The sequence below is a fragment of the Poecile atricapillus genome, chromosome 1 (assembly GCF_030490865.1).
Source record: "Poecile atricapillus isolate bPoeAtr1 chromosome 1, bPoeAtr1.hap1, whole genome shotgun sequence".
NCBI classification, from domain to species: Eukaryota; Metazoa; Chordata; class Aves; order Passeriformes; family Paridae; genus Poecile; species Poecile atricapillus.
In genome coordinates, this window is record NC_081249.1 from 138067972 (window position 1) to 138212150 (window position 144179).

At 39.4% G+C, this 144179-nt stretch overlaps 4 protein-coding genes across 8 annotated transcripts; 2 read left to right on the plus strand and 2 right to left on the minus strand.

Annotated features, from left to right (window-relative positions):
* Positions 1-8624: 8624 nt before the first annotated feature.
* Positions 8625-30366, minus strand: TRAF6 (TNF receptor associated factor 6). 2 transcript variants are annotated; one of them, XM_058847481.1, is made up of 8 exons: positions 30279-30308; positions 24976-25024; positions 22086-22400; positions 17699-17849; positions 16929-17087; positions 15943-16014; positions 14525-14602; positions 8625-13021 (listed from the first exon to the last, which is right to left on the minus strand). In XM_058847481.1, the coding sequence occupies exons 3-8, from the start codon at positions 22367-22369 to the stop codon at positions 12140-12142; spliced, it is 1626 nt and encodes a 541-aa protein (XP_058703464.1). In that variant the 5' UTR covers positions 22370-22400; positions 24976-25024; positions 30279-30308; the 3' UTR covers positions 8625-12139. The 2 variants fall into 2 exon arrangements, with proteins under 2 accessions (XP_058703464.1, XP_058703455.1); XM_058847472.1 differs by lacking the exon at positions 24976-25024 and having other exon boundaries at positions 30279-30366.
* A 7072-nt stretch (positions 30367-37438) lies between these two features.
* On the plus strand, positions 37439-40549 carry RAG1 (recombination activating 1). The gene has a single exon (XM_058829421.1). The coding sequence runs from the start codon at positions 37439-37441 to the stop codon at positions 40547-40549; it is 3111 nt and encodes a 1036-aa protein (XP_058685404.1).
* An 8084-nt stretch (positions 40550-48633) lies between these two features.
* Positions 48634-50439, minus strand: RAG2 (recombination activating 2). Its single transcript, XM_058848407.1, has 2 exons — positions 50372-50439; positions 48634-50248 (listed from the first exon to the last, which is right to left on the minus strand). Exon 2 carries the CDS (start codon positions 50239-50241, stop codon positions 48634-48636), a length of 1608 nt encoding a protein of 535 aa, XP_058704390.1. The 5' UTR covers positions 50242-50248; positions 50372-50439.
* Positions 50440-50505: 66 nt separating this feature from the next.
* Positions 50506-90356, plus strand: IFTAP (intraflagellar transport associated protein). Of its 4 annotated transcripts, XM_058848442.1 has the most exons (8): positions 50529-50656; positions 54784-54866; positions 61762-61916; positions 73618-73775; positions 75311-75382; positions 76333-76387; positions 82627-82757; positions 89291-90356. In XM_058848442.1, the coding sequence occupies exons 3-8, from the start codon at positions 61808-61810 to the stop codon at positions 89438-89440; spliced, it is 675 nt and encodes a 224-aa protein (XP_058704425.1). In that variant the 5' UTR covers positions 50529-50656; positions 54784-54866; positions 61762-61807; the 3' UTR covers positions 89441-90356. The 4 variants fall into 4 exon arrangements, with proteins under 4 accessions (XP_058704415.1, XP_058704405.1, XP_058704425.1 ...); XM_058848432.1 differs by lacking the exon at positions 54784-54866 and having other exon boundaries at positions 50506-50656; positions 82630-82757; XM_058848422.1 differs by lacking the exon at positions 54784-54866 and having other exon boundaries at positions 50509-50656.
* The last annotated feature ends 53823 nt before the right edge of the window (positions 90357-144179 follow it).

Below are 144179 nucleotides of genomic sequence, written 5' to 3' on the forward strand. Positions count from 1 at the left end.
AAGCCACTTGCATTTTGGATACAGGGTTCTGGTTTGGGGCTGCACTATGTTGCTGACCCGTCACACAGCTGTGACAGGGCCACAGGCCAGTCTTTTCTACCCTTGCCGTCACCAACTTGAGAAAACCTCCTGGGGGAGCTGTCAGAATGGGAAGAAGGAGTTTCTCTCACCACCTTGGAAGTCTCTTACCTTCTGCTTTGATAATGACCTAGACTCAGTCACTTTTCACCACACTGAATCTATCTTCCCTTTTTACTCTGTCTCCTTCTTGAGGTAAGTGATTTATTCTGTATCCATGCATCTCTGTCATAAACTTATTGATGGGGCTATTCTTAGTACCACTGGCCTTTTTCCTGATATTCCCCATAGCCAAGCACAATTTGTATTGCCAGAAAGCAGAGCTGTTTCTGGCCCTAGCCACGTGAACAGCAACTTGGTTTATTTTTTTTTTTTTCAGTCATCAAGACTTGCAGTGTATCTTGTTGCTGGCACTGATGGCAGCTGGGTGAACACTGCAGGGTTTGGATTGCCTATTCTTTTTAGGTCCAAATGCAGTGGGTTCATCTGAAAGGCCTTTTGGCACTTGCTACTGAGTCAGCATATGGAAAATATTTGGCTCTTAGAGGCAGCCTGCGTCTCCCAGAGAGGAGAAGCTGCAGGTCTAGTGAGAGACAAATTGTGGTATTTATGGTGTGCTTAGTTATGTGAACTTCTTAATTTTGCTGTAGTCTCAGAGTAGCAGACTTTCCTCTCTGGATTCCCTGTTCCTTCCCCTCCTTCCCCATGGCAGCAGCAGGACTCCTGGGCCTGGCAGAGTGCACCTTTCTCACCCTGAAGGAAAGCTGTGCCTTGGACAAAGCCACCAGATGAGTGTCTGAGCTCCCGAAAGGGGCCAGGCTGGCTGTGTTCCCTGGCTGCCCCTTCCCCACTCGGGACAGGTCTGCACAGAGCCAGCCCCGCTTGCCACTCAGGAAAGCAGGCGAGAAAGGAAGACCCACCCTGACACGGATTCCCCACAGTGCCCAGGAAGTTTCCCAGGCCTACCTGAGCTGGAAATTCAGTCCACAATCAACATTCTCTGTAGGAAAGTCATTGCAAATTTTCCAGTTAATTAAAAATGTGAAGAGCAGGGTATTTGGTATTCTTCTGAGCAAAGAGGAGGTAATTAGTCATCCTGTTCATATTTCAGGATCTGGCAGGACAACAGTAGATTAAATGGGATATTCCTGCTTGCCCACACATATAGAGAGTGCTTTCTCTTCCCCCTGCTATCCCAACAGCTCCAGGTAAGGGCACCAAGCATTCAGCTACATAAACAAAAGCTTTAAAACAGAGGTAGCAGCTTTTAAAGCAACTTTGCAGCAAAGGTGCAGCTCACTCTCATCATTGTGGTGCTCAAAATTGCATGCTGTAAATTAGCTGCCACTTGCCACCTGAGAGTTGGCTGCCTTTTATTCATTACTGGCATCTGAAGATACTCGGAGTACCCTTGTTATTTCCCCCTGTGAGAGCAAGTGCTGTATAATTTTGACAGTTTACATCTCCCCTATGTGTGAGTTCATCCCTTCCAGGGGGCTAATCCTGCCACAAGCACTTCTTCAGGTCTTGTGAAAGCTGTCCTAAATCCACAAGGAGTGGCATCTCAGATGTTTGAGTAGTTTGGGAGCATTTCTCCAAGTGATGAAAAGAACTGACAACTCCAGTGCTTAAGTAAGTGAACTAAAAATTGTCCTTACTTATCAACAGTTGCTTGCTGTGTGTGGCCAACACAGTGGGGCCACAAATATGGGCTTGTGTGTAGGAGACTCACTTGTATGGGACAGAGCAGTAAAGAAGAGGGATATGCAGGTAAAGGAAATAGCTGACTAGATTGATCTTCACCTGAATAATTGGTATGACAGAAGATAGAAGTCCTGATCACCAGGCTTTGCAATGAGCAAAAGGAAAGCAAACTCCTTAAACAAAAGGACAATGGCTTGAAGGGTCCTACCTACCCTGAACTCCTACCATAGCACAGAGCAGGTTTCCAGTAACTGTGACTTGCAAGAGTACTCAGAGAATTGCTATTTGAAGTGTCTCTCATTTGGCTTCACAGTTAATTCCCACTTAAGCCAAGAGCTAGTTGATAGTTCTTGTGGTATAATTATTATAGACTGTGCAGTAACAACCTCTGTTACATTGGCAAATAGACTGGAGAATCATTATTTCTGACTTGGAAACTTATGAAGACAGCTGGATTGGCTCACACACAGGAGTTTTCTGTGGTTGTTGAGTTATTTAGTTATTTTTCTTTTATTTTTACTTTTTTTTAACTTTTTTAAAACTTTTTTTCTTCCTTTATTTTTATTTTTAAACCTGAAAGAGTGAGTTTTGTTAGAATTCCTTGGGCTTCTCAAAGACAGACCAGTTGCAAGACACTTAGTCTTCAACTCAGTGCTGCAACAGGACTACCTAGAAAGTGACAGAATTTATTTATATTAAATATAAGTAAGAAACCACAGACTCTGTGCCATAAATCACCTGCCCTGCAGGCCTCTGAAACTGATTTACACGGGTCACTGGTAAGCCAGCCCTCTTTTTCACTGGAGGTTTTTAATCCTCATCACACTAAAGGCTTATTGACTAATGTATCAATGGTTCTTGGGGCATAAACTTGTTTACCCTTGTCCCCTATATATCTGTCTCATGGCTTCACTGTGACAAGTGCTAAACCTTTCTTCAGGCACCCCTCAGGCTAATGGATTGTGTATTTGCTGTGTGGTTGGATATAAGAGGTGAGAGGGTGGGAGAGGCTGTTCTGCAGGAGGGAACTGACAGGATGTGTGAAAAGTGCCTCTTAAGTGGTATATGCACTACTTCTACAAAAACCACTCTCTTCTAGTAGGTTTTTTTTTTTTTTTTTTTGTGGGAATGGGAGAGGAGTTCTGTTGTGCATTTGTAACTTAGAATCTCAGAGATTGGATGACTCTCCATTATAAGTTTGAGTGAATGCAGAGGATTTCTTGTGATTTTTCCCCATCCTGTTGCTTTTTCAGAAGGCAGTGGTGGATGGTTATTGCATGCTGAGCATTGCTGTGTTTGGTAGTGCAGATGGAGCTCCTCTGTTCAGCCTGTCACTGAATGTCATCATTCTCTCTTCTGGCTCTTAAATGTTCACCATCTCTCTTCCCTGAAAGCCCTGCAGCAGACTGAAGAGATGCTGCCCACTGGACCCATGGTCCTGGTTAAATTCAGTGGCTCATCCTCAACAGCACTGTGTTAAGGAACCTTTCCTGTCCCATCATCCAGGAGCTGCTCTGGCAGTCACACTCCCACCCCCTGGGCTGTGGGAAACCCAGAACTGAGCTGGTGAGGAAACCTTTTCTCTGACTGTGAGTGTGGGTGGGTGTGCAGGGAGCCAAGAGGGGAACCCATGGGGTCACTGGAGCCACCCACTGTGAAGAGGCTTTGTTCCCAGCAGTGACAGTCTGGAGTGGTGGCAGTGTGGCAGCCAGAGTGACTCCTGAATGGTCAGACAGGAAAGTTTCCTTAACAACTTCAGGGAAAAGGAGCTGCCACCTTCTAGCCATCCCCGTGTCAAAGAGGGTCCTGTAGTCTTTAAAAAGTCCTGTTCTTTGAAATCAAAGTAAATGCTGCAGTAAATGAGACCTGAGGGCATTTGCCGTGAGCCTCCTCCTAGTTTATGGAAATGTATGAGTTGGTGTGAACAAGACACCCACGATTTTCAGGCAAACAAACAAAAAAGCCCATTTTCAAAAGCTTATTTCTTTGGCTTTACCCAGTGCTTAATCTAATTCACTGTTTGTCTGCATAGCTGTCCTGCTTTGTCTGGGATTTACAGTGTGGAGAGAAAATTGTTCAAGATCTGGACCTCTGTCATATTTTTTCTTTTTTTTCCTGATGAATTGTTGTGGTTAGCTGATTGACTCAGGAGCTGGTGATGCCTTCAGAGGGCAGCAGCAGCCTCTCTCCTCTCCTCTGGCTCGACAGTGCTTACAAAGACTCGGCTCTATATGAAATAGGGAGTGAGGGTCTGTTCAGCAGCAGACACCGCTGTTTGTAGGGGCTGTGGAGAGACCAGCGGAGCAGAACCAGGCCTCTGAGGGTGCTTTGCAGATGTGTTCTTCCTACATTGCTTGTTTGGGATTGCTCTTATTGGGGGAGCCTCCGAGGGGCTTTTGAGAGCCTTAGAGGCAAGTAACTCTATCTGTGTGTCTTACCCTCGGAGCCTGCCCTCCATTCGGCGGGCTGTGCCTGGGACAGCTGCTGGCACCCGCTGTGTCTGCTGTGTGCTGTGCGGCCTCTGGCCTGGCTTCTACCGAGAAACCACTCTACCACTGCAGAAAATGTGTGGGACGGTGAGGAGAGCAGAAACCAGGGGCCAGGCCCTGAAAGTCTTGCAGTGAGGGGTCCAAAAGTGAACACGGGATTAGAGATGTGGCTCAAAGGAACTATGAGTAAGTACAATTCCATGGGAGAAAGGCTTAGCCATGCTTTTACCCTTTCTCATTTTGGTAAGGACGTGTGGTGGTGTTGGATGCACAGTTCTGGCTCAAAAATCTGGGGACAGTTGGACAGGACTGGGGCAATTTTTGTTAGAATTTATTTTTCTTATCTTTATAGAAATACATTATTATGTATTATACATGATCTATTTATAGTATACATTTGTATATTTTTAACATAGTACATCAATACAGTACTACATTTAATAATTTAAAACATGTCTTTTTATGTATTTGCTTTTTTGTTTTTGTATCGAATTTGTTATCTTTATAATTACTTTATTTGTCTGCGACTATTACAACTGGACTGAGACTGTACAGGAAGCAGAAACAGGCAGAGGTTAAAATACGTGTCCTTTGCATTCATTCCTTGGTTTCCACTGCTGTTCAAAAGCAGCCAAGGAACCAAGAAATCCACTGTGGCCTTTCATCACTGTCTTGGATGTTTGGTGGTCCTGACCTCCCTTTTCCCAACAATACTGACTTGCCTTTCAGGATAATTATATTTTTACCCATATAAAGTCCAAATCCCTTCCATTCCCAGATGACCCGAATGCACACTCTGTACAGATCATCAAGATGAATTTAAAATAGTCGCTGCATTTTATCTAGAAGGATGAGTACAGGCACATGCCTATCTAAAGGACTTTTGCATGAAGAAACTCAGGTTCAGGGAGTTGTTTCTAGAAGGTGAATCACACTGGAGGCACTTGCTTAGGCAAGTCTAAACTCCACACTGTGAAGTTTATCACAGCTGGGTGTGAGACTGAAACTAGGAACACTTGTATGTGTCACTTTTCCCTGGCAGTACCTTCGCTCCTTAGCACTCTGTTTCTGTTGCTGGCTTTAATAAAGCAATCGTTTTGGCCGGATATGACCTTGGCCTTTGCTAACGAAGTTAAATCGTGGAGGGAAACAAGTCCATGCAGGCAGGAATACCAGAATGAAAATACTAATGCTAACCCAAGCATACTGTTGTAGGATTTAACAGGCCAAACTCCTGGACTTTACCTGCTTTACCTGATACCTGCTGTGCAAGCACAAAGGGAGAGGAGCAGCTGCTGCTGAAGACAGAAGGGAAAACCAGCAAGTTGTTAATACAGGTCTGTAGCAGGGTCAGGGCTCTGCACATCAGGTGAGACAAGGAAAAGTTTGTGTCATTGCCTTTTCCTTTTTTTCTTTTTCCCCCCAGTGTGTTAATTATCAGCTGAGTTTCATGGAAATCAGGTTCTGTCTAAGAGGGCTAAGAAACTGAAACCTCACATTTCTGGACAGTTTATCACAGGGCATTTAGGAAGCTATCTCTCCTGCTTCTAATCAGCTGAGAGAATGGAGGAGTTTTTTTAAAAAATTGTCAGTACCCAACTGCTAAAACACTGCTCTGTTTATACCTTGTTCCCTTTCCTGTTGAGCGAGATAAGTCTCTGGACAAAAGCCACCAGAAAACACGGCCTATGAATCCATTCTGCCCCAGAGTGTCAAGTCTGGCCAAGTCAAGTCAAACCTGCTGGTACCTCAATGAGAAACTCTCAGCTGGAATCTTCAGGGCTGTGGGCAGACCAGGGCTTTTCCTGCTTCCTCAGCGGGTGCCTGGCTGCAATAACCATCCCCCCTGGCATGGCAGAGCAGCCAGCTCCTGGAGGCAACAGAGAGCAGACTATAACAAAGGAGCAGCATGAAATCGCTGAACTCAGGAACACTCGGGCTCCATGGCCGCAGAGATCAGCCAGAGCACAAACCAAAAGGAAAAGAAGGGTCATTGGTTGAGGCTGGGACTGCAGCTAATAAAGGAATTATTTTTCCTGTTGTGCAATCTCCTCACAGCAATTTCATGAAGTTTACTCTTCCATCACAGAGGAAAACCCCCAGCCAAAATGCAACTTTCAGAGCTGGGAAATGCAAGTGGTTGTTTCAGTGGAGCAAACACATGTTCAAAGAATGTGACCACCAGAGAACCAGACAGTGAAGCAGAGGCCCCAGCATTTCAGCAGAAAAATTATCTTCGTGATGCTGTAGCTCAGTCTTTATTTGCTCTGCATCCAGCATGCACTAGCAAGATAAATGATTTTTTACAGGTTTTTTGTTTGTTTTTTATTTATTTTTATTTTTTGAAATGGTAGGAATTGCAATTTTTTAGAAGAATTGAGAAGTGGTGGCAAAAGGTCCACTTGGGATTAAAACATGAGTGAGGAGGGACTCAAGATATGACCACTACTTCAGAATCTTTCTGCTTCCGTGCAGACAAGAGGAAATGAAAAAAAGAGGACAGGAGAAGCAAGGATGGCTCTGGCTGGGGGTTGGCTTTTTTTAGTGCTGTTGTGAACTGGAAAGGATTGCAGAACTAGCATGAACTCTTCACTCATTCTGAGCCCTGACAAGCTTAAAATGACTTAAGCATGTATCTGCCTGTGTGCTCAGAGACATATTTATCAAGGTGGTTAGGTTTAATTGTAAAAATTTAAAACTAGTAAAGGAAAAAGACCTGAAGGCCAGAGCTCCTGACATTGAGTACTTCAAGGTCACTAAGACTGTCAGGTCCTTTGAGGGTGGTGATGGCATAAAGGTTGAAGCAGTCCAGGGTGGTCAAGCTCTCCCTTCCAGATGGAGTGGACAAAGGCTCAGTGATGAGGGTGAGACCAGTGCCAGAGAAGTGTTTCCTTTGGTAAGTTTTTGTGCTAACATAAAAATTTCCTATTTGAGTGGTATGAGATTTTTGGTTTTAGTTTGTTTTTTTTTTTTTTTTTAAGCCAAGATGAGTAACAGGCAGAATTCATAATTCATCATCCCTCTTACTCATTTCATCCAGACAGGTCTGGCATTCCCTCCTCACCATATCTGGTCCATTAACTTCCCCTTGTGTTCCCTTGTATTTGCTGCATATGCCAATACCACACTCAACCCTTTTCAGGGCTAATTCAGGAAGCTTTGTTGACTTCAGTAAATGCTGTCTTGGAACAGGCTAAATAGTCACAGCTCCTAAATGAGAGACAGCACAGAAGAGCTGAAGTTTAGCAGTGTAGTAAGGAATGGCACAGGGAGTTTCTCTTTCCAGCCAGAACAGCTGGAGTGTTGGGCTCTTGCTTTTTGGGGATGAGGAAGGTAGCAAAGCAACTGGTTTGGCACTAGTTAAGGATTTTAGCTAAAACAAATGCGTTCTGCTTGTGAAGTCTCTGCAATGAACTGGTATTTGTTCAGGAAAATATCCAGTCAGAGTATCCTGGTCCATATCTAGTTCAGCCACCTTTTTTCAGAAATGTACAGGTACATGGATGGATGTATGTATGTACATTTGTATTTACACAGGTGTGAACATGCTCCTGCATTGCTGTTCTTCTGCTTCTGCATGTGGATTTTCCATTCTTGGGACAGCTGCAAATACTAGCTTTTCCTGCTTAAAAAAAGTTCATTATTAATCCATCTTATCAAAAGAAGATTTTAGTGCACTTAAATTATGGAACACTAAAAATGGATTAACACAACAGATAACCAATGTCTGAGCAGGCCTTCCTATCCATTACTCATGGAAGTTATTAGGGCCAACCTAATGGATGAAAGACTAAGTCATAATTAACTTGACATTAACAGCACATTATTGCAATACCACTAACTTTACTCAGAAGAATCTTAAGGTTTGGAATATCCCTTCCTGCGGATGCTATTAAAAACAGATCCAGAGAGGTAAACAAGAGATTGCAGTAAAGTCCATACTTCTTTCACTGCCAGAGGAACACCATCTGGTTTCTGATCTCAGTCTCCTGCAACACAGTTTCAGCCCATAGTTGTTTTTATGACAAATAAAATGAGCAAGCAGATATGTGGCCAGTGAGGTGATAGTGTGCAGCTTTTTTGAGAGTTACATCTTCAATTACAGTATGATTATGAGAACACTTAGTTTATTATCTATTACATGAGCTCTATCTTCTAGTAATGAATAAAACTACCACTACCCTTTATAAATTCTGGAAGCTTTTTATCTTGAAATACATTCTTTGCCTTCTTGGCATTATATGATACCAGCCACTTCTGAAACCCACAAGACAGAGAAACTACCCCAGCAGTCCTGTATCAGTTAATATTTTTGAATAGCCCTCCATACGAATAAAGATGCAACAGGCAGTGCACAGTTTATTTACTTTATTTCTTAAAGTTCTGTCAGAAACATAGCTGTGCATTAATTACAAAATATATTAAACTATCAATCAATTATTCCAAGAGAACAGGAGTACTTTCATTTTGTTCAAAGGCAAACCAATACAAACCTTTAACATTGACACAGAACAGTCTTTTGCATCCATCATCAATGTATTTGGTCTGCTGCCATCTCTAAATAAGAACAGAAAGCTCACCCTGATTCCATTTAATTGGCAAGTTTTATCCCTTGATAGCAAACATGACCAGACATGTCATGAGACCACTTAAAAAACAACTCTATACATCTCACATTATCTGAGCTCCACATATACATTACATACTAACATTTTTAGCAAAATAATTTTCCCTGCCCTGCAGGGGAAGACATTCAGAGGCAAACATGTTCATAATATATTATAATTGGGACTTTGTGCCATAGCAGCTTTGCAAATACACATACTAAGAGTCAATGACTTAAAACACGTTAAAGACAACAGAAATTTGGAAGATAAAAGAAGCTAAGTCACTTTTTAAACCACCTTGAGTTCTAGTAATGCTGCAAAGCATTGAGTTACAGAACGAAACCCCATTGATGAACAAGTTACACAGGAGACAGGTTAATTAAATTATTTCTTTGATTTAGAGACAACTCAATGCTGCAGACGTTTCTTCCATTTAAATAGTTCTAGCAATTATACCTCAATCCACCATGGTAAAAAAAGTTCTCAAAAGAAGAGATTTGAAGAAAGGGGAAAGAGGAAAATGGAACAAGTACATGAATAAGTATTTCGTTAACATTTATAATCTTTTTATGGATTTAACTGATACTTAGCATATTAGCTCTGACAGTCTCTCATGGAATACTCTGACATTACAGTAATTTGACATCACTCAGAGTTCTAGTTGGTAATATAAAAATACAAAACCAATAGAATAGCAGCAGTGAATAAAGCATCCATATTACTGTGGCCAATACAGAATTATACATGCAGTAGCCTTCTATTCCCTATTGGCTTGTGCTATTGTACAATTTTAACCTGAATCATTTAAACCCTGCCACCACAGGGAGTTTCCTCCTCAGAGGCAAAAGTACATCAGATCTAGCAGATAAGGCTCAAAGCAAAAATTTCATTCAGAATGCAAATCTTCAAAAGCAAAAAAAAGTGTTAATGCATTTATTGGGTCTTGGGTATAAATTATTTGAGCAGAGAATAAGGACATTTTTCTTATTGCTAGGGTTGAGGAAGGACCTGGAGCAGGAAGAAGCTCTCATATGACAAGTGTTTTTTGGGACTGCCTCCTCCTCCTGCCCCCCAAAACAAAGAAGGGGAACAAAAGAGAATGGCAGTTTTTGAGTATCTTGAAAATACATGGATAGGTAACACAGCCTAAAAATGGAGAACTCGTGTACAGTGCCTTCTGTGCAGAGTGGCTTTGTGCACTGTCATGAGCATCAACAGCTCTTGAGTAAGAATGGCTTTACTGGAAATACTCCAGCTGAAGACACTCCAGAACAATTCAATTGATAGGATGAGGCTATTCATTATAAAATCTACTTTGGTTTTAAAGTTGAGATCTTTCCCTATTTTGAGTAACATATGCTCACCTGTCCCCTAGTGACAGAGAATACAGTGAAGTCATCAACAACTAACTGCATTTACCATTAGCCAGGAAGTTCATGTTTCAGTAGTGACAATACTCCACTGAGCACAATCCCTCTTCCGTCTAATAGATTCTACTGGCAGAAGAAATTCTACTCATCTGGATACGATGAACAAAGTGGTAAGTTGGGTCCTGGAACTTTTACCTCTCATGCAGGCAGGCAGAGTATCTTCCCAAACCACTAAAATACAGTAGACTTTCTTTAGTCTTGTTTATATTAAGCAACGTGCCCTTTCCCCACTGGTATTGCTTTGATGAGGCCAAATAGTTGGAACACTCTTCAGTATCTCTTAAGCTGCAGTGTCTCCAGTCTTCAGGTTGTTTCACAAGCTTGGATAAAGAAGACACAGAAGCTCATGCATTGTTTAGTTCTTTCTTCAGTATCTGAACGTGTACTTAGGTTATGGGGTGAACAAAACTTTTTTCTTCCCTCCTTTTAAAGATGAGATTCAGATTTTTATCAGCACCATGAAAGTTAAAATTTTTAGCACCAGTGAACTTGAACCATTCAGCTTTGACTGGTCAAAACTAACATTAACATGGCATACAATCAGTCAGTACAGAAAACAATACACACAGCATTAAGAACCTCATGAATCTTCGACACAGTGAATCTAGTGTTTGATAAATGAGTAATTATGGAAGCCAGATTTTCTTCCTAAATGCAAACAGGATTACAATTTTTCCTCACGCTGCTGAATTAATAGGCTTTCCTTGCCATCCAAACTGCTGAGCTGGCCCATCTCCTATTGTCTAAAGGGACAGGAAGATGGATGCTGATATGGCCAGCTGCCCACAGAGAATTCACAGGGGATGACTTGGGTACATCACCCACAAGACCAAGAGATCACCTGAACAGATGCAGGTCACAAGTTCAGATTTGGTACAAATTCGGGTTTCAACAGCAGTAAAACAAATTCTGTATCACCCTCTCTGTTTAGTATATCCTTTTGCTCATGTGTGCACTCTTAACCTGAAACATGTCCAGCACTAGGAGATCCCACCAGCACAAAGGGATTTCATTCAAATGCTAAACTTCTATATCTCTTGCTGATTGTGGCTGACATTCTGGGCCTAGACCACACTCTTAGAGAAAGATTTAATAAAGAGAATTAGGGAGGCACCTTCAGACCACATTTCAAATATTTCTTCAGTGAACTCAGCTCAGAGTCATTTAGCCTTCTCCACAACACTATCTCATATCTTTTGAAAATACCAACATCAACTCTGCATCAACTCTACATCAACATGCAACTTCCTGAAGGAGGAAAGGGTCAAAGCATACCTGAACCCTTGGTGACATGAACAAAGTCTTAACCCTAACTTCAAACTTCAAGAGACACATAGCCAATGCAAAATTCTAGATAAGTCAATATAGAAACTCTTTCAGCTTTCCCAAGCTCTTTGAAAAAACTAATGAAAAAAATCCCTAATTTTTATTAATTTTGCTCCTTCCTTGCAACAGCATCTATTCCAAGGCACTGAGGTGAAAAGACTTACAGATCTATTCGATACAACGGAAGTTTTAGCGATCTGAGATGCACAGGTTCTGCAATAGGATTTTCCTGTAGGCAGTGAAGTTTTGATTAACACTTCTTTTAGTTAGCTTGCTACAGAAGTAGCTTATTATTTTAAGAGAGAACCTTACCAAATATTTAAACATATGACCTCATATAGAAAAAAAATACGCCAGCAACAACCAAGTCCCACTCACATGAAGATCAACTATGTTGGCAACTATGATCTTTTACAAATGCAGCCTTTGTGGACAATGAAGCACTTGTGTGATCTGTGTGGAAGAACATGAGTAAGGCTCCATTGCCCTGGTTAAGACTTGCAGGCTACATAGCTCCATCAGTACTGCGGGCCTGGAACCCTTCTCTGCGGACACTGTTCAAGTCCAGGCGCGTTAGAACCTCGCAGCGCACCAGGAGTGTGTCATCCTTGATGAAGGTTCTCTGTTTCAAGTTCTGCAGGTGCATGAAAGTCACATAACCAAAACCTTTAGGATTGCGGTGAATTGTCGGTCTCTGGAAGGCCAATAGCTCTGGCTTGGCTTCCATCACCTCTTCATGGTTCTGCCTTTCTGGGCCTTCTGATTGATCCAAAATAGAAAGTCGTATGGTGCCTTGGAACGGCCAGGGCAGGTGGCTGTCATATTCCCCTTGCATAGTGTGGACAAACAGAGAGATAAAATTAGCGCAGCGCTGAGCATTTGGTAACTGGATATGCAGGCGCAAGCACAGCTTGTAGCCAGGCTTCCCTGTATAGAATCCAGGACTGTGCATCACTACAGGTCTCTCTTCTTCCTGGGCTTTCTGCAGTCCACTGAAGTTCTCAATCTTCCAGATATAAATACCATTACATTGCTGTGCCTCCATTTCAGTAATCTTTCCCTCCAAATTTCGGATAGTACGTTTGAGTTCTGCCACATGAGTGTTCTGAGTCTCCATTTTAGCAATGAGTTCCCTGATTTGGTGATCTTGTCTTACCAGACGACCTTCCAACTGCTGAATAGTTTCTTTGAAGTTTTCAACTTCTGGATTGCAGTCATATGCAGCATGTGACACGTGTGAGAAGAGGGCAGGCTCAAAGGGTAGGCCATTGATGAAGGGTACAGGATTTGCAGCAGTAACACTGATATTCTGAAAACTCTGAGCCATCATCCTCATGTGAACCTGAGTGAACTCCTGCATATGTCGTGCCAGTTCATTCCTTTGCATCTAGGATTTAAGAGATATGGCATTAGGAACACATCAAACATCTGCAATCACATTTTAAATGTGCCTCTGAAGAAAATCAAACAAGCAGTTGCTTTTGTCATGTCAGAAAAACTGCAGTGTGAATCAAAGACAAAGGTATGACAAAATAGCACTTTACCAATGGAGAGCTCCAAATTTAAGATCACTGTTAGGAAAAATGAAAAAAGAAGTTCAAATACCAGTGGGCAAATTGCAGAATCATTTAGGTTGGAAAAGATCTTTATTCTTTGCCCTGATGTTGATACAGCCAGGGTTCAACAAAAGCGTAGATATGAGGTGATTTCAGCAGAGAGTTGTTAACCTGGGAACTTAAGATAGAACTGACATACATGACGGCAATATTAATCAGATATGTGCATTATTGTTTTTGTTGGCTTGGGACTTTGGGATTTCACATATTCTTGTTAGAATATTTATCATAAGCAATAGCATATGGTATAGTTGCATTAATTCTATGTAATGTTTAATAAGGGAACCTTTGATACATTTTTACAGAAGCTGCAGCATCTCCAGGAAAACAACAAAATTTAAATTCTCCAGAAAAGACTGAGAACAACTTCTTATTAAAGGCTAAAACTCACACTTCAAATGGAGGCAATTTTAAGTAAAAACATGAAGTATTTCAGTAGTACATACATTGAGAAATAGGAACAGTATATTTCAAACTGTGCACCTGAAAGTAAAAGCAAGATATGAAGAAAAATGGAGTATTTTACACTGAAAGCATTCTTGTCAAATATTCCAAAGGCAAGCACTGTGTATTCACCTTCTTGTTAATGAGCATTCATGATAAAAAATTTCAGGTTTTGTAGGAGTGATAATTTTCCTATTAAACCATCATTAATTATGGTGTACAATTTCAGTAAGGCTCTTCAACTCAAAACAAAGAGATGGTGAAAGACTGTTAGTGATAAATATATTTAGAATTTTTCTGTGTTCTAAATCAGCACTGTACTCCTTTCATTGATTTGCTAAAATGCTCCATAGTACCAAATGGTGTATGAAAACTGATGTGGAAATGAAAGGGAAAGACACATTTTAACCAAGACGTATTAAAAAACTAGAAATAAGAGTATCTAGATTAATAATTTTACAATTTAATAGAATTTATTTTCTTCATGGAACTCTAGGAGTCATAAGCATATTTGGCCCCAACTCTGGAAGAAATGCTAGAAGCTATTTTATTGACATGAAAGCTGAGAAAACACGAAATAATAAAAGCAAGGTCATCAAACAAATTGTTCACAGCAGTTTTTAAATTTTTGAAAAAGCAGTTTTGAAATGCAGTGTATCAACATGCACTGTTCCAGAATTAAGATACCTCAAAATAAAAAAATCCACAACCACAAATCACTGAGGATTTTGGGCTGGTGAATGAGACAAGAGTAGGAAAACACATTACAAAAGCAACAGACAAATCATGCAGAAGGTCTGCAATTCAGAAGGTACTGATAAAAGGCCTACCTTTTCAGGACACCCAAAGGCACTGTAAAAACATGGCACTGGGGCAGTAGGACAATCATTGTCATAATGATTAGGCATCTAAAACAAATCAGATTTAATATTACTTCTCCATCAAGAGTATTTATTCTCTTATCCAAAAAGAATACAGCTGGACGGATTTTGAACAGGTACCTGAAGTCAGATCAGTTTATGCCTATGTAATTTTTTAAGAGAATACACAGGTTTTGAACAAAAACATCAGCTGATGATAAAAATTACATTTCTCACTTGTGTGTACAGTAACAATTCATTGACTTTGTTTTTACATTAGGCCTCAGAAAGCATTCAGGTTTCCTTGTAGACCAAATACCTTTTGCTTCTAGCTTATCCCCCAGCCAGATCATGTTCAATTCCTTCCCTTCTGAAGGACTACTTGCACATACTTATTGTGTCTCTCTTTATTATCATCTTCCTCAAAAAGTTCAAGTTACTCCAATTTTTTTGTGGTCCATGTTTTCCAGATCAGTCATCTTACTGCTCTGGATCTTCCCTATCCACTCTCCCTCAAAAGCACAACAACTTGAGCTGATGCCTTATGAGCACTAAACAGAGCAAAGGATAATTCAGTGTTTCACAGGCAGAATCCCTGTTTGTATAACCCCAGGTGTTTGCCTTGTTTAAATATCACAACAAAGCACAAGACTAATAAAGATCAGCTATTATTATCAATGTTTAGCATTCTCTGTTCCTCACTTCTGTAGTTCATCATTCTACCTAACAACAGACTTTTTCCTTTGTCATTATTAAGCTCAATCCTGTTTTTCAGAGTATTTGTGCAATTTTACAAGATAATTTTTTATTTTAACCCAGGCCATCAACACACTTGCTATCTCAAATTAAACAAGTCAATATTTATCATTTTCCTGCCAATGACTGCACATGTTATTATTGAACAGAAGACATAATAATGGCTATTACAACAGTAATGGACAAGCAGAATTCCAGCCAGTATCCCAGTTTGATAGTGGATTTACTTATAGCTACTTTCTACAGTGGCTTTCCAAGTACAAAAACTCTCCCTCTCTGCCCAAATCAAAGCCTCCTCTTGAAATGTCAGCCATAACCACTGACAGTTGTTGGTATTTTTTCAACTCCATTCAAGATTAAATTTGCAGCATGGCCTCTGTCAAGAAGCAGTACAGCTGAACAATGTGATGAGCAGCCAAAATCCTACAGAGGTTTGCCAGATTGCAACTGCAAGTTGGAGCAGCATTTATGGGAGTATCATATCTGCACTGGACATTTTCAGAGAGAGGCAGGTAGTGATTTAGCAGCTAGTAGACAAACTGTATTTCCAAGCTTAATTTCAGATTAAAGAAGTGATGTAAATACAAAACATCTGACTTGGAATAAGCAGAGAAAAAGGGAGTCTCTCTTACCTGCTCTCTGATGAGCACTGTGTTGCAATATTCGCAATATACATTGGCAAGTGGGCATGTTTGGTCATGAAGCTGATCAAACAAAAGAGAAAGGGGAGAAAGCATCAGTAAAGTTACCCAATTTAGGAGAGGGCTAATCACCCTTGATTAGACATTAGATTTTTATTGATATTTCTCATTTTGCATTTAACTGTATGCAACTGTGAAACAAAGACAATCTCTTTACCCTGAACGGTATGTTTTCTATTTTTTTCCTGGACTTATACAGGAGATTCATAAAGTTATAGATATTTTATGCTAAAAAAAGCTCTTATGCTCCAAAGAAATCTAATTTTAACCATAAGTTTCTAAAATTCACGTTCAATTGCACTTGAACTATATGAAAGTGGTTTTTAAAATATTTGTATTGTTGGACTCTGAAATACCTTTGACTGACTATTCACAATATTAATATCCAAGGACATTTCACAGGCCTTGAGATAAAACACATCCATATAGAGATAGAGAAATGGTAACAGCAAAAGCAAAGTATTTTCCTCACTATCACCCAAGTGAAAAATGCAAAAACAGGAAAAGAATTCAGAAATTATCTTGGTCTTGTGTGGTAGCAGATATCCGCAAAAGATTTATCTCCTGATACATCCTCTCTGCCAGGCATAAAACCTGCAAATGTAAATACTGTTTTTTGTATTCAATGGGCAGTAGATACTGGCCTGTCTGATAGTAAGATCAGAAATCATTGGTTCTTGAAGTCCACAAGTCTCCTCACACCGCATGGTTCTCAGTAAGTTTGTATTTAAGGACAATCTCTCCCCACCTTTTGTCAGTTCCAAGCTCATGTCCTGAGTTTGTAGCTTCTCAGCTGCAAAGCAGCACCAAGAGCTCTTCTAGACCAAAACCTTTCAGTTGTATCTTTTTTTTAACTGCTGTTCCCTTCACAAGCACACCCATGTGAATGCAGGTTGACAAACTGAGACTCCTGCTACCTCTTTATCTTCGTAGGCCATAGATGTGGCACAGTTTGGGCAACACACTTGACGCCTCGGACACTCTTGGGTCATGTGCTCCTTCAGATGGTTTTTGGGGAAGGTTCCTTGGCACTGTGGGCATTCCACAGTGGAAAAGTCACACTGGAGCTGGTGGTCCTGCAGAAGGGCAGAAGAGGGATTTGATACTTCAAACAAGAACTATCATCTCACCCATTTTCAAGAGAAAGCACAGTGCAAGACAAACGAATCACAACCTTTCCTTCATGCAAGGAAATCCTTATACACTTATGCTGACTCTACCAACAGCCTGTTACTGTCCCATTACTAAGGTCATGGTTTCATGTATTCAGAGATTTAAGAAAGCTCTCAGTAAAAAATTTGTTTTATATTTATCCTTTTAACCGCATATATTATTTTCCAAAACAATTATTTCAACTAATACATGTAGCTGCTTTGAGACTCTTAAACTGACTTTAAGAAATTCGTGTGAAGCACCGACACAGCTGATCAAAAGACAAACATGAATGACGCTCAGCAGAAAGCTGCATCAGTACAATTGTCATGCACTGTGATGTTCACTTGAGAATCACCTAACTACAATTAAATACTCATTAAAAAACTATGTGTAGCTATAGTCTTGAAAGAAAAATGCACTGAGTCAGCATAAATGAGTACCAGGTGTGTCACCAGGAGTGACCATCTAAGTTATTTCAAATTTTTACTCATCCATGAAAATAAGGTTCTGTGTTTTCAAAACTGCTTCTCACCTCTAAGTGCCTGAGCTCCATCTTCATACTGCAGCCCTTGTTGGGACACTTGACCATTAATGAAAGGATTTCTCGTTTAGCAAAGTTGTCAGGAAAAAGTTGGTTTTCAAGCAGAATTTCATTGTCTACAGGACATTTGTGACCTGCATCTCTACAATGTAGAAAATCAAAGAAAGATATTCCAATATTACCAACAGATTTCCAAGAATTAATTTAAAATATTTTTACACCAGCAAGACATTAGTGGCCAAATAATAACACAGTAAGATGATCGTTGAAAACAATGGTATTTATGTGACAATGCCCAGAAAATATGAATTGCATTTCAGAAAAATTGAAACCACACAGTTTCACTGGAGGTAGCATGACTGAGGTTGCAGCACTTTTCAAACTTGAACACATTTTATTTGTACAAATGCCATGTTAAGTACTCTGGGAACAAACTTGAGGAATATGTAAAGATACTAAGAAGTAACAGTCCTCTTTCTGTAAGTACTTCACATAGCTCAAACATCAAAGAATATTTCAAATACTACTTAAAAACAATTAGTTAAACTTTCTTAGACTTCCTCTCATTTCTTTCTCATTTCATAAACAGCCAAGGTGATCACTGTTAAGAAAAAAAGTCAAATTGTCTTTTTTTTCCAGATTGACTTCATCTGTTTGGCATTACACACACTGCTCAGTTTGCTGGCTTTGCTATACAAAATTTGATCAGTTGGTCATCCTTCAATTTCATTATACAGCAAACAGTGAAAACCACCTGGCACAAAAATTATTAGTAAGTATGAAAATTACACTGGATTTGGAACTGGGTGTTGCATGTGAAGCCATTTTAACAGCAGACTGGAAGTCAATGCTAACTGATGAAGGTTTGGAATCTGATGGAACATTGATGCATGCAACCTGAACAAGGTAACTAACAGCGTGTTCCAGTTCATCAGTTCTGTCCACCTGCACATATATACAAAAATCTTTGGAAATGGAGTAATAAAGGGGATCACCTCCATCAAATTTTCCAGTATCAGATCATTCTGAAAGCAGTAGGCCAACATATCAATTCACAATTAAAGAACGCAGTTAAAGAGGCATGAGGGATCAAAGCTCTTGAGTGCTAATGGAAACAGCAATAAAATGGAAAAATACATGGGGTGGAAAAATGTCAGAGAGCACTTGTGGTGCAAGGATCAAAGGCCAGATCATTGTCACTGCCTACAAGCACGAGGGGAAGTAGAACCTAGTGGGCTGTGGAGACCAGGAAGGAATTTATGTTCTTTGTTGGAAAAGGAAATAATTGCTCAGCAACTCCATGAGCAAAGCTGCTAGAGGAAGTGGAGGTAAAGCTGCCACTTCAAAAAGAGTCAATGAACTTCCTTTCATAAGTTTTGCTTGCAGAGCAAGCTCGCCACATGCCTGAGAATCATACTCCTAAACAAATGGAAGAAAGAAAACACCTAGCTTGCCTTGTTTCAGAGCTCCCTGAGCTATGACCAGTGTGATCTTTGTCACAAGCCAGAAATGTTCCCTCACTTCACAACCTACAGGAAATCAGATTTCACAGGTATAACTTGGTTACAAACACCCTGTTTAGTGGAGTATAAAGACAGCTCAACAGGCCTGCTGATAAGACAGCGGCTTTATTTCTACAAAGAAAAGGTAATCATGAATATGAGCAGCCAACAACAGATCAATTTGAAATAATGATTACCAAATCCCCAGTTGAAATAACTAACAGATAAAGGGCAAAATAAGAATGAAATGCAATTTTCCAAAGTAGGAAAGTGTAGTAAGGAAAAAGCAATAACTTGTTGTAGGACATTAAACAGGCTTCAAATAGTATTTACAGGGATCAAGATTGTGTTTAAAACACTTCTAAAATTTATCTAGAAACAAATATGTTGGTATACATTTCCTGTGACAGAACTGAGTCATGCACCTTCTAACTCACATTAAAATGAACACTTTCCTATCTTGGAATTATTTACCACATTGCACTCTGCCACTCATAACAGTACCTGTGAAACAGTGGCCATCTGCTACAAAGTACAATGAATATTTTTGTAATTTCCCTTGAGATTAAAATACAGGTATCAGGGGTAGAGCCAGAATAACTTTGAAAGAAAAGCCCTGCTCTGTGATTTTGACAAGTGAGCGGTTTAGCCGAGAAGATGAGACAGTTGGCAGAGAGACTTTAACTGCAGCCATGCCAGCTGCTGGATGAACTGCCAGCACCCAAAGATTTCCCTGCTGTCCCTTGTTACCTCACAACTCTGTTTTTCCAATAAACAGAGGTTCTAATATTTGGCAAGCTCTACTGCAAACCCTAAGTTAGCTTTGCCCTAAGATACAGAAGAAGACTGGAGTGAAATTGAATTAGCTACTGCACCCAAAATTAGTTCTTCTAAAATTTCCAGTAATGTATTTTGTTGACAAGTAACATTCATAAACTCATTTGTAGTTACTTAGGTAGGTAAGCATCTCCTGTTCCATGATTTATAGCACTTCAAAGCACTTCAGACAGCTTTATTTAAAAAGCTGCCAAGACTTTCTGGGAGGCAAATATTTACTGTGATCAAATCTCATCTAATCATGTCCTTCACACTGCAAGATCGAAGAGTCCAGTTTTTAAAAGGTTTTAAAATTTTTTTTCCTAGTTGCAGCCACAACTTCTTCAACACAAACAACTACAATTTTTGTGTAAGCCACAAGAAGCAAAAAATCCTTGTCCATCCTTCATCATTTAAAATTCTCAATTTCTGTATTCATTTGAGTTAAGACAAAGAAGAAATGAAGAATAAAGAGAAGCAATTTTTCCTGATCAAATGAAGGTTGTGACATCAGTGAAAAAGAATAGTACTTAGTAAAATATCACTTTCCATTTTCATTTTAGTTCTGTAGAAGCTTCTCAGTCAATCTGGTACTGTAGACAGTACATACTGCAGATTGATACCATACTGTAGGCACTACATAATCCAAATCAATAACTTGATCTATGGAAACCAATCAAGCGTGCAGTTCAGCCCTCCAGGGATTCAGAGAGGTCTGGCACTTCACAAGCATTCCCACAAACTGTCCTCCAAAGATAGAGTTCAGTGGGGAATGAGGGAAAACTCTCACTAGCAGTGAAACATCTGAAATATTACACTGATGAGCTACAGTCTCAAGAGAAAAAAATGCATTCTACCTTGTTTAGTATTCACTGAAACAGTCATCACTATTCACAGAAATAAAGTAAAATACAGGAAGCTTCTGGTCATGGTCCTTTCCATGGAGAAATTCTTTCTGAGAATTTATTTAGCAGAAACTACAGAGATGCCCACAAAAACGCTGTATTCAGAGAACATAATTGCTGGCATACTATTCATTTAGTGAACGACAAATGATGGAGAGGGAAGAAAAAGAAATGGAATACAACTATGGACAAGTGGTATGAAAAACCAATCAAGCAAGCACTGTCCATACTGCATGCTATAAAATAAATGCCAGGGAAAAATACAGTAACAATGAAGACAGTTTAACGATCTTTACATAAAAGTGTGCGAAGTGAGGTTGAAAATGAGCTAATTCTACATACATTCACACAGAACTGAATATATAAATTCCTACCGAAGTGACATTTGAGCTAAGTGAGCAATTGCTAAGAAAAAAATTTGGCTTATGCTGAAAAGGAAAAATCTTACAGCATAATATCTATCAGTATAATCCAGTACTCACTCACATGTGTAGGACACTGGTGACTTCATTCCAGGTTTAAGGCAAGTGCTCTCTACAAGGTACTCTCTGCCCTTTCTTGCTCTTTCAATCATCCATTTTTATAAACCCAGTCTGCTCCTGCCTTTGTATCTTATTCCCAGTCCCTCATATGCCACCTGGTTTCCTCTTTCAATGCTTTGTTCAAAACTATTCCCTCATCACATTCTCTCTTTCAGCTCAGAAGGAAGCAGCTAATTTCAAGTGAAGAACTGAAAGCACGAATTGCCTTATCTGCACCAAGAAATCAGGTTGTCTGTAGTTTCCTGTAGTTATCAAGAGAAACAATCATAGGCAAAAGACAGGAAATTTTATCATCCTGAACTGAAAACAGAATTTATTTGGGGGAATTGTCTACCTTTCTTTTTTAATTATTATTTGAAGTGTAATAAATTTTTTAGATTCATAACCCGGATAAGTTTGTAAAAATGGCAAACTATCTAAAGCTCATTAAACTTCTAAACTTGTGACATTCTGGCCATATATAGCACATTTAATGAATAATACATTTCCAGAATTCTATTAGCACTCAGTGGTAATGCACCTTGGACAGCTCTGTTCAGTTTAGATTGACCTTAAACTGTTCTAGTACACGAATTTCTTCTTAAAAGCCGCTTCCACGAGTTCTCCTTTTTACCTTATTGATTTGACAATGCAGCCTTTGCAGAAACGGTGGCCGCACGGTGTCTGCACTGCCTCCCGGAGAGCCATCAAACAGATGGGGCACTCATATTTACTTTCCAGGGGCGGATCGAACTCCACGTCGTATCCCTGCGTTTCCTCCGTGAACGAGCCGGGCTGGTTGCCGCTGCCGACGCTGGAGCTCTCCTCCTTGGCCGCGGCGCTGCAGGCGCTGGCCATGGCTGCGCAGCAGCCGCTGTCCCCAGCTCCACAGCTGCTGTCACTGTGCAGCAAGCTCATGGCTGCTCAGCAAGGGCTACACGGCAGTGCGCTGCAACAGGGAAAAAACATGGATTAGTTTTAAGTGTTTCGAGACCCTCCCTTCCTCCCAGGCAAGCAGAAAATTTATTTCCGACCAGAAATAGTGGTTAGAGATTTGGGTCTAATCAAAATCACTGGTTTTGTTTTGTCCCCATTATCTTTTTTTGCTTATCTTGCAATATGTAGAAAAGGACACTGCATCTGGTCAGCATAGTTCAAACACTCCCCCCACTTTCTGTAATCTCTTTCATATGCCTGATTTCTGTAAAAAGAGGAATCCTCTTTGTCCTTGCTATGTCTACTGAAGATGCTTCTCTACTCCTTCCATATTATTTACTTCTAAGACATTCAAATAGATTTTGTGTGGAATAAATGCTGTACAAAATCAAGGTTTCTTGGAGGACAACAGCTCAATTCCATTATTTTCCTTGCAGTGTATATATGTTATTTAGCATTTTCTGTATCGAGCAATTCACAATATAGATTTAAATCGACTTAGCTGCAGGACCACAAATAAAATATAAGTCTAAATACTTATACCAAGCAGCTGATGTGCTGTAAATGAAATTCAAATATACAACACTGCTGGTAACATTTTAGAACTGCCAATAGGACTTTAAATTGAGTAAGAAGCTACACATGAGATAAGGATAATAATTCCACAGCTCAAAAGCTATCTACAAATTACTAGTACTCAAACAGAGCTCTTGCTCTCCTTTCCCTCTTCCAAGCTAGCTGGCAGGGACGACAAGGGACATGATTGTAGGAACAGAAGATAAAAGTCACCTTCCCCCGAAGAGTGGTGGATGGCATACTAAAGCCTGCTTTTACAACACTCATCCAAAGCAGGGTGAACTCACAGGTATGAAATGAAGAAAAGCTGGTACCCCCAAACAGATTGCTAGTGTTTCTACACAGAATGAGAGAGCCTCAAAAAAAGGTCTTAACAACAAACAGAAATTCTTAAGACTAAGAAACCTTTGTCTCCCCTGATTTTTTTAATGGATACAATAATTTTTCTTAGAATCCTCCTGTGGTTAGTTTTCTATTAATGACATTTCTTTGACAAACAGAGATTATCACCAGGTGCAAGGCAGTATTTGTAGTCTGAGGGTTATGGAGCCAGGCATGCAAAACAAGCCAAATAAGCCCAGATTTGATAATCTTTTATACAGCAGTATAGGCAGAAGTCTCTTGCAGTGTTTACCTAATGAATTCACTGTAATACCATTATGTCATTTAAAATGTATTAGGGATGGAAATCCAGTCAAGAGACAAATTCTAAGAACTGAGAACTGTTTATCTGAATCACTACTGCAGATGTTGGAGGCATCAGAATGAATAGGATTACCTTGACCGTGAACTCAGAAAAATGAAAATTTTCTTGCCTTTATCAGAATTTTAATACCACAACTAATTTTTACAAAATGTACATGGATAGGAGGAGGACATGCAAGTGGTTTTATTTCATATTTATTTTATGACACCTTTAGATTACGTCAACAGAAATACTGATCACACAAGGCCTCAACTATCATTTATGGGAAATATATTTTGAATACATGCAAAATCACAGAAATGTGCTTTAGGCCATCTATGTGATAAACTACTAGCAATACTGCCCATGATAACACACTAGGAGCTATTTTTTCTAACTATCCAGACCAAAAATAGAGGAGGATCTATCTAAAGAAAAACAAAGTTAGTATATTTTGGTTAGATATAGTTAGAATAATCAAAGCAGAACTTTCATTCTGTTGTATAAATATATGACTTTCTATCTTATTTGGATATGCAGGGGTATGAGAAGTATCTGAAGAACATTTCCAAAACACCATTAAGGTACAGAGCCCCAAAGCACAGGCTGACAGTTCTGAGTTGTACTGAACCAGCCAGCAGTGCTCATCTTCCACAGAAATAACTCTAGAGCAAAGCTGTCTGGAACTGCACCCAGAGAGTGCTGCTCACTTCCACTCCTGTTTTCCACCCCAGTGTATTGTCCCTATACATTATCTACCACAATACATAACACATAACAAGCTTTATAACTGAGGCTCCTAAACACAACAGCAATACAAGCTAAACAACAAGCATGCTCTCAGCAGCTGCTCCAGCCATTCTCCAGACATGACCAGTTGAATCCCACAAAGGCACCAGCTCCCTCAGTGACTGAGAATGGATGCAGAGGAATCAATGCTTAGAAAGATGCTCTGTGTGACAGATTTTTATTGTTTTTTTAGCCTGCCATCAGTAGAACTATTCTCTCTGGAGAAGAAACCCAGCTTGTTTCCAATGTTAAACTAACATAACTCATTTAACAACTGCTGCAGAGGATGATCAGTCCATGGGCCACATTTCTTGAAAAATCACAGGAACTAAATTGGGTCAATGGAGTGGGAATGTTGGTATGCAGGATATTAGAATCTACAGGCCAGCCTAGGACTGAAAAATACATTACTCAAAGCCACCGGGGTATATTTAGTGAGATTAAGGAAAGGAAGAGAAACATACATCCCTTTAGCAATGTCACACAGGAATTCAGGAAGTTGCAAGAAGAAAAATGTAACAGCTTTGCTCAAATTCACCTGTCACATTAATTGCAAAGAAGTGCGTGACTCTTCTCTTGGGCTGTTCCTAGGAAAAAAAAAAATCCCATACTATTTACAATTCTGTTCTTAAAAAGAAGGCAGGATCTGACTATGTATAATCTCACTAGTTGAACACTTTGTAGATTTAAGTGCTATGCAAGCAGTGTCTCTTTGGCCATTTGAATTCCTTCTACAGACATAGCAGGTATGTATATTCAGTTTACAGAAACAAAACTTCTGTACCAGAGTCAGTTTAACGAATGAGCCACTGCAATCAGTCAACCTAGTCTGACACAAAAACCCCCTTATTCAGTGATACACTGCAGTCCTACGTGGAGCTTTTTATCTGCATATGATCAAGTGGTTCACAAAATAAAGAAGTGCAACTATCTTTTTAAATTGGGAAATTCAGGCATAAAGAGCCAACTTAAGGTGATTAAGAGCCAGATTTTAAACTTTGTTCATATTTTATCTGAGATAAGATTTCTACTACTCTTATCCATTTCATCTTATCTGTAAGCAAAGTTCTCCTTTCTCCACACATATTTTAGGTGTGGGGCAAGGCAGTTTTCCAAATCAAAATCTACACTCCTGTTACTCAGATAATTAACCAAGGCCTTATTACTCCACCATAGTTTAAACTAATTTCTCTGTGCACTGTAACTCCTGTACTAGAAATTAGACCTGTTTCTTGTGGAAGTTACTTTATCCTCCAAGAGCAGAGCATAGATTTAATTTTTTTGGACAGCACAGTGCTAGGACAAAATCAGCTACAGAAAGGTATACTTTGGATGGCAATGACAGGTCTTTTCCCCTGTGAAGGTAGAGCAGACAATCTGTGAGCTTACTGTAGCAGTTTTCCACCTTCCTCTCCTGGGGAATTTAAAAAATCCTTAGGCTGGAAAAGGATGGATTTCAAACTCCAAACTATATTTTATATTATTTCCCCAAACTATAGGATATATCCTATATTTTAGGATATATCCCAAAATTTAAATCAAGCTGCTGGCCTTTCTTTTTGGTTATGAAACAGATTTCCAGTGAAATAAAACCTAATATCTCCTAAAAACCACATCAGTTTTTCTTATTGATAATAGTTACCATTCTTCCTCTGTGCTGAACAAAACTGAGTCAAATGCAAGCACAACAATATCAAAATATTAACTTATAATACCTTGTGTACACTATAGCCTTGAGAATTTATCCTTTTTAAAAAATGTTAGTCATTTAATTCATTAAACACTTTTCTAGACTGCTCTCTGTACCTTGTTTCCACAACATCCAGCTTTCAGATCCAGGAACAACAGCAATTAAACTGGATCATTATGTGGTAATTCTTAGTTTTGCTAGCGTGAAGTTTCTAAGGCAGAGAAACTCTTAAACTACATTTGGTAATGTACCTGAAATGCTCTTTTCTAGAGCTAGGAAGTGCTGCCAGACCTGCTGACTCTGGAGATAATGAGCTTTAGCCTGGGCACAGAGGTATCCAGGCCTTGGGCTGGCAAAGGTTGATTTTGCTCTCCAAGGCAACAGCTGTGTTGTTTGCCGACAGAAAGGAAGGTGCTTTCCATGCCAAATGTAATGGACAGAACTTGTTCATTACCTGTGCTGCAGAAGTCTGGGAATGCCCTAAGGATGAAACTTTCACTCCCCAGAAGAGACAGTTAAAGGACAGTTAAAAGAAAAGGAGTCCCCATCCCACTCTTCCAACTTTGAACCATAAAGACTCCTTTCTTCACTAAGTAACCTGTGCTCTGTTGCTATTTACACTGCTACATTACAAAGTGATTAGGCTGATGTGAGAGAGCACAGTCAAACCAGAAGAGTAAACTCCTGAAACAATACTATACCTTATGATTGACAGAAAGTACTTCAAAACATAATTTAAACTGCCCCTGCTTTAAATTAATGCATGCAACAAAGCAGTACTCTGATTTTTCAACTCCCATAGTATAAGGAAGTTTAGGTAGGACTTCTACAGATTTTCAAACACTGAACTCCTATAAATAAAAAAAAAATCACTGGTATCAGAAAGTATCTTCAGATTGCCTGTAAAATCCCACTATCATTAAGAGTATTAGGGAGGAAGTAAAAGTAGACATTGTATACTATTTACACTGAAATATGAAATTGCATTTTCAAGCATTTGACAAACTTAAGGAATACTGTGCAGGGAAGGATCAGCTGCTATAAGAGAAGATTTTTTATTATAAATGAGGAAGTGCTTAATACAATTAATTTCCACATGACCTTTCCTGGAAAAATTGACACTGACTACCCATATAAATAAGGTATCAATACAGAAGACTATTCCAAATCCCTTTTCTTACTGAAAGTTCACAAATATAATTAATTTCCTTCCAGCCTGGCCAGCACACACCCAGCAGGTGAAATGCCTTTAGCACTGCATCGACAGGAAAAACTGGCCAACTTTTCTCTTTTCTTCACCTGCCTTGTATATGTACGTATAGATTTCTGGGTCATGAGACTGACAGACCAGTGGAGTGACTTTGGATCATTTGTTTATGGAGTAATACTTGCAACACTTATTCCCAGGAACATTAATCAATGGTCTACTGATAACTGATAAGCACCATGTGTTTCCACTATGAGGTTTGCAGCTATCATTACTATGGTCTCATCCAGGCAGAACACCTGAAATTATGCTAATGCTTTTTAATTAATACCTATAAAACACTTTCATTTCAAAGCTACCAAATGGCTAGACAAGCTGAAGCAATAGGAGATTCAGGCAGAACTTGTAATTGAAAAACCTGAATTCTGATTTCTTGCAAAAGTCTGCAAGCATGTTGCTTATTTTGTTGAGAAACAAACTTTCATTTTTTCTAATAGCAGTAACATTTAAGACCTCCAAGTCTTTTAGACAACCACCATACTCACACCATTTTAACACAGGAACTTAAAGACTTGAAAGAAGTTTCATTTGAGGCAAACAGAAACAACATTCAGAGCTCATTAGACTATCTCTTTAGACTGCTCCTGACTAGGGCAGAGCAGCCGTTGGGGGCTTTCTGAAGCTTTCCAGGTGATTTCTCTTTATTTGTAAAGAATGCTGTCAGGCTTTAATCATGTAAGCATTTTCATGCTTGAATGTTACTTAGGAGACTAGATGGTGGCACACTCACAGTTACATTCATATTTTACCTTATTTAAGTATGTCAAAACAAATTTAATTTTAGTGAGCAGTGGAAGCATACTTTACTATATTTAAGACCAAGATATTCTATGGGTATTTCCATAACCAAAAAACAAACCCAAGCCAAAATTCCCTGAAACTTTCTTCAGTTTATTAACTTTTGGACAGAATTTACTGGGAACTGTTCAGAATAACAGATACAAGGAAAACACTGTTAGTGAGTAGAACAGTACTATTTAAGTCTGTACTTTGGCAGTGACTCTGGCTTCTGTTCTTCCTTTGCACACTGAGAACACATGGAGATATGCACTATATCTTTCTATATGTCTTTCTATACCCCTCAATAAATCTACAGAGAATGTAAGATGCTGCCCTAGTGGGACAAAGTAAACACCCATAAAGCTCTTCAAATACACGCAGGGAGAGGTATGGCTGTGAACAAATGTGATTTCTGCAAAGCACAGTCTCGAGGCTACATTTAATTACCATCCACCTCTACAGGCACAAGCCTTGTATGTGGCATTAACAAAATGATCTGAGATCCTGGGAAAGCAGATGATGAATTAAACACACATTCTGAAACAACTGAAACATTTCTCATTTTCACTCCATATTACACATACTTTTGTTTTCTTTTTGACATGCTTTATACCCAGAATATTTTATGGCCAGTTTTCACAGTCTGGATCTAAAACTTTTTTTTTTAAACATGTGCTTAGCTAGTATCTGTGCTGATACAAGTTACTCTTCTTGACACAGTAAATTCATGGAAGTTCAATGGGTGAAAAGAAGAATGTATGTTCACCTCAGATATTTTTTCATGCTGAAGTTCTATCAGCATGGGTACCTACTGTGTGTTTTGTCCTTCTAAATACAGTAGCAGTTTTCTAAGCTAGAAAGCAGTAATGCAGTGTTGCAATACTACAAAACTTAAAAAGCCATTTATTTCTTGACAAGTTCTCATTCAACAGTCTGACTAAGCTCCATGAATCTTCACTCACTGGGCAAAACTGAAGGTAATGTGGAATATGCAGAAGAATTATGCCCAGAATATCATGAAGATAATCCAAGTGCTTTTATCAGCATATTTCTGTGACATTTTTTCCCCTTCTTCTACTAAAAGGACAAGTTTTATGGCCTTTACATTCTACAGGAGACAAAGCAGTTTGCTCGCAAATCTTTTAACAGTTGGTGAACACAGCGCAAAAATTCACCCAAAGCTTCAAATCAATACTTTATTAATCACTCACAGTGGCATGTAAGACACCACAAAATGCAGAGCTGAGGGGTAGCGCTGCAGAACGTGTCAGAGGCAAACATGGGGGAATACTTGTGGCAAGCTTTAACGACTAGGTCTAAGGGATATAATTAGAACATTTTCCTCCCACCTACAGCGGGACATTTCCGTTTAGGTACGAAAAGCGTGAGCTATCTGAGCCGGACGAAATTGATGGAAATTACTACCGAAGTCATAATTTATTACCCCTATTAATAAAGTTACCGTAAATATTAAATACTGCCAGTCTCTACTAGAAAATAAGAACTATTGGGTTTAGAAACACTAATCTATCTTACAAATTACCCTCTAACGCGTTGCCGAAGAATTTACTGAGTGTCTCCATTTCACAGTGAGAAAAAGAGCCGAAGTTCAGCTGAAGTGCTCGGGACAAGCGGGAGCGCAGCCCCAGAGCCCCCGCGCTGTTCCCGCAGTCGGATGGCAGCCGCCGGGGCAGAGGCAGGACGGAGGCTCTCCGGTCAGGATCCCAGCGCCACTGCGGGCCCCGGGCCGGGCGGCTCGGCCGGGCTCAGCCCCGCTGAGGTTTCAATTCCGGAGCAGCGCAGGCCGGCGCGCCCCAGCCCCACCAGCGCCCTGCCCCAGCGCAGTCCGCCCTCCCCGGCACCCCCGGCCCGGCCCGGCCATGCGCCGAGCCCCGCGCTCGGAGGAAGGGGCCGAAGGGCTCCGCGGGCCGGGCAGGAGGCGACTCTGCTCCCCAGCGGCAGCCCCGGCCCGAGGGAAAAACGCTCCGCGCCCGGCGCCGCCACACACAGTGCAGCCGGGCCCTCGCTCCCCGAGTCCGGCGTCCGGGCCCGCCGCAGACCCCCACCCTGCCGGCCGCCGCCCCCCGCGTCCCGCCCGACTCACCGCGACCCGCGGCCGCTCCCCGCCCGCCGCCGCTTCCGCTTGTGCTCGGGAAGCGGCGGAGCAGCGGCTCGGAGAGAGCGCCGTCCCCGGGGCGCCGCGGCCGCTGCAGCGCCCTCTGCCGCCGCGGAGGGGCAGCGCCGCCGGGGCGGGCTGGTAGGGTCGCGGGGGCTGCGGTGTCACTGCCACCCCTCCCCGACACACACAAAAGTGTCACCACCGGTGGCTGAATCCTCCCGCCTGGGCGATGTTGGCTCCGCGCTGCTGACGCTTTTACGAAAAGCCACTAGGATGCGCTCCGCTCCGTCCTGAGCGCTGTTGAAAGCGAGGCGCTGAAAGCCGGGGCTGGGGGTGGTGGTGTGCGTGCTAAGGGCTGGGGAGCAGCAGAAAAGGCGTTTCTCAGCCCAGACCACAAGCTTATTAGAAACTATTTCCTCTCCCTGCTCCAGCTGTCCCGCGGGGACTCCTGCAGGCACCGAAGCCGGGTGCGCTGCCGCTGCAGGGAGCGCAGAGGGGAACCTCTCCCGGTGGCTTGGACAGCGGGCAGCTGTAAGGAAGTGAAATACCGGGACAGTGTGAACACAGCTTCATTTCCTTAGGATCGAACGAGGGGAAAGTGGTTGGTTGCATTAGGGAGTTTTCTTGGCAAGAATCTCTGATTAACACACATTTATATCCAACAAACTGTTCCCACTGTTCGGGGGGGGGTGTAAGCTGGGGGGGTAAGGGGGGTTTCTGAGTACCACAGTTTTCCAGTGATTTTCAGTGTTTCTGTCTGCATGCCATGCTCCTGGGAGCTGGAAATCAGTGGATTGTTCCCTGGCTAGAGTGCCTGTCTCCCTCTGCAGGGTGCTGCTCCCGGAGTCAAGGCCATGCCAGACTCTAATATAATAATACACCCTGAGCACTGTTTATGTCCAAAACACACTTTTGTTTTTTTTTTTTTTTTTTTTGTTTTTTTGTTTTTTTTTTTTTTTTGTTAGGACCTGCCAGGAAGCTAAAGAGTGAGGGGAGAGAAATATCTGGGCCATCAGATAGAGCTCCAAAAAAATCACAATAAAGAAATAACAACATTAAGGACAAATAAATAAATTGAAACTTTGTGGATCCGCTCCTGGGAAACTGGCCGAATTTCAGAGGTATCCTTTTCTCCTGCCAAGAACATACTGTATGCTGCTTTCATGCGCTGTAAAATGAGGATATTTATCATTGCATGGTAAGCCGAGATCGAGGGTTTTGTATGTCTGAAAAATATTATTTTTTGTAATCTGCAAGGTGTCGAGGGCACTGATGTCCAACCTATTTTAACTGAGAATTCAAGGAACTTAGCTGAAGTTTTTATTCCAAGAATAAATGAATTATTTTATTCAAAAGGGTTTTCAAATCTGTAAGACTTAGGACCATCGTCACGTATTAATGTCCATGCTGTAACAGAAAGGACTGCAAAAATGCTTTCCTCCACTCGGTGGTGCCAGCTGCACAGGGAAAACATTTTCCAGTATCGGATCTGTGCAGGGAAAACTGTTCAGCAATTGAGCTCTTATCGACACAAAAGACGCCCAAAACTGTAGCAATTTGAGATCTATTAAAATCTTTAGCTGCCTGCTGTATCCCTATGAGATCATGTTTTCCCAAGGTTTTCTTGTGTACTTGGAAGAAAAGCACTTGACTAGGGTTATATATGCTCGTGTGGTTCCTTTGATAAGGAAGCTGATGCCTGTACAGTGTGGTTTTGCATGGGAACTCAGGCTCCCGGAGGGATGGGACAGGCAGCCAGCTACCTGGTGAAGTTTTGAAGCACCCCAGAGGGAGAGATCTGCTAAACTTCTCAAAGAGCCTCAAATTCCTCAATCCTAACAATGCGTATTGTCAGGGAACTGTGCCTGCCATTTCAAGATAAGAGGAAATCAGTCTGTGACTGCAGAGAGTGATTTTGATTGATATCTGGCATTGCAGCTCGACCTGATATTTTTTTTTGAAAAGGCCTCTACAAGTGCTAGGGAGTGAATAGTAAAAATAAGTAGGTTGCTAGGAAGTTCAGGCAAAACAGCAGAGTAGTGAGATCAGGCCCTAGCCATCTAATGTTCTCAGATTTCTAGAAATGCCTCAGCCATGACATCCTTGTTCCACAGTGTCTTGGCCTGGAATGACAGGTAGGGCTTCTGTTCTACTTTATCCCGACACTCCCATTCAGATGTTTCTGATTGGGATTTATTTCATATTAGGGTTTTGTGCATGTCAGAATCTGAGCAAGGATATCAGTATTTGCCTTTAAGCACTTTCTCCATGCGTTGCATATTCCATAAATACTTTGTTTCCTTTCTCCATACATTACTTGCTTCGGTGTGAATCTTTACATTGGTTTGCAGGTGCCTCTAGCGCGGCACAAAGACTCAGGACTAACCACTTCTCCAAGACATCATCTAACAATAATAGTTTGAGTCAGAATGGCTGGAAAACGACCTGGAGGTGCTGCTGGTTGACAGTCAGCTCAAAATGATCCAGCAGTGCCCAGGTGGCCAAGAAGGCCAATGGTATCTTGGCCTGTTTCAGCAATGGTGTGGCCAGCAGGGAAGTGATTGTTGCTCTGTACTGCGCACTGGTCAGGCAGCATCTTGAATCCTGTGTTCAGTTTTGCACCTCTCACTACAAGAAAGACAATGAAGTGCTGGGGCAACGAGACTGGTGAAGGGTCTGGAAAGCAGGTCTTATGAAGACCAGCTGATGCAGCTGGGGTTGTTTAGCTCAAAGGAGAAAAGGAGGCTCAGAGGAGACCTTATTGCTCTCTACATCTGCCTTCCTTTCAAGAACATTGTACCAAGGTGGGGTCAGGCTATTTCCCAAGTAACAAGTGATAGGACAAGAGGAAACGGCCTCAAGTTGCACCAGGAGAGGTTTAGACTGGATATTAGGAAAAATTTCTTCACCAAAAGGGTTGAAGAGTACTGCAACAGGCTGGCCACAGAAGTTGTTGAGTCTTCATCCCAAGGGGATATTTAAAAGACATGCAAATGTGTCACTTAGGGAAAAGATTTAGTCGTGGACTGGGCTGTGTTAGGTTTGTGGTTAGATCTGATGATCTTAAGAGCCTTTTCCAACCTAGAGGCTTCTATGATTCTAAGAATTCTAAGTGTTGTAAGATCAGAGTAGACAAAAGAATGAGTGCCCTCACCTATTTTAGCTATAGAAAATATCAAGTATTACAACTTCTGCTGATTTTTCTTCTGGCTGACATTAGATGCTGTCAGGTAAGAGGTGCATTAACTGGGAGATCCTCATCGGCAATGTAAGCACATTGGCTTCCCTCAGCCACTTTCTCAGGGAAAAGCGTGCAAGTCAGAAATGGATTCTGAGTCCTGCAGGATCACAAAGTCTCTGGAAAAAGGGAAATGCCTGGGTGTTTATGTAGTTTTTCTGCTATTGTAAATTCCTACTTCTGGAGCGTGAACTTACGTTCACATTTGAAAGGACCTGATGGATCACTACAATTTTTGCACAATGTTGTGTGTGGAGACTGAAAACTGTCAGGGTGCTGTTATATGGCAGCATCTTTCCACTTTAGCTCAGTTTTTGAGATAGTTCCTTTGTGGAAACCAAGCACAGGTTTTCTTCTTGGACTTTCAGGAAGAAGATTCTACTGTCACTCTTTGTGGTCACCTATGGCCAATACCTGGTGTAATACTTACCAGTTACTCACTAAGTATGTAACTTTTATATTATTGATTTGTCCTGCCTGCCCAGGGCCTTCAAGACCCCAGATACACATTACTAAAGAGGTCACACCCATGAAAATTAAATACTGGTAGAAGAAGCACAGACATTTTGTGGTCCCTGTTGTCATTCACCCAAACTGCAGGTTGGCTGGGGAAGTGAGACATTGGCCTTCAATGAAATAGCTTTGATGTGGAATACCACTGTGACCAAGACACAGTCACTCTTAACTCTCAGAGAGTTAACAGTGAAAAAACCAGTTATGAAACTACAGAAAATAAAGCTAAATGCAAACTTTGTGTTAAAAAACAGTGCAGGTGCTCCTCAGAGAGAGTCTGCGTACTTATCTCAGAGCCCAGGAGTCTCACGCAAGACGACCTTGTTTATATGAATTTTGTGGTTAAGCCTCATAAATTGCCAGGTGCCACCTGGATTTGAGAGTTCTGTATTGTGTTCAGTTCAAATAAACTGTGGTTAGCACCAGTGTTGTATGGGGAACTCAGAGGGAGAGGGATAAGTGAGATAAACAGCACTGCAGTGCCTTTAAAAAGCAGAGGGACCACAGAAAGAGTGAGAGCGTGCATGAGAGACAGCAAACATGCTTGGCATTTGGAACAAACTGGGCAGACATAGCAGCAGCTCTACAAGCTGACAGCGAGCTGAAGGTAGGCTAGCAGTATTAATGACAGCATCCCAGATGCTTGTAGGACATCCCAGTGTTGCTTCCTTTTCCTGGTTTAATGGGAAGGTCTATGATTTTACATGTGCTTCCTCACTTCAGAGGTTGTTCTGTTCATTTTGGTGAGCCTTTTTATAAAGTCAAGTCTTCCCTGATGTGAACAAATGTATTGCAATCTTGTTTGCCTTCAGAAATGTATGAAATACTGTGATCTGGAGGAAAAAAGGGATTTCTTTTTCCTTTTCAAGAAAAAAAGAGGTGATACTGAACACAGCTGTTTGAGTTGATTAAATAACCATGGCTGGGGATTCATGCCTGGAGTTCCCTCTGTGAGAATCTGAGTAGGGTAGGCAAGGTGAAAAAAGATTGTTCAGTGTGACCCCAACTAGAATAACAGAACACAGGTACATTTTGCATGAGTAGCAGGAAATATTTCTAGCACTGGGAATATTTCTTGCTTTCCCAAGAGAACTGCTGTAATCTCCACTGCCTGGGAGCTAGACAGTTCAAAAGCATTTGATGAGTAGCCTGTTGGCAACAATTAACTGCTGCAGAAGGTGAAGGTTTGATAACCTGAGAGGGTGCCTTTGTCATTCATTCCTTGCAGGACATGTTCAATGAAAGAAAAAAAGAAAAACTGCTTGAATGTTCCTTTATTATGGGTAAACCCTGTCTGATAAATTTGAGCTGGTGATTAGTAGCAAGAGTCAGGTCATGGCTTTGGAGATGAGTATGGCACTGCAGTGGCACTTACTGAAAGGGTCAGAAGAGCAGAGGAAGTATTAAGTATTTTGCATTAAATGTACTCTGTGCTGGCTGTTTCTTTACAATGACTTTTATATCATCCTGAAGAGGCATTACTCATAGTTTAAGACAGTCTGAAGGTGCTGCTGGTGGTGGTGAAATTACACAAAATTGCATAGGGTGTTATGCAGAAGAGAAGGATCTGTGGGCAGTATAGGGCAATTAAGTATTCAATTATTCTGCAGGTAGGAACACAGAACCATTCAGGGGAAAAGGGTTACTGCTCAGAGCATGAATTTCACCAAGTCTGTCACAAGATGCAGACAAGAAAGTGAGACAGTAGTAATGCTCTGAAAACATCTGTGCACAGCTGCACCTCACAGATCTGTGAACAGCAGAATACAAGCATGCTCGTTGCCAGGCTGGATCAGCAATGGACAGCAGGGGACTGCAGTGCAGACAGAGATTTTTAGGAGTATAGGCAGCTGGATGGAGCAATGTGGGCAGATGGGGACAGTGGTATGGGCAGCTTGTTCTCAGTGGGATGGCGTGAAGAGAAGCTGGGAAGAAAACAGACCTAAACTGTAGTTGCCAAGCCTAGTGAATGATTTTAAAGTAAAACTCAGCTCTTCAGGAAAAAGCTAATCAGACTGGTATGTCATTCTGGATGTGGAGCTTAATTAATGCATACAGTCCTTTCCCAACAGACTCTGAAGGGCTGTACTAAAATGATGCTTTATAGATGAAATAATCTCAGAAACCCTGGGCATCATCACTTTGGACCATGACTTGGATGTATTAACTAATGAAAAGACACCGAACTGAGATTTCTAGCAAGTTATGGAGATTACTATATTATTTAATTTCTAGTTCTAGTGCATTGTCTTAAGGTACATCTTCCTTATTTTTATTACTTACACCAACCAGAGCAGTGAAACCAAAGTCAGTCAGAAAACATAACTGAATTTTCTCTATACTGTTTGTTTACCTTGTGCACTTCTCATAGCCAGGTAATGAAAAATAGGTTAGTCACTCCTGTTGTTTCTATACAATTTTATTTTCTGGGTCTGATGCAGCAGCAAAAAGTTTCCATGTTTGAGGTGAAAGTCTTGTATTCATTTTTATACACACCATATTTCCATGGAAACCACATTGATATTACTTTTGGCTGCACCTCTGTGAAAGCTAAAATTAGGGTCAAATTTACACAGACATTTTCAGATTTCCAGTACCAGTAATCCTTACAGAGGGATCTCAGCAAGGTACTTAAATGAACAGCTAATGTACAATGTATAAATATTCTCTCACGATCAAATCTGAAGCCAGTATACATTGCTGTATCCCCTTTGGAGTTCAGGGAACTGCAGTGCTTTGCATCAGCAGAGGACACTTCTCCTGCTTTAATGGAGCTACTTGTACTCATTTAGAACATGCTAAAGTACCTTACAAAACTGGGGCCTGAATAAAGTCTACACTGGGACTGAGTGGTATGTGCTGCTCTGCCCATGTGGAATGCCATGTAAGAAATGCTTCTGGCCAGATTCAGAACTAACAAGTAACATGAGAGCAGTGGGTTTGCTGATTTAGATAATATAGCATGAACACACCAGTTCTTCCTTCAGACACCAGTTGAGATCAGTCTCACATTAAAAAAAATCATGAACTTTCAGAATGCAATGCTGTTGTCTATAGTAGCTTTACTTATGGTAATCTCCATCAAGCAAAAGAAAGAAGGGGCAATTTGGATGTTTACTACAGGATGACTAAAGGCTTCATGTGAGGTGCACACGTGATCCCTCAGGATGGAAGTCAAAATAAATTTGGGAATTCATCTCATATCAAGTGGACAGCCTTTCTCGGGCCTGTCAGTTCAATAGATATCTTGGATGAGTAATGTCTTTCAAAGTATTTCTTAGTTAAAGTAATTAGAACTGTTCTATTAAAATCACGGCATTATTATTAATTTTGGAAAATAAGCTAACTTACATCTCTCTATTTTTCAGGTGATCTGGTTTCTGTGAGATTGCAGATGTCAGTAGCATCACAGATGGACCTACCTGAAGAACTTCAGCATACATACACAAAATTTTCTGAATGGAAATTTAAGCTCTTTAAATTGCCATCATTTGAAAAAACACCCTCCGATGACAGCCAGCTCATAAGCAAAGATCAGGCAGAAGAGGCTGTTTCTTCAAACAAAGAATTCATCCTGCATAAAGATGAAGAAGTGCCAAGAGGAGAAAAGATGGAGTTAACAGGCAATAGGGAGGGACTTGAGGAAGATGCCCATGCCATGAAAACACAAGATAATAGAGTGCATCAGAACAATCTGAAGCAACTCTGCCGCATCTGTGGAGTTTCATTTAAAACTGATTGCTACAAGAGAACCTATCCAGTGCATGGGCCAGTGGATGATGAAACTCTGTGCCTTCTGAGAAAGAAAGAAAAAACAGCGACCTCTTGGCCAGATCTTATTGCTAAGGTTTTCAAGATTGATGTGCGAGGGGATGTCGATACTATTCATCCCACTCAATTTTGTCACAACTGTTGGAGTATTATACATGGAAAATTCAGTAATACTCTATGTGAAGTATATTTTCCTAGGAACAGCGCAATGGAGTGGCAACCCCATTCCCCAAACTGTGATGTGTGCCATACTGCCAGACGAGGAGTCAAGAGAAAAAGCCAGCCCCCAAATGTACAACGTGGTAAACGTGTCAAAACCACTGGAGAACGTGCTCGGCTAAACAGAGGTGTAAAGAACCAAGCACAGATAAACAACAAAAATTTAATGAAAGACATTGTCAATTGCAAGGATATACATCTCAGCACCAAGCTGCTTGCAATTGATTACCCAGTAGATTTCATTAAATCCATTTCTTGCCAGATTTGTGATCATATTTTGGCAGATCCATTGGAAACAACGTGCAGACACTTGTTTTGTAGAACTTGCATCCTTAAATGTATCAGGGTTATGGGCAGCTATTGCCCCTCCTGCTGGTATCCTTGCTTTCCTACTGATCTGGTAACCCCAGTGAAATCCTTCCTGAACATCCTTGATAACCTGACTATAAGATGCCCTGTAAAGGAATGTGATGAAGAGATCTTGCACGGAAAATATGGCCAACACCTCTCTGGTCACAAGGAGATGAAAGATAGAGAGCTCTGTAGCTACATCAATAAAGGTGGTCGACCAAGGCAGCACCTCCTGTCCTTGACGAGGAGAGCTCAGAAACATCGTCTGAGGGAACTGAAACGTCAAGTCAAGGCTTTTGCTGAGAAAGAAGAGGGAGGTGATATAAAGGCTGTATGCATGACTTTGTTCCTGCTAGCTTTGAGAGCAAAAAATGAACACAAACAAGCAGATGAACTGGAGGCTATAATGCAAGGGAGGGGATCTGGACTTCATCCCGCTGTCTGTTTGGCCATCCGAATCAACACGTTTCTCAGCTGTAGTCAGTATCATAAAATGTATAGAACAGTAAAAGCTGTCACCGGGAGGCAGATCTTCCAGCCTTTGCATGCTCTTCGCACTGCTGAGAAAGCCCTCCTACCAGGTTATCACCCATTTGAGTGGAAACCTCCCCTGAAAAATGTATCCACTAACACGGAAGTGGGAATTATAGATGGACTATCAGGACTGCCACTGTCAGTTGATGATTACCCAGTAGACACAATTGCAAAGAGATTCCGATATGATGCAGCCTTGGTTTGTGCCTTAAAGGACATGGAGGAGGAGATCTTGGAAGGCATGAAAGCAAAAAACCTGGACGACTATTTGAATGGCCCCTTCACTGTGTTAGTAAAAGAGTCCTGTGATGGAATGGGAGACGTCAGTGAAAAGCATGGAAGTGGGCCTGCTGTCCCCGAGAAGGCTGTTCGATTTTCTTTCACAGTCATGAACATTTCTGTAGCATATGGGAATGAAAGCAAGAGGATCTTTGAGGAAGTAAAGCCCAATTCAGAGTTGTGCTGTAAGCCCTTGTGCCTTATGCTGGCTGATGAATCAGATCATGAAACTCTGACAGCAATTCTGAGCCCCCTCATAGCAGAAAGAGAGGCTATGAAAAGCAGTGAGCTGCTGCTTGAAATGGGAGGCATCCTGAGAACATTTAGGTTCATCTTTAGGGGTACAGGATATGATGAGAAACTTGTGCGGGAAGTGGAAGGACTGGAGGCCTCAGGTTCCACTTACATTTGTACCCTGTGTGATGCAACTCGTTTGGAGGCATCCCAGAATCTGGTCTTCCACTCCATAACCAGGAGCCACGCTGAAAATCTGGAGCGATATGAAATATGGAGGTCCAACCCATATCATGAGTCTGTTGATGAGCTCCGTGACAGAGTGAAGGGTGTTTCAGCCAAACCTTTTATTGAGACTGTTCCCTCCATAGATGCATTGCACTGCGACATTGGCAATGCAACAGAATTCTACAGGATTTTCCAGATGGAGATTGGTGAACTTTACAAGAATCCCGATGTGTCTAAAGAGGAGAGGAAGAGGTGGCAGTTGACTCTTGACAAACACCTCAGGAAGAAGATGAACCTGAAGCCTATGTTGAAGATGAGTGGAAATTTTGCTAGAAAGCTTATGTCCAAAGAGACTGTAGAGGCAGTATGTGAATTAATAAGGTGTGAGGAAAGGCATGAAGCCCTAAAAGAACTAATGGACCTTTATCTGAAGATGAAGCCAGTGTGGCGGTCCTCATGCCCTGCCAAGGAGTGCCCAGAACTGCTGTGCCAGTACAGCTACAATTCACAGCGTTTTGCAGAACTCTTATCTACAAAGTTCAAGTACAGGTATGAAGGGAAGATTACAAATTATTTCCACAAAACACTTGCTCATGTTCCTGAAATCATTGAAAGAGATGGGTCCATTGGGGCCTGGGCAAGTGAAGGAAATGAGTCCGGAAACAAACTGTTTAGGAGGTTCCGAAAAATGAATGCCAGGCAGTCCAAAGTCTATGAGATGGAGGATGTCTTGAAGCACCACTGGCTATATACCTCCAAGTACCTCCAGAAGTTCATGAATGCCCATAAAACATTAAAAAGCCAGAGCTTCACCACTGATTCAGGGGGTAATTTAGGTGACTCCTTGCCACTGGAGGTCTTGGAAAACAATGATTCATCAGAACTCTGAATGTACAGCACCTTTGGTTTGGGTTTGTGATGGTGTCTCCCTGCAAGGAATCAGATTCTTCTTCAAACCTGTAGAGGTGCAGAGAAGTCTGAAATTTACACTCCCTCTTAAGGTACTGAGAGGAGTTCATTTAATAAACACCGTGTGCGCTGGGCGTTTCCAAGAGGCAATGCACTGGTGCATTTACCGGTTGTTACATGAGATGAAAGCAGAAAAAAATCGCAAAGAAGGGTTGTTGTTTTGTTCTGGTCATATTGTTTCTAAGGGATAAAGTCAAAGTAAACAAGGTTTTATAGCAAGTTTTAGTTGGGAGGGAATATGATTGTGGAGAGTTGTGACAGTTGCTGAAAAGGAGCATTGATGTTTGTTTTGTTTGCATTTTGTTGAATATTTTACTATTTACTATGTAAGAGGGCTTGATTATTTTCCTGATGGTTTGTTGGGTTTTATAAGTAAAGATTTATCAGTGAGACAGCTGCATAATTGTTTTGGGATCAAGTTCAGTTATTTTGTAGAAAATACTTACTAAAGATGCAAACTTTGATGTCATACTCTAGAAATATTGTTATTTAACTTTTATATTGTAGTAATGCTTAGGAGCAGATGATGGTATCATCATGCTAATTTACTATATGAAGATATAGAAGAGGAAGCTGAAGTTTTTAAAGGATATTTTTATCATAGCTTGTTTACTCTGAAAGGCAAACTCATGCTCCTAAATCAGGATTTACAGTACCTTGTGGTTATCTCATTATACAAAGCTTGTTGCTTCATGAGCATTTTAGACTTCTATGGTAACTTCAGTATACAGTACAATTTGCATTAGTACAGTTTTATTGAATGAATTCCTGGCCTCACTGAAGTCACCAGTAAATCCTCATTAGTACCAGTAGGTGCACAGTTTCACCAAGTGACTTTAGTCACAGCAGTCCCATTTCTCAGGAGATGGTTATTACCTTGGTCAGATAGATGCCGGTCGGATATTTCCCTGACTGCTGCTGCTGCTGTACTCCAGCTGTATCTGATACCGAAAGTTTTCTCACCTGCCATATACCACATGCACAGCCTCACTTTCCAAATCTGTAAAAGAGGGATAATATTTATTTACCTCAAAGATAGTTGCTTACATGAGTACTTAAAAAGCAATACACTCTTGAAATTTCTGCATACCATGTTTTTCACTATTACAGCAGTGTTCAGTTGGTATTTGTCTTTCTGAAGTGATATTTATTATATTCATAATTCATAAAATTATGACTTTAATTCACTGATACATTCATGAAACATATTCAAGTACCTGAGATGACTCCAAATCATCCAGCCTTTCAGATCTGCATCTGTGGCTAGGGTGTTACTGTGTTTGGAGTAATGTTTCTGAAACAAGTTTAAATGCGGAAACAATCAAAGCACAGATCTAAAAAAATATAAAAAAATCCACTTATTTTTTATTTTGATGTGGCAGAAGTTGGTTTCTGAGTGTAAGTGAACAATGAATTTGAAAGAATTGATGGTTTGTGGTTTGTTTTGTAGTATCTTGTTCATGTTGTTTACTGTATCTTTAAGGGTCTAGCACTTACCATGTATGGACAATTAAAAGATAGAATTAAGAGCTAGTAATTAGTACAAATATTAATGTTTTTCTAATTATGCCTTCCTTTTGGTTTCAACTAATGAAATCAATATTTAAAAATAGTCTGTAATTTAGGATTTTAGTTTAACATGACTTCTTTAAACATAATTTAACACAATGTCAGAATCTGCAGTTGGAAATACTGTCTTTTTTTATGAGGAATTATGAGGGCTGCAGCATTTTCTGTATGCTGTATCATGTATATCTGCATTTGCTGAGTGTTCATTTCTAGATTTTTTAAAAAAAAAAAATTCTTTGAAAGCAAGTATTTCCTATATAGCATAAAAACTAGTTTTATGTAAGTATAATTCTTTACCAATAAATGCAGACCAAAAATAGAGCTGTTTCCTAGGCAGTATAAATAGCAAGTATAAAGAACATTCTCTGGTAGTTATAATTTTGCAGAACATCTTTGTATTTGGTCAGCAAATATTTCATTATACAAATAGTTGTACATTTTTTCTTTTTTCTCTGAATGTGTATTTGGGACGGCTATTTTACCTTACGTTGTATCCTTGAGTTTGCTTGAATGAATTAGGGGTTAGTTTAACAATCTTGACTCAGCTCATGGTGATTTTCCCTCAGTTTAAGTGGTATATATAGTTTTCATTGCTTTTGGCACAGGAGTAAATTTCAAGTAATCCAAAGTCATCCACAGCGATGCATTGCTATTGATATGTGTATGTGTCATGGAGTGAGGGACCAGACTTTAATTTTGCACATGTAATTGCAGTGACTCTAACTGAAATATTGTCAAATTCCAAATTCAATTTAACAGACTGGCAATATAACAGCAAGTGATGGTCTCACTGTCTTCAAAAGGGTTGAGTAAGTTTGGTCCTTGTATGTATGATTTCTTAAGACAAGCCTTACATCCTGGGGTAACTAACTTATGAAAGTGAAAAAAATGTGAGTGGGAACAGAGGAATGCAGTGCCATGTGGCAGTATTCTTTCGTGAGATAAAAGTGATATGAAATCACATTTCACACTCTACAAGCTCTGGGCAGGAGAGCTGACACAGAGAGGTACGACTATTTTTTTTCCTTTTCTGTTTTTTCTGACTTGAATCTAGTTTAATCTTCTATTTCCTCATTGTTGACATATTTCTGTAAATCAGTTGAGAATTTTGAGCTCATTAGAACAAACACTGAAAGGGCAGGTACCTGCAAGTGAAGCTTTTGTAAACAGAGCTGAAATAACGATGCTGCATGCACACAGCCATGCACTGGAAGGCAAACAAATCCTGACTGCAGACAGGTGCATCATTTGGTTATGCAGCCTGTCATTAAGCTTTCAGACTTTGAAGAGGCTTTAGAAATATGGACAGACTACTATTCATGGTACTCTTTCAAGCCTTCACATTCTCTTTTTTACTTTAATAACTGGTACAAATCCTTCAGTGATTCACAGTAAATAATTACCAACTTGTTCTGAAATTGTATTGACTGTAGTTTTCATACAATCACGTTATGTATCTTGTTTTGTTTGGTTTTATTTTTTTTTATTCCATGGTTTTGTATTGTGAATTGCCATGTTACAAATGATGTGAACTATGTTAGAAGTTATGATTCTTCTATCGCATGTTTTCCTTCCTCACAGGAATAATTCTATTGTCTTTAAACAAATCAGCTTTCATTTTTAGTCAGATAGTTCAGAAACAAACAGATATTTACATGATCCTAATTTCTGACTACACTGAATTAATTGCTTTGTTTCACTGCATGGCTTCATAATTTTACTTTTTCTTACTGTATTACAGTTTTTTATTTCATTAAACCAGTTTAAAATAAAGGTCTTCTAAATATTTAAGTTTCTGACTTTTTATTTCTTACAGTTTTTCAACAATGCACATAATTTCCTGGTGGAAGTCTTAGTTTTCATTTAAATTGTGGATGCTTTTCACAGTTAGTCTGTTCTAATACCCAGAGGCAGCTGTGATTCCAGCCCCATTCTGGAAGTCACTAAATTAACATAAATGAAGATTACTCTGTGAATCTCAGCAGTCCTTTCAGCACCCTTCCTCACAGGCAACTTTTTGACAGAACACTGAACTGATACAGAACAAGTTTTATTTAGTCTGTAAATGTCTTTTGGTTCATTTACAAATATCATCCCAGATTTTATGTAAAATCAGCCCTGCACTGTTATCACTAGGCTAATACATAAGTGTCTTTTGCATCAAAATTTGGCTCCTCACTGGAGATTAAGCTGTAAAGATTACTTCCATTTTATCTTTTAGTCTATTATTTGTAGCTTAGTTTTATTCTACTTCAGAAAAATTTTTCTTTCTTCCTTATAATGATATCTACAGGTTAAGAGATTTGTGTAAACCAACTGGTTTGAATGGAACTAATGATGAGCAAATTAAGCTACCTGATTTCCTGTGTAATCAGATAACCAGGCATCTAATATCTGGACTTTATATCACCAACTTAGCTTTTTCATCTGACCTCAAGTAAAAAAAATTGTTGGATGGAAAAAACCAGCCCATTTAAAGTGAAAAGCCTCAGACAGTTTTCTGGTAAATTAGGATGATATAACTCCTTTACTCCTAAATCTGTAATAACTGACTGAATTTACTTTCATATCCCTGTGGGGATAAGATGAAGAATAATGAGGCCTGTCACAGCTCTTCAGAGTACTGCTTTAGGAGACTGAATATGGTGTAATTGTCAAGCAGCTGACCAGCTGCAACTACTAAGTGTTTCCTTAAGTGTTTAAGGAGCTTTTATACCTTTTTCATCAAGCTTAATATTGTCCATGATACAAAAAGGCACATTAGAGAGGATTTAATTAGCAGTTTTTCTAGCAGCATCAAGAGAGGGGTCAGGAGGTGCACTTTTAATACTCTTCCTCTGGAGATGGGCAGTCTGAGCAAGTGGACAAGTAACTACCACCTCTACAAAGGAGGTCCCGCACATCTGTGGAATAGCCAGTGCCCTGTTCTTCCGTACATGTTTATGTATTGAGAAACTGGAGAGTTTGTAAGGTTATAGTCTTGTTTTTTTCCAAAGTAAAAATGGGCTCCAGTGCCACAGTTTTTGAAGTACAGACAACAAATTGGAGTTTGATTTTCAAAGGCTCGAGCCTTTCCCAAAATTAGTCTTGTTTGAAATGGAATAAGGTAGGAAATCAAATATGGAGGGAGCTATAGCCACCAATCATAAAAAAGAAGCAAGCCAATCCTTCTGTTTTTAATACGTAGAGCCCAGCAGTAAATAATAAATTTCTTTTCAATCTGAATTCAATATTTTCGTTCTGCTTTGGGCTCCCACTTGCATTATTTCCACTTCTTTCAAACGTCTATTGGTGCAATGAGTCACTTTGAACTACGAGACAAGCTTTAGTGCTACCAGTAAAATTTGTGCTGTGCTTTTCCTGTAAATTAATCAGGTACTTCAAGGTCCAAGCACCTTTCAAAGCAGCAAAATCCATATATTCTTCTCATAGAAGCTGATAATAACAGTACAGTGTTACTAAATGTGTCTGGGAACCATGATGCTGCTTACTGTGGTTACAAAACACACAGGTCAATTGGATGTAGATACAATAGAGATTTACTTCTGCACCTAAATCGACTTCATTTTATCTGTTAATTCTAACCTGCCTGAGCAAGAAACATTTTGTATTGATTAGCTGGTTTTGAAGACAATGAATGCTTTTGAAGTACATGAATCAGGAAATTAGGTACTTTCTGCAGTTTTGAATGCTATGTCAAGTGTCTTCTTTACAGGCTGAAGTTTGTATATTTCTTTATGTTCAAGTACTTTCAAATATTTTCTATTTTACTTAAAACTTCTTTTGCCTGCAGTAGCTGCACTCTGAGATGTGATTTAATGCTGCTTGTACAGCCTTTCACTGTGAAGCTGGGACATCGTTTAACCAAGCATTTTCCCCTCCTACCCAAATAAACCATACATTTAAAAAAAAACACAGCTCAAATATACAGTATATTTATGTTATGGGCCCTGAGAGGTAGAACATAAAGTCTGACTGTGAATTGCTTTTTTCATAGCCACAGTGTTAAGTAAAGAACAGCTCCAGTAAGAGCTGGAAGGGGCCACAACGTGTGCTTGTGCTTGCCACATGCTGAGCATCTGTTCTCAGCTCCCAGGGATTCAGGGAGTCACTGCAGCTGCAGGAGTCCATTCTGGAAATTCAAAGTGGCTCCCAACACTCTGCAACCACACCACCAGTGTCTCAGCCACAAGGCTTTATCTCAGGCTACATTGCTTCTGCTAGGCTAGTGTCAAGCTTTCCCATTACAAAATATCTCCATCCTTTTATTTGTCTGCACTAGCAGACACATTTGTCATACAGAGTGCTATCCAAGGAACTTGAGATAATGACAGTAACTGAGAGTGGTAACAGGCAAAAACTCAGACTGGGTAATTCCAGGAAATTCAATAATTATGGGGAGCCCAATTGTGGCGAGTCTTCTTTTGTTGTAAAATGGCAAAATGGCAAGGGGTGGAGTTTTGCTGTCTGAGTATACTGGTCCTTTTTGTTGGTGTTGAGATGACGTGGCTTTAATGCAGGTGGGGATTTTTTTGGTTGATGTAAATAAGCACATGATGAATTCAGCTCTATAAGACCTATGACTAACCTACAGAATGGGACATTGACTACTGAATTTCATCAGTTTGAAGGGACTTTGCATGAACATCGAACATTATATTAACTTACTCCTTGGAAAAACATATAGCACTATATACTCTGAGCTTATGTAAAGTAACATGACAAAGGAAATGTGAAGCTGGCATTGAAATCTATGAATTTATAATCATATCAGGCTGTAGAGAGGGCAATCAGGGTGATATACTTCCCCTTTAGAAGCTCAACCCAAACTTCAAGCTCCCTCAGCACATGAAAAGTTTGGAAATGGGAACTTTGAATGCTTGCCCTTTACTTTGCTGCTGACTTGGGGTGGTAAGGTTTTAAGGGGAGTACTATGCAGATATGTCTGTGTTGACAGGAATACTGTGCTCCACACACTGCTTTGTAAAGGAGTGGATGCTCAGGGTCTGCACATAGTGATCAAATAGCTGACAGCTGCTCCTGTTTTTCTTTTTTATTCAGGGATCCAGCATGAGAGTTGGACTGTGAATACTGAGCTATTATTGTTGGCTCACAAATGTTGAGCTGCTGGTATTGATTTTCTGAAAAGATGTTTGGAGCAGTAACAAGAATAAAAAATAAAGTCAAGAATGATGAGGCTTCACAAATAGCCAATAAAAGAATCCACAAAAATCTTAGTAAGCTCTTGGGCTATTCAACCTTGACAATGTCCTTTTCAATCTGAATCCAATCTTCTCCTCATATTTTGAGCAGCCAACCGCATTTGTTTCTACCCTCACAATGCTCCACTGGTTCAATGAATCACTCTGAGCTACAGTTTGCACTTCTAAGCTTTCACACTCTACACAGTCACCCTGGGAAAGCAGAGAAAGAAATGGGTAGTGGAGGACCCGGAGTAAATGATGAAAGTCCTGTTCATCAGAAGGAATTTCTTCTGAAGTCAATGGGAGCTCACAGCATGGGGTGGCTGTGAAGCTAGACCCCTTATCAGGCCTCATATGCACCTCCCAAACATACACGCTGTCCTTTTGTAAACTTTAGGATTTACAGTTTTTGATTTACCCATGAATACATGAAAAGAACACAGTCATTTTTATTATAAACTTTATTACCTTACTAAATTTTTAAAAATACAAATACAAAGCAGTTGATGATCACAGTAGTTTAAAAAAAGCAATTTAATTTTTATTGTGAGATGATATTCCACAACTGTAGCCAAACCTGACATATAATCATTCCGTAACTCTCAAAATAAAAAATTAATTATCCAGAATTAAATGCTCCATATGTAATCTTTCCATAATGGAAGTCCCTGAAGAAAACTGACCCTCACTATCTGAATATTTCATTATTTCTGACACAAGGGACTTAAACCACTACTTTTGTTTAAAATCAGAGTAATTAGTCTCATTTTATTTCATTACACCAACATAAAACTGGAGTAATGCAGCTATAAATTAGGTCAAATATTTCTAGAACTACTGACTAAGATAAAAAATTAAAATGGGCAATATAATGTTCTTTATGGACAGATGGAAACACCACTGACTACATGGGATAATGTCTTATCCTACTGCTACTAAGCAGTTCCATTAGACTTACTGGGAAGTAAGTTATAGCATAAAATTCAGCACACAGTTTACCAGTATCTGTCTGTGTGTTTGCACGGTGCCCTCTAGGATGGGGTCCCTGTCTGGGTATTACAAAAATACATATAAAGAGACAGAAAAAATTAATGTGCTTTGAAATTTAACAAAAACATTGAGATAACTGAGATAAGAAGATCTCTTCAAGCTCCAATAAGCCACTTTGCTTCAGCCATTGTTTCCTGTGATTTCATTTTCTCCCAGGTGAATACAAATCAGCAGTGTAAATCTATTCAAACAGTCTCCGAAGAAAGGACTTTTTCGTTGATGTTGATAACTTCATGGTTTTCTTTTTGCGCGATGGTTTCATGGGAGGCTTTTTCAGGCAAATCACCTTTTGGGGAGTTTGTAGCCCTTTATTGAGGTCAATGTGCTTGCTGCAGAAGTACTTGATATTTGCTTCTGAGAGATGTAGAAGCCTGGTCTCTGAGAGATCCATACACTGCGCGTGGACCCAGTGGCCAGCCCCACTGGAACACAGGATCATTGCGGGCTTGTTGAGTTCTGTCGAATAGAAAGGGACCCAGGTGTTAATGTCAATATTGCAACTGGCACAGCAGGTGATCCAGTAGCCTGTTTCTGATTCATCTTCTTCATCATCTTCATTGTAAGTATCAGCATCGTCAGCATCAAAGCTGTTGGCTTCAGCACTAAAACAAAACTCCTCTGAATCTTCAAATGGAGCAGAATCTCCAGGGTCTTCACTTGATGTCTGACTGCAAATTTGTGTTATCAATTCTTCTTCCTTGTCCTCTTCTGCTCCTTTGCATCTCAAAATGTAGAAGTAGTTTGCATCTGGCATTATCTGTTTGTTGGCCCCTGGAATGCCCAGCAAAACAGACCCCTTACCCATATCACAGCCAAACCACATTCTGCAGTGTTTAATATCTGGTGTCCACTCTGGGCTCACACTTTCAACAATCTCTATCTTACTGTCTTCCAGAACTATGGTGTTACATTCCAGCCGTTTCTGGTTGTCTGAGTGGTAGCCACCGACAAGGACAAATTCATTGTCACTGATCTGGGTCACTATAGCACTTGACACTGATATCCCCCCTGGCAGGATGGTGCAGGTCACAGCCGGGCTGCCCAGGGGCAGATCAACTTTTAGCTTGTACAAGTTGGGGGACCTGGTGTTATTTTGAAGTGAGTGGCCTCCCAAGATGTAGATAGTGTCATCTCTGGCAATTGAAACATGGAAAGAAAGTCCATCTTGAAGCTCTGGAAGTACGTATGATGTACAGCATCCAAACTCAAAATCAATAAGAAACACAGACGGCAAACAGTCGACTACGCTGTTCCATTTTTCAGTGGTTCTTTGCTCAAGAGGAGTATACGACCTTCCTCCAAACAGAACACTCATGCTTTTTCCCCGGCTATGAACTACATTAATTGTATGCCCATATCTAGCTTCAGGGACATCTCCACCCAGGTCTTTCTCAATGCATTGGAATGTCATTTTCTTGCTAGCTTTGCTTACCAGGCTCATAAAGTAAATCTTATCAGAAAGGTCATTGTTAGGTGTTTTACCACCGTGGATGATATACTGGTACTCATCAGCCCTTGCATCGCTTCTGAGCGTGCAAAGCGCAGGGTAGCGGAGAGGGGGAAGGTAACACGAGTCCTTAGAGAAGAAGGCAGGTTTCATTTTGAGCTCATTCTGCTTTATATTGAGGAGGAAAACACCAGTGGGGCAGGATCTCTTTGGCCATCCTTTCTGACCAAAAAAGAAAACATGCCCATCAAAATTCAGGAGAGAGAAGCCTGGCTGAAGCAAGGATGAGTTATTGACGGTGGATACCATCTGCAGCAACATTTTGTCTGTTGACTGGGCCATACCGTAGCTGGGAAAATAAAAAAAAAATAAAAACACACAGATCAAACATGAATTAGATCCTATCACAAATATTTAACAGAACTTGAATAAATCCTATGGAAGTTGTGCTGCAGTTCACTCTGAAACCCACACAGACACGCCTTTCTGCGTCTCGAGACATGAACCAAGCACGAGGTGTGCACCATTTCCGCGGTTTTTGGGGATTTTGTGCACACCAGGGGCCGTTGGCACACACAGCCCGCCCACGGTGCGGCCTTAGCCCCGCGCTGGGGCGGCCTCCCGGGGCGGGAGCGGTCTCTCCCACGGCACCGCGGGCCCGGGGGCTGCTGGGGCCGGTAGTCCTCGCTGGGTGTCCGGCCCGGCCCGGCCGCCGCTTGGCTTGTCCCCGCCGTGGGGTATCGGAGAGCTGGCTGCGGTGAGTGCGGCCGCGGGGCCGGGGCCGGGGCCGGTCTGCTGGCGGCGGGGCTCGGTCCCGGCGCTCCCGGGGCGGAGGGAGCAGCTCCGGAGATGCCACAAGCCGGGATTTCCTTCCCGTTTGTCGCCCCGAGGCGGCCGCGGATGCCGGGCTGGAGCCTCCCGGCTGCCGCAGGCCTGGGGCCCCGAGTCCGGGAGCCTCGTCCGGCGGGGCTCGGGCTCGCTCCTGCCGCCCATCCCGCTCCCGGCCGGGAACCTGCCCCAGGGCCCCGCAGTGAGCTGGGGCCGGGCGTGCACGGAAACTTCAGATTGCACGTTTTGTTTACAAGGAAAACGTCAGGATTTGTTGACTGCATTTAGAGGCAGGAGGTGCTCGCTGTCCTTGCAGCCGTGCGGGGCTGCCTGGAGCGGCAGGGGTCGCGGGTGCCGGGCTGGATCTCAGGCTGGTGCTGAACAGCCCAGTCGGGATCTCGGCATTGCGAGTCCCGATGCCGCTTCAGGGGCTTCAGGGTGCTCGAATCCTTTGTCTTTCATCTCTGCGCTTTGCTCACGCTTTCAGGAGTAGGTTTCAAGGGATATCTTTTAGTCTTGTAAACCTGTTTGTTTGAAGACCGAAAGGAGTTTATGTAATCAGCCTGGATATTGACTGTGAAAGAGCTTTGGAGAGCACAGACACCAGGGAGGGAAATAACTGGGTGATTCATTGGCGGTGTCCTTTGGTCACAGCAGACTTGTGCCCTTTAGGAAATGTCCGAGTGTTCCATCCCAGACTTTGCCAAATCCCCAGAACTGAAAGGTGTGAACTAAATATTAGGAAAAAAAAACCCATTAAGTCCTACATTTTAAAATGTAATTAATCTTTTTTTCTTGTTGAAATCTTTAGGATTCATATTTTCCTTGTTGCTGCTTCTCATTTTGCTGTGGCAACAAAAACAAGACACACAGGGTTTATTTTTTAAAGAAAGATTGGTATCTTCTAGTTACTTGACATCAAAACCTGGGGGGATCTGAACAACATTGCGTAGAGGAAGAGTTGCTGTAAAAACATGGGAACTGATTACACTGGCTACATCAATTGCCATGTTGTACCATATTGCTGCACTGCTTGCCTGCAAACTGGTATGGGAAGTGCTGTGCTAAAATAGGGATCTGCCATGGAATGCTTTTCAAAGGTGAGATGTTTTCAGGCCAGAGCACACAGACAGGGTAGGCATAGCCAATACTGAATCTGTTTGAAAAACTCCATGGAATAGCTGTCTTATGTTGTGGAATCATCCAGAGATCATGGTTGAATTCCATTCACTGTGTAGCCTAATGCCTCTGCCCTGAAGGTGATAGTTTTTTCTACATTTAGATTTCTTTTTAGAAGCACTGTACTGTGGGTGAAGTTCAGTTATAAGTTAATTAAATTAGTGAACCCTTTCCTGAACATGTCGGTATACACAGCAGGTTTTGTCCTTATTATGCATGGAGAAAGACTTAGGAAGTTATTTACCTTCAGGTGATATGCTAAACAGGAATCTGCTGCTTGTTTCTTACAAGGATTCAAAAATGGCATCATCAGAGGAGCTTGCACTAAGGTTTACTTGACTAGATGTCATTTGGCTCTTCTTTCATTATGTCTGGTTACTTAGCTTCTTTGGTTTTATACAATCTTTAGAAAAAGAAAATGTCTTTTATAATGAAGATACTGTAAGAAAATTTCTGTTCTATGTTAGAAAATTAGAGTTCTTTATCTTGTACCACTCCAGTTCTACATTTGACTCCTGGTTAATATTTGAAGTCTTACAGGAGTATTAAAAGTAGGAAACAATTTAACTGACATATTGGTATGCATCTTATATTTTTACATATACTTAAAGAATCTCCAAATAGGGCAGTTATTAGTGTCCACAATGTCACAAACTATTTCCCAAATATTGAGCAGTACTCAGTTCTGAAGAGTTTACTATCTGAAGAGTCTGCAGATACAGAGTGGGGAAAAGATCAGTGAAAATTATTTGATTGTTAGACACATAGAACATACTGGGTAAGAACACTTAAACACACTTCCTTGTCATCTTGTAATATTTCTTGAACTTTACATAAGCAAACAGTTCAGTATGTAATGAAGGGAATATTTATCTGAGATTTTTGGACAGAAGTAGCTCCTTAGGCACTGGCTGGAATTGCTTTGCCTTTCCATGTATTTTCATGCTAATTACAGTGTGTCAATATAGTGTGGTTGCTCTTTGGCTGTGCTGACCTCCAAATCTAACCTTCCAATACCACTGATTCCTTTGGGCCATGGCTCATCTAGCCCTGAACAGCTTCGGGGAACCCAAAAGATGTACCCTTATAAGCAAAGAGTTTAAAGTGCTTTTTTGTGGCTTTATGCTTAAAACTGGAGTTGGATTAGCATTACAGCTAGTGCAGAGGGAAACAGACAAATGTCTTTGTTGTGGCAAGGCACTGGGGAAGAGACATTACAGGGAGTAAAGTTGCATAAGAAGAGAAGGGAAGAGTTACATAAGTAATTACCAGTTATGATGACTTGAGTCATGCTTCATCATATTTGGTGTTTTTAGGAATGGTTAAGCTGTAAGGATTATACAAATAAATGAGAATCTCAGCATTACTTTTATAAGCCTCCTATTTGGGAAGCAGTAGAGACCTGAGCTAGAAGCTAAGGTAACAGAAAGAAGAAAACTAGTGTTCTCCCCATGTTTATTTAAAAATCAAACAGTATTTTGAGCAGTTTTTTTCAGGTAAGAGTTCCTTATTGGTGAAAAGAGATTATAAGGAATTAAAATTTAGATAGATCATTAGGAGATACATTTATAGAAGGATCAAATTAAGAGAGAAGATGTTTTTTAAAAGCACTAGCTAATGTAATTTAAAATATGCTTACTATTGAAATAATTGCATTGTTACATAGTTACAATTTTGGATGGTATACCGTTTCAGAAACCATATAAGTTGTTCACAGAGAAGTACAGGATGAACAACTTTTAGAGACAAGGGGTAGGTAGCACTGAGTGACCTAAACAGCAACTGACATTTCATGTACCTTTGGATAGTCTTCCTTGTCTTCTAGCTTCTCCAGTGGAAGCAAGTCTCCCACTGTTTTCTGTCCTAGATCCTAGTAAATCTAGGGTTTATGAAATGTCACTAGATGACAGTGTTTAGGCACTGAGTCACTCCCAAACTGTGTTTATTACTTACTGCCCTCTTTGACCCTATGCAGAAATGGTGCTAAGCAAAGCACCTATGTGCTTTGCTTGTTACCCAGTTAGGCAACAAAAACATTCTAATCAGGAGAACAATGACTAATCAGTGATGCTGTTTAGTGTGTCAGCTCATATTTTTCAACATTGAAAGTATTATTTGTAATAATCTCATATGTAGTAATTTGAATGCTGCAAAATAATGAACGACAAATGAGTTGATCTTATGAACTGCAGCAAACACAAGGAACCTTTTTTCATTTATACAAAAATAAGATATTTAAGCTGTACTGATTGGACACTGAGAGAATGGAATGCAAGATAACATGGAGTCTTAGCTGGTAAACACCCTTTTGTGACCATTAATTAGTTTGCAGTTATTTTGGCGTGAACACAGATATCTGTTATAGAATTAAATTGACTTTGCAGTATTGTGGGTTTTTATTTCTCTGACAGATCTAGTTTTTAATTTCCAAAATGGAAAAGCATATCCCTGAAAAGCAAGTGCTCTTTCCAAATTCTCCACAATCAAAATCATGTCCAGACACACAGAGAAGTTTGAAGTCCTTCTTCAGGACTTCAGGAAGCTTAAAGAAGCTTAAGGAAGGAAATTTTTCATATAGTATTTCTCAAAACATTTGCTAAGTGTATCAACCAAGTTTGCTTTGGGCAAAACAGTAATTTAGACGTACCTGGCTGATAGCAGTTTTTTGCGTCCTCCGTAATCTTTCTGTGTAATTGGGATTCAAATGTGAGCAACGTGAGGAATCTTCTGTGACAGCACAGGGGGCTCGTGACATGGAAAGACAGCCTGATGGAGGGGAATCTGTCTGCTTAATTTGCAGATGTGCTCCTGAGAACTCCATCTACTGTGTCTAACTGGCTGTGACTGGTTTTTTTTCCTTTCCTCTCTTGTCTTCAGATGGCACAACAAGAAACCCACCAGCCTCCAGTTTAACTCTTTGCTGTGGAACAAGCTCAGAGTGACAGCAGGTGTCTCTTCAGGTTGTAAATATTTGCAGCATATGCCTCTTCACGGTTGAATTTTTTTATGCTGTTAAACCTATCAACCTTGTGATTGTCTTCAGAATTTTTCAGTGCTATTCTAAAATGCAATTTGAAATAAATTTTGAATTAAAAAACAATTTAAATAGGTAGTAAAAGAAAACAACTCTTGCTGATTGGCATACTACTTTACCCAGGAATGCTCTGCTGCAAGCGGGCAATGACATTGAAAAAGAGCAAAGGAAATGAGAAATGCATGCAGTTCACTGAGTGATGGCTGACTAAAAAGTCCAACTCAAAGTCCACTGAAGTAATTAGAAATGTCTTTTCTTCTCCTTCAGTGGCCTTCTGATCAGACCTTGAAAGACTAATAAAACTTTGCACCCTTCTGTGGCATTTTTCATCAGTTTCGCAGTGCTTTTCTCCAACAACAAATAATGAGACGCTGGGAAGTCCACTGGGAACATATCCTTTCAACAGCTAGCAGTGCTGGGGCACAGAGGATAAGCCACTTGCATAACACAGCACAACAAATAAACAGAAAAACCTGGAAAACAATTTACTCTTCATAGCTCCCTGCTTTTGTTTTCCTGGCCCTACTTCACCCACTCCTGAGTTACAACATCTGCTGCACAGTATTTTAGAAATATCTCAACTCCCATTTGAAACTGCTGTGAGAATAGGAATAGAAGGAACTTGAAATGGAATTTGATTAGTACAGCAAAGCAAACAGAGCAAATGTTTGCAAAAATTGTCTTGAGACATTGAATAACTGTAATGCAGATAGGCTGTGGTGATGTTTTTCATCTGAAATACAGCAGTGCTAAGGCACTGTGCCCTGTAGCATCCAGATGGGCCTTTTCTACTGAAACAAAGATAAAAGGAAACTTTAGTGCAGAGTTGAATGCTGAAGAACTTCCCCCAAATTTAAGGACATTCAGATCACATTTATTTGTATTTTCAGTAGGACCTAGATAATACCTGGCAGCTTCTTATCTAAGTGTTTGATGTATTCTGACCTTTGTTTGGGTGTGTGGTCAAAGATCTACTGGCAAAAAAAAACCAAAACAAATATTCAAGTGAAAAATACAGTCCTCCAATTGTGTCACTTTAATATTTTACATTATTTTTAGACTGTTTCTACCAGTTGACATGCCTTATCTTTAGAAGTTCTTTTTCCAATTACTGTGGTTGAGAAGATGGGGAAATCAAAGGTTTTTGGCAACAGCATGTCATTTTTGGATGAGGACATGGTCTGTCCAAGCTGGTCTCTGACTGTCAGTGACAAAATGCTTTGGAGAATCTACAGAAAATAGCTTCAGAATAATGTAGCTACATGGTAGGGAAATCATGTTCAAAACTATCCTGGTCATAGCAAGAAGATCTTGGATTTCTATCCTGAATTTAACAGGCAGAGAACCCATGTGAAAAGGAATAAATAGACTTTTCCTTCACAATTTCTATTTTAATAGCATTGGCAGAGGTAGTATGTTTTCAGCAGATTGTTCACTGTTATGGAAATGCTTTATTTCACTTGATTTTCATCTTCTACAATTAATTTCTTAAAATAATATATTGTTTGCATCTTCTCCATTCCAAATCGTTCCAAATTGTGTTGAGATATTTCCTGGCTTTTCAGCATATTTTCTGCCAGTAAAACACAGTCATCTCTGAGCTGAAATGTGGCTGGCTTCCTGTGGGTTGCAGTAATGCACTCCAGCTCAGCAGGGAAAGGGAAGGCTGCCTTACTCATTTGTGTAGGTTTTGCCAGCCGGAATGCAAATATGCTGGATACTTAGCCAGGACCCACAGGCTGAAACCTGTAAAAAAGGGCACAAGGAGTCTAGCATCCTACAATCTTCAATTTTCTGTCTCATCTACAACTGACAGTAAACAGTATTTAACTTGTGAGAGAGAGGGCTTTATTTGGATGGGTTATCTGAAATATCTGATTGAATCCAGCTGTGCTTTGACTGTCAGATCCTGGACAATCACATTCCAGGGGGCAGTGGCTGCCTCAGTTTGGACAAAATGTTGCCCTTCCCACGGGCCTCCAGGCTGTCTTTAAAGGGGGCAGTACTCTTGAAGCCATTGGAAGTTCATTAAAAAGAAAATTCTGCTCAGGTATAGGACTGGCATAATAGCACTGAAATCCAGCAGGATCAATATGCTGGCTTGCAATTAAAGCCCTTGGATATATCCTTTAAAAGCTCATAGAAGCTGGGCATGAGAGGCACATGTTTTTGTCCATCTAAAGGTCAGCTCTCAGGCTCAGTAATGCAGTCAGGCAAGCAGATGCAGCTCCCGTCCACACGAATTGCTGATGCATTAAGTGTGTGCCCTTAAGGCCTCCTGCTGAAGGCAATGGCAAACATCCAGTTGATTTTAACAGGATTAGCTGTCATAGATCACATTGAATTGTGAGATGCTGGAAGGAACCTCATCTGAAATTTTTTGTCCTCTGTAACTTCTAGTTTTTTCCTCCAGCTGGGCTGACCTGCACCTGCTTGTGGCCAGAACTTGGTGGCTTTGTGTTTGCTGCTGAAGCTCTGCTTCCCCACAGGTGCTGGTAGCAGGGAGGAGGAGGAGGAGGAGGAGGGAGAAAAGTAGGGCAGGACAGTAGGAAGAGGGAGAGCTTCTGCAACTGTGGATTTGCAGATGTCTAGACAAGAAGGAGGCAGTTTTCTGCCTTCAGAAAAATGTGTAATTGCTTAACTCAAAATGTTTTATGTCTTTCTCGAGCAGGAATTCCCAGAAACACGCCTTTCACCTGGCCTACTTTTAAAGCACCATCTTGGGATGTTTGTTAAGGCAGCAACCACAGTCCATAGCTAACAAGCATTTGTTAAGGACAGGCTTGACTTCCAGCTTTGCCTGCCTCTTTGCACCGTGGGGGCTGATGGTCTGCACTGCAGGCTCCAGCTCAGCACGGTGGGTGAAGGAGTGCCCTGCTGACATCTGCTTTTGCAGTGTGGAGGAGGCACCACTTTCTGGGCCATTTGTGAGAGTGTTTCTGATGAGGCTGTGCTTTTGTGGTTGCATAAGCCACTGTGACATGCCACCAAAAGGACAATCCTGCATCCTTCCCTTGCTCGCACTGCACGTTCCCACTGTTCCCTTGTACAGACAGTCATAATCGTACAGCTGAAAGGCAGATTGGAAAATATATCTTTAAAACAGAATATATGCGTTTGCTCTGTTTACTCTCAGTTTGTGTGGTGGTATTTTGTGGCTTATTTTGTCTGCCCGAGAGAGGGACTGGAGTGTTAAACCAGGAGGTGAAGAGGAAGTGAGGAGGTGGTGGCCTTTTTGGGAGCAGCCAGAATCTAGATAGACTTAAACTGATTCTGAGTGCACTTGTCTGCTAAAATCTCATTCTTTTTGCAAAGCTGCTATCTCTTTCTTCATTGCTGTAACAATATTGTTAAAGGTGTAGTTACTGTGATAGCTCTATAGGGAAAAAAAGATGAGGCATTGTCTAGTGGTAACAGAGTATACAATTTAAAAATAGTGTATTTATGTTCCATCTGAACATTTTTGCAGACATGGATTATAAAATCTTGGTACCAGGTGTACCTAGTGGATATTTTCCATGAACCTAAGGGTGAACTATAAAAAACACTGTTTATTAATCAGCCTTGTTTTAAAATTGAGAATGACTTCTAGGAGAGAAAATCCATAGTGTGAAAACCTAACTTGAACTTATGCCAGAAATGCTAGTGAAGTTTTTTTTTCCCCCTGAAATATTATATTACATAAGATTTTATTGAGTTTGTAGAGACAATTAGCTTCCTGCAATTTCCTTAAAAAAATTAAGAATCTTGATTTTTTTTTCATTGCCTCTGTTGTATTTTAAAGAAACATAAAATACTTAAAAATGAAACATAAACCAGGAAATTTATATTCTACCACATTTTGTGTTGTTTAATAGAATTAATCACTGTATAATTGAAATCATGCTAATACTCACTCGACCTGCCTCTCTGATTCAATGCAGAGATTTCTGAGTTGTTTTAACTGCTCAGAAGAATGCATTTTGAGAAATAAAATTGATTTTGCACAATCTGATGATGATCAGCAAAACTTAATGAATGATTGCCTCAAGAAACCTCATTAAAGTTATTTGGATGGATGAGCAGGAGTGAAATGCAAAAAGAAGAAAGCATAGATGCTGCTTCAGTGTATCACTTATGATATTTGACTCCAGAAGTATCCAAAGCCATCACAAGGAAAGGATCAGATACCCTTGTTTTACTTTCCTTGACACTTCCAAGTTAGTTTGATTCCTTTGGGGAAAAAAGAAGATAAGTTTTTGATTTTAGTAGTAGTATCTATTCTTTAACAGAACAATTCAGCAATTTCACTCCTAGAACTGTCATTGTATCAACTTTATAAATTGTGGAGGATTCCAATCCATTATTGTGTATTTTTTCATTTTTTCAGTATAAAGAAGTCTTTGCCTTGAGGCTGTGAATTGGGTGATTGCTGAAGCCTTTTCCTTATGTAGAATCTACTGGTTAGCTCCTTAGCAAAGGTGAGAGTCTTCTGGTCAGCCTGGTTTCAGCTGTTCACCTCACGAAACTTTTCTGTGACTGACACAGTGTGGTGATCATTTAAGAGAGACTCTGGAATAAGGTTGGTGGGAAGCAGCAGAAAACAAAGTGGAATAAAAATGAAAGCTACAAAAGCCTTGATGGCTTGACATAAATTTTTGAGCACCTTTCTTGTACCATCCATCCTAGCCACATGTTCGGTTTCAGGGATAGTAGATATTCCCTGCATACCAGCCTCTGCATTTGCTTTTATTTAGGGCCATGCTCCAGCACTGGGCATTTCTTGAAAATGATTGAAAACAGGGAACAGATAGTTCTGGCTGCCAGTCTCTCCTCTCTGTTGTCTGAGAGAGTGGCTGTTTTTCTGACAGAACCTAGGCTTTCATCAAGACCTAGCTGGTTTTTCCTCTCCATGAGGAGATGATTCTGTAGACCTCAATAACAACTATACAAGGGAATATATGAAGTGAAATTTCCCAAATTCTGTAGGAAGTAGAAGCTGCACAGCTGAGTAGGAATTGAGATATATGATTTTGGTACCACGTGGTGTGAGTGCTGAATCTCAGGCTGGTGATCTGGTGGCTGTAGAGCATGGCATTCACAGAGAAAGCTGTCATGCAGCTGGTTAAGGATATGACTATGCCCCCAAATTGCATATTAATTTTCTAGTTTTCTTGAGCATTTTAGAGCAAATTAATCTAAGATTTGCTGTCAGCCCTCCACTAACATGTTTTTAAATAATTTAAATTCTTGGTGACTCATTTTTTTAATCTGTTATTTGGAATAATATTTATTTAGTCTTCCTTTTGGGAATGTTTTTGAGTTTATTTTGTTAGTGTTTGTAAGGGAGTTGGAGATCCTAGACACCAGACTCCAAAGAAAAACAAAAAGTTATTAACTTTGTCTTGATTGTGTATGTGTGTATATATATATATTCTTTTACAGTAGCCTTAAAAATCACAGCACTATTTCAAGTCATAATTTTAATAACTTAACCATAATGAGGAATAGAAGGCAATTTGCTTACCTCTCAAAGCCCTGTAATATGCATAAACAACTCTGAGAGTTTGGTGAGTTATATTCTGCTTGGTCAATCCACAGATTAGTAATGGTTGGATTTTTGTGAAACATTTGAAAACTTAAACTTTAGGTCATGTGGGTGTGCATGTATTTTGATATCTTCAGAACATTAGTCTTCTTTGGAAGCAGGCAATGCAACAAAATTAGAGTTTTATGTTAGAAGTCATGCTTTATTTTCCTCCTGGTCTCCAAACAGTTCTTTTTAAAATCTTATTTAACTTCAGTGTCAGGTTGGCAGCCTTTCCTTAGTATTGTTGAAGTTTTGCTGAAGAGTTAAGCTTTCATTTGAAGATCCAGTGTTGTGGAAAATCAAGAGGAAACAGAGAAACACATGGAAATCAAGCACTTACTGAATAATGCGTTCTTGCATCTCTATCAGGCTTATGTGTGCAAACTGATTCTATCAGTGTAGACCTATGTGTATAAAAAATAAGTGGTATGGGCAAGTGTGTAGCATCATGCGTTTAACATGCGTTTACACAGATTTTATGAGTTAGGGGCAAGGTTAATTTCAGCAGGATTCACCGAGGGCTGGTCAGGACCACTATTGCCCATAGAGTCTGGTTAAGTGATGGAGGCAGGCTGCAAAGCTGTTGCTGTGTGACTGGAGAGTGGAGCTTCCTTCAGCTCCCAGCGTTTGTTCCTTTCTCAGACTCCTGCATGGCTGTCCAGCTCCTGCATGCTCTCCCTGTCCTGTGTGCTGCCTCAGCGCACACACACACACACACACACACACACACACACACACACACACACACATGTGTCATTGTGATTTAATGTGTGGTCCAAAATCTGAGTTTGTGGCTTCGATGGCACAGTGTGCAGTGCACCTGGAGATGATGGATTCAGTCCAAAATTTGAATGTACAGGTGTGGCCTGGCTGTTAAATACAATGTGCTGATGAGGGTATCACTGCTGAACAGTATCACTGTTTCTGCAAAGAAGGCAGGGGTTGAAAGACTGAACAACTTAAAGGAATGAACAATGATAAGAGAAGCTGGCACTTCAATGGCCCATATTACCCAAGGTCATAAATTTCAAGCATAAATTATAACAATTTCTCTCTTTGTACTTAAAATTTCGATGTTCATGTGAATTTTGGAGGAAATGTTGAGTAAATTCCACTGACGAGATCAGAACTTTGCAAGGAGAGAAGAAAATGAATACTTTCTAGTGCCCATCCATGTGAGCTATGAACTTTTCTGTTGGGTTATTTTCTGCCTGCAAATATATATAATATAGCTCTTTTCTTTCTGTTGCAGAAACAGCCTACAAAAACAGACACACTTGTCGACTCTCAAGGTGTGGATGATCATGGGAGAACAACTGTTAAAGAACAGCATCCTTGATCAATTTATTAATAGCCATGAGCAGTCATATGAAGAGTTTCTAAATACATTCACATATCTTTTTAAAGGTATGTAATTTCCCAAATCTCCCATTAGATATCATAGACAAAAGAAGAGGTAAAAAGAGAAGCAGTGGTATTTTGTGTCTTTGTGCTACTCACCTACTTTGTGACTTTAGGCAAATCCTTGTGATGCTTTTGCTTTTCCACTCAGCAGTGGGAACCTTAAGGACAACTTTCTACAGATTGGTTCCCAGGCTGCTATGTCTCTACAGGTGGTTAGCCATTTGTGCTTGCTTCAGGGAGGTGGGGGGAACATGCACTGTTTGGAAAGATAGATGTTTCCTAAGTACATCTTGCATTGTTTTACTTGAGAAGTCTCCATAAAAGAAGAGCCTAAGGAAAGTACTTAATAGTGTGAGATGGCCTAAGATTAGGAGTGTGCAATTTGGGTACTTTTACAGGTTTACTAATGGTAGCCCACTGTGCTGTGCCTGTGTGTGCCTTCTACAAAGTGATTGCCTTCTATGATGAAACATAGAACTACCTGGAGGGATGTGGATATTGTCTAAACTGATTTCAGCAAGGCTTTCAATACTGTCCTTCGCAACATCCTTGTTGGCAAACTCAGGAAGTATGAACTGGATTAATGGACAGTGAGGTGGGTTGAGAACTGTCTGAGTGGCAGATCTCAGAGTGTCGTGATCAGTGGCACAGGGTCTGGTTGGAGTCCTGTCACTGGTGGTGTCCCCCAGGGTTCAATACTGGGTCCAGTCTTGTTCACCTAATTCATCAGTGACTTGGAGGAAGGGGCAGAGGCCTCCTCAGCAGGTTCCCTGCTGACTCAAAGCCAGGAGCAGCAGCCCATACCCCAGAGATTGTGCAACCCTTCAGAAGGGCCTCAACAGGTTGGAGAGATGAGCAGAGAGGGACCTTCTGAAATTCAAGAAAGGAAAGTACAGGGTCCTGCTCCTTGGGAGGCAAACCCTGCTGCACCAGCACAGGCTGGGGCTGAGCTCTTGGAAAGCAGCTCTGTGGAGAAGGACCTGAAGGTCCTGGTGGAAAACAAGCTGTCCATGAGCCAGCAGTGGCCAAGAAGACCAATGGGATCCTGGGGTGCATTAGAAGAGCATTTCCAGCAGCTCACAGGAGGTGATCCTGCCCCTCTACTCAGCCCTGGTGAGGCACATCTGGAGTGCTGTGTCCTGTTCAGGGCTCTTCAGAACAGAGACATAGAGCTCCTGGAGCAGGTGCAGCAGAGGGCTACAGAGATTATTGAGGAACTGGAGCATCTCACTTACGAGGAAAGGCTGAGGCAGTCTGGCCTGTTCAGCCTCAAGAAGAGACGAATCAGAAGAGACCTTATCAGTGCCTGTAAGTGTGTGATAGGAGGGTATCAGAGGATGGAGCCTTTCTTGTGGTGCCAAGCAATAGGAGAAGAGGCAATGGGCAGAAACAGATGAACAAAAGTTCCACCTGAATATGAGGAAGCATCACTTTACTGTGTGGGTGAACAAGCAGTGGAACAGACTGCCCAGAGAGGATGTGGAGTCTCCCTCAGTGGAGATACTGAAAATCTCTTTGGATACAATCCTGTGCAAGGTGCTCTAGGATGACCCTGCTTGAGCAGGGGGGTTGGACTGGATGACCCACTGTGGTCATTTCCAATCAGACCCATCCTGTTGCCAGCGGCAAGCCAACGGGTAACTTGGATGAAGGTACAGCAGGACATCAGATAGATGATTAGGCTGAAAAGATCTCATGCTCTGAAGATGAAATACAAAAGTGAAGCTTAACCTTGATCTGAACATGGCTGAATTATGGAATTCCAGTTCTGTAGCTGAGGTTCACATTTTTTAACCATGTTCAGACATGTGCCATAAAAATAAGTGCGAGCTACATACTACTCTCAATTCTCTTTACCACTGCTTTGCACTAAAAGTGATGTCCTCGTATTATTGCAGAAGCACTATATTTTTCAATTACAGCATGTGGCATGCCCCATTGATTGGTACTCAAAAGTCTGTTCTGTCCTTATCCTTCAGGCAGAACTAAGTGTCAGTCACAAGCACTGAGCAGAAAACCAGTGGGGGAGTTGAAGCTGCCACAGAAATAATCTTGTGGCTACTTTCTGTCTCTCCTCCCTATAAAATATAGAAGAGAAAGGAGACACTGGAGGTTGAGATAAGAGGATTGAAAATCCGGTTCTGGTCTTCTTATGTATGATTGATACACTGGGGATAGCTGCTATCGTAGGAGCATGCTGCATATCATGATGCTACTTGCAAAAAGCCTCAGCGTGTATTTCAGTCACTTTCACTGTCACTGTAGGCATTTGCCACTAAAATAATATAAAAGGTAGAGCTTTACCTGAATCAAATGCATAGAAATGTAGGTTCTTATGATGGTATGAACTGAACAGCTCAACTTGTTTTCCTCTCACTTTCATTTTCCTTTAAAAGTACCCAGCATGCTGGTTTGCATTATAAACTAATGACCTGCAAAAATTCTACGTAAAGCATAAAAAATACATTGTCACCTGAAAGATTTTTGTCTGTCGTAACATAGGAAACAGAAAATACACAAAACTAATTGGATCCCAGTGATTTCAGAGAGTAACATATTTACAGAAGGTGATTTTCGCTTGTGCATGAATTTATACTAGGTGTGCAGTTGGCATTGCAAGGATATTTTCAGCTGAAGTTTCTATGTTATTCTTGAAAGCATCTCATAAGAATCTGACATGCTAGTGATTTAAAAATTTTTCTTCATGTACTAAATTTACACACAGTGAAGCTGTAAAGAATATGCCTTGAGTAGAAAGACCCAAGCATCCTTGGCTGTTCTGGCCCAGCTAAAAAGAACCTTTTGAGGCTAAAAATAGCCTGGAGTGACCCCCTGTGAACACATTAGGACTTTCTGCTGAGAGTATATTTTCATTCTTATAAATGTGGGAAATAGGATTCATTATTTTTTTCATTCCTGACTTCAATTTGGCTTTTTAAGAATTGCTAATATCCTAATTATAAAATCACATTTTTAGAATGTTGTCTTTTTAATGTATCTGAATGTGTGATAATACCTTTGACTGCTTCTATTCTTCCTTGTGCTATTTGGAAAGATACTCTCTTAGTTCCCATAGAACAAGATCTGGAGTCAAAATAAGTCCTTCTAAATTCTGTGTAATTGGTTTCATGATGTGTGTTTGGTTTAACAAGCACAGAGATATGTTATAACTTAGCTGGACCATAAAATTACATCTTTCATATGGGATTTTAATCTTCCAGATTTTAGTATTCCTAAAAATCCCAGTGGTTCTGTTTCTTAAAATGTGCTCGGTGCAGTGAAAAAATGAGAGTTCATAGACTAAATGACAAGTAAATCCTATAGTAGGACTATTACTTCAGATCTGATGGAAAATGGATAAACATACATAAATAAATATATTTTTAAAACTCAGAATTCAGCATTTAAAACATACTACTCCAACAGAACATGACCTATATAGCTTAAATAAATAATATTTTAAAATTATAGGAGTGCTTCCTCCATAAGCAGGACATTTTTAAAACCTTTTTCATTGATTCTGTAATGGATGGGCATTTGAGGGCTAGGTTAAGATTCTAGTTAAGTCTCTTTATTTTTCCTTTCTAGAGCATCCAAAGTGTGTTTTTTGGCATGGGGATAATATTAAGAAGATGGATATATAGGTGAAAGGGCTGGTGAACCCACAGGGATGTAATTTAGCAATTAGAGCATGTGTCTAGAAAGATGAAATATTTCCTACTTGCTGTAAAGCTTTGCAGTTGAAGGAGCCTCAGAAGAGCTGAATTTCCAAAAGAGTGCATCATACAAATTTCTGTAGATGCGGTCAGAGTGGTATGTTCAGAACTACACATTTCCTAGAAAAACTTTGGACAAAATCTCATGGAAATCCATTCAACCCTGCTTTTGAAAAAATTGCCACAGAGGACAAAAGCCTCTTTCAAATCTAAGGAGGAGTGTTTGAAGTCTGGTGCAGGGCTATGATGCTCAAAATCAGAAGGCAGCAGCTGCTCATTTTTTTAAACTCAGAGGAAGAGTGGGAAATTCACTGGAGCATAAAATATCTCATTTGACCTTATGCAAAAATACAGAAAAAATGGTCCAAGCTTCAAAATTTTCATCTAGATTTTAAATTATTCCTCTCCCACTTCTAAAAATACGGGATTAGGGATCTTTCAGCTGGATAGGAAAATACTGCCATGAATAAAATTACCCAAATCCAAGTTAAGATTTACATTTTTTTCATGGTTCTGGGCATTTGACCATTAGGATTAAATGAATTCCATTCCTGCTGTTAATTTTGCTCTATTTCATACATCTCCCACTGCCTGGCAGAGTGTTGAAGTACAGAGACCTTGATTAGACCCATCTAAGCAAGCCACAGCTTGGATTGAAACTTCACAGCCTCGCTGCTGTTGTTTTGATGCTTCTGTGCTGCACAAACTGTCAAGTGGAGGAAGTTTGGAAGTGACTGATCACTTCTGTGCTTACAGGTGGCATAAAAGAGCCATGTTCTGTGTTGTGCTCAGATTAACTTAATTCCCCAGTGAAAGCTGGGCAAGGTATTCAGTTTACAGTCCATTAGACTGTAGCTGTCTGCTTCCTTTTTACATTAACCACATTTAGGAAAAACAACAACTTAAAACTTCCTATATAAGTGTCAGTGGAGGCACTTTTCAAATGTCAGTCTTCACAGAAGCATAGCAGATAACTATATAAGAAGTGACAGTAAATGAACTTTTATTTTAAAAATGGACCAGTAGGACAATGGTAACCCCAAGAGAAATTTCAGCCTATGAGTAGGTTTGCCAATAAAAGCAACTAGAAAGTTCAGTAAAACTAATTAAATTAATCTGTCATCCCCAGGGAACTTTAACAGGGCATGAAATAGAGCAACAGTGTCAATTCAGAGCTTTTTATTGATGTGTTGTGCTGGATCAGTTGATAGAATTGGTTGGGAGACAAAATTTGCAATTTTCTATTGATCATAAATTCAGTAGCTATCTCTATGTAGCTTTTATTCAATATAGTATAAAATCAAATACCATACAGAGTCCCTAAATGTAGAAAAAATCCCAGACATAGCGATGCAAACTTAATAGATTATTTTTGGAATAATGATAACTGATTTGTTTTATGGATATTGTTATGTTCCTGGTATTTGCTCCACAAGATACTTCATCTCAATTGTATAGACAGAAAAAAATAAGCCTAAAGAAGGGAAATGACTCCTGTGTATTTGCACAGTAGCTCAGTGGCAGCACCAGATAAGTACAGGGGCACTCAGACTCCTGGAAACTTGAACAGCCCTTGAACAGTAGTGCTTCCCTAGTAACAATTCTTTGTTATTTTCTGTGATACCCTTATAACTAAACAGTTTTTGAAGAGTATTTCAGAAAAAAAAAAAAAGTATTTTCATTTTCTTGCATGACCAAGATTTTCTAGAACACAGAAAAGGAAATATTTTTTAATTTTGCTGTTGATACTTTGGTAGACATTCTATCCTGTAGTGGCCTATTGGCAGTGATTGAATTCTAGTAATAAAAAAAGCAGTAACACAGGGTGAACTCTGCTGTACCTCATCATCTTGTCTAGAATGGCATCAAAGTGCACTAAGAGCAGCTGTAGGCTTAGTTTCATGTATTGCAGTGAGCTGAGGAAGCCCTCTTTCCACATGTGGGAATGGCACAAACCAAATAATATCAGAGACGAGAGCTGTGTCTAAGTGACTTAACAGGACAATCAGAAGTTGAGTGACCTCACTTCCAAGTTAGTGCTGAACTCTTTGTAGAATTGGGTACTTTTCAGTGTTCAGTATAAAATTAAATAGAAACCCCTAATTTCAAGAAAGTTGGTATTTGCCTTAAAATAAAGTCAGGCCTTTTAGGAATGCCTTAATGTTGTGAATTATAATGTCCAAATTTCAGCATTTTCAGAACTCTTGGGCTTTCTGACATTTTATTTTGTTCCCACCTGCTGTCATCTTTTTTATATTACTTGTTAAGAACAGAATACTTTGCATGAAGATGTCAGATGCTCTTAATTATATACAATTTACTTGTTGCTTACAGCACTTACCTACTCGCTTATTAGTGCTGAATTCTTCTAGGATGCAAGTGCACAGAAAGTCTTCAAGATTGATTCTGCCCTGATTTATTAGTACATCATATGTTCTTTTAAAGTGCTCCCACTGTATGTATTTAATGTAGTTTCTTTGTGCTGAAGAGAACTTTAAGCAAATTTGTGGTTTCTTGGATTGTAAAAAAACCCAAAAAACCAAAAACTAAGTATTTAAGAAATAAATAGATTCTGTTTTTCCTAGTTAAGGTTCAAAGTATGGCTTAGTATAACCCAAACTCAGAAAGAAGTCTGGAGTTCTTGTAAATCTGTTGAGAGAAACAGGATTTTGCTTGTACAAGCTACTGAAACGATGAAGTGCACGTTTGCCTTGTTACTTAACTGACAACATTAGTATTCAAATGGAGAAGGTATCCAGCAACAACACTGCTGAGCTGTGAAAGAATCATATGAATTTTTAAATGATCAGATGGGGTGAATGAGGAATAAACAGGAAATACTTCCCCTTTTCTAACACTGAGACTATCAAAAGCACAACAGAGACATAGATATTGATACAGATAAACACTACATAAAACCAGAACACATAGGTTCCATTAAGTACACAGGGAGAGATAGTGATATAATAAAAAAACAGCTAAAGTTTTGAAAATTAGAAGCTCAGTTAGTTTTAGAGAAGTATTGCTGTACATTAAGCTAGAGCAGGTCTGTGAGAGTGGCTGAAATATTCTTGAGAGTAGCAGTCATTCATCTTTTCCCTGAAGGAGCACATAAAAAAGTCCTTTCCTGACTTATTTTTAAACATACTACAATAAGTATCCAAAAATGGCAATCAAAAGTAACTATTGGGACTTACGAGTTTACCATTTCAGGTTAGAATTAGTCCCACTGAAATTACTTGTCCCAGTCTATGGAATATGTATTTATCCTAGCTGAGGAGATAATACAGTGGAATTTCCTTAAGAAATGCATAAATTTAAATTAAAAAATCAAGTCCACATTACTGATTACAGTAAAACTTGACCTTTTTTGAAGGGGGGAAAAAAAAGCTAAACAATACTTTGTGCTGATTATTTGTCATTTAATCAGGATAAGATCAAAGATGTTAAGGGAAAAGGCTACACCAGCTGAACTTTTGTGTTACCAATATTAATTTGCCCACTGAAGTAAATGTTTCAGGCAAGTTATTTGCTGTAAAGGAGTTCTGCTTGCTCAGTACTACTGTGAGATCGCTGCCATCAAAATCAGTGTGGATTGTGTAAGATAGCGTAAGATTGGAATGGATCTTACAGGAATTCAGATAGTTATGGGATAGTCAATTTAGATGCTGAGTGTGGGCAGATTAGGTACAATATGTATAAAACATCCTCTGCCTTTTTGGGTGGCATCAGGAGGCTGACCTTAAACTCTTAAAACAGGACTATATGATGAAGTTTGGTGCCTAAATTATGCCTGAATTGCTCTTAATTTTGGACAGGCATATAGGACTCTAATACTGAAATCCTCCAGGCACATACTGTATGGGATAATTTGACTTGTGTTGAATGGTCAGACAAACTGCATTGATTTACAGCAATTTATACATAAAAATACATGGAAACAGAAAGGTATCTTGTTAACATAAATTGGAATGGCTTTTTTAGGTTAAGTAACTTTAAAATACTATGTTCTATTCCTAGCAGGACAACATACAAGCACAGGGAGGCTGCAAATTTTGGTAGGGTTACTGCAGAAAATGTGGGAGCTGCTTTCTTTGAGTTAACACAAATTAATAGAAGGCTTTAAAAATTATCTTCTCAGCAAACTGGATTTTTCAGCTTTGAAATTTCTTGTTTTCCTCTTACAGCTTGTAATTTAGGGTAAATGAATGCAGCACTGTACAATGGTTTACATAGCTGCAAATAGGTATTTGATGATATTATATATTTGATAATATTGATAATTGATATTTGAGGGTAATACAGGTAGTTCTAGATTATGTTATCACCTTGTGAACATGTCAAAGTGGTATTTTATGGGAATATTTCAGTGACAGCCTTTTTTTTTGTTTTAAAATGTTTGGTGATGGTGTTTGAAGGATGGAGAAAGTGAACGAACATGACATTTGTATTTGTGACTTCTGTTCAAGACAGTTATTATGGTACTGTGAGTAAAATAGTTTGTTTTTTTTTTTTTGGTCAGGAGTCCTGCAGAAAGTCACTCTAATATTTGGATTCCAGGTTTTCCATCAAAGCGTAACTTGGAAGAGATTTAAGGGGTTCATAGGCCTTCTGCTGGCCCTCAGTCCACGATCTGAGGACAAAAAATAAATTGGAACTTAAAATAGTAGCTTTTCTGTATGTTTTTTTTCTTGTTGTTGATGCTTTATAGCTAAAGGGGCCTATTTCTAAATATCAACCAGTTTTTGTTTTTGAAATTAATTAATCTAATTGAAAAAAGGTGGGAAGTACCTTCTAGTTTGATTTTTTTTGTCCAGTGTATTATCCTAAGCCAGGTATTCTGTGTTATGTTGTTGATTGCTCTGTCTGGTCTGGCTTTGAAATGCTTCAGACCATGAGAATTTTATCATTCTTCTGGGGCTACTATGTCATCTGAGAGATTTCACTGACAGTAAGTTTTTCCTGATAATACAGGTGATAATCTTCTCTGGTTTTGCGGTGACTCCATTATTCTTTGGAATATGTGGGTGATCACTAGACATTCTCAAAAAATTCCCATCCAAATTGGAAGACAAAGAGAATTTTAGGCAATATACAGGATAGATAGCAGGAGAGAAAAAAATTTATCAAGTTGGATATCCTTTTTGATTGAAACATGTTTCTGAAGTCTGCACCATACTCTTAGTGACACACAATTATGATGGATACTGCTCTTGAGAGACTCAGATGTACTTTTATAGAGACCTGAGTTGACTTGTTATTTCATTTTTAAGATACTGACAGTGAAATGACTAAAAACTGAGACAGAATCTGTCTGCAGAATAAATATGTGAATCTTTATATCATTTCAACTTTCTTCCTCTGCTACATTTTGTTGTGTTTGTATCCCTTATTTTTGATTTTTCTCACATATTGTGAAGGCCAGTGTTCTTGGCAGGTTGAGAGCTGTGACTGTGAATAATGAGTCAATTATCACTTAGTCAGGGGAAAGGCAGAGTGATCCTCTTGCTGGCTTGAATGCAATCCTTCCTTCTTCCCCTTCTCTTAAAAAAGTAAGGACAGAAATGGTTGAAATTCAGAACACTGTCAAAGAAATACACCTGTGATGCTTCAGATTGTAGTTTCTTTAACTTCAAAACAACTTATGTGTGTTTTTTTAATAATATTTTCTTAAGTTTGTTACAATTACTGCTTCAAAGTAGCCTGTTGTGTGACGCATGCATTGGGAGATTTTAGGTGTCAGTGGTTGCTTTGGGCAGCTGAAGTTGGCTCTTACTGGTCCTGAGGGGCTGTGCTCAAGGCTGGCAACATAATATTTAAATTATCTGCCCCCCTTTAATTTATATGGCATGGCCTCATTATGCACATGGTTGCATAGTTGATATTCTTGTCTACAGAGTTGCATTTAACAACTGCTTTGTGTTGCTTAGACATTTTTCTTCTGAATTTCTCCTCACAAGCAGTCATGAATCTAGTATCACATTGCTGTGCTGAATGTTTCATCAAATGTAATATTTAATATTCTCTAACCTAATAACTTTGCAGTGGTCTTAACCAGTAAAAGGTTTCTGTCAAAAGTTTATGACTGATGTCTTAGGAAAAGGGATAGTGCTTCTAAGCTGTAGTCTGGGGTTGGTAAATGGCACATAAATACTCTGAATGCACTTGATTTCTTATTAGCTCATTGAATCTATCTAGCTTTTTAGCTGTGACAATAGCTCAGATGTCCAGAAAATATATAACCTAATAAAGCAAGTTTGTCAGCTCATATGTGTGCCTAATTATAACTGCCCAGCTATGTGTCATAGGTCTTTTGATGCTAGAAGTGATATTATTTTCTTTGGAGAATTCAGAACCTGTATTTTTGAGAAGGATGGTCTGATCTATAGCCTGTAAGAATGGCCACAGGGGTGTACAAGAGAAGCATGGGCCAGTGCAGGAATATCATGTTTACTCAGAGTCTGTTGGCTCTATGAATTATGCTTCTGATCATTCTGATCATTCCAGTGAATGTTGTCTCTCTGTTGGTCTGATGAGAAATGTGTATGGCTTCCAGAATCTTTTTATCACTCCTCGTACAGAAATGCTCCTGATGTGCACAAGGGGAGACGCTGGGTTGTGTCATGCCCTCATGCCCTGTTGCTACTTTACTGGTCTGCAGATGTTCAGCTACATTATTTACCAATACACATTTTCCCCAAAAATACATTATTATTCTTTTGTGGCTTGTCAGTCTTTAAGATAAAACTTGTAAGGTCTTAGGATAAAACAGGAAGCCCATCCTTTTTCACTACTAAAGTAAAAAAATATTGAAATTTTTTTAAGAACTAGCCATCTCGTTCTTCCTGTAAAGTAGGCTGACAGTAAAATTATCTCCAAATAGTGGGTGACCCTTTTACCCATGAAGAATTTAAAAGAGTTTCATGTTTAACACTGTTTCATTTCCATGGCTTAAAAAAGAGAGCATGTTGGAAAAAGTGATGGCTCATATGTACTGCTGTATCAAATACTGTTTCAGGAAAGTGCTTGCTAAAGAAGCAGGGAGAAGCAAGATGTTACAGAGACCTGGGATTTAGGAATTACTCAGAGGATCCATCTGTTATCTGAGCATTAAAACCTGTTTGCTAGGTTGCTCTGGTGTAGTGCAGTTTGCTTTCTATGAACTCTGACTCTTGTAAGCATGGACTTCAGGTTATGCCCAGCCTGCCAGCCCTTTCTGCATGTCACAGTAACTGTAGCACAGAGCTGTCCCAGGGGATTAATAATTCTTTGCTGTATGGCTCAACGGAATAACCCCAAAGGCATCATTAAAACTCTCCACAAGAATTACTTCAATGCTTATAATACATAATTATGCTTTAGAAATGCAATGCAGTGTTTCTTATTGTTGAAAAGTAAATTTTTCAAACTAAACCCAAAAATCTTAATTAAATGAGCATTTATTTTTCATTAAGAACATGTGGTGTGAAGTTCATTTTAATAGATTGTCATATAGCTGCTCCTTATTTGATAATGGGACTTTTAAAATAAAAAAGTATTGCATTTTTATTTTGGTTGTGATTACTTTATTTTTGCCAGATTGAAAGAAAAAAACCCAATTATTCAGCATGGGTTTGGAAATCCATATTTCCATGCACATTGTAGTCAGCTTCTAGATCCAGTAAGGTGTAACCTTGCTGTCTTGCTTTTTGGAGTATAGCAATTCTTGGCTGATTTTATTAAGTTTTCCATATATTGCATAAGCTTTTGTGATAATGTATTCTTCAGTATTGAGAAATAAGTGTGATTCTGTGCAATTGAAGTTCAAACTGCATATTCAGTTTTATGGTAAAGTCTGGGAAAGTTTTATGGTAAAGTTTCATTTTATAGATTAAATACATTTATATGTTGTACATGGAAGCTTGCGTGAGAGGAAAAGTGTAAAAAAGTCTTTTCTTTTTCTTGGATAGTGCATTATGTTATTTGATCTGGTGTGATTCTGCTTGCAGAGAAAGAGGGAAAGACAATTCAGGGAAGTAAAGTGGACTCCTTAAGAAAAAAATGTTCTACTTCTGGATTACCAAACAGAAATAAACAGAATGGCTCACCTGAAAGAAGCAAAGAAATGTGGGTGTCATTTCCACCACGGATGCCAAATGAGAATGAGGTAATGAGTTAACATTTGTCCATGTGGACAAGCACCACATTTAAACAGATGAAAATATGGAGAGATACACTGTCCAAATGTTAGAGGCTAGTGGTATTTATCCTATTTGAGGCAAATATTTAAAATACTACCTAAGTGTTAAATACTTAGAGAGGCACCTGCAGAGATCATATTTGGCAGTGGCATTTGCCCTGCTGAAGAGCTGCCATAATCTGACTAACAAATAAGGCACCCTGCAATGATCTAAGTAATGCTTTCACTGAGACTGCCGTTTGTGGTAGAGGTTGGCAAAAAGGAAAAAAAAATCCCAAGAGTATGGATGCCAGCATGGACAGATTTATTTAGATTCTTGTAGATTTTAGGAAGTACAGAGTTCTGTGTTACTGAAGTTATGTTACTGCCTGAAGTAAACAGTAGGCAGGCCAGGGGCATTTTTGATCTTCTGAAACATAAGGGATTAGGGATTTAATATGTAGGGACAAGAAAACAACAGACATCATCTGGAAGGGAATGAGATAGAAATCTGAGTCAACTTGTTAAGAACTTCTGCCTTCCTGCCTGAATAACAAGTAATTGGGCTGTGATCTAGTCTGTACTCTAAATTTCCCTTCATTAAACTTTTATTAAAAAAGAAGTAGCAGGTCCTTTTGTGAAATACACAGAACAAGACACTGAAGTGCTTTCAAATGATGGGCCTGCCAGGCCTCAGAGCACAAGCAGCCACTTTCCTCCTTACTAGGACATGTCTTAGAGGTAGAATCAAGCAAGGCTTTAAAAAAAAATCCTGTCAGTTGACTGTGTAATAGTAATGGCAATATTTTTGCCATTTTTTTTCATGAGAAGTATTGTTTCCTCATTGGTATAATTTGTCTTTGTGTCTCTTACTTTAGCCCCATTGAATTGCCTTTCTGCCACATAAAGCAATGTACAACTTCCATTATCCTCTATGTAATGGAACTTCCACAAACCTTTATGTATGTTTTTGTTTCTAAAGAAGAAGAAGCGTCAGACATGGCTGCACATTTTTTGTCACATTAGCAGTTTAAGAAATGTATACAATAATAGTAGAATGCAGCAGAAAAATTACAGTGTAGTAGCAGGAAGAGGCCGTAATGCTTGAAGTTGACCACTGTAACCTTTCAGTCTGCACTGAGAAAGGAAAATGGGGAAAACACTGCTATTGAAAACAGTGCTACTGTTCTAAATGTTGCTTTTTAGGCATGCTATGATTACTTGCACTGTTGTCCTGATTGATTCAGTCTAGTTCCATGTAGGTTTTCAGAGAATTACCTGTACCTGTTCTATTTTCAGGAACATTCCATTCACTTCTTAAAAATTTTTATATACAACATCTATAAAGCTGAGTAATGTGTTCTAGGGGACCCTTCTTGAACAGGGACAGGGTGACCTGCAGTGGTGCCTTCCAACTTTACCCATTCTGTGATTCTGTGAACTATGTATAAATCAGTAGGAGCTTTGGTTGTGATTTTGATTCTGTTTCATGCATGTAAGTATTTCTGCCCATCTATCTACAGACAGTGATGAGTGAGAGCTCAACAGCTGATGTCTCTGATGGAAATAATCTCAATCTGTTTGAAAGAGTGAAGGTGAGGTTTTCTTTGATTTTCTTCAAAGTGGGGATTATGAGCAGAGCATGACTGATTTTTTTTTCTGTATTAATTTACAAATTACTTGCAATTTGTTGATGTATTTCTTTCCCATCTGTGGGAAAGAAGAATGAGAGCAATCCAAAATTTTTTCTACTGTTAGTGAATATGTACTTTTAAAGTGTAAAGATTATGTAAGTCTTGATGAGACTGTTTTAAAACCAGGTTGGAAAAAAATTATCTGAGAGCATCTTTAATGACTTCATGGAAACACAGAAGAAAATCCAGGGCATGTAGTCAATCCTCCATGGTAACACTATTTGCAGATAGGCTGGGGAAAGCCTTTCATTCTCACCCTGTGCATCTGTTCAGAGTGATACCTGAAATGAGAAATGTCTTGTCTTTTAGTACATTTTAAATAGATTGTTCAAGGGACATTAGCCTGAGAAAACAGTAGAGCAAAGCCCCAGGTGAAACACTAGAAATGTAATAATTCTCGGTTTTTTTATTTCCTAATCAATTCACCATTAGTGTCAAAACAGAAGGATCAAGCTCTACTTTGCCTACAGCATGTACTCTCTTTGTGCTGTATGGAATGAGCTTGCAAAATTGCATAGTAACTTATCATGCATCATTTTCTTATGAAAATATTTTACTTCTCCATCTTCCCACTAAGTTCCTGAAAAAGTTACTGTACAGCTTGAGCTTCCTTTCCATCACTTAAGTTGATATGTGGCAATTTTGGCAGTAAATCTTCGACTACACCTAAAAGTATTTCCTTTGGGTTACACATTTCAAGGAAAATTCATATGCTTTCTTGGAAAAATGCAGGGAAAAATGGAGAAGATGAAGCAGACAATTTAAGGCATTTTTGCTTTGCTCTAGATTGTACTATAAGGAATGCAATTGATATATTTTCATCTGTTTTCCAATCTGGGTTTTCATGGCAGGTGGAAAAGTACTTAAACTTGGAAGATGTAGACACAGATGAAGAGACATGCAATGGTAGGTTTCCCCCCTTCATATTCATCATCATTTTCTGTCTTTGAATTCAAGTGTGTGAACATTGATTAAAGAACTGCTTCTCCCCTAAAAGAGATGATATTTCTTTGTTCTTCTATTGCTAGAAAATTCCCCACATTGCCACAAATCCCCAAACTGAAGGACTAATTTCCCCACTTGATGAGGTAATGAAATAATAAATAAAAGGAAAATGTATTGTACTTTGTGCTGGTGAACAGTTTTTTTTTTTTCCCAAGCCTTTCTGTAAGTGCAGAGTGCTTCTTGTTAGCAGCATTTCTCCATATTTATGTATTTCTACTTTGTATTGAAATTACTTTGAAACAAAAGGTTTTTTCATAAAGTAATGTGGGTGCTAAGAGACTGTGCTGTAAATTGGAAATATTTAATGAAAATGCTGTCCCTGCCTATTAAAACAATTTCATCCTGGGCTTAAAATAGATTAGACTAATTCTGAATTCACAGTGAACTTCTTTAAAAATTCCAATTAGGAGCATTTTGAGTTGTGTTGAACTGTTCTGTACATCTATAATAATTTTAACTCTCCCACCTCCAAAAAGTAAATGGAATACTAATGTCTATAGTAGTTCCTGTATGGTCTTTATTAAAAACAGACCTGACAACCTTTTAGTATTTAAATTCATTTTCCTCACCTATACCTGTGACTGTACAAGGAAACCAAGCCACACAGATTAAGGGATTTGCCTGAGGTCACAGACAGAAGCTGCAGGGCTTTGATGCTTGGTTTCTGAGTTACTGCCACTTGATTGGTCTCTCCACTCTAACAATAAAGTTTTGATTAGTCTTTCCTTTCTGTGTGTCCTGAATTCCAGTGAAATCCGAGGGCTTAGAGACTTCCAGTATCTCACAAGAAAATAATAAACCAGTGTAAGTCAGGTTTATGGCAAGTATTCTTTCTCCAGCCTTTCAGAAAGGAGGTAGTAAAATAAAACAGCAGTCCCAGATCAGGTACAGATGTCAAAGATTTCTTTAGAGTGCAGCATTCATATGTGCCCATTTTTCCCCCTGTAGGGCATTGTTCTATGCTTATGTCTTAAATTCTGATAATAGCTATTTATAAACCCCTGGAGTTTACTGGTGGAAGCACAAACCCACATTTCACTTGTATCATAATGAAAGGAGAAATGCCTATATCTACTTCATTAAAGTATTGTTAGATATCTCTAGTCCCAAACAGGCCACAAATTGGTTGATGAGAATTGAGCCAAATGCTAAAATACCAAGCAGAACAGTGAGGAAAAAGAGCTCTGCTTAAGCTTGGGGATAACTCAGTGCATTCAGTACTGTGACAGACCTTTCCTCTCTCCAGCTTTTGGGTCATTTCTGTGTATTTGTGTGTGCCCAAGAGTAAATGTTAATCACATACATATGGAAAGCCGTGGTAAAACACACTTCATTTGAGGCAGACTGCCTCAGTGAAGAGTGAGACTGTATCAGCAATGCTCACCAACAACATTAGGCTTTTAGATTGTATTTATAACATTGAAACACTGCCTAGACAGAAATTAATTCTTCCTTCTAAATGCTGCAAGGAAAGTGAACAGCATCTAAATTTATACTTGGGAAACCCACAGCCTGGGTCTTGCTCAGGGCTTCTGTGGTGAAGATAGTTGTTGAGTCAGGCTAAAAAATTTCCCCTTTACTCCGCAGAAAATAGCACTTATGATTTGATAGTTGTCAAAATCCACTCTATAGCTTCATACTAAGTGAGGTAAAATCTTAGTCCTTTAGAAACCATAGCAACAAAATTCAATTTAAAATATAAAATTATGTCACTTCTATTGTCTGTAATATTACAGTAATCTAGAATAATATCCCTAGTGAATACCTTAGTGAAAGATTAATTCTGAAGAATTCCAGTTAGTCTATAAATGAGCTAAATTATGACACGAGTTAGAGACATTCTGTTGTTGACCTTTTTAAATGCTGCCACCTTATGTCAGAACAAATGATTGATTTAAGACTTCATATTGTCAAAACAAGCTTAAAAATATCATAGCTTATTTTATCCAGTAAAAAATATCACACCTTGCTAGTAATTGCAACAAGCCTTTATCTCTCCTTGTTATTGGCAGCAGTTCAATATCTCTGTGCTTCACTTAGCTTTACAGGGCAGATCAGTTAGCTGAGTTAGGAACTGTACATTAATACAATAAATATTCACACTTAAGGGCAACTGACTCAAATCTTCCAGTATGAGAAGCATGATAGAAAATAGGTGTTAAAACATCCCATCTAACCAGTGCTGTTTGGCAGATGTCCTGGAAGAGTCATTCTATTGAAGTTGTTTTTTGTGGGTTTTTTTGTGGGTTTTTTTCCTCCAATTTATCTTGCTAAGTTCAGTGTCTTTTAAGGTGTGAATGAATGTGACTGCTTCTTACGAGTAGGAAAAGCAGCCCACAGATTTGGCCAGTATGCAAATTCATTGTAGCTGTTTTTGTTTGATGGCACTGGGCTGAAAGCTTGAAACAGGGGCAATGCTTTGCATTGTGAGACTTTGGCATGGTAAACCATGATTGGCAAAGTGAAATTGCTGCCCTAAACCATAGCTTTAATGTATCGTGTAGGGACAGCATGGGCACAGTGTGCTGTAATCTCTCTTTTTCCCTGAATTTAATCTCTAACTGTAAGGAGCTTAAGGCAACAATAGAGATGGATCAGGCTTTCTCCAGGAATAGGATGGATGCTGCCTAGTGCTTATGTTTTGGCAACAGGGCTTTCCAGGGCTGGTTACAAACTTCTTGCTCCAGGGCTTGAGGTATAGCTCAATAATAATAGGTTATATTTGAATAAAGCACCAAATATGTAAAAGAATGTCTGGAGATCTTGGGTGTGCTGTTGTTTAAATACACGAGAAAATTATAACAGGACTAATTAAATGTGTGGGTGAGGCTTCATAGGCAAGGATGTAATTGTCTCGTCCTAAACCATTTTGGAGCACTGAAGTACTGCAAACTTGTCGTTTCAAGGTCCCAGTTGTCTGTAACCCCACAGATTCTGAGGAGAACCTGATTGACTCAGTTACTTTGAAGCTGAGGCCAAGCATAACTATTGATTATTTAAGTAATTCTTTAGGCAAATTATATAAAAATCTGTTATTTTTCATAGTCTGTGCCTCTCCATTTATATTTTGAGCCTATGCTTACATCCAGAAAAATCAGGTTGAGGAAGAGGATTCAGAGTTAAGTGAGGATTTGTTAAAGTATGGGGCTCCTCCCCAGCTGGTGAATCCCTTTCTTGTTTTTCTTCTCCAGTCTCTGCAATCCATTTAACACTGCCTTGAGATGATTTCACACTAGGCAGCTCTTTGGGACTAACAGCCTGAAGCATGAGAATTAGAGGAGACTGCAAAATTTAGCTTTTAAGCTTTTTTGTTATCACTCTCTTCTCAACTCCCCATCAACAGCATTTTTGTGAAATGTAGTGTCTGAAAGTGGTAAAACCTGTGTCAGTGTATATCTAGCTGTCAGTGTATATATAGCTGAGCATCATTTGGCTACAGTAAAGTTATAGACAAAACTTTGAACTTCCTCACTCTTCAAAGTTAAAAGCAGACTTGTGCCTGTAGATTTTTTTTTCTATACTCATAATTGATGTCTATAGTACAAAATAAGCAAAAAAAAATCCATCTCAGCAGGTTTAGTAATCATTTTCTGGGATGTGGTAGGGAGGGACTAAAGAGTATTGTTAACTTCCCAAATATGCTGTCATTAAAGTATGCTGGACTTGAGTAAAATTGTCATCCATATCATCCAGGGAGTTGATTCTTCGTGGTATAAGAGGTGCATTTCAAAATGTCTTCTCAGTTTTTTGCTATCATTGCCTGTTCAGTTATCTCTATATATGGTGCCGTTGGCAGTATCCAAGGCTTTTCTGTTGCTAATTAATCACCTCCACAGAGAACATAATTAGCAGCTTAATTAGGATCATCATCCAGTAGTGCTGTAGCAGCAGCCTAAACAAGCTGTGAGGTACTGGCTAGAACTTACAATAGCCTGGAGTTCCTTTGGGTGCTCCCACTGAGAAGGACGACTGTCAAAACTCTCTAATTTTTCTCTCTGAAGGGGTTTCTTTATTAAACATAATCAGGGAAAGCAGCGTTTACCAATTAGACTTTCATATGCTGTCACGCAGCCAGGATAGAGAGAGACAAAGCTCATTTCTGGCATGTCTACTGGCAAACAAGGGTTGATTACATTCTTACAGGCTGATTGAAGGGAATTTGAAACATTGTTTGCATTACTAACAAGCCTTAAAATGTGGAATTGACATTCTGAGTATGAGAAGCACTTCTTGGTAGAAGTAAAAATAAATTTCTTTCTGTTGTCCTAATTCTTAAGAGTTATCTTTTGGAGTTACTGCCAGGCTGTTGCATAACAGTGCTTCCTTCTCATCTCTCTGCAGGTTGGTCTGTTGAGAGGGAGAAGCTCTTAGTGCAGAAGTAATCAGTGTTTATATCAGTTGGTGATAAAAACCTCTTGATGTCTAGAATTGCCTTACTTAAGTAAGGGTGTGGATTTAGGTTGTAAGTTTGAAACAATAGAGGAAGATGTCATTGTCTTTAAATGAGCATTCACATCTTCCTTCTATCCTACAAATACTTTCACCCAAATTATGAAAAAAGCAGCTGCTGCAGAGCATGTGTGGACATAGCCTAAGATACCTGTGGACTGGCTATCCTTTTCAGAAAGTTTTCTCATATAACTAGTGCAGAATTGGAATAGATGCTATGCTGAAAACAAGGACTGAAAGCACTTAGATGGCTGGAATTAAACAGAAACAACCAGGAGAATAGGGATGAAAACAAACCCACTTATATTTGAATCATGAAACAAGAGACAAAAATCCAGAAATTAAATACTCAAGGGAATTAATTCAACTCTTTTAAAAAGAAAATTCTACTTTGCAATTAGAAGCCCTGCTGGCTTTTAAATAGAACACTATTCCCAGAAGAAAACTAGATGAAGAATTTGATCATGGATTTTTTACGAAGACCTAGCTAGGAAATCTTTATTTTCAAGTGCAGGTTCATGGGGGAATGAGAGGTCCATAACTCCACTACTGTGGTAAAATTGTGCAGGTAGAGATAAATAGACACTTCATCTATTTCACCCTGGATCTATGTACTCTCTTGTTGCTTCCATTAAGTAAAATTTAAGCAATGCTTTCAAAATTTATTCTAAGATTACAAGATAAATGTAAATGTAGTATAAAACTGTAAAGAAACTTGTGTATCAGCTGAAAAAAATAGTAGGTAGATTTACATAATCCTTTGACTAAATGCAAGACATATGGTCCCCTTAAGTTCTTTCATAAAAACATTACTGAGACATGCTGGACACATCTGTGCTGTGGCAGAGCTGAGATTGATTCATGTTAGAAGATATTTCTAAACCTAAGGCATATCCTGATCTGTCACAGAATGCAAACCCACTGGTCTCGGTATGAATGTTTTGCTGAAGTTTGTAAAAGAAAAGTGATTCAGAAAAGCTGTTCATTTGTGAACTGTGGAACAAATCCTGCCCATATGGAAAGGTTACATGTCACTCCATCCCAGATATGGGGAAGTCCTCTCAAGTACCTCTTTTTGGAAAGCTCAGGGAGAAACAAACGTCCATGAAATACCTTTAGACAAGAGAGTCGTCTGGCACTGTAGTGGGGAATATTAATAGTTCTGCCAGGTATTTTTACTTAATGCTCTGTGAGAGTCATACTAAGATGCTTTGCAATGGTTCTTTATGCCCAATGTGCAGGTGGTGAAGCTCTAGCTAAAGAGAAAATGAATGAGCCTGCTCAGCTCATCAGTGCCAGACAAGGTGTTTATATATAACTTCTACTGCAGGCATCTCTGCTGAGGACCTTCCATCTTTGTTCCGAAAGAAAGGAATGTAATCCCAGGCACTCTCTGTGTATAAAAGCATCTGCACCCAGATTTTAATTCAGCCTTAATCCTTAATCCTTAAGAAAGAAGAGCTACATGTTTGTTTTGAGGCAAGTTTGATTTTTCCTTAATACAGTATTACTATCTAGATTTTAGCTCAGGACTGCACGGATCTGTTTTAATGATAACTTATACAAACAAATAAGTACATCATACCCTGACTAAAAAGCTACTTACTGCCCATGTCTGAGCACTATAGGATTTTAACAGGATTTTGCTAATTTATGCATTGAGTGGGAGTGTTGACTCTTTTTTTATTCAGCAGGGTCATTAGTTCTCCCAGGAGAGGTGGAAGAGACAGTGACTTGCTGTACACCCTTCTTTGAAAAGCCTATTCAGCCCAAGTTCAGAGACTTCCCAGTTCCCCAGCCATCAGACAGCAAAGCCCAAGAGGTATGAGACCAGATGTATTCATTCAAACTTTGGGGTTTTGGAGTATTTTTATTTTTCCTATTGGCTTCTACTGTTATCTCCACAAGAACATAGGGATATAGATGTAATATGTGGAACTGCTGTGAGTTAACAAGTCAAATTATTAATTTTTAAATGAATAATGAATTCTTAAATATGTTAAGAATTGAAATAAACACTCTTTTATCTTGCACACTGCAACTGTATAACCTTACATTTTCAAAATATGTACTTCAATACTTCAAGTGGTATGTGGGCTTTTTAATATTTAATTTGCGTAACTCACAGAATATTCAAGTAAGCCCTTGCACTTGTAAGCCTTTTAGCAACCCTTACCTACATAGAATGATAGACCATTTAATTTTCCAGTGATCTCATGATCTTAGGGCATACTCATTGGCTTAATATAGGAGCCATTTTCTGCAGCAGAGAGGTAGTGAATGATCCCTTTAACATGATACTTAAAATAAAACAATAACGGTTTTAGAATATATTGTGGTCAGAATTAATATCTTGTCCCTTGGAAATGAGTAGTTGCCAGATGACGTTGAGAAACTGCATTGTCAGGGTCTGTGTGGAGAGGTTTGCTTTATGGCCTCTGAGCCTTTTAATCAGACACAGTCAGTGCAAGCTTTAATTTAGAATTGCTGTCTTCCTTCAGAAATTCAGTCCTTCTCAAACTGCAACAGAAGGTGTGGATTGCTCACAGGCTTATTTTAAGTCATTAAGCTTCCTATCCAAATAGTCAGCGTGAACATTAACTTTTGGGGGTGTTTCTATTGCAGAGAATTCTTCACTGCTCTTTTCCCCTGCCTGATCATTGCAATAGAAGCTGAAGTTTGCTTCCAGCTAAAGTGGCCAGTTTTGATAGTTTCATATGGTTATTGATGTTCCCATGAGGCTTAAATCAAGTTTATAAATGATGCGTGACCAATGAAGGTTTGGTGTTATGGCACTGCATATGGTGCCTCCTTTCCTGGGCTCAATTGTGTTTAGTTCCTTGCAATAAACTCTTTACTATAAGGAACAAGTCTGCTTTGGGAAAAAGTAGATGTTCTAAAATGACCTTTCAAGCTTTAATACCTACCATTCTGTGAATAAAAATATTCACTCTTTTCCCTAAGGGTTGACATAATTCAAGGTTTTTGCCCTTAGATATATGCATTGGACACAAAATAACACCCAAAAAACTAGAATGAGGTTTCATAGCTTTCTCATTTCGTAACTTCTGTATAGAAGAAGGAGGGTTGTAGCAGCCTGCAGTGTTCATAAAGGACTGCATATGATTCTTTAAACTATAGTTCATGAAAAATAGATAAAGATCCGACTGCATGCAAAATTCATTTCCATTTGAGGGAAATTTGGGTTATGAAAGAAACTGAGTATTATTACATTGGCTACGAGTTGCTGCATTTTTCAAGAAGAAAGACAATTTTCACAACCATTTGGTAGGTGCCAGGCTACTTAAAATGAAGACAGTCTTTCCCCTAAATTATAAACATATTTTTGCCTTCATTTAGATAGTAGAACTGTGGCCTGATTTTTACAACTGTCAAGACTGAACAGGTCCATTTTAAAGTCCCTCAGTGCTTCAAATTGTCATTGCCTTGAAAATTAAGTCTTGCATTGCTTATGGCAGGACTAGTTTAGAAAGAGAAAAAGATTTTCCCTGGAGACATCTCTGCTTTAAAATGAGACTGTTCTCTGTCCATCAAAACAAATCTGTTAGGGAAGGGCAACATAATGGGGATGCCTAATTGGTTTTTTTTAGAGAATGGAAGACCATTCTGTATGAAAAATAGCAAGATGACAAATATCTATGCTATGGAAACACTTGTGAGGCACTTTAGGGTAAATTGTGTATCTCTCAACATATTGCTGGGGAAAATTTGAAAAAAGAAGCTCTTCTAAGACCCAGTTTATAACTTGGATAATTGTTAAAGAACAACTTGTCTCCCTGAAAATGTTTTTCTGTCAAAAGGTGTTAGGAAGTGGCTTAGTGAATGACACAGCAAATTATTTGTGTTGTCTACCAGTGTTGCTTCATCTTTTCTTCCTTTAGACGTAAATATATTTCAGGATTTCAATATTGGCAGTGGAGCATACATGACCTCCCACAGGACACTGCAAATTGAGCCAGCATTCATTCTGTGTTTGAAGTACAATATCGCAGAACATTTCCCTCCCCTACCCAGAAATTTATTTTCTCCTTTACTTCTACTTAATATATTCTTTCATAAAAGATATGATAGCATTTTTATGTCTTAATGCCTGCTTCCTTGCGTCTTTATTCGTTCTTCTTTCACTCTCTGCATACACATGAGTGCAGTTGATGCATATTTTCCATCCACTTGCTATAAACATGCATTCAAAGTGGGATTCATCTCACCTAACTTCAGCTTTAAATGTAGTTTTATTCTTCCAGTCACCAAGAGGCAGAGATAAGCAACTCCAGTAAGTGATTAATCCCACTTGCTGTAGGACTTTGTTGTGAAATGTAATATATCTCCATCCACAAACTCGGACTGGGCTATTTTTGGCTAATTGACTGTCTTAGTCTAGAAGCCTAACTTTTGTATGCCTGGGATTGGGAAAGAATTCGGCCCTTCTGTTCTCCTTTGTCTGTAGTTTGAGCATTCAAAAAAGAATTTAGAATGTCTGTCATTTTATCTTAATCTGTGGCATGGCAGCATTTATGCCCTAAAATACAACTTCCATTGAGTTCCTTTGGCTAAAGTTTTACTGATAGGCCTCAGCCGAGGTTTGCTTCTGCTACAGGCTATGCATAAATGCAACAAGAAGACGGGAGAACTTAAAGACAGGATTGATTAAGTCAAAGAAGATGGAAGAGTTATATCTTCTCAGAGGCCAGTAAAGACACAGAGATTGAATGACTTGTCCAGAATGATGAAGCAGAAGTGGAAAACCGGCCAAGATTTATTGACTTCTAGTGCAGTGCCCCAAGCTCAAACAAACTTTTTTTATCCCGGGATATACTAAGCTTATATGAGATTAAAGGATATATGCCTTCCCCCCACACTTCTTTTTTTTATTTTTTTATTTTTTTATTTACTGTTAGTGAACTAGTAAATTTTCCCTTGAGCATGCAATGAAATCACTGGTGAGTGTACATGCAAGCTTTACATAATTTGAACAAGTGAATCACAGAGTACCATAATTACACAGAAATGTAAGTTTTAGAAGGATGGAGGCGAGCTGTTCACCCAAGTGTAACTCCACACAGATTAATAAAAGAACTGAACTGCCAATTATTAATAGACTTTTGAAAATGTCAATTTTAAGGTATTTTATTTACAGTATTACTTTGTAAAACAACCCCTAGCAAAATATTTGAGTTATTAATATGAATATTACATTCTTTCTCTCCTTTAATTTGGACATGCAGGAACTGTAAATGAAAGTGATTTTTTTTCTTCAGAGAGTAAATCACAGAAGCAACCTTAAGCAAACTGGCAGTTTTCTAATAGAGCAGGATTCTAGTCCCAGAGTGCTCTCAAAAAGATTTCAATTAGATGTTAAATTAGACACCTGAAAATCACATATTTCTCTCAGCTCCTTAGGCAAAAATAACAAGATAATAACTTGATCAGCTCAGAGAATTCAGTGTTCTATCATGAAATGTCTTCCTTTTGACATAGAAAAAAATTGCAGTTTGCAGTATATAAGTTTTAGATTGCTTGTCTTCATGGAAGTTTGAAGTCAATGGCTTCTTGGGAGAAGAAGAAAAAAAGGAATCCCTAATGCTTTGAGTACTCATTTGAGAGATGAAGCACACTGATAAATATGCAGTGTGAATAAACTTTTCAAATGTGCAATGAGTGGGTAACAGAGAAATTGTTAACAGGGTGAAGTCGGGTATGTTTTATTTTGGCATCTTATTTCAGTTAGCATTTTGGGGTCAAGTTTTGTAAACAGAAGTTTTTCCAGTATTTCACTGTGTCTGCATAAAATGTTCCTAGAATGACATGAAGGCCAAGACAAGGTCAGAGTGGATGTGTGTATACTTTCTGTAACTCTGTTGACAGAGGAAAATAGATTTACTTTTGTAAAATCCCTTTGAAGGCTTACTGTAGTTTGAACTCTTCTTGGCTCAGTTACCTTAGATGTGTGTCGTGGTTTAACCCTGGGCAGACACCAAGCCCCACAGCTACTCGCTTGCTCCCCACCAGTGGGACTGGGAGAGAATCAAAAGGGTAAACTAGAAAACTCTTGGTTTGAGATGAAGACATTTCATTAGGGAAAGCAGAAGCAGTGCACACAAGCAAAGCAAACCAAGGAGTTAATTCACTGCTTCCCATGGGTGAGCAGGTGCTCAGCCACCCCCAGGAGAGCAGGGCCCCACCACATGTGACAGGCACTTGTGAAGACAGAGGACATCCTTCCAAACTCCCCTTTTCTCCTTCTTCCTCCCACCTTATGCACTGATGACATGCCATGTGGTGTGGAATATCCCTTTGGTCAGCTGGGCTCACCTGTCCTGGCCATGTCTCCTCCTGTGCACCCCCAGCTCCCTCACCACTGTGGCTGTACAAGAAGCAGAAAAGGCCTTGGCTCTGGGTGAGCCCTGCTCAGCAATAACAGAAACATCTCTGTCTTATCAACCCTGTGTTCAGCACAAATCCAAAACACAGCCCCATACCAGCCCCTGTGAAGGAAATTAACTCTACTCCAGCCCAAACCAGCACAGTGTTGTAAAAAATTGCAACCAAAATAACTGAAAAATATTTGTGCCTTGCGTTGTATTTTAGAAGAGTGCTTTGGATTTCTGCAAATGAAAGACGGGTAGTAGAACCCTGGTTGCTGCTGGCATTTGTTACCCAGTTGCTGGTAATCTTACTGACAAGGAATTCTACAAGGCTCTGCCTGTGGAAAAGATGAAAATGAACATGAGTATGCTGAGGAGGTCAAGGAGTTGGCTTTATCTCTAGTGGGAATGAGAGTTTGTGTGCAGGCTTTATCTCCTGTTAACATTTTTCAAATGGGATATTTATAAAAGTTAAGGATGGTTTACCTGAAGCAGTCTATGAACATAAGCAAGATAATCTTTGTGTGCTGAACGAATAGTGTTTTCTAGACCAACTCTGTCTACAAAGTTTTTCTCATTTATAAATGCCCATGGTCTGCACATCTGCATCCAGGATTATTTGGCTGCTCCAACATGTAAGCTAGATCCCTAGAAAACTGTGCAATATAGATGATTAATAAAATTATACAACACCAGAAAAATTATTTTCTGGTTATTCATGCAACATTACAGTTTATTAATAAAGGATATAGATACTACCCATATGCTCTCTGCCATGTCTACCAAGTACTTGGCCACCAGAGAGGAAACCAGCTACCACTTCTCTGACTTACTTGATGGCATTAATTGTGTCAATACTTCTTACAAAATATCACATCAAATGGTGCAGGATACTGTGCCTTCTAAACTGAGCAGTGATCATAGGATGCTGAGTGTTCTTCCTGCTTTTCAGCAAGTACATGTATTCTTAATTTTATATACATCACTAGTCATGGGCTTCACTGGAGACTTGTCAGAAGCTTGAAAAAATAAGCATGTGTTTTAAATGTTTTGCTGATTTGGTGCTGAAGTACTTAAATCTTTGAAACACATTTCTAGACAATTTATATTAACTTCTCATGGGATAGGGAGCATTCCTACACAGTTTTAATAGTGAAGATGTGTCTCCTGTGTTGCTCTGGAATTCATTTTATGTAACTGCTTACCATAAACCTTTCATGTCGTTTCCCCCTGCAGTTTCTTATCAGCATGGAGCCTGCCATAGTTATTTTTTTTCATTGTTTTATTTTATAGGCAGAGTGTTTATTCTAGGATATTTCAACCAGAAGCAATGCAGAAATGCTATACAATATGTCAACAAAGCACATATTGGCAAATGCAGCAAGATTCTTATGTTTGTCATGCAAGAAATGCAAACCAGTCAATTCCATGTCTGTGAGATGGTGAAGAAATCATTGGAGTCTGAAAATTGATTACGTGTCATTTTGCTTATTGCAGGCCTTTCCTTCAGTGAAACTGTGTTCTGGGAAGCATGTTACATTAGTATCAGATGCATGTATGCTGAAGCTTTATGTAATATGCCCCAAATTTTGACGATATGGAATCTGTCTTTTAAATTTAACATAGCTGCATATAACATGTCCATATCCCCACAGCCTTGCTGCTACAAGTGGCAGGAATATAATAGATGTGTGCAAGGGAGGTTTTTACATTCCTTGCCTGGAGCAAAATTAGTTAATGATATTCATTCAGATACAGTACAGTATAAATGGGGCACATTAAATGGCTTAAATTAGGTCAAATTGAATAATTGAATTTATTCTTTTACTTAAAAAGAGCTTAATCAGCTGAGGGTGTTAGAGGCAGAAAAAAATAGTTTAATTAAATATTAATTAGAAGTTTATATTTTGAGCTTCCTTATTATCACTTGCAGCAATATTATTTATGTATCTGTTTTTCCTCATTACAGCTACTGGGTGATGATGTTCAACCATTCTCACTTGATGAAGAATTTGATTATGACAATGTGGCACTGACCCCTAAGTTCTCTGAAGCTGAGCTGAAGGCCATTTTAGAGTTGTCTGAAGAGGAAACGGGTACAGATGTCAAATCTGCGTGAGCTGAAGGCAGAGTCAAAGGTGTTCCGTGCAGGGCTATTGGAATGACCTTTTTATGGGGTGAATGTAGCTCCTCGTTGTACCTTTAGTGTTCTTATCTGCATGGTCACTGAATGGCATCCCGAGATTTATTCTGTTAAGGTGCCTTGGATCCTGTACTGGCTCCGGATAGGTGTGCTGGCGTGACTTCTCCATAGGAACAAAACAAGCTGCTGGATTTCAGAATAGCATCATGGCTGCTCTTGCTTATGTCTGCTACTGACTCAGTTTCTGAGTAGTACAAAGCTGGTCCTGAAGCTGCCTTTTACCTCATTCTTTCAGTAATGCAATTAAGAGCTTTTTAATAGCTGAAAAATCAGTCTATGAACTCTTTAAATGTATAGAGATACATGAGTGAATAAATCTGGGAATATCTTTGTCTTTTGATTTCTTACAAATTTGTAGAACTGATTAGTTCTGCAAAAAATAAATATTCCTGTTTCCAACAAACTTTTTGTATTGATCAAAATTCATATGATACAACTCCTAAAATTAAAACAGCAACTGCTCAAACCACCCCCCCTTCCACACAGAGAAAAAAATAGCGATCTCATTCATTAAAGGAGTTGGCATTGAAAGGCTGTCAGATTTTACATTTTTTCACAGATGATTCCAAATAACAGCTTATAGCTTACAGTCTGCATCACTGAAATAGAGCAAGCTGGAGCTGAGTAAAGGTCAGCTATATGGGTGGGAGAGAACAGTGTGTATCTTTGACACAAGGTACTGTGTGCTCCTTTTCTGAAGAGTTTAGAGTCCTTTGTTTTCAGATAACTGCAGAAGCTTTGCTATTGAGGCTTGGTTTAATATCACAATGCTGCATTGTATTTTTGGTCCTTATCTGGTATAACTGCATTCACTAAAGTTTACTGACCAACATTTTGTCCTTGACCTCTCTCTATTATTTCTGAAGTGGGTGATTAGCATGACAAATATGGGAAGAGTGCCTGAGCAGACTGACAGGGCACCAAACCATAGATTTGTTCAAATGCAGTGGATGAATTTTCTGTGGCTGGTTGGCTGCTTCATTGTCAGTAATTTATAAAAGCAAAGAAAGGTTTTCTGATGTTCCAAAGGAGATTTTCTGGATCAGTGATTTTGTAAATCATAATCATGCTCCACTGAAATTTGAATAGGATTGGTTTTGACGAGTGGTATTTACCTTGATTAGGGGATATAATTTAAGAGTGAGATTCAAAAAATAACCCAAAAACCCCCAAAAAAACCCTCAAAAAAAACCAGAAAAGAAAGAACTCTCACAGAAGATAGTTAAGGAAACTGATACAAAATTACAAGTATGTTGTATAGAAGAACTGGTTTGTATAGGACCTTGCTGGTAGAAGATAATGAGAATTTATTTTAATACCTACACTCAAAAAGATGCCTTTGCTGTAGTTAAAATGTTTTGTAAAATGCAATTGGATGTGTAGCAGATTCTGCTGGGTTTTCTGAAACTTTTTTTTAATGTGAATTTATTTCAATTCAATAAAGTGTTTTGTTGGACCCAAGGTATTTTAAATTAAATGGTTTAGATCCAACTGGAGTTTTCCGGTGAAACCTTAAAGTTAAAAAATTCTGAACAGATTTAATTCATCTTCTTCTGAAGGACACAGATAATGTGTATAAATCAGAAAGATAAGAAATAAGTTCTGGAAGAGCTCCATAAGAAATCTGGGAGAATGAAATGGAGAAGTGCTGTATAATGACAGCAAGGTCAGCCTTTGAAAGCTTCAACAGAAAAATAAGGGAGACAACCTCATTAACGTATGTATGTATACCAAAGATAAAGTAAGGAACCTTCTGTCTGAAAGACCCCTCTGTACAGAGTTCGCTATCCTGCAGACAAAGAATCAGCCATAAGGGTGAACATTTGTGGCTTTGTGGAAGGTGAATTAGGTGCTTCTTGTGTGTGTTTTTTTTTAGAAAGGCTTGTGTCACACAAACTATAGATCAGTCCTGTGGGAATCCTATTGCCAGTAGAGTCAATAAGAAAACTTATCTAGGGTTTTATAATGCTCTTCAGGCCACATCAGCTCTGGAATCTCTTAAGTGCATTTTCTATTCATTTCATTTTCAGTTTTCACTGTACATTAGGGATACATCTAGCCATTCAGTTCCTTCTCTCATAAGCAGATGATTCTTACCAAATGTTCAGAGTACCTATTATGCTCCATAAGTGTCATTCAGTATAGTCATTATATGGTTTCCTTTGATATAAAGGAACACTTTGCTGCAGAATACCCAACAAAATTGGAACTCTTTAGTGACATTCATCTTATGCAGAGAAACGGGAATAATTCACTTACATTTACACCACTCATGAGTTAGATTTTTACTCTTTGTTAACAGGCATGAATATCACAGTGAAGATTGGGTAATATAGGGACATTTTCTATACATGACATTTTATTGGCCTGCCCCTGTGGTTGTTTTTGGCTTGTACCTTTCATTTGGTTACCTTTCACAGAGGAGTCATATTTTCCTCTTAGCCATTACCAGGTTGTCATTTTTAAGAACATACTTTATGTGCATGTTAAATTTTATACTTGCTCATGGAGTTAGTTACCTGGAATTGTTTTAGTGTTTGCAAGGTGGTTTGAAGTCTGAATAATATATATATTTTCCTCTAGTAGCTTGTATTCTGTTTAATATTTAATATTTCCAGCAGGGGCTGGCAAGGAACATTCATCTTTTCTATTTATGGCCTTTTCTAAACATTTTTCCTGGTTTCCAAAAGAATTAAAGGCAAAACTCTCACATGGAACAGGAAACTTGGAGTGCTACTTGGGATCGACTTAGGGGCTATATAGGGGCTGCAGTAGAGAACAGCTTTCTCCCTACCACACGTAGAAGGATTCTGAACTGTAAGATCTCTGACACTGGGTGAACCCATGAAAAGTGAAAGCTGTGTGATGCATCTCCCGAATCCCTTTATATTAATGACTTCATTGATGTTTAAAGTGCAGCAGAGATGTGCATCCTTATCAGTCAGTCAGCTTATCTGTGTTGAACTTGTGGCTACCTTTGGTGTTGCCAGAAGGAGTGTTTCTCTCCAAAATCTTGATGGATCCTGAGTTTTGAGGAGGTGCTATTTGTTTTAGGAACTCTTTGAGATTTATGAGAAGTAAAATAATTCTTCCACTGGGGATGGAAACTGAAGGGTTGTTTCCTTGGTTGGCTGAGGTGAAAGCGTGGATATTGTTAACATTTAAAGGTTAATGTTCATTTCTCATGACTGTAAAAGGAACAGTAATTATTTGTTGAAATAATGTGGAAGAATGAGATAAAGACTGAAGAAATGAAAAAATGTGCAGGCAAATCTGACTCAGACATTGTTATGGGTATAACATAGTATATTTCTATTAACACACAGAGGTATCTAGGTATACACTTGTATACACACAGTGCCACTGAAGGAAAATAATTTTAGTATGGAGAATACCCACCAGATAATTCAGAACCTTATGAAAAAGATAGTGTGGAAACAAATCCCACTCTTGTGGAAAAGACTGATCCTCTGGCCTTGATTTTCTGCTTCTATAAACTGGCAGAACTCCACTGAGGCCATTTGTATTCATACAGAGCAGACAGGAGTCTGGTATTTACCGTCTTAGCTGGAAGTATATGGAGCCAAATCAATTCCTGATTTAACTTCACTGAATATATAGTTATGTATATGACCCATTATCATTATGGTAAAAGATTTAAATGAAGAGCCAATGCAAATGAAATGTAAAAAACGTATCTTGTAACTTCATATACTGCACAGGTTCTTTTTGTAGTTGTGTGTGCTTAGAGCATTGCTTTTTGCTTTAACAAAATTATCACATATATTTTCAAGTCCTGTGCAAATCATGAAACTTGGTTACATACAAAACTACTAAAAATTCTGAACTCCTTTAAAGTGTTTTTTCCTTCTGCATCTTGACAAGGACTGGAAGTGGGCTTTGCTTTATCTTGGAATTGTTTTTAAAATATCTGACGTCCTTTGTAAAAACATACACTTTCTTATAAAGGTAGACTCTCAGTCATGCTACTCTAAATGCAGAAGTAAAAATAGGACCAAGTTCCTGGTTGCTCAGCAACTTCATTTACATCATAGTGCGGGTAAACAGACATTTGGTGTAAAAGTGTCTGCTTGGATAGCAGGCTGATTTTATATCCTGTTGTCCTCTACCTCCAGTTTTACTTGGGAGTCTAAGCAGTAGCCCGGTCCCACCAGGTGTGAGTGTTCACAGCCCTGCAGAGAGACTGTGGGACAATTCAGTTCCTGCCGAAGCTGAAGCAGTAGCCTTGTGCTGGGGCTCCGTGCACACTCCAGTGCAGTTCAGCTGAGTGTGTCTGTTCACCTCAGTTCAGCAGAGATGCGTGTCACATCAGCAGTGGATGTGCTCCTGCTGGACAGGTGGCTGACGGGGCTTGGGGCACGGTTCCTTGGACTACGTTCCCTTCCTGGGCTGAGCTCACTACACCCCTTCCCAGGCTGCAGCTCAGACCCTGCGTTCCCAAAGGCCAAGTGAGGCCCCCCTGCTCAGGGTTCTGCTGGCCTCAGGAAGCGGCTCCTTGCCCACAGCGCCGAGCGCTGGTGCCAGCCCAGGGCATTCCCAGCGTGGAGCTCTTTCTTGTGGCCAGCTGTCAGTTAGCACAGGTGGGCTAGCACAGCTGTCCCGGGCTCCTGAGAGCCGCCTCCCTTTGCTGTCCTGGGCACATGCAGCTCTCCCAGGTGCCAAATGCCTGCGCATCCCTTGGGAAAAGAAGGCAGACAGTTTTCTCTGTAATGATGTTAAGTTGTAGAACATCTCAAAAGACGGTGAGTTTGGTAAGTTAGTGATTGCTGGCTGTTGGAGGTGGCACCTTGTGTTTTGCTGGCAAGATACTGAAAGCCAACATTGCAGGTGTATGGGCTGTGAAATACCACAAATGAGACTGAAAATGGTTTTAGTGCTTGTCTGTGACAAGTTTGTAAGAAGAAAAGAAAGTGCTAAAAGGTGCTGTCATTTTCATAGACAAGCTACTTTATTTGCAATTGCAGTGCCCCACAGTTAAAATGGAAATCAATTTTAACGCCATATGAAAATGCAGAAATATTTGTCTCATTTACAGCACTTCCAAAAAGGACGGATAATAAAATTCCCCTGATTTATGATCTATAATTTTATGTACTCTATGGTGTCTTGTTCAAGTACCTCTCTCCACATAAACATTCCAAAAGAATGAGGAAAGATAGATCTGAATAAGATTCTTGAATCTAACTTCACACTGAATTTCAGATTGTAGAAACTCTCTCTATATATATTCAAAGCTTTCTTTGATCTGAATATTCCCAAGGTTTGGGGAAGTAGATTCTTGACTTTAAAAATCACTAACCATACATTTCTCTATCAACCACATAGATGGTGGACTGGACTAAAAAACCCAAAGCAGTAAAGTTTGGGGTTTTGCCTATATAAAAAGAACCAATAAAATGTGAAAATTGGCATAACTGCAATCTGTATAAAGATAATGGATAAAAGGACTCTAAAGATAGTAGAATTAAATGAAAAATGTTATTTTTCTGGAGAGTGAACCATACTATAATGTTCTGTTGACTTAATGCAATTCTTGTTGAAAGCCTTTGAGTGCCCTACTGAAAAATTAGTGTAATCATTTTGTAATTCCTATGGATATACAACACTGTTATCTCTTGAGCCATTAAAATGAGATTAAAATTTGTGTGACATTCTTCAGTATATTTTGTGGCAGTGCTAACACCATAAATTAAGGCTTTAGCCTCATTCTATCGTATGTTACAACAAAGTTTGTTCTTCTGTGGCTGTTGTGGTTGAGGATTCTTGCGGCAGTTTCTGGAGAGCAGGTGTGTAATTGTAGCAAGTAAGCTCTTAAGTTTTCTTGAATCCATCTGCTTTTATGTCCAGATGTTTAAAAACTTGTGAGGTGTAATATGATGTGCATATTTCTCAGAAAGAAGTAAGTGTCATTTATGATGTTGCTTATGCTCCTCAGAATAACTCAGAATAACTTAGTAAGAGGACAAATTCTACTGGTTACCTAAAGTCTCAATTCTGCCATTTAGATTTGCTGCAGATTGTACATTTGGTGTTTGAGAGAGAAATGCTGGAGTGTGTTTTTCATCCTCTTTTCCTTTTTTTTGGTTTTGTCTTTCCTGTGTCAGTTTTGCAACTAGCTTTCCAGAAGTTGACACTGCACTAATCTGATGAGCTACTTTCCTGCTGGATAAAATTTTAAAGTGAAAAAGATGGAAGGCTGGCATGTGGGCCAGGAAGCATCAAAGCACAGTTAGCATTTCATGCTCAAGCTTAACATTTGCAAAGCTGTCAAAACAATCAAGAAAATACAAATAATGGTCATCCTACTTATTGAATGAAAATTTAATTCCAGATTGCCTTTGTTTAAATCAGCTGCTTACACTTCGTCTCCTCTGCTCACCAAGGATTCTGTTAACTAACATATTTCAAAATCCAGACTGCCAAAAATACTGGCACCTCTCATTAACTGAGCAACATTTTCCACACTAAAATTGTGATCCATTTAAGGCTCTTTGTTTCAGGTTGTGACACCTTGCCTGAATTCCATGTATTTATTCCCCATTCATGAACATTAGTGATGTAAACTGTACAAGCCCCCAGTGGCTCAGTGGATATCCTTCTGCTGAGAGCAGGGAGAGGTAGTGGGGAGAGAGGTTGGCTGAGCAGCCGAATGCTGCTTGTGCTCCGAATATGATGCTTGATATTTTGCTTTTTATTTTTTTTGCAAAGTTTGTGTGAGAAGCTTGATTGTCAAAAGCCAGCTGAATAACACTCCACTGCAACCCCAATCCCCTCTGTATGAAGATGCTGGCAAGCAAGCTAACCAAATTCAGCTGGCTACTGTTTCAAGGGTAATAGTTTTCATTATAGGGTGCGTTTTGCAAGGTGCTGGCAACTAATACCATTTACTAACTGACAGGATTGGGCTCTGCTCACAAGTGTGCAGATGAGTGTTTATCTGCTGGCACTGCTTGTAATCGTATACTTGAAATGTATATTCTTTTGATACTTTTGACTCACTGCCCCAAAATCAACAGATCGAGGACATCCTTCAAAGATGATACTAAGAAACCATGACTTTTGGTGCTCTGAACAGAAGTGAAGAAATTAAGAATGAAATAAAATCAAGTGATGTTAAATGCAGGAAAAACATCATGCTGAAATTCAGATTCACTAGACTCTGCAAGTACCACAAAGAGAAGTTGATGGAGCTAATTTGCTAAGGTCAATTAAAAGAAATCTGGAAATAAATATCGGAGAATATGCTATGGGGACAGAGTAGTACATCAGCCAGGAGCTGGATTTCATTAATGTTTTTCCTCTAAGATTAAGGTGCATGAGAATGAATGGTTGAGGTTTGAAGAATTTTGCTTGTTAAGATTGTTTTGTCTTGAGTTCCAATTCCTGTAATGTAAGAGAGGATAGTTCAGTTTAGGGAAGCAGGTTCAGTCTGATCATTTTAGTTCTGGAGCATCTCTACCAGCTCTTGATTTGTACACAGACTGGCAGCCCATTTGTGAAGCATCACTGCCAGCATTTGCAAAAATGAGCAATGATATATTATTTAAATATTCTGCTTTTTTTGAACAGTCTCATTGCATTACAATTGCACAGTAAGATAGGAAAGATGGCTTTTAAAAAAAAGTGTTCTTAAAAGGGCAGCTTAGATTAGAACTTGGAAGTGGAATGTTGGATCAGAACCCCATCATGGCTTTGGGAAAACTTGTGTCTATATGTAGATCTTTGGTTCATGACTGCATGGCTCAGCCTTGAGCTCTTTACTGAAGTAAATAACCTTTCATCTTACTTTGGAATAAGTGAAGTTATTTCTATTCCAGAATCCAAAAGCTCTGGCAGATATATTTGCAGAGCATGCTTCTTTTACTGTTTTCTCTTCTTGCCTTTATTGGTCTCAGCTGCTACTATACAGCAATCAATATAATATAGGGTACAGAGAACAAGCTATGGCCTTGCTACATTTTTCAGCAGGAAAAGGGGATCTTCTCCATACTGAGAGCTCAAGAAGCTGTTGAAACCCTTTGGCTGATCATTTGTAAATTTGAACAGATGCATATTGGGGTAAGCCGGTATTTTTGTGAAGCATTTGTTCTGCCCAAATCAGGAAGGTGCTGTTGGTTGAAATAATTCAGAGCAAAACTCAGTTCACTCAACTTCAAAATTGTATTTTGGTCATTACAAATTCCTCTTGATACTCGCATCCCACTGTAGCTCCGTCAGAATCAACACAGCAAACACACGGACACTCCCTGTCCTTTTCAGTTGGGCTCTTGTATATGCTGCCAATTCTCTGGGACACTTCCAGGGAGCTGCAGTTTACCAAGAGACTCCCCAGAGAAGAACGGAGTTTTTATCTATTTTCTTTTCCAAAAAAGCCTCCATGTAATCCTGCATCACCTTGCCCTCCCCGAGGGAATGACTAGGGGAGAATACCAACATCTAGATTGATAACTACTTGTTGGTGTAGCAGTGTTCAATTTTGCTTTTCAGTTCACCTTCCCCAACCTTTCCTTTCCCGATGGAATTTTTCCTCTGGTGCCAAATACTGAGGAAACAAAGATGTGTGTGTCTTCACGCCACCCCTATATAATTAAGATTCAGAAAGATGTTTGCTGATGTATTCAATAGCAGAGGAAACTGATTGCTACCTCACAGTAAAGTTTCTCTGTTACAAATGTTAATTGTTTCAAGCACTCTGGAGTTTTCTGTGACCTCTAGGCAATTTTTTTTTAATGGTTGTTGATACAATCTCTCAGAAGAAGGGGAGAAAAGAAGTACTTTGCTGGCCTACTTTCAGGTAAGCTCTAAAAGTTCAAGTGGACCAATTACACATAAAAGAGCAACAACTTTTGTAAAGCTTCATTTGAATCCCAAAGGGGAAAAATGATAGAAAATCAATTAACTTTCCACATGAAAAAAAATAGCTCATATTGCAAAGCTTTCCTTGCATAGTTTTCTGATTGTGTTTGGAAGCAAATTGCCTTGATTATACCTTTGACGGGAAGGAAAGTCTTTTAATTAATTTAATACATGCTATAGCAGTGCTAAATTGTATCATGGAACAATTAAGTGGGTCTACACTGATATTTTTGCCCTGTTGAAAATGGATATTGCTCACTTAGTGAGTCATGCTCTTGCTGGGTTGACGCAATTATCCATTCATCGCCGAGCACGTGACATAAAAGTTATCAGGACCTTTTATATAGGAGAGAGGCTGAATGGAGTAAACAAAAAGCCCATTTCAGTGAAGAGTCAGTGAAAGTTCAGACTCTGTACCCCCATTGGGGGCTGACCCAAACTTTCAAGCCCTAAGACAGCCCCTACTTTGGGAATATTCAAGCTTCAGATGTATTTTCTGTAGGTCTTGGACTGAAATAAGGAGTGGAAGTGATTGTTAGTCATGTACTGATGTGATCCTCAAACTCATGTGCAGCTAAGAACAATTGATAGCAAATTTGTAGTAGCCTGTAAAGTAGTTGCTGCACTAGCTGCTTCTGAAACCAGTTTTTGCCTCAAGCTGAAAACAATTGCATTTGTTGTGTTTGCTGAAAATAGGATTTTTAAATGACAATTTTAATTTAAATGTTCTAAGAAACAACACAGTTGATTTTTTTTTTTTTTTTTTTTGCAAATCATGAGTGTTCTTATAGTGATGTTACACTATATTGTTGAAAGAAAATAACATTAGGAATCTTCTTGATATGTCTGTTTGATATTGGACATGTTCTGTCTTGCTGAACTAGTACAACTGGGTCACATCACTTTCCCTGATGGATCTTGTCTGCTGGAAATGTATTTGCCTGCATCAGCTTTTCGTGCTGAGGTGGGCTAGGTCTTTTCTGGTGAGCTGTAGAATCAAATATCCAAGAGCTGAGTAATAAAGGAAAGATTCCATCCCCAGACAGTGTCTCATGAGTTAGCTCCTAACTGTCTAAACTCAGATAAAATATTATCACAGATTTTTCTAGTCTCAAGGCCATAAACAATGAAAAATAAAAAGCTGTACAAAAGAGGAACAGTACTCTCATTGCATGCTCTCTGATCTTTCTGGGCTGTTAGAGAAGGGCCAGCTGATGAGGGATTTGTTTATAAAAGGAAACTAGTAATTATGGTTATGGAAAGACTTCAGATGAGATAGGAAGCTTTCTAGCAGCATTGTGAAGGAGAATTTGTACTAGAAATTAATTTCAGAGGTGCATGATTGTGGCTGTAAGCACTGTACCATAGGACTGGTAAGTTCTGATTTAGTATGTTCTTCATTATTTAGAGATTTAATTTAATTAGAAATCTTAGATTTCATAATTAACATTTTGAGTTGTGACAGAATTGGGCTGGAAAACAACAGTAAGCAAGGAGTGCTGTCAGATGCACTTTCTAGTCTTGTGTACCAATAAAAATATTTAGTGTTGACCAGAATGGCAAAGCCAGGAATCAGAATGGCTGCATGACATGCCTGACATTAGGTAGAGAGGTGCAATTTTTGCCACTTAATTCAGTAAAGATTCACTTCCTCAAGGATGCATTTCAAATTTGCTTGTGGCTCACTGAGGGTGTCTGTAGGGTAACAGGGCCAGCTCAGTAGCTGCCCCTCCCTGGTTCTAGCAGGTTTGCTGTCCATCTTCTGGACCAGCTGAGAACTATAGTGACCTTGACCATGGTGGTCAGGCTTAATTGACTGTGTGTAGTCAGTAAATGTATCCATGCTGCTGGTACAATCTCATATTTGCTCTTTCCAACTGTGGCATGAATGGTTCAGTGTAGCCCTCCACCTTCCCATCATCTGAGATTATGAAACAAAAAAATCTTGTTTCTTCCTTGTTATTTAAATTCACCTTTCCTACCATTGCAGATGCCATACGTTTATGTGCTTCAGTTCTCCCAAGTGAAAAATACCAAAAATACAGCATGCCTTCATCTACTATAGCTTGATTACACTAAGGTTCTACATTTAATGTTTAGCCTTTTTTATCAAGAGGAAAAAAAATACATTCTAGCCTTCTTGAAAGGCAAGGATAGATTGTTTGTGAATTCTATTAGTGCTGAGATCAGCATCACGCTTACTCAAGACCTAGCCTCTGAAAAAGAGCAATGTTGTGTCAAAGGTGATTGAAAATGTCACTGGTTCTGAATGGCAATCATGTATGGCTAATCATTCCCAGTGTAACTAGAATGTGATTTTCATTGGATAACTCTAGGAGAGATGCTGCTTGGCAGTTTCAGCAAAAATGTTAAAGAACTAGGATATTTTTAGAAAAAAACACTCCCTCCTGATCTATTTCGGTTCTTGAATTTTCCACTTAAGCCTGGGATCATTAATTCCTAATGCAATTCGTGTGCCCCACGAGAACAACAGACCAATAGGAGACTCCCAAGTGTGCTGCCTGCTGGCTGACTCTGTAAAGAGACTGGTGGCTGATGGGCAGCGCTCCAGACATAGTTGCCCAGTGCCTAAATCCACAGTAAACTAAAAAATTTTTGCTGGGGAGAAATTACTTACCCTTAATTTTTTTTTTTTTTTTTTTTTTTTTTTCTCTAAAAGAGTGCAGACAGGAGGGTAACTGTACTGACTCCATAAAAGCAGTTCTCGGTGCAGAGCACATGGTGGCAATGTTGCACTGCTCCTGAGCAGCTCCATGTGGCACTTACCCAACCCATATTCATTTACTGTGCGATAAATAGATAGATGCAGTAGAGTGCTGCTTTACCCAGGGAATATTATACTTGTACATGGTAGCACTGATTGTGTTTTCTGGTAAAATAAAGAGTAAGGTATAGGAAAAGTAATTTTTCTTACTTTCTTTTTTCCACTTCTGTAATATTTGCATGCATCCTAGGCACGGAGATACAGTTTAAGTTTTGCAGAAATAATGTAGCTGATATTGGAAAAAATATGACAATTTAGTTTTGTTCCATAAACCAAGTACACCTGCCTTAGAGGAGCACTTAAGATAATAAAAAACCTCTACCCATCACGCACACAGAGAAATCAGAAACTGAGGGTTTCTCGATTTCAAAGGAAGGCTTTACTATTTAAACAAGCTAGCCATGAACTCGCTCTTTGTAAAACATCTCTAGCCTCAATATAAGCTTTCCTAAATGTCTTCAAAGAAGTGGAAGGAAACTTTTCTGTAACTGGAGAAATTCCAGGCACATACAAGTGTGAGTTCCTGGCTTCAGTGGCCGTGGATGGCTCTTGGCACAAACCCCTGAGAGCCTGTGTGGTTTGGCTGAACTCTTCAGTGATCACTGCAGCAGAGCAGCCAAGGATTCATGTACCTCTGGCTTTCTTCTCTGTTCAGCCTGACAGGAGGGCCCTTCAGAGGCAGACCGAGTAGGAGATTACTTGCATTACAAAGGCAACATAGCTGAGTATTTCAGGTCTCTGGGGCTGCTGTCTTTCATATTTGTCCTGCTTTTGGTGTGCTCTTGCAGCTCAAGCAACTCAGTTCCCAAGCCACGGTCTTCCCTGGTGTTCCTCTGCTTTTAATGATCTCTGTGCCCTGGCAGACAAATCTTTTTACTGTGCCTGTCATGGCTGATCTGATTTCCATTCCACCAGCACAAGGTAATTTAGGTTTTTTTTTTCCTTCTGTCTTTTTCAGCTTTTTAGATCTAGACATGGTATCAGCCACTGCCTGGTTATTCTAATTCTCCTTAAAGAGTCTGGATTCAAGTCTAGATCTTGATGTCAGGAGCAATGAAGTCAGCAGGTATCCCCAGACTATTTCCACATTGTTTCCTGTTCTCTGAGTGGGAGAGGCCAAAGGGAAAAACAAAGCTGCAAGATGTTAAGATGCCATCTTATAGAGCAAGAAGGAAAATACAGGTTATTTCAGCTAACAAGCAATATCGTGCTTTGTTCCCTTCTCCTAATTCTATCAGACACAACTGTAAACTAAAACTTAAAAAAGCAAATATCGAAGTGTGGGAGCAAGCACTCCAAGTAAGCCACACTCAACCAGCTGCTTAGATTCAATTCTTGGGAGACAAGTGCATTCAAACTGGTTGGTATGTTGATTTTTGTGAGCAACACATGTTCACAAAGACCAGCAAAAACTAAATAATGGAAATTGTCATGGTTTTAAAGCATTAGCTAAAAAATCACTAGAAAACTTACTCATTTCTTGCTGTGAGATATGGATTAGAACAAGAGCAAAACAGGCTTAAAACTTAACAGGAATAAAGAAAGTTTATTATCAAAACTACAAGAATAAGAAACCAAATAAAACTTCTAGAACTCTTTTTTTTCCCACTACCCAACCATTCTCTTGTTCACATGACAACATAGAGACAAAAAAACCTTGGTGGTTAAAACAGTCTTAACTTTGCTATAGTCTCTTCATCAGTCTTTGTAGAGAAAAAGAAGTTCTCTTCTGCCAATCTATGGAGTTTTTCACAAGAAAACCATTTTCCTATGGTTTTCTATTTCTCTGATGCCAGCCGCTCAGAAAACTCTGTCATCAGTTTTCTCTTTCCGTTTCACACCACTCTGAGGTGTGTTATGGGTCATGGGTCAGGGGGTGTCATTTTAAGGATGAGTTATTCAAAGGCAAAAGTTTTCTTCATCTGTTTCTGTGAGCATTTCTGGAAACAGAATTTTTCTCTTTGCCTCTTAAAGGCCACAAATTTTCAACAACTCTCACTTCTCCGTTTCTGTTTCAGCATCACATAAGACCACAACTACTTCACCATTTGCTTAAATCCACACTTTGAAATACTCTATTCCCCCCAAAATACTCTTTCATGAATTAAAGGAGTTTTTCAGAACACTATTGTCCATCTCTATAGTTTTAGCGAAAGAATATTTCAGCTTATTAAAGCATCTCCTTATTTCTCTCCCCATCTGAAGCTTAATTCCTTTCTTCACTTTCTGCCCGGGAAGGGGAGAAGCCCCACAGGCCCCATCTCCTGCCCGGGAGCTGCGGCAGGTCCAGCCCAGCCCCAGCCTGGACCACATGGCCTGGGCAGGGAATGGGAGGCCAGCTGGAGCTCTGTTACCTTTCACAGCCAGGAAACAAAGAGACAAAGAAATTCCCAAGCTTAGGTCTTAAGGTGGCGTTCACAGGTTGATCTCACCTTTCAATGGTCAAAACTACTGTCAATTCTCAGATATAGCCAGTTATTGGCCAGGAGAAAAACTCCCATCAACCTCCAGCAGCCCAAACTTCCTTAGGTGTTTCTCTTTGTTTTCTTAAATTCCAATCCATCACAGAAATTAAACAAGTATTTGTATCATGTTGCTATCAAGGTTATTGTAAATAAAAAAACCATCTAAAACCATTGAAAATATGTTGAAGTAGTTGATGCAGCAATAGCAGAGAAATGAAGTGGTGTTTTTTTTCAGTGTCTAAGACATTTTTTAGGTGTACATTCCCAGGATGAGGGTCAAGAGCTGTACAATTCAATGTTTTATTTGTTTATTCACAAGAGGGATAACTTCAGTGGTAGTAGAAAAATTAGAATGGAAATTGGCCAACAACTGCTAATCAGGATTTTGGTATGTCTTGCCTCTCCCTTCATCCAAAACCCAAGGTGGAGGCCTTCAGAAATGTACTGAGGGAGGAAACTTAAATGCCATACTGTTATTTTTCAGATGTGTAACATAGCCCATATGTAATGATCATTATTTCTACTGTCAATATTTTTAGCAAGAGAAATAAATAAGAAGAAATGGCCATGGTAATGAATTTTCTTGAAATGTGTTGTCCTCAAGTGATTCAGCTGAAGATCCCAATTCAGCCTGTGCACATGAGCCAGATCTGCTGCCTGTGCCCCTGACTCCCTGGTCCAGACTGACACAGTTACTAATCCTTTCAATCCTATTACCCACCCTCTCTGTTGCTGCTGAAGCTTCTTGTGACTCGCCATGTTCCCTGCCTCAGGAATGCTGTGATAGCTTCCATACCCAGTGCTTATTTAATTTCATTTAATTTCATTTAATTTAGTTTCTCCCTATTCAGCGTCTGCCAAGTCCCCACTTGCCCAACACCTGTCAATAGTGTGTCGGGGTTGTACTACTTTGTGTGATTTTCTGTGCTCTTAGCTTCACAGCCCACACTGCTGGAGATTAACAATGCAGTGAAATTTCATTAGGAGCCCTTGGCCCAGCGGCCTGCAGTCACAAGGCAAAGAAATGCACCACCCTGTTTCCCTCAGAGATTTAGTTTACCTTCATCTTTCTGTTTTGGTTTTAAATCAAGTTTGAAAATGACAGAAACAAACTCAAACACTACTAGTCAGAAAATTATAAATCCCTTTTGTAAAAATTATCATCTGTGAAGTGCAGAGAAATAGCTAAGCTAAACATTTGTAATTTAGGAAGAAGGATATTAAGATCCTTAAAAAAATCTTGCTGGCTTTTGCTCATTTTCTCACACATAAGTAAAATATCTGTTTGCTAACCTCAAACAAGTGCTAAAAGTCCAGGCATTTGCCAATTGCTCTAAAAAAATTGTGCTTTTGCACTTTATATTAATGGCAGGGTGAACTTCTGCAGCATCTTCTGCCAATTTTTTTAGAAGCCAGTACAAGTGTCATTTTTGCAGTTGAGGCCTTAAGTCCCTGGGAGTCTCAGCAAGGCTTCACTGGTGTGCAGATTTATTTCCACTGAGCAGCCAGAAGTATTTCAGCAAGGGAAAGATGCTGAAGAGAAATGCAGTAGCTGTAGATAGTATGGCAGACACTGCAGAGTACTGAATGAGGGCTAGAAAGTTACAGAGATTGTGATATTTAATGCCCACCACTAATTCAGAGGGGTTGTATCTTTACCCTCCTGTCCTGATAATATTTTACTTGGTCAAGGTTTGATGGTAACAGGCAACAAAATCCATAGTACAAATTATTTTCTCTTTTGCAGGAACAGCACATGGAAAAAGTGTGAACATCATGTTTAAATGTTGAAATAACTGTCCTGTTTCCATGAAGTGCATCATAGAAGGGATTTATTGGGTGGGTTTCAGATGTAATATAAGCTCCTTTAGAGACAAAAACATGGAGTAGTTCAGACAGGACCATGGAAATACAATTGTCCAGCCTGCCTAGCAACTAAACTCAGTTTGTTCTCATAGGAAGTGGCACAGGCTAGAAAATGGTTAGTGCAGACAATGGCTCTGCTATCCTGATTATCTCACTTTATTCTTCTCTACTACCCTGCAATCAGTGGGCAATCTGTTTTTTAGCAAACACCATTTGAGATCGCATTGTCTTTGGGAAACTTCCTTTTCATGTTTTATTACTTCTTAGTGGAAGCTACTTGTTTCGGCTGGTCTGGGCACCTGCAGCAGTATAGAAAAGCTGCAAGATGCTTAAAGTATATTTCAACATTTTCCATGCTGTTCTGTGACAGAAGTTTTGTCCAGTCATATTAACCTATTATCCTGAAAATAAGTTCCTATTAAAGAAAATGCAGACCTCATTTCCACCCCTTATTTCAAAAATCTGTTCTAGTGTGCTATTGAGGTCAGAGCAGTGAACCAGCTGTAGCATGCAGTAATTTTTACCCCTTCCATAAAGGTATCATCTTTCTGTTTGCAGTCATATAATGTTTTCCAAATTGAAAATTTATTAAAAATCCTTACTGCTCAGCATGTGACTCAATCTGTTTTGTTTCTTGCTGTTCTGGGATTAAGTGTACCTGGTTCACTTTACTGCGATCACTGGGGGTTTGTTTCTTCCCCAGAAGCTGTTATTTTGAGATTCTCAGTTCTAGGAGCAATCATAGTTTTGCCCTCATGTTCAACATTGTTTTTGCTACTGAAAAAACCACTAGGTTCACTTTGTAGGCTATAAAACCAGTGGCTTTGGTCTCCCTGCCAGATTACTTGCCTACTGTAGGATGATCCCATTTCTTCTTTAGTTAATATCTGTGGTACAAAAGAATGGGTCTGACAGTGAAATTTACTGGTGGCAATGCTGGGAAGTGCTTTATATGTAGAAAAGGGCCAGAACAGCACTCAGAGGACAATATTTTCCCTTGAAATCATAATGAATTAGATGAAATTCAGAAATATAGAGGGAAAGGAAATTCACATGAGGAGGGATTTGCCAATAACCAGTTCTGCTGGAGATTCACCAGACTTCTGTTAAGAGGAAAGGGAAGGGGACTTTGACATTATCGACATAACAGGAATTCAGCCTAGCTTGAAGCCCAGTATTCTATCCTGCCCCTTTAAAATGTAGGTCTTAAAAATGTGGTCTTCCTTAGTAAATGTAGGTTTCCTTAACAAATAACATCTTCTACAATAACAAAGAAATAATGTATTTTTGTCCATGATACTAAAAAACCACTTAACTGTTAATTTAATTTGTTAATGTCTTCTTGGTGTCTTTGCAATAGAAGATTTATGCTTTTCCAAATATTTGAAAGATAGAAAGAAAAGTCTATTTTCTAAGTTTTGTCTTCTTTAAATGTTATCTCTGAAGGCACATGCATTTGCTTGAAAATAATTGCAAATGGCATAACTCTGATTTAAGCCTATGTGTTTCTTGACTTTCAGGGATAGGGGCACCTCAGTTGCTGGTAAACTCCAGCCTAGAAATGTTCTGGCCTTTTCCCTTCCTAAAACATATTTCATAAGCAGCATTTTCCTTCTAGCCTGTAGCAACAAGATTTGATATTTATATATTGCCCCACACATACATCACATAATATTGCCAGATTCTTTATGATTAACTGATATAATTGACTTCTGAGATAGAAAGAAATTTATGTGGGAGAATCCACAGAATAAAACAAAGTCTCGATTGCATTCCAAAGCTGAACTAAGAAAGGAAGGAAACAAATCTTTGCTTCAGAAAAGCAAGTGTAAGAAAAACCATCAACACTGGTGAGAAGCAAGGGCATGCCAAATTTATCCCACACCTTGGCAGTGTATCAGATCAATGTCTCACAGAGAATGCAGGAAAATACAGAGCAGACGTCAAGGAGGTCACTGCAGGTAAGCAGCATTCTCCAACTTGGCAAGCAGTCTTCTGCCCTTAGGAAGGACTGACTCCTCCTCATTTTTTGTACTAGACTTTCACTGCTCAAGTATTAAGCTTAGCCATATCACTCTATACTACATCAGTGCTAACACACCTGCCTTGCAGATGTGTTCCTGGTATTCAAAAAAAAACAAACATACAGTGGATGTGAGCATCAACAAACTTGCATGCAAAACTGCAAATCTTCCATGGCATTCTTTTACTACCTAATGTGTTGAATGGGTTTTTGTTACTACAACTTGATTCCACAATGAAACTTAGAGCACCACTCCTAGCAAACACTTATAACTTGCTTTGAAATCACCTGAGCATCTCTGGGCTCACAACTGCAGATTTCTACAAGAGCTATATTCATTCAACATTTTTTGTGGGAATTTAACAAAATGGGAAATAGTAACCTTCAGACAATGGTGCAAGTGTCCTGGAGTAAGCACACAAGAAATCAGAGAGGAGAGCAGTGATTTGAACATTAAAAATATTTCAGATCTTATTGCAGCTATGATGAGAAGAAAAGGCTTTTGTTGGTGTCTGGAAGACTTTATGGCTTTGCTTACGACTCTTGCCTTTTCCACTGTATGCCTGAATAAAAGAGTGTCAAGATGAATGCAATTTTCTTGTTTGCTTGATGATGGAAGGTTTTTAAATTAGCCAGAAAATGGGTTTTGTTGAGTAACTTAATTTTCCCACTGGAACATGGTGCGATTCTAGAAAATTTATCATCCTGATGAGGACAAAGTCTGAGATCTCCAGAGGGAGGATCAGTGAGGCTGGGGTAATTTGTATCCGGGGAGTGGTGTGTTGTGCCTCCGGTTTGAAGGGTAGGGAAAGTCTGTCTAACTTTCTTCACTGCATATATTAAGAGCTCCTCGTTTTGTTTCATATTGCGGCTGCGGTTTGCAAGGAGTGACAGACACTGTGTGAACCCCCAGCTAGTTAGTTTTTCAACTACAGAACTGAACTTCAGCAAAGGGAGATAAATAAGAATACTTCAAAACCTAAAGAAACCTGTTGTTCTTGTGCTAATAAAAGAAAACTGAACAAAGGAAGGAATAAGACAGGGAAGATTAAGTGACTCCTTATCTCACAGCACAGTGACATTTTCTTATCCTTCTTAGAATTCGTGGCCAGCTCTAGGAGCTGTGTTAGTAAACTTATATATTAAAATTCCAACTGCTTGCTGAACTTTAAAATATTTTCCCTAATGCCCATTAGATTGAAAAGAAATCTTCATTATTTCTGTGTTTGTGAATGGCTTCCTTCTGTCAATGTTATTTTGTGAGGCAGCAGTGGCTGAGGCATTGATTTACCTTTATTTATGGTGGTTGGAAATACGGAGTTATACATACTACGAAGTAAGCAATAATTTATGAGAAGGTATGCAGTATGCAAAATGTCATGTAGTTTGCAGAGATTAATGCATGAGCCAAGTGCAAATACATTAACTTAACCAACTATCTGGAAAGCAAGCTTAATGAAAGAGGGAAATGAATGCAAAATATGAAGAAAAAGGCATTGTAGTGGCAGAAAACAGCATATAAGATATGTATTTGATATAGGGAGCCCTATGGATTGATAGCTCACCTCTGAGTCAAGTGTCTTGATAGGGACAATGGTATAAATCAGAACAGGCCCCTTATGCCTGACAATCAAGAACAGCATGGGAGGCCAAGTTCAGCAAATCTTAGTGTGTTCCTGTGTTAGGGGTGTCACATCAAGGGATAGTATTTCAAAATGAGTTTCTACCACATTTTAAATCAAGTGTCCATGTCTCATCCTGCTAAGTCCCATTTCTGCAATACGGATTAGTAGAAAAGGTAAAGCAACTCTGTGTCTTTGAGCCTGTGCATTCCTAGTGAATTGCTGCATGTTGTGGTCTTTGGCAAAGGCATCCTTATCCCCTCAGGCACACACACAAAACCATGACCACAAATTTTTTCAATACTTATCTGTGGCCCATCCCCAAGTCAGCTTCAATAGACTGTAAATTTCTTGGTTACGCTCTAAACCTGGTGGGTTTTCTGTGCCAGCACCAGAATTTACACTGTCAAGCTGTGACCTTCAAGTCAGGGGTTTTCTCTGAAGCCTTCTGTGTTGACACTGCTTGCCTTATTGTTTGCTGTGATTGTCACTCACAAATTTCAGCCTGTGCACACACCAGTAACCTTAGGTTTAATGGAGGCCATCACAATCCCAAAAAATTCCACCATCAGAAACATGGACCTGCCATCTTACTTACTGTTCCTATAGTGCCTTACTGTTTTTACCCCAAGACTTCTGCCTTAAAGTGCTACATCTTGTTAGGCTGCAGAGGAATCTAGCCTGTATATTCTCATGGATATACAGGCCCACAACATGCAGACTTTTATTGAGTTGTGAAAGAAAGTGTCTTGAAGACACAGGTTTAGAGGGAAGCATCAATTGTGGTTGGTCCCTTCCTTCTGTCCTAGAAGCTGTGGCAGTCCTGCCCTGTGTTCACTGCAGGATCTGCTGCTACGGCTTCTGAAGCTCATTACAAACTGCCAAGGGTGATAAAGATGACTAGCTATGTATTTATTCCTGCAGAGTGGGCTACACTGTGAAATTTAAGAGCCCCTCAATATATAGAAAGTCCAACTAGATGATTGAATGGGCCTTTCTAGCACCATGAATTCCTGTCTATAGATATATAATCATTAGGATCCTGCTTTCTGCAGGCTGCGCTGTTAAATTTATGGGACTTGGCAGTCTGCAGAGGTAGCTGCCGTTCTGTGAGACAGAACATATGCTGCCTGCTACACTGAAATGCACACCACCTTGTTCTGAAAGTCTTGGTAGTTCATATGAGTCTAAAATAACTAATATGTTGAAAACACTGTGATTTTAGGGGCAAGGAAAAATATAATGCAGTCTTGTTTGACTTAACTTTCCTCTGTTTGAATTTGAAGCAGAAATCATCAAACTGTAACTGGAGGAAGCGCCGCGAAGTCAAGAAGGGATTTCTCACAGGTCCTTTGCTTGTAGTTTTATTTCCACAGTTTCTATTTAGAGTGAAATCTTATACTTAGCTATTCAAATACAAGCTCTCTTGTAGAGACAATATTCTCAAAAACCCCTTACGGAAAAGACTACCACAATGGCTGTGATAAAATTAAGGTGTTCTTAACATGCACATGAAAAAATAAAAGTATTGAATCTCACTAATCACTTAGACAGTGATTGTTCATATTTCAGGAAACAATACAGTTTTAAAATTTTGTATGCATAATTTAAAAAAAGACAGCAAGAAATAGGAATGTTTGCCATCTTAATTCCTTATTTCAACTGATAATAGCTCGGACTTATGACAACGGGAACTATTTTCCATGTAACTAGAAGAAAAGTAAGTGCTATATATAGGAGTGTATTATACACTGGAAATTCTATATTTTTAGCAAAACATACCTTGGAAACTATTAACTAAGATGATGTATTTCTTAGTCACTAAAAATGTGTGTGGTCTACTTTTTAATTAGCTTATTCATAATTTCCCTAGATAATTTCTTGGTTAATATGGTAAGGAAAAAAAAGAAGATAGTCTAGTTCCTTTTTTTTATCCTTTTATAACACATGTCTGTTGCATGCATTGAAAAACACATGAAAAAAAGCCGTGTCTTCTGTTCTGCCTTTGCTTTGGGGACTTAGAGGACATGAGTAAGGAACAGCAGTAGCTGCTAAATTGGCTTGCATGTGGATGAACCAAGGTCACCTTGGCTAATGTCAAACACTGGGTCTGAAGTTTATAACCAACCCCTTTTTGGACTCAAGATTCAAGGAAGTCCCTTTGGTCAAAGTAATTTATGAGTTATTTTTCTCTCCTCACAAATTAAAGAATTCTCTATATCCTGCACTCACAGCTGTCACTAAGTTAATATATCTCAAAAGTTTTTGTGCATATTAGAGAAAAAGGTCATATTCCTCTTAAATGCACTCTGAAGGCTACTTTTTGTAGGCTACCTCACTGTTAGAAAATTCATTAATTGACTTTTTCCTAACAATGCGTTCTCTCATGCCTTTTATTGTGTATGCTGACTGTTTCAATTGTATCTAATCATAATTTTCAAGCATTGTTCAAGCCACAAGGGAGAGACTGTACTGACAAGAGCGCTAAGCGTTGTTTGCTTCTGGCAATCTGGAGAGATTTGATGGTTCATTTCTTTTCCCCACAGTAACCTCATGATAGCCATGCTGCCTTATAATTCTATAAAGAAGAACATCCAAAAATACCTACTTTTTAACTTTGAGCCTGTTTGCATCATTATTTCCTTTTGTATCCTTCTCCTTGGAGTAACTCTTAACCTGTCTTTAAACTTCTTTCAGTTATTATTGTATATATTTAGGATTCAGAAGGCTCTTTGAGGAATCTTGGAGATATATATGATGGGACTTGAGCCATATATATTTATGGATGAAAATCCACAACGTATCTTTTATTAATTTATGCCTATTGATGTTCTGTTTGTTCAATTTTGTCAAGCAAACATGGTACACTGAATCCTGACATTTTTAATTATGCTGCATCCTTACACTTGCTGTGCTTTTCCCTTGGGTTTGGCCCCAGGGCTCTCCCAGAAGAGGCTCGGTGCTCAGCTGGATGTGCTGTGCTCCTGTCTCAGGAGACAGTGGTGCTGGGGCAGCTGGGGCCTTGTGTAGAGCACTAAACCCAGCACTGGGCTGTGGGCAGGGCAGCAGGAGGAGAAGGGACTCAAAGGCAGGAATGGGAGCTCACTCTGCAGTGGGACACTCCTCCAGGGCCTTGCTCCAAATCATAGTGACGGAACCACTCAGTCCTCTTGGGAAGGACAAACCCTCCTGCAACCCCTTGGGCAAGGTTAGCTGGAGGCACCCCACTCTATTTTGTTTGGATGACTTTCAGCTTTCTTAGTAGCTTATAAAATCCCAAGAGCCTTATATTCATCCTCAGGGGATGTTCCCTTAGCTCTCCCCTGGCACACAGGTGAGTTAGGAGGAAGAGAGGCATCTGGATCAAATAGGCTACAGGGACATACTAATGAACCCAGCTATGTATGAGATCTCTATCTGCATTAATGAGTTAAGACAGAGCTTAACAGGTGCAATTTAAAGAGCCATTAGGCATTTCTACTTGGTAAATTCTGGAACAGCCTCTGGGTTTGGTCATATAGTTACACTTCTTGCTTTCGATATCCATTTGCTTCTTACATGATTTGTGAAATTAGATGTCATTCATAAACTTGACATTAACAATGAGGAAAAATGCTAGTTTCTTTTATCCTCTACTCAGTAAATGCCTTGCGATTTTTCCAAATTTAATCGACCAATAAATGATACAGCTAAACTAGTTCTGCTAATTTTCTGATGTATAAATTTTTTGTCTTATTATGTTTAACTATATCCATTATAAACTGAATCATCATCTGCAATTGAATCTTTTCACTCTAGACCTGCATAGTATTTATTCCACAATTTGTGGTTCATGTGAATTTTGACATGTAGTTATCCATCAGTTCCTTCTGTTTCTTGAGGAATGATAGTGAAAAATACTGGAAGAGAACTTTATTTTAAGAACTTTTATTTCAATTATCTCTCTTTTGTCTGCTAAGAAAAAGGAAAACTACTTCAGGTAAATATTTTATTACTTTATCCCTTCAGTTCCTGTATAATTAGTCTATGAGAGATAACTATATACCTTCGTCCTTTTTGATTCTGTTCAAATATATCCAGGGTACCCATACTGTCTCTATTCCTTCCACTTAGGTTCAGAACTTTTCTTTCATGTCATTTAGTGCCAGAAATTGAGCCATATTCCTTTATTATTTTGAATAGTTCTCAGATTGATTTTGAGGGTATTGAAATATCCTATAAAGCAGCATCCACATGAAAAGGAAATTTTATGAATGACATTTCCTAGTTTTACTGCCCTTGTTTTTTCTTCCTCTCTCTTAGACTATCAATGGTTCTGCTGACATGATAAAAGGTGCCAACAGCTACCCCACTGTGGATAGGGCTCTGCATAAATAACTGGCTGTATGTGAAATGTCCCTGCTCTTCCTTTCTTCATCCTCCTTCCCTCCAAAGAAAAAAACTATGGAGCAAACCATAGGGGATGCTGGGAGTTCTGTTTTTGAAAGACAGTAGCGATAATAGAGGGAAATAGGTTTTCCATATGAATGAGGCATAAGGAGTATAGGAAGAGGGTGACCTTTCCTACAGTCTCCGAATTGGAGAAAGAAAGTCAGAGCCAGAGGGGAGAAATCTTAATCTCAGAAGATCCCTGGGAAAGATATTTTGTGTTTATCCTGCACAAGCGGGTGGTAAAGCGTGTTAATTCACCACTCTTGTTTGCCACAGGATTCTTTCCTCTTTTTGGACTGAAGCCAGCTCTGCAGCTAGCTAAAACTCTGCACCTTTTCAAGGACACTAAAAAACAAATATGGAGGTTCTGATATTTCAAAAAGGGTTCACAGCCTGCAGAAATCTATTATTTCAATCTCATGTATATCTCTATACTTTTTTCTCCTTCCAAATGTTACAGAAACCACTGCAAAATCTTCCTGGCTCAAAAAGAAGTCAGGCAGGCATGAATAAGGACATAGAGTTTGGGTCAAGTAGGTGTCAGGACATCTGGGTTTTTACATGTTTTATGATACTATATGGTACAATGTTCTTTCATGTAAAGGTACAAAGGAACTGCTTATGGTATGACTTGACTGCTGTGATGTTCCACAGTGTATCACAACTACTGAAAAACTTCTGGCTAAATAATGAAGACCTTAGAATTTTTCATTTAATGTCTCTTGTGTGATAATTTATCTGGTAGAACAGACAGATGTGTAAATCATGAACAGAAATGGAAACCACTAAAATTATGTTCTCACAAAACTACTGATGAGATGCCCCAGTTCCTTTAACATCTTTGTTGTCTTCCACTGCTGCAGGAGCTCCATGTCTCTGTTCTGAAGAGCCCTGAACAGGACACAGCACTCCAGATGTGCCTCACCAGGGCTGAGTAGAGGGGCAGGATCACCTCCTGTGAGCTGCTAGAAATGCTCTTCTAATGCACCCCAGGATCCCATTGGTCTTCTTGGCCACTGCTGGCTCATGGACAGCTTGTTTTCCACCAGGACCTTCAGGTCCTTCTCCACAGAGCTGCTTTCCAAGAGCTCAGCCCCAGCCTGTGCTGGTGCAGCAGGGTTTGCCTCCCCAGGAGCAGGACCCTGCACTTGCCTTTCTTGAATTTCAGACAGTTCTTCTCTGTCCATGGGTCATATGTAACAGTTTCTCAGACACTTTTAGATGCAGTGGTGGCAGCCTATGTTAAAGAGCCCATTTTTCACCCACAGAATACTTGGAGTAAAGCTTATTTTAAAAGGAAAAGCTGGGACTGGAGCATGCTGCATGGGCTGCATGCACAGTAACACACATTGAGTGTTGATCCATCCATTTAGAAAACACAGGGTCTTAGGCATTAATCACAGTTGAATAATGTGCTTTTGGATTTTACGAACCAGAGGTGGTTTGTTTCTCAAATTATTCAGCAATTTTAACAGCCTTCTAGCAAAGATTTACATACTTAGAAGGGTATACTGTGTAACCCAGATTTGTCATTGTACTGTGAGGAAAAAGAGAAGAGAAGAGAAGAGAAGAGAAGAGAAGAGAAGAGAAGAGAAGAGAAGAGAAGAGAAGAGAAGAGAAGAGAAGAGAAGAGAAGAGAAGAGAAGAGAAGAGAAGAGAAGAGAAGAGAAGAGAAGAGAAGAGAAGAGAAGAGAAGAGAAGAGAAGAGAAGAGAAGAGAAGAGAAGAGAAGAGAAGAGAAGAGAAGAGAAGAGAAGAGAAGAGAAGAGAAGAGAAGAGGGTAGAGCAAGGAGAGGAAAGGATGTCCTTTATCCTGATAAATGATATTTGTCAACTATTTTTTCAGTTATTGTCTCAGATCCAGCTCTAACTTAGAAAGAAGGAACACTCACAAAAATGTGACTTTTGGTAACTGTAGTTATGGGCACAAAGCTTAAATGGGATGACTGAAATTCAGTCCTTATCCTTCATGGAAAATAGTTACATTTGACATAGTCCAATGAAAGGCACAGTGATGTAAGGACAGATGGGTGTGAAGGCTGTGACAGAGTTGGTGGGTGGGTAGAGCAGATGGAGGGCTTCAGAAAAAAGTGTCACTGGGAAATGTCACTGACGGTTAGGGTTAGTGTGGAAATGCAATATGCAGAAAAACCAAACATGTGGGGTTTTGTGGCTTTGTCATCCACTTTCCAGCTGATAAATTGTATTTTGCACTCCTGCCCATCTCACTGTCCTGCCAAGGCCATTATGGTCCAAAGTAAGTCTATAAAAATAAGCGCTGTATATTCTCTCTGATTCACATGCAGCTCACTGACAAGACTGGGGCTGATTAAACATTTCCACAGACTTTTCTCTGAAATCACAGAATATACTGAGTTTGAAGGGACCCACAAGGATCATCAAGTCCAACTCTTAGGTGAATGGCCCATATGAGGATCAAACCCAAAACCCAGTTGTTTATTAGCAGCATGCTTTAATCAACTGAGCTAATCTCAGTGGCTAAATGTTAAGCTCCAAAGTCTCCAAATGAGAACAAAACATAGGAGGAGCAGCTGGGGGAGCTGAGGTTTGTTAGCTTGGAGAAAAGAAGGCTTAAGGATGACCTTATCCCTCCCTATGACCTGAAAAGAGGTTGTAGCCATGTGGGAGCCAATCTCTTTTCTCAAATAATAAGTGGTAGAATAAGAGGAAATGGCTTCAAGTTACATGAGGAGAGGTTTAGAATAACTATTGGGAAAAATTCTTCACTGAAAGGATGATCAGACATTGGAACAGGCTGCTGAGGGAAGTGGTTGAGTCATCATCCCTAGGGATATTGAAAAACCATGTAGATGTGGCACTTAAGGACATAGTTTAGAGGTGGACTTGGCAGTGCTGGGTAAATGGTTGGACTTGATGATCTTAAATGATTCCATGAATGTGCTCTCTCAGCAGCCGGTCAAGTAGGCTTGGGAAATGAGAGTGAAGCTCTTGTGTGGGCTGAAGAGTGTAACTCCCTGTGCTGCCTTGGAAGTCACACTGGAGCCAAAAAGCAGATGGGCAGTGAAATCCCACTGCTTATTCCTCTGTGATCAGGCTCTGCAGGAATGAAACCATCTGAGGAACACGGCAGCCTTTATGCTGGCACCATGTCTGCACTGCAGCGTGTGCCGAGGCACAGCCAAACGGGCAAAAACATTGCCAGCCTGCAAAGACCTGCTCTGACCTACTTCTCTAAGGACATCTGTTGGGAGGAACAGCTTATTCTATAATAGCAATGCATAGAGAAAGTGTACCTGTGGTGAAGGGAGGGAGGGAGGGAGGGAGGGAGGGAGGAGGGAGGGAGGGAGGGAGGGAGGGAGGGAGGGAGGGAGGGAGGGAGGGAGGGAGGGAGGGAGGGAGGGAGGGAGGGAGGGAGGAAGGAAGGAAGGAAGGAAGGAAGGAAGGAAGGAAGGAAGGAAGGAAGGAAGGAAGAAGGAAGGAAGGAAGGAAGGAAGGAAGGAAGGAAGGAAGGAAGGAAGGAAGGAAGGAAGGAAGGAAGGAAGGAAGGAAGGAAGGAAGGAAGGAAGGAAGGAAGGAAGGAAGGAAGGAAGGAAGGAAGGAAGGAAGGAAGGAAGGAAGGAAGGAAGGAAGGAAGGAAGGAAGGAAGGAAGGAAGGAAGGAAGGAAGGAAGGAAGGAAGGAAGGAAGGAAGGAAGGAAGGAAGGAAGGAAGGAAGGAAGGAAGGAAGGAAGGAAGGAAGGAAGGAAGGAAGGAAGGAAGGAAGGAAGGAAGGAAGGAAGGAAGGAAGGAAGGAAGGAAGGAAGGAAGGAAGGAAGGAAGGAAGGAAGGAAGGAAGGACATTTGCAAAGAAAATCATTAGATCTGTTAGATCTTTTCAGAGAACAGGTAGGCTTCATTCTTTCGGACCTAATGTTAGGGACTTGTCTTCATAAATAAGCCCCCCTTGTATAACCTGGTACAGTTACTGCCTGAATTTATACACATAGATAAACCCAGGCATTTCTTCAGGTAATAAAGTCTCTACACAGCACAAGGAATAATCCTAAGGTGATGGCTAAGTCTAGTTTATGGTTGATCTGAGGGGAGGATTGGGAATGGCCCCCCAAAATGAGCAGTTGGTTGTGACAATGATTAATGGCCTGGGAAAGCAGAAAATCAAGTGTTCTTCTGTGTTTGTCTCCAGGTGATGACGCATTGAAAGTTAGGAGTTATGTCAACAAAAAACCCTCCTGGCTTTCTACATAGCTTGCCTTTCCCAAAAGTGGCAGTATGACAGATGAAGCTGGGTAGTCTGAATTGAGCTGTAGAAGATATCTAGACATTCTGGATGCCATGTTGTAACTTGACTTCCCTCCCCATACTGTAAATTGCAATCCCTAAATGTGCTGAGGAAGTGCTTGAATATTGTGAGCAAAGAAGGTGAGACATTAAATGGAAAGAAGAGGTATAGCTGGGCTCAACACTTGCCATCAACAAATCTTGGCAGTTACTGGAAGCACCTATAAAGTCTAGAAACCAAATAATTCTTTAACAGATAAGAGAGAAAAAAAATCCCCTTCAATAGAGTTGAGGAGGAGGGGAGAATAATTGTTAATTATAAGCTTAGTTTTTCATCTAATTACTACTACAGCTTAATTTAACACAACTTCTTAGGAAAAGCAAGTGAAAAATGTAACTGTGGTAAGGGATAAAAGATACTCCCTGGGTAAGCTATATCAGGAGAACAAAAGAAGAGTAGTTGCTAATTATGAATTGGCAGGGGCAAAGCTCAAATAAGTAATCAAAGTAAAAGGCAACCCTTGAAAAAACTAATGAAGTATAGAACATCTCTCTGAAAGCACAGTGGTGCTGCAAAGACACTATTCCTGGTACTCATGGTACTCAAAATTGAGCTCTTGTGACACTCTGGGGAGTGCCTGGCTGGGGAGCTTTGCCACAGAGCCAATACAAACGTACTGATGCAGATGCAGTTAGAAATATTATGAGATACAACACAACTTTGTCCCATACCTATCATAGTGTTACTTTAACAGAGTGAATGCTGTATGTGATGTCAAAAGGAAGAAAGCCCTACAGAAAACTAAACAAAGCAACCCAACAGAAAACCCAAATACCAAAGAATGGATTTCTGCATAGGATGGTGTCTGTAAAATGATAAATTCACTGTGAGTTAATTACTCTTTGTGAGTCTTGCAAAATGAGCTACAGAACATGGGGCAATTTATACTACCCACCCCTGCAAAAAGCAAGGGCATGTGAGCAGTGCATTGAGACCATGCATAGAACCAGCAGAATTCATTCATCCAGTACATTCATTTCAGAAGGCCATGCATTTTTATTGCCACGTTGATGCATTAGCTTTCCATAATGCAAATGGAACTGAATGTGTCAAGGAGCACAACTGTATTTTAACAGCAGTTAGGAGATCGGTATTAGCAATAGGCTCATATCCCAGGACAGATTTACTCTGTTTAATTTTGTCTGTTGCAAAGGAGAGGTTAAATCTAGATACATTATTAAGCAGATAAAGCAACTTCTTATACAGTGCTTAGAAGAGCAACATCTGCTCCTGGGAGATTTGTCATCCAGCATAGACAAACTGCATGTTTATCAAACAGCTCCTGTCTTATTAGCTAGAGGTGGGCTTTTATTTATTTATTTGTTAATTTATTTATTTATTTACTTTCTTATCTGATAGGATAAGAAAGCTCTGAATAGGAAGACAGTTTTCAGTCCTTCCAAACTCAAACACTTTATTTTTTCTCCTTTTCCTGCCTAAGGTATTTTAAGTATTTTTTATTTTCTTTTTTTCCTCACATCTTTTTTTTTTCTTTTTCAAGGTGGTGAGGAGAGGGGAGAGAGACAGAAAAAGCGATGAGAAGGGAGAGAGCAAACTCGACAAGAGCCCTGTGGTTAGAGTTGTTTCCTGGGCTCAGCTTCTCCCTGAATGTGAGGGTACTCAGAACACACCTTTTACACAGGAGAATGTTGAGTGCCTAGCTCTGAGGTAACATCACTTACAAGAAATCTTACACCTGATTTGAAGCAGTGAAGCTGAATCAAAATTGGGTCTTTTCTGTGCCATCAAAATTGAATTAATATGCCCATATAACTAAATCAAACTTTAGTTATAGAAAACTAAAAAATAGTTACAGGCAGAAAGCAGGGAGCTGTCACCAGGCCAGAGTCCTGGAAGCTGGAAGAAGAGGCAGGATCTTGCTCACCATGTGCTGTGACTACATGGGTAATGAGCTCTATAATGCACAGTTTTGTCTATGGTCTTCTCAAGTACACAGCACAGTAGCAGATAGTTGAAGCAATTGTTTGGGAGAGAGGTATAATGCTTTTTCAACATATTTGCTCCCCAGAAAATAGCAGTTAGTTTGTTGAGCTTGATCTTTCCCATGGCAAAATTCATTTTAATCTGTTTTTCAGATCTGAGCTGTTCAAAAACTTGGAGGTCAAATTTGCTGCTCATAAGGAGGACTATTATTTCTGAGCACACAAAATATTTCCCATCTTCACAGTAACACTCAGGCACAGCAGAGAGACAGTCTAGCCTATCCACCTCTCCTTATCTCTTTCAAGCTTATTAACTATTCCTCAGCAGTCAGGAGGAGCCATTCTATATTTCTGAGTGTTTCCACAAAGCTGAAAGATGAACATTACTAGTAGCTTCATAAAATTCATGTCAGATTGTTGCTATGTTTTATTTGTCAGAGTGCTGAGCTCGTGACATCCAGAGGGCTCAGAATATATCATAGTCTTCCCAAAAAACATTTGCCAAAATAGAGTGCCTACTGTCTCCCCTGCCTGCACAGCCAACTTCTCTTTGATGCTGAGGGAGATGAAGACACATATCAAAGGGATGAACTGATGCCCTACAAGTTTATGAGGCCTGGGGTCAAAGATAAAAAAGCATCAGAAGGCACCAAGTTGTAAACAAACAAACACTATTGGCCTTGACTTTCAGCATACATTGAACTGTGTACTTCACTCAGCTATAAAGAATAGAAAAAACCAAAAGGTATTTGTGTTGAAGCTACTGTGCTGTTTATAAAACATGTGCTGTGGAATATGCATATAAAGGATGAATTCATATACATAGCAAAACCACGTACCACTAAACAAGGCAATTTTAAAACATATTCTGAGAGTAAATTTTATTTTTTAACAACCAAAATACGTGTTTGTGATGGCAATACAATTTCAATATTTAGGCTTCTGGGCGTAAAGGGTGAAAATTTGAGCTGCAGTAGAATTCTCAGAGACGTGTTTCCGAAAAACTAAGGTAACTTACCCAGGCTTGTGGCTCATAATAGGAAGTGCTACCTAGTGATTTGGCCTGCATCTATATTTACATGGTTAGTTAGACCTCTAAAAGGCTTTTTACTGTGTCGGTGTCCTGCACTTCTGTATGTGTGTTGAGTCCTGAGAAACAAAGTCTTCCAAGACGCCTTATTGCTTTTGAAAAGCCCATCATTTGGCCTCCTTGCAAGAAGCAGAGTATCTTCTTGTCAGAAGATATTACAAAGTTACGACTTCATTATATTTTGTATCTAAAGCCAATTAGCTCAGACACAAAACACAGAAGTCCTTTTGCTTCTGCCTTGTTTTATTACGCTGCTGTTTGCAGATAGTTTACAGCAGTGTCATTGGTCCTTACCTCTACTCCATGTAGCCTGCATTATTCATGTGCTGTGTCTTATTCATTTAGACTAGGACCCTTTGAAGTTCAGAATGGCTTAGTTTCTCTGTGGACTTCTAATAATCCAAAAAAGAAAAAAAAAAAATGTATGGAGCTCCTCTCCTAAAATATGAGGGGGATCATAGGATACGCGGAATGCCCTGGTTGCTATAAAACTGAAAATTTCATTTCTACAAACCTCAGGGACAAACTGAAAGGAGTAAATCCCATGACAGTATCCATTTAATGGTGTGTATTTCAAAGGCTGCAGGACTGAAGTGAGAGAGAAAGGCACTCTGAGAGATAGAAGTGAGTGTGGAGAAATGGGAAGAACTTGTAACAAGTGACAAAAATGTCCAATATTGACTACTCTGCAATAGAACTATTCAGAAGTTTCATATCAAACTTGGAACTTTCATTAAACTTGGAAATGAGTGGCTTTTAGGGAGAAAGATGAATGGATAGCAATTTAATGCATCCACATCAACACTGCATATACAAAGTTTATTTTGTTTATTGTGTGTTTGGATTGATGTTGTACAGGGACAGGCAGAAGTTTGCCCACAGAGATGGGCCCATAAAATGGATCTTGCCAGCATTTTAGGTTTTCTATCACATAAAGAGTCTGCTCAGGACACACTTCAGGTTTGCACAATGTAAACACAACTGATTTCTTTTGCCTTGAGACTGAGAAGCCTCTGGAATGATGGGGTCCTTCTTCCAGCAGCTGCCAGATCCAGCCTTGGTGGCAGGCTTTGAGGCAGCAAGAACAGTCTCTGGTGCTGGCAGCACTGCCAGCCCTGCCCATGCCCCTCACCAGGTCCCCACTTCTTGTGAGCACTGTGAGATACTTTGGTGTTCTAGGAATATTACAAGCTAAAGGGAAAGGCCAGGTCCTCCTGTTTCGCTGCTCTTGCAGGGCAGCACTGCACTTTGCTACATCCTGAGACTTAGATTACTAAGATGGAAGGAAATAAATTTCAAGTAGGTAAAAAGATGGGAGTACAACCTTGCTTTGTCTCTAGATTCTATGAGCTAGCTTGCCCAGAAGGACCAGTAATTTTTATCACCAAAAAAATGACACCGTAAGACTGAATGGATTTTAAAATGAAAATAGGGGAAGGAGGGGGTAGGGAGAGGGAAAAAATTACCTTATTCCAGAGCTGTTAATCTATTAACAAGAGAGGTATTATTTTGTTATTCACGTCGGAGATTGTCTCTCTGCCAAATCCATCACAAGAAATTCTAGTAATTAATCCACACAGACACTTATGCATCTAATCAGATTTGAGATACTTGTGCTCTTGGCACAAATAATGTTTTCTAGTTACTTAAGATCAGTATAAATTGGCATTTAGCTGAAGCTAACACCTGCACTGAACATGTGAACTTGTGCTTGTCAGTAAACTACCTCAGACTTTTTTGATAGAAAAAAAAGAGATGAAAGAAAGCACTGGGAGATGCCAAAACTTACAAAGAATCATTGAGACTGGAAAAGACCTCTGAGATCATTAAATCCTACTATTAAGCTGGTGCCATACTCACCACTAAACCTTGTTCCTAAGTGCCAACTCCACTTCTTTATTATTATTATTTTTTTTTTTTTAACACTGCCAGATAGCTACTGGAGATTTACTGAGGGAGTAAATCAGACTACTGAGCAGAGATCTTGTCCAGTGATCTCAAATACATATTGAAAATAAGGATTTTTAAGCAAGTATTTAATCATGATGCTTTAAATGATAACTTCAACTGATTTGCTATTAATAACACCTTGTGGCAATGTGGAATTGTGACACTAAAAATATGCTGGAGTCAGCAAGATAATTTCAGTTTTCAAGCATCTGAAAACTCATTTTATTGTGTAAGGCACTAAAAATAAATTGGAATAAAACCATGAGTATCTCCTTAAAAAGTGAACACAGTAAAAAGAAACAATTGGTACAATATATTTGTATTCTGAATATATTTGTACTACTGAATACTAATTCACTCTCAGAAATGGTGCAAAAAGCAAAGGTTTTCTTTTCCTCAAGAGCTAGGAGTTGGTGAAAAAAAAATAAAAAAATTACATTCCTGTAAATAAATTCCACTTAGGTCATATTTATTTTTATTGAATTGATCCTTTTGTCAGAGATCCAAGATTATCTAATAAACAATTTTTTTCAAAGCAAAAATGTGGCTAAAATTATCACCATAGGTCTTAGTCCAGTATTTATACGTAAAATGTCTGATATTTTTAATGAAAATATATATTATTTTGAATGAAACAATATATTACTTTCACATGCAAAAATCTATCTCTAGTAGTGGAGACAGTAAAAAAAAATATCATACAAGATTTCTCATAAAACTTATATTAACTGGTCTGAGAACCAAAAGCTACCATGTCACCTTGAAGCCTGATTGCATGGCATGAATTATGTGCTGAAAATCATCAATGTGTCCCAAAACAACAACTTAGTCTCAACAAGTCATAAAAGAATGTGGATTGCTGATTGATTGTCAATTCTTGCCTTCACAGGAAAACATTCATCAAGCAGGAGGGCCAGATGAGTGGGCTCAGATTAGACACTGTGGAAATCACTGCTCTCATGAATTAGAGAAAGTGAACCTCTGAATATCAGTGACAAACTTTTACAGCAGAGGTGGCACAGTCTTTTACACTGAGCTTCCTGTAGTCACCAAGAAATGCTTTCCTTTCTTCAATGCACACAGATTTTCAAGCAGAAGCTGCACTATTACCAAGTAATTTACATATAAATTAATCCATATTAGACTGTATGAATCACTCACTCCTTCACAGGAGTGATCACCATCCAGTTGGTCTGATTGCCTAAGCCAACATATCCATCATCATAATTTGTTTTAAATCATTAGGTAGACACTCCCGTTAATGGGCCTTGTGTTAGAGTTCTACTGGAGACAGGCCTAAGGAACAAAGTCCAGCTCTCAAGTTCAAGTTTCCAGTTATTTGGCACAATCAAGAGTGGTATTTAAATGCATGCTGCTTCAGGCTGTGCAAACAAGGTCTGATGCACAGAAACACCAGGGAAAGCCAGGACCTTACTGTACTGGCAGTACAGACTCTAGGTGAAGGTTGTGTTGCTAAATGCTCCTCTCACACAACATCACTCAATCTTCATTGCTTCCAACTTTTTCTTTAGCAACAACTGCCTCTAATTTCTGTAAAAAAACCTGGTCAATTAATGCCTTGGTGGCGGCAGTTTAATTTTCCTGGCATGCATGTCTTTTTCTGAAGGAACCTGTTAAGTTTAAGGAGTGAAGCTGTTTTGAGAGACCAGAAATTGCTGGGTACTAGATCTATGAGCCTGGTAATTCCCAAACTCACCCAGCTTCCTCTGGGAGTTACATGTTGGTTTCTACCACAGAAGACAGTACTTCAGAATTAAAAAAAGCCTAACCAACCAATCAACCAACCAACCAATCCAGGCCAAATTCATCTTGACTAATTTACTGCAGCAGATGTGTGAAAGATACATAAGATGCATAGAATTAAGGAGCTTTTTTTTTTGCTTTTTTTTTTCCTCTATCTCAAGTCAAGTTAAAATGAAATACTGTCATTAAAAGGTTATCTGGTGTTAAAACCTAGCCAGTAAAAGGCAGAAGGAGAAGGCTGTATTATTCTGTGAATTGTTTTATGAAGTATCTCTGATACTGACAATCAGTGACCTAAATCCTTCAACGAGGAGAGATTTACAAGAACTTGTCTATAGAAGCAAAGTGTTTCTACTGACTTCAGGCAGCCCTGGGATCAGGGATTAGCAGAATTGTTCATAAATATGGCTTACAGCTACAGAATGCCACCACTGGGAGCCTTCAATAGGAAGCTATGTGTAAACATGCCTATGGAAACAGTCTTCACATACTGATCATGAAGTGGATGGGATTTAATAGCTTCACAGACCTATCTGTTGGACTTTGTAAAGGTACTTTCCTTTATTAGCTCACACCATTTTTATTTATGCCCATAGAATTTTGCTGCCAGTCATTTTTTTTGTTCAGGGTTATTTCAAAATCTCCCACTTGGAAAATCCCAGCCTGTGGGATTCCCATGTGGATCAAGGATGAGCGTAAATGTCACCTGTCACTATCTTCTTAAAGGGCTGCATTTTTGTTGTAGCTGTTGTTTCTTTTTTTTCTTTTTCTTTTAATGAATGGTAACCATTATAAGATGGATCAGATAGAATTTAAATATCACAAGCTGTTAAATACTAAACACTTCAGGAATACTTAATTAAGCAGCATTACGCAGCATGTGGCCAGGCTCTGAGTGGCTATCACATTCCTGGGATGGTATCACGCTGGAAAAGCCCATCTGATTATCTTTATTAACCATCTCAGAACGGTAGTAATTAACTACTGCAGAAATTTACTGTCAAAAAAGCACATTGTTATCAGTGAAATTAATGCGAGTTTTCACAACACTGCACTTAATGGGCATTACTGCCACACACAAAGCAGTACTGGCAAATAATTTCGCAGCCCATTTGAGTTCAGGTAATATTAAAGCTGTTACATAATACAAATTTTAAGCTGGATAAGTAAGTGGAGTAGAGATTGCTGCTACCTGTGTGGTGCTGGCAATCTGTGACTAGCATCCTTTGATAAATGAAAATGGTGAATCTTAAGTCTGGTCTTCAGAGACTGCGGCTGCATCCACTCTGTGAAAATGTATTCTGATTGCATGACTGTACTTTGACATTAACTGCCAAAACTGCAGCCACTGTGGGTTTGATGTGGCTACGCATATCATTACAGCAAGAAATTAATTCAAGGATCATCATGTCAGGGCAGCTTAGTGACTGGGGCCTGGTGTACTGCTGAAAGTACTGAGCTTCCAGCCTGAGCAAGGTAAACTATCAGACCCCTACAATTAATGGTCACTTTAGTCATTGCACCCTCCATCACGGTGCTGCTCCTAACCCCATGTGTTCAACAAGGGACAAATTGCTTTCTACATAAGTAAATCTTGGGCAGAAGCAAGGAGACATGCATGCTAATGTATCCCAGCTGCTGATTAAACATGTCAAAACCTTAAACTGCCTTTCTTCTCGCAGCTCCATGTGTGATTGTTTTCACTTCTTGCCCAAAGCTGCTGGGAATTTGTGCACGGCAAACCAGTGACTACATGTACCCCATGGATCATTGCTGGGCAAAGCAACATCTCCATATACAGTCTTTCCAGAATCCATTAGTATGCCAAGGAGTGAACTATTCCAGCCCCCTGAGCAGTTTCAAGGACACATCATGCCATTTAAAATCTCTCTGACAGAAAATATGTCTTTTGTCTTCCCTTAGAAGGGAGCGATTGCCTAAGCCATTCGTATCGAGCTCAGGGTCAGAAATGGCTTTCCCAAACATTAAATGGTGTGACTTTGAAGCCCATTGTCTCACTGCCTCGGAGGGTCAGAAAGCAGGATTTTTATTCTTCTTGAAAAGGGGAGAATTGCAACTTGCCAGTTCTTGCTTCTGAACTCTGGGATGGGCAGAAACAGCAAATGTAATGTCATGATACTGGCAGAGTGAAAAAAGGAATTTGAGAAAGGATGTTGTGACATATGCCAAGACCTGTGCCATTTGAGTCAAAATTACAGAAACAACCAGTTTTACTTTACGAATTAGAAAATTTCTCATATAATGAATTAAAATTATCTCAAATGTTCTTGAAATAGCCTTTTTCTAGCAGGTGTCATGAAAAGACAGTGGAAGGAAATGACGCATGTTTATATTATGACCATTTCAAACCAATGTTGATTACCTCTTTGTGTCATATTTCACCAACCTATATTATATATCAAGTCGGCAAAGTACTCTAGTATCTTTTGGGATTATAAACATTACATTGGGGCAAGATAGTGTTATTTAATAATCCATTTAGTACATTAGTTATAAAATAAATCAGTGTCACTATTGACACTTGCTATTTCTTGCACGCTATTCCTCTTCAGGATTTACCACTGGCTCATTTATGCAGGCAAAAAAGACAAAAAGGAAAGACAGTAACTTGTGATCCAGGAGACATTTTTAAAACATGTTTTAAAATTATACTGCTATTTTTCAACATCTGCCTTTGGCAGCCTTTCCTCCCTCAGCATAGTTACTAGTCAAGGCATTATTATTGCATATGTTCTGAGGATGTAGGATACTCTTCAAAAGGCTTTATTTAAATGAAATAAAATCTGTAAGCACACTCATCCCCAACAGCACAGTATAAACATTTAACAGAAATAAAACAACAAAAATCTGGGGACTGGATGAGAAAATGAGTTCAAATTCATACTCATTCTCTCTGAACAGTCTCATCTTTGGTCTCTGTACCGTTTAATTCTCTTATTATGAGGAAAAAGGTTGAGTCAAGAGAAAGTGTGAGTCCCTGAAGGGGGACTGTGTAGATGCTGCAGCACTCAAAAGTGATTACTAAGAGACTGATAATAAAAATAGCAGTGAATCACTTGACTGATGCTGAGTTACTACTGGAAGTATGGCACCACCAGCTTGCCTGATGCACAGACAGATTTTTCTTCAGTTTCCAGATTCCTGCAATTATGTTGTTGTTGTTGTAAGCAACAAAATATTTCAAATAATGATAGCAATTAACAATGAAAACATACATTATGGGACTCATGCAGTGTGCTCAAGGCATGAGCACACAGAATCCTTCTTTCTCTTGATACTGCGGAAATATCTTTACATCGTAGGATAGCATTTAAAGTCTCCATACACTCTTTTCCTTTTGGGCTTGACATAAGAACTCTGGATTGACAGAGTAAGATTGTCTGAGTAGGTAAAGGTGAGCCTTAAAGCAATTTTCAACACTGAACTCTCAATATTTAAGCCTTACTGAGGACCAAGAACACAAACGTCCCGGAGCTTTGTGCTCGGACCAGCAGCAAAGGCCTGGGTGTGTCAGGTGAGATAAGGTGGCATGGATTTGCCTGAAGTCCAAGGCTGTGGTCCTTAGATCACCTTCCTGCATCTTTTAGAAATGGATTTTGCAGCAACAGGAGCTTTTGTCAGGAGGTTTTTCTGGGAAGGCTGTCTCCAATTCCAAGGTTCCCTTCTCAGGAAGGAGGGAGAGGAGGAGGTCCATGAGGAGGACCATGAGGAGCACCAAGGCTTGAAGCACTGTGTGTGTGTGGAGCACTGTGCCCTTTCTTGCTCCTTCAGAATTCCTTACACAAGTGCAGTACTGGATACCAAAATAAAGTGCAAAAGCACTGTCTAAATCCCAGCAAGCCTTATATAGGCTTTTTTTTTTCTTATTTGCTATTTAGTCTTCTTTCTTATATATAGGAAATATAAGACATGTCCTAGGTGAAATGATTTTGAATTTGCAGACTGGTGATGAGGGACAGACTTGAATACTGAAACACAGACACTCAGTGAAGTGGCCAATTCTTTACAGTCTTGAGGTATAACATCTCTAAGAGATAGAAAGGAGTTAATTGAACAGAATAATTAAGATTGTTTTAATTCTGTTTTGTTACTTAATGCCAACCAGAGTTAGTGACATGTAAAAAGTGAGAACTCTATGCTATTAAAAAGATGCTTGAAAAATTTAAGGCTGGTTGTTCTTGAAACATATCTTTTACACTAAAAAAAACCCACCAATTTAGCTTCCTCAAAGAGTTATTGATTTTAGATTCTCTTTTAAATCAGCAATTTAATAGGAAACTGCCCCTTTGTGCTAATGCAAATTTGTTTACTCACAGTAGATGTTTAGGTTTTTAACATTTGTTTTTCAAACACATTCTCTTAAAGTACACAAATCAGCTTATTATTATTATTATTGTTTCCTTTATATAAAGTGAGATTTTGGTTCAGAAGAGACTGTGAATAAATGCTCTTGGACTTGCTGTAAAGGCCACTCATTGACTGCAACTCCCACTGAAGTCCGTGGGAGTTTTTTCACAGACTTCAAGGTATTAGTCTGATCTGGGTGAATTAACTGTAGCAAAAGTGCTTTAATAAAAGCAGAATGTTGTGACACCAATACTATAGCTCACAGCCACTTTTTCTAGTCAGTCTATGAATTTACAAGGATAAATACAAAGGAAGCACTGCCTCCACAGAAACACATTTCAGGGAAAGGTTTGAAGAAGATGCTTAATTTTTAAAAGGAGAGCAAAATAAATACAGTGACTTAAAAGCAGTCATAAGAGAATATGTAAGACATATTTACAGGTACTTGAGCTGGTTAGGGAGGAATGAGGGATAGAGGCAGAGAGAAATTGCTCGAATAACTGGAAATGGGGAGGTGGCCAAAGTCATAGCAGTGGATGCAGATAGGGGATGTGCATTTACAGGAACTCCCAAGGCTTGATGCCAAGCTCAGAGCTGAATTGACTCCTTCCTGGAAAAGCTGCCATGAGCTGAAGGTGCTCCCCCAGCTGGGGTAAGGAGGATCAGGAGAACATTGGTTGTACAAATATTCAGAAAATTTTAACTATAGGGAATTTGTGACAGACTTGTTCAGGTCATTGCCCTTCCAGTTTCTGCAGGAGTCACAGGCATCTATAGCTAGGAAAAGATTTTTATTTTTTTTTCTTAATCTAAGTCTAATGGTGCAGTAACATTTCATCTGACAGCAGGAGGTAGGAGTTGTTGACATGCTTAAGCCTTTTTTTGTGATACCCTGTGAACTGAAGATATCACCTGGAAAGGTTTTTAACCCCACAAAGATTGTCTATTTCTAATTATTTATTATCTTTGCTCTTATAGAATTTTCCTGTCTTACATTTAGGACATTGCTTCTTTTGCAGCCATCTTGCGATAACATTAATAATCCCCTTTTTTCATTTGTATTATCTCCTTGGAAATATTTATAGACTATGTTCATATTCCCCTGATTCCTTCTTTCTGTAGAGAGAATTAATTTTGTTTCCTCAGTCATTCTGTCTGCTATATGTTAGACCATAATCCTTCCACAGTGTCATTTTCTTGCCCTTCTATGCATTGTCTCTTCTTTTACAACATAATTTTTAATCATGGACAAGAGAACTGCATGTAACTTCTTAAATATAATTGAATACATGTTATCTGCTCTTTCAGAACTCTGCTCAACTGAACAAAGTGTAAGGCCAAGATGATACCTTCAGCCTCCTTGTCATGTCAGAGCACTCATGCTAAACTGCAGTTAGTTTATTTTAGTCTCAAAATACTATGGAGAAGAGAGATTCAGCCACACAGCATTAACATTTCCAACAGGTAAAAAAGGAGGGACAGAAGGTATTGAATTTACTCTCTTTTTATAATTTCACTTGTAGAATTAGAGCCAGAAAGAGCCATCATTGATACTTTTACTAAGCATTTTTCAAGGCATATTGGTACAACATCTCAAGAGGATTTCGACTTTTAATTGCCGTATAATACTTGGTGGGTGTCCAGCTATTGTCCTGTAGTTTATCACCAAATCCAGCAGTGTATAAGTTTCATTCAGAGAGATGCTCTATAGAGACGTACTGGTTCGGTTTAGATCAGAAAAAATATTAGGACTGCAATCTGTTCTTTTGATTCATGTATCTGTTCATTTGTTCCTGTAATAGTACCACATCTACCAGCCTCATTAAGCATAATAGACCCATAAGTTCCTGGTGGGTTATAGGTTTCTAAAGTGTTACAAAGTAATTCTTGTCACTATAATTTAAACATGATGTTGTTGTTATTACTGAATCTATTTTATGAACCTTTTTTCCTAACCAGATATATGCAGAAATGCTTGGTTGTATATTGCTCTTGGCTGCAATGGTAAAAAAATCTGGGTAATTACAGCTGAGGAATGGTGGGTACTGAGCTCTTGAATACCTACAGCAACCTTTTGCCCTAGCACACCTCACAGTGAAAGTGCTGCAGTATAATGCTAATGAAGAATATTACCTACCTGGCTCTGAAAACGAGCCCAAATTGTGCTCATTATGCATGAAGGTACTCATATTCACTGTCAGGAGCTTTGCCAATGCACCTTTTTGATGTGATCAAATGACAGAACAACCCAAGGCATTATTGAATCCTACACTCAGAACTTGTAGATTTTTGTCTGTAGAAAATAGTGCTGCTCTAGTCATTCATCAATAGTAGTCAGAAAACGATGCATCTTGTATTCCAGGCAAGGAGATTCCAGTCAAGCCCTAGATCAAGATAAAGACATTTTTGTATTCTGCATTATACTTTATCTGTGAAGGGTAGCAAGCAAAATAATGCATCTTGCTTTTTTAATACTATTTCTTCATCTCATAGAACCATATTTTGTAATTACCCAGCATTCCTTTAAAGATCTTAAAGGCTTTGTCAGCATTAACTAGTACAACCAAATGACCTCAGTGTTTGTCAAGTACATTCACAGTTGCTATTATATACCCTAAATGCATTCATTTGTCAGCTACTCACTCTTTCAAACATCTGTAGTGGTGAGGTGATTGTTGGAGAGCCAATCTCTAATATTCATAATCAAGCTCCTCCCAGATATCATCTGGCATTTCAAGCCAGACTGGGTGGAAGTGGACACAAGAGATACAACTAAATTGTATCTCAAGAGCTGATCATGTTCAGTACTCATTAAAGGGTTCACATTACCTTAGCTGCACACTGTTTAGGTGAAACCTGGGTAAACAATGAGAGCAATATGTTTTAAACACTCTGGAGTAGTTCCAGCAAGCCCTGCCTGTGTCCCTGCAGATGGATGGTCAAAACCACTGGATAAAAATCCTTTGCACTCAATGGGAAAAGAAATATTAGGCTACAGAATGCTGCGAGGGGAGATCCTTTTCACTGAAGTACACTGAAGGATGTATAATTCATGGAGTAGCTAAAGGATATATTCACTGGAAAAGCACAGGACACAGGAGAGCAAATTCAGTCTGGTCCTGCCCACTTTTTTTTGCCTAGAATTTAGGTTATCCTACAAGGGTTTGGGTTTTCCCAGCCTGTGTTATCATAGTTGTTTCATTATCCTGTGAAGTTCTTGTTTGCCTTAGGATTTTTTCAAATAAAGCTCTCTATTTTTGTTTCTGGAATTAATTTGTCCTTTGCTCTTCTCTATCTGGAAGATAGAGATCTAGATCATTGGTATCTAACAAATGATAGAGGAATATATAAAACCCAATACTACTGGTCAAGACAAAAAACTTTGCCTGGAAAATGTAGAAGCAGGGCCTGGCGGCTCGGAAGATATTGGGATGTAATGGAAAGATAGTAACCCCCCCTCCTCATTAGTATGGTAATGACCCTTGCAATTAGCCAATAGCACCTAGCTGTGATGAAAGCAGATGGGAGTAACACAGTGAACCTAGGTTATAAAATGTGAAATTCTCCAGCAATAAACGCCATTTTGCCATCCATCACATTGATGCCTGTGTTTGCAAACGGACCGAGTGGCCTGGGCATGGCCACCGTGCTGTTCTTGAACCAGGGTGTCTGCCTCGCTTAAAAGGCAACAGGAAAATCTACACATTTTCTTATAATTTCAATATTAGCTTATTTTATCTCATACTTTATGAATCTCTCAGGAATATCATAGAGTGGCAGATCTTTACTTTTTTTTTAGAGTTTTTTTTTTCTGAACTAAAATGAAAAAAAAAGTCTCACCAGGGACACTTGTAATTAGTTTTCCTAGTGTATTAGCTACTCCCCATGTTTTTTCTCTCAGTCTTGTGCTTAAACATGGGAGATGAAGAAAGAAATATTTGCAAAAACTGCTATTGCAAATGTCAAAATGTTCAAGGTTACAAGTGGATTATTAATCATCTGAAAGGACTCAGCTGACAATCCATAAAAGGCAAAGTTTTTTATTTCTGTGAAAGATATCTTTTCTCTCAAATCAGTTCTTCTTGGCAGAGTGACAACATTGGGTCAATAATTACTCCAGCCATTGAAGCTGATTTTGAAACCTTAAATCAAATTCAAGTAAGACCTGGTGTATAATAACCAAGAGCTTTCCTACTGCTTTGCAATACTAAGTAGACTCACATAAAACTGCACACAAAACAGAAGTCAGTGGAAGCATTTTGGCTAAGATACAAGTAATAGACCATAAGACTTAACTGGAATCCCCTCACACTTTCTACGTATTTACTGTTCCTAATAAAACCTCAGATATCCTGGAAAATGATCAGAAAGAATGTAACACTAAATAAATCTGGGCAGCTCAGAAGATGAAAGCAGCCAGAATCATATTTTACCCTGGGGACAAAACTACAAATCTACCTTCAAGCCAACAATGATAGAATTCAACACTGAATGAAAATTCTCATTCATGTAGAAATTTTATGCCATGTAGGAAAAATCCCTACAAAATCACAAGTGACTCTTGACCGACATTGGCCTACATTTTCAATCAATGAAGTAATTTTTTTAATCTATAAAGGGTAGAGAATTTTGATTGCTTCTTGTGAAAGTGTGGAGGCTCTTTTCTGTGCAGGTTCCTTCTTTTAAAAGTGCAGAGGAAGATTATAGCCTAAAGGAAATGACTAAAAGTACCAGAAATAAAGCAAAAAGAATGTTGTCTTCTGTCACCAGAAAAACGCTCATGCTGCAAATGTATGTGTTTTTCTGTGTGTATATTTTCCCACAGAGAGTATGAGTGGAAAAAAGTGACAAAAGTGAAAAAAAAAAAATCACCACAGAGTTTCAGTGAGATAAAAAAGTTTAAGCAACTTTGCCCCTCTGTCTCCCAAGCTTGCCTGAATCAACAGGGAGAGCAATAATGTTTGGAAGGCTGTCTGGCAGTGGGTTTAAGAGCCTTTCCCACTTGGCATGGTTATTGAACTCGGAGATTATTGCCAGTGTTATTGCCTTTGAGCAGGGCTGGATTGTGGCTGAACACTTGGGTGTGTCGTACCCACCAATGCCCACTGAAAATCTATGGGAAAGCAGTCCTGGTACCCCATGGCTGGCCAGAGTTGTTCTGACCTCAAACAGTAACTGGGGTCTCGCAGATAAGAGCCCAAAAATGCTCTGAAGAGTAGCAGAAATGCTCCTCTGTCATCAGTACTGTTCAGGAATCCATGTCTCTAGCAAACCAGGCTTCCCACTGAGAGCTCACCAAGCTGGATCCCTTCAGTACATACCTTATTAATGATTATTCTCTTGTTAAGTAGTCAAATAAGATGTTTTGAGATTGCTTTGAGGGAGTGGAGAGAGACAGATAAGAGACACCACGTTTTTTTGATGCACAAACTAGCTTAATTCTCTAGAAGCCATTAAGCTACAGCACCAGATGTGAGTTGGGCTGTAAGAATTTTGTAGTGGGTTGATTCCTCTGTGGGGGAAAAATGAGTGCTGCATATGTTCGGGAAATAATTCTGGGTATATTTTATTCACAAACAATAGATACTTAAGGTCATGTTCACCTTGTAAAGAAATTGCAAAAACAACAAGCAACCTACATATAATCAATCTATCATCAAGACTTCAGCTGGAAACACACCTGTGTCCCAGACTGTGCTATCAACAGCTGTTGCCTGTCTTTGTCACCTCCATACAAGCACTGGGATCACCTTTAGGAAATATTTTGCACCGATTATTTTTTGGATATATGGATTTTTTTAAATTTTGGATGTTGAAATAATATGTTCCTGCAGACCACCAGGATGGATGGAATTTAGCCTGCTGCTACTGGATGTGAGTATATGACCTCTATTACAAATCATCCATAAACACACAAATTTCTGTCAAAAGCCAAGCTCAATTATAGTATCAACAGCCAGTGCTCTTATTCATGGTAGTAGCAAATGTGTAGAAGGAGATAACTGATATAGCATTAAATATAATTATTCCCTTATTTAAAAAGAAAAAAAAAAATCTACAGACCCTGAACAAACCAACAAATACACACATTTGAACAGGTAGAATGTTTTTCTACTGGTTTATGGCTTTGCTTATGGGGGCAGTGGCTTTAATCCAGTACAAAATACTGATTCAATGGCTCGGGAGCCACAGCTCAAGGTTATTAGTCATTATGATGTCAGATCTCTCCTACCTACACATAAATGGTATCAGCTGCTCTCTTTGTACCAAACATTTGCTGGCAGGGTGGTACTTGAGGGGTGCTCAGCACTTGACCTGCTCTGGCTCCTGGCACTCTCCCTGACAGACTGGGTTCTGTGAAAGCCAAGTGCCAGCACCAGCTGGAGCTCTGCTGCCACAAACTCCACAGATCTTTGGCCCATGCTGAGCTGAATCTGGTATTGCAGGAGTAGGAACTAATAATAAAGTTCCTTTCCCTCACTCTACAGTGAGGAAAAACCTGTTTGAAACAGACTAAGGACTCCTTCAGGCTGGGCAATGTTGCATTCACTAATGATCCAGGGCTCTCATGTTTAATTTCTGTGAAAGATGCTACTGGAAGGAAAATGATGGCACATAGCCAAGTAGTGTGAGCTCTGTCAAACTTGCATCAGAATGACTGTGCTATTTGATGGAAGACAATATTCGATGCCAGCTATTTCTGTTCAAGAAGAAGATAAAATTGTATCCCTTTGCTCTCCTCCCAGTCACTGGAAAAATGCACATATACTTTCAGTGATATTTCCTTTTAAGGCTGAAGAAAATTCCTACTAAGGATGAATCAAGTAGGGTAAAATTTAGTAAGCACTTTTGTTGCTAGGAATAATTTAAGGAAATTAATTTTGGTTTAAGGGGCTGCCTTCAAGCAGAGCAGCACACTGTCTTGAGGGCACTGTGTCAGTAAAGACAAAGAGTTAAATAGTGCCAGGCATCTCCAGGTAAAGTTGGGTAGACTAAAGCCAATTCTATTTATACATCACTTCTTTCAGAGGGTAAAGTTTAAGAGTACAATAAAGTTCACAAGCCTTAGGGATACTACAGCAATAAAACACCACATAGACAGAAGTAGCAAGTCAGTATTGAATTATCACCTGACATGAGCTGTGCAGGCTTATAAAAATTAGCTTCTTATGAAGACATTATATGTTTCATATAATTTTTATGAAGACTTATTATAGATGAAGTTTCAGAACATATTTTTTCTATTTTACTTTTTTATTCTTTCTAAAAAAATGTTTTAGGTATGTTTTCAAGCAGTATCCAGAATTCTTTTGGAAAAGAAAATAAATATTACAAACTCCATGGTGAGTCAATTATGTTTGAGCATAATTAATACTCTGTGGCCATTTTTGTGTGCATTTGGTGCTCTAGCCCTTTAGTTTTAGTATTCCAAAGCAGTGACTTTTCATGTGATATCCAAAAATTGTTACTAATTTCTCTCTTACTATAGAAACCAAAAATTCTATACTTTATGTATGATCCCATTTTAAAAGTCAAGCCTTTCCAATTTTGTAACATCAATAACTTTTCATAATTGTAATCCCATAAAGTTCAACAGAAATTGAACCTCTCTTTTCAGCTACCTTAACAGTTTAGTTGTTTCATTGAATTGACTAGAAACCCTATTTGTGACTCAGAAAGTTCTTTCACTATTTGATTTCTGATGTTGTGTCATTAACATAAAATTAATCATTACTTGGTTTCTCCATACTTACAGCAGATAATGTTTTTACGTAGGAAGTAAGAATACACTACTTGCTATTAGTATGTAAGTAATCAGTGTTTTCCAATCATGTTGGTATATTCGGATACTTAAATTATAAAGACTGTCATAAAAACCTAAAAGTTTATAATTACATTTGACAGTCTCAAAAAGTATAGATAGTTCTCTTTCACAGTAGCATAGAAAATACTTAATTGTGCCCCATCTAGGCTAGGAAAATTAAATCCTTAGAAACACTATTATGTGTTTGTTGAAATTTAATATGAAGGAATAAAGCCAATAACATGAATTTCATTTGCAGAAAGAACAAAAATATTGTATTGACAAATAAATAGATATGTTTAGTAAAAAAAATATCCTCTTTTATAAAATAAATGAAAGAAGTGTCACTGAAAAATGGACTGTCAGATTGCTGCTGGTCTAATGCTGTTCTTTCTGCAATGAACATTATGCATTTGTGAGCTGAGAGCAACAAACTGGAATTATTTTGAGATACTACATATTATTTCTTTAGAATAATACAATCAGCTATTCCATCTCAGGCAAATCGGTCCCTTAAGCTATTAATGTATCCTGATTATTTGTCTCATAAGCAGCCAAATGGAACAGAAAAAAAGCAGGAGTTGTACTTTCTTAGTGAATTTCTCCTATGTGGTAAACATGCTTGCAGAAACAATTAAGCACCCTGAAAAGAACATCTCTCATTTCCTGTGAAGCATAGCTGAATTTGGTATCAGCATTTGTGAATACAAGAAAGTTTCTGCAATACCTGGTTAGTCTCTACATATTTGTGAATAAATTGTCATTTACAGTGACCTTCATTGCTTATGAAATACGATCATGTTTTTAGGCAGTTTTGTCTTTTGTTTTCAACAAACTATAAACTAGATGAAATGTCTGATGTATTTTGAGAATGTCTGTCTTTTCTTGGCATGTGTCTGATTTCAATTTTCTGGTAAAAGACTGGAAATATTCCTGTTCTTAATGGAAATAATATGTTCTTAAAGGAAATATGAGCTCAGTCTCCTTATTCCTTACTCCATTCCTCATTTCAAGGGTTTCTCCATAGCTGCACCATCCCAGTTGCTGTATTCCATTCCCAAATCTGAGGGGCAGCTGGGGAGAGACGTGCCCTCATCACAGATGAGCACAACCATCATCCTGGTGGAATGGTGAGGGATGCTGGAGAGCACAGTGTATGGCCTTTGAAATGCAGCGAGGAAAGGCTGGAGTTGTAAAACATGTATAAAATCCCTGGAACCGCTTTGTCCTTGTCTGTTGCAGGAGATACTCAAAATAAGCTCATCCGAATGAAAAAGAATCCTCTGTGGGCTGGGTGAGGCATTGTAAATATGATCTTGAGGAATGCAATGAGGAGACAGACTAATTAATTAGCTAATTATTACTTGGAAAACGATAACGCTTATCTTCATGTCCATGAAACACTCCTGGCTAAGGGATGGCTTGGGATCTAGCAGAACTTGTACTTGCATTCCTTGCCATTTTTATAGTATTACTAAATGCTGCTCAGAGGAGGGCTGGAAGCTGTGGTAAGGACACTTTATGCTAGCAGGGCTTCTTGGCTGGTGCTGCAGAAGTCTCCCTGTCCATACCCTCTTCTCCTTACCCTCCTGCTTTGTGTTGTCCTCTCCCTAGGGAGAGCAGCCTTGGCTCAGCCAGAGCCTGGACACCCTCCCCTGTCTCCCCAGTGAGGCCTCGTAGGTGCTGCTGCCACATGAGCAGCACAGGGGAGCGACTTGCCCAGGACAGAATAGGAAATTAAATCTTCCTCTGGGCTGCATTTGCAATGCTCAACTCCAGGCCTTTCTGACTGCAGCGTTTCTAGACCTGCTGTGCACTCAGAATAACCAGCTTGGCTTGGGTTTATCTATTTAAACAGCTTGAATGGGCTCATATAAGGTGAGAGTTTTTTCCAAGAATTTTCTGTCTTGGGTCTTGCTTACTGCTGTGAATTTCCTGAGCTCCTTCAGTTACACCTAAGGATCATTTAGCTCTGTCTCACCAGGCAAATGTGACAGCACAAAAAAAATTTAAATACTAAAGTTTTAGCAGGCAGCTGAAAAGCAGCATCATAACACAGAACAAAGGGGAAAGGATATTTCTATGGAATGCTAAAAATGACTGCTGTAAAGTTTATTTGCTCCCTGCTCTCATCTTCATACCTTGTCCCAGAGTCTTGCTGGATGCACTGATGTATGTGGACTGAACCAGAAGTTTTGAAGCACAACAGTTTGAAAAATACCAGTTTCTTTGTAAAAGGACCGAAATAGTATCCATACATTATTAGTTAAAAGTATCAGCTACATAACAGTTCTCAGATTTCTGTGTTTAATAGTGGGCAGGATGATCTGCAAAGTCAGCTGTGGACACAAAACACTCTCATGTTGGTTCTCTTGCCTCTGACCTGCAAATAAGGCAAGGTGAACAGATAAATGGGCAGGGCAGGGAAAAGCCAGGCTTTAACAAAGAAATGGTGGAAAGTATCTAGACTTTCTTTTTCTTTCACTGAAACATTTCTAAGCAGCAAGAAAAAAAGACAGATGCTGAAGCTGTGGCTTGTCATCTTGATTGCCGTAGGCTGATTCTGTCACCAAGTCGTTTTGACTGGGCTCCTCTCCCTCTCATCTACAGTCGAACCATAGCACTCTTCCCTCACTTCTGAAGGGTGTTGTAAAGCTTAATTAGTACAAAGCCCTTTGAGCAGAGATTAAAGGAGAGCAGTGTTGGATGTTCCTCCTCCTCTGACTTTAGGCTTGAGGCTGATACAGAGCAATGCCCTTCATCAGCTGGTGCCACTTGGGTGCCACATAAAAGGACAGGCTGCTCTCAGGAAAACCTACTTGTGCTGGACAGGAGCTTCAAATGCACCCAGCACTCCATTTCAGCTGGGTCCAACTGCAAATGTTACATGGGTAGAAAAGTGCAGAATTAGGGCACATACTGAATCCACCTGGACAGCGAGAAGAGTCCTGGGAATGTAAGAGATTTCCTGAGGGACACCCTCAGGAAAATCCCCCTGTCTTGTGGTAGGAAGTCACTGATTCATTTAATCCCCAAATAAATAAATCAATGCTTTATTTTTACAAGGTTAAATAGAACCTCTGAACACCTTGATATTTAAAGCACATCCTGGAATTTCACCCTCAAATAATTGAATGAAAGCAGTGATGGGACCAAGGTTTTTTTAATGCATCATTGTATAATAAAGTCAGTGGAAAATGGATGTGAAAATTTGGGCTGATAATTTCTGCTGGTGAATGTTGTAGAAAATACCTTAAGAGGTCCTAAAAGAAAGCAAGCAGAATAATGGAGAAGATGATGGAGCATCTGCATAAATGTCACAGATGGGAGCTGCTAGAAATTCTTTCATGTAATTCAGGAAATAATTCCCAGAGATCATTAATACTACATAGGTAAATATCAGTGAGAAATCAGAATCAGGACCAGGGTATGGATAAGAGGTGAGAGCAAGCAGATAAACATTAAAAGGTGCACATTTTTGGCTGGCTGTACAGATGTGTTCTAATTAATAGCAGTAATAGGATTCACACAGCTAAATCCCTGCACATCACAGTGAAAATTTACTCCTGATGCCTGCCTGCAGGAAGATGGGTGGAGAACAAGGAAGGGAAGGAAAGGAAGTAGAAGAATAATAAAATGACATTTCACCCCACTCTTTTAGAGGAATCATCTCATAATTACTGAGCAGGATTGGCAACACCTTTTAATGTTGGATTTTCTTTTTTTTTTCTTTTTCTTCTGTAGGCAGGGTAGTAGGAAAGGAGGGAGAGAAGGAGGGTGAAGTGGAGGATTAGTCTGGGTAAACAATGAAACCTCAGTCTGGATGGTTTAAAACTCAGGATAATCCTAGCAAGTTGGGAGCACTGCAGTGGGATAGTTTGAAATGTAAATGTGACATTCTCCTTGGTAAATTAACAAGACATGACTGCAGGCTCTCCTTGTTACTACAGTCACATTCAAAGAGTTACTTGTTCTCTCTCTTCTCATCTAATGCTATGACAATAGACAGTCACCAGGAGCCTGCTTCAAATAAATATCAAATCAAGCCTTTATCATATCCAGAAATGACATATGCACTGAATTATCTTTTATTCATTTTACACAGAATTTAGTTGCTATGAACACCATATAACAGGATGCAGCTGGGATGCCAGCCCCTCTCCCCCATCCCCTTAACACCAATTTATTGCATGCTTCCACAGAAAAATGAGCAGAAGGTATCTAATTCATGATTATGAAGCAAAAATTTAAACTTTATTATGCAATTGCCTAAATGGAGATAATCTATCATGTTTTGTTCCTGAACATCTTTGAGGGATTTATTGAAAAATTATTCTATCACTTTAAAACACGTTGAAAAAATAGCCTCACCTACCATAAAATTGCCCTGACAATAACAATCATGAGCAAATGTCAGATGATATGGTGGGACATCTATACAGTACAACTCCTGCTAATTCCATCTGTCCAGAACACAGGGGCATGTTCTGTTCAAATAGAAAGGGATGGTGGTGTTTAAGCTATTATTGTAACATCTTTATTGCTTCCTGTTTTCTCAGGAGAGACCTGAGGATGGAAATGCTGTGGAGATGGCTCTTGCCCTGCGTTTTGTCTCACTCTTAGGGCTGTTTAGTGCAAACTTGTCTGTGGTCCCTCGAGGAGGGTCGCCAGGGAATAGCTGCCATACACTTATCACAACCTGTCTCTACTCAATGCCTTTTTGTCTCCAATATGCCTTCTAGCCTCTTCTCAGCCTCCAACTCACTGTTAAACTCTTTGGAGACATGCCAGAGAGAGAGCAGCTAGCTTTTCACAACTTAGTTGTAAGAATTTATTCTTCAGAAGGGTTGCAGGGCACTTCTTTCATTACCAAGTGTATAGGCAGTGGTAGAATGATTTTCTTTGTGAACTTTATCAATAGCTCCGCAATTGTGATAGCCCAGCATTTCAGAGATGAAATACATTTTAATAGAATATTTTGAGGGTATCTTTTTCTCTGAACCTGAAAGCCACCTCACTGTGTTGCTTACAGCCCACAAGCTGTCCAGAGGAAGCTTCTAGCTGTGTTTGCTGCGTTATCATAGACAGCCATGCAAACATTGTCTCAGTAAACCCCCTTTTAAACTTGTGACATAGTGGTGCACTGCATGCTCAAGCTTGGACATCCCCACCAGAAATAAATGCTGATCTTTGCAAAGCTCTAATGAGTATTATTCTGGTTATACATATCTGCAGTAAAGAGATAGCTGTTTTCTGCCTGTGGCACTGGTATTAATTTTCACATGTATTTTAAAAATATGACAGAGATCAAGGTGTCTGAAAATAAGTTCTCAGAAAGGAATCACTACCAATGCTTCAGCACACTCATTAATCTCTCAAAGCTAGATTGCTCCACAACAGAAGCTGGCCAGTTATCAACAGCAATCCTTTCCCAGTGGGTTTCATATAACTTAAGTTCTACCCACATGCTAAAATAGCTTCAATTAAATATTACTTTCCATATGCTCACATAAATTCTCATGAGTCTCAACAGAGATTTTTTTTTCCATGGTGATTTTACATTGTGCTTCCATTGTAGTCATGTACGGCTCTTCAAAAGTGAAATCTGCTTTCTGTATTATGAATGAGGTATCTAACCAGGTATCTAATGGTTGCTAAAATCTAAGTTTTCTATGTCTTTTACTAAACTAATGAGCATATTTGGACATTCCCAGCAACAGCAACAGTGCCATAATAAGACAAGGTCCTTAAGTAATGAAGGATCACAAACAATCCCTAAGAAATTCCAGAAAAACCTGCCTCTTGTGTGGTAATTCAGGTAGCACTGCCCATCTCCGAAAGGATATTCGAAGATCCCTTAATGCAGTACTTTTTCCATGAGCAGAATTCTTGGTGTTTCTCTGCAACCAAGAATGGAAATTATCAAGAATTTTGACTCTGTAAAACATAATTTATGCATTTCTGGATACTTTGTTTAACACTGTCTTTTTGTGAAATGGATGCTATGTCCAGAAAGGACATTTGAGAACATCCAAGTTCAAAAGACCCCTTGTAATACTGACATTCCCAGTCCTGCAAAAGGGAATGTGATACACACACCTCTAGACAGAGGCGAGACAATGGTGGCTCTGTGCTAACAGAAACCAGCCTCATTTGCACTACAGCAACTCATCACAACACAATAGCAATTGGTGTCAAAGGGTTTGGGAATAAAGACAATCACATTTCCTGGCCTGGTTAGCTGTGGTAGCAAAATTGAATCCAGTTAAAAGATTCATTTTAAATCCTGCATTATCTAGAGAGTTAGTCTTTGAGTTTCAGGGCTGCAGACAAGACAGTAAACTAAGGACTTCATTACCTGATCAAACGCCATTGAAAATTATTTTGATCTTTTCTCAAAGGGAAGACATGGGTTTCCATATTTAAGTCCTTGTAAAAACAACATGGGTGCTAGAGATCTGCAGCAGTTCCAATGTTTAAATGTGACATCCTAATTCATGACTTGGAGAGCCTGTTTTGAGTCCCAGAGTGGCTTACTTGGCAAGTCATTCAGAGCCAGACCTACACGCGCCTGGGTGCCTCACTCAACCACGTATGAAGCTCTTTTAAGCGAGACCTCGGCTCCTCAGTGCATCTGCAGTGTGTTCTAGCTGAGTAACTCTGCTCTTTCTAGGTAAGTCCACTCAGCACAGCATTGTCCCGAGTGAATGAACTCTCCTCATGAACCTGTCCTTTTGTCTCATTCATGTGATGCTTTGCTGTGGCCAGTAACACTTCTGATTCCTACAGCAGTTGCAGACCCTCTGTGCCATGCTTTACTTGGCTTTTAGAGTACTGACAATGCCACAGAGGCCATATGCTGTGAGGCTGAACTAATGCACATTTGTAAAAATAACCCTTTGAGATCTGAGGAGAGAAAGAGCTTATAGAAATGCAAAGTAGAATAGCCTGTCTCTGGCCACTGCTGTTAATAGTTCCACGATTGATTTCAAACATAGTGGTTTTAATTCATAATTGAAATTTGCCCTTGTGTTTGACAGGAAATGGGAGACATCAGAGAAAGCATTGAAGTGATTATGTGCACTTACTACTAGAACATGCAGGTTGACAAGTAGTTTTAGAATTCAAAAAGAATTTTTAATGTGATGTCCTAGCCAGTAGTTGATTCATATATACCAGCTTGTGATCTGCAAGATAAAAATGCCGATTAACTATGATGCAAGAATGCTTTAAAGTAGAACCCTTTGATTTCCATATTTTCTGACAGACATAAACTAGTTATTGAATAACATTTGCATGATTTGTCTGTCTTATATCCTTAATCAAATTAAAAGATTTAAAGGAAAAT

Bases quoted from the DNA above. Each gene is read 5' to 3' on its own strand.
- TRAF6 (XM_058847472.1), bottom strand. From the start codon at position 22,369: ATGAGCTTGCTGCACAGTGACAGCAGCTGTGGAGCTGGGGACAGCGGC. The intron at 17,088-17,698 runs GTGAGAAGCAGT...GCCCTTCTGCAG, and splicing joins TGGAGCTCAGGCACTTAGAG to GACCACCAGCTCCAGTGTGA. The intron at 13,022-14,524 runs GTAGGCCTTTTA...CTTAAATCCTAG, and splicing joins CCTTTGGGTGTCCTGAAAAG to ATGCAAAGGAATGAACTGGC.
- RAG1 (XM_058829421.1), top strand. From the start codon at position 37,439: ATGTCAGTAGCATCACAGATGGACCTACCTGAAGAACTTCAGCATACA.
- RAG2 (XM_058848407.1), bottom strand. From the start codon at position 50,241: ATGGCCCAGTCAACAGACAAAATGTTGCTGCAGATGGTATCCACCGTC.
- IFTAP (XM_058848422.1), top strand. From the start codon at position 61,808: ATGATCATGGGAGAACAACTGTTAAAGAACAGCATCCTTGATCAATTT. The intron at 73,776-75,310 runs GTAATGAGTTAA...ATCTATCTACAG, and splicing joins GGATGCCAAATGAGAATGAG to ACAGTGATGAGTGAGAGCTC. The intron at 76,388-82,626 runs GTAGGTTTCCCC...TTTTTTATTCAG, and splicing joins AGATGAAGAGACATGCAATG to CAGGGTCATTAGTTCTCCCA.